This window comes from Pelodiscus sinensis, chromosome 5 (genome assembly GCF_049634645.1).
Source record: "Pelodiscus sinensis isolate JC-2024 chromosome 5, ASM4963464v1, whole genome shotgun sequence".
NCBI lineage: Eukaryota > Metazoa > Chordata > Testudines > Trionychidae > Pelodiscus > Pelodiscus sinensis.
This window is the reverse complement of record NC_134715.1, coordinates 123,396,777-123,540,262: the sequence shown is the minus strand read 5'-3', so window position 1 is coordinate 123,540,262 and position 143,486 is coordinate 123,396,777. Positions and strand designations below refer to the sequence as shown.

Here is a 143,486-nt window from a genome sequence, read left to right as displayed (position 1 = left end):
GGGTGGTTAATGTAGGCATTCGAAGTTGCAAATGAAGCCCGGGATTTAAATATCCCAGGCTTCATTTGCATCTTGCCGGGCGCCGCCATTTTTAAATCCCCGTTAGTGCGGACTCCGTGCCCGCGGCTACACGCGGCACGGAGTAGGTAGTTCGAATTAGGCTTTCTAATTCGAACTACCGTTACGAGTAGTAGGAAGCCTAATCCGAACTACCTAGTCCGTGCCGCGGGCACGGAGTCTGCACTAACGGGGATTTAAAAATGGCGGCGCCCAGCAAGATGCAAATGAAGCCCGGGATATTTAAATCCCGGGCTTCATTTGCAACTTCAAATGACTACATTAACCACCCTAGTTCGAACTAGGGTGGTAGTGTAGACAAACCCCAAGTTTTTCAACAGAGGGCCCCGGATTTCAATTCAGGCCTCTCTATGCTACTGTCACAGAATCATTTTTAATAGCACAAGTAGATTAATCTGTGTGTTTCTGCCTGCCACACTGCAGCTGTGAGCAGATAAAAGGAGGCATTACTTACCCGCCACCTTTGATAAGGCTGAGCTCAGAGTCCACTTCGTCAGCTCCGTCAATGGCAACATCGAGCTGTGGGAAAAGAAAGCATGGCTTGGAAACTTTGGGAAACAAGTTTACTCTTCATGAAAGCTGGCTTGGAGCAGGCACCTGCTGTATGCACAGCTGCACTCAGTCCTGTAACGCGTGTATCTGCTAACAACCGCCCACGTTTGTGCACAGTAAAGCACGCTACTGCCAGCAGGCCTGATGCTACATGGAGAGAGTCCAACCAACACCCAACTGAACCCAACATACTCTTGGAATCAATCAGTGATGTCTAGAAGGCATGTAAAGTGCACTGAAAACCAGCTCTGGGAAGACTCAAGGCCAGATGGCTCAATACCAGAGCTTATGGAAAACATTTACAATCAGATAAGCAGCCACAGATAAACCGCAGGCAGTGAAAACAAGTCCGGCTCTAACCTAGCACACCACCTCAAGCTGCGGAGCTTGTCTAGTCTTGTAAGACAAGTAGGGCCAGTACATGAAGGAGGAGGATCCTGGAAAACACAGGTACAGCAGGATGTGGTAGTGACTCAGCAGCTTGTACTGTTCACTCCGGATCAGTGCTGAATTGACACACAGCATGGGCTGCTAGAGGTGCCACTGAATCTTTACCTAGGGAGGAGTTGTTAGCTTCAACCCACACCTCTCCTTTCCGAGTCCTGGTCAAATTCCAACACGCCATGTCAAGGACCTTCTACTTTACTTAATTTCATGTTTGTTCAGGATTACAGAGTGGATTTAGTGCTCATGAAATCAAGAGGTCAAATGAATTGGCCAGAAGTTGCCAGAACAAGTTTCTGGCAGCCCATATCCTGGATCTCCACTCTAACTTGTACACCTTCTTTCAGTGCATCCCTGGCTCTCTCCTGAGCAGATGCTCAACCAGCTTGCAGTTCTGCAATGTGTGTAAACCAGGACTAACACACACCAGGCTCATTTCCACCTGTGACCTAGCATGCAGTCCAAACCTGGGTCCTGACAGCTGAAAGGGCAGTGCATTATCTCAACACACTAGCCTGGTCCCTTCTGCAGGAGACATTATCGATGCTCTACAGATACAAAAATATTTCATTTCTTCAGTTCCCTTACCTCTGGATGCCTGTCCAGGTCACTTAAGGTTAAGCCATGCTGGAGGATCAACTGACGGGCCTACACAGTGAAAACAACACAAAGGTTTTGTCAGTTTAAAAGATTCCATAAAAGCTGCACACATGGATTAAACTCATTGTGTCAGTCTCCCAGCTCCAAAGTCTGACCAAAGAAACTGCTTGGTCTCCCCTGCCACGGCTTCCAAAGGCATATGGTCCTGCAGCCACAGCAGGAGAACCAAGCAATAAGGAGAAGTCTCCTTGGCACATTAGACACTTGCATTCTGTAACAAATGGCATTGCCACTGCTTTGAAATACAGCAAAGGACTCAATGTTCAGCTTCCCGGTTCCTCCTCCTATAGCACACCATCCATTCCTATTGACTTCAGTGGGAGTTACTTAAATCCTATAAGATGAGGGAAATACTAGGCTCCTGGGTTCTAGATTGTGGAAGAGACCAAACTAACTCCCTGCCTGATCTTGGATGAGTTGCTTTCTCTCTCTCTGCTTCAATTCGTTCCCCTCTGTGCAATGGGGACAGTAGGAGTCACACCCCAGAAGTGCAAAGAGGTTTAACAGTTGGAAAATTTTTGTTGCTGTATGAAAAAAATCACTTTTCTGTTAAAAGAGGAAGCGGATGGGGCAGGAACCAACTTCCCAGACAAACTGGGAAACTCCCCTGATTTTGTCACGCTTTCCAATGATGGTTTAATGCATCCTAACAAAAAGTGGCTCTCTGTCCCCTATGCCAATTACATTGTATAGAAGTTTAGGTGTCTGCTGCACTCCTTTTAATTCAGACAGAAGAGGTTACCATTTATAGGTCCCAAGATGTAAGGTTCAATCCCCATCCAAGCTGGGATTACAGCAAGTTGCATTATCTGAGACATATTGACCCATAACATAACCTGACTCAAGCCATTGTGTCAATCTCCAGGCTCATTTCTGTGTATTGTATAAAACAGCAGCAATACCAGGGATGTATCAGCCCCTCGGAAGTCTTAACTACAGCTCATATGTCCTAGTATTTCATTTTCACTCTTTTGTACAGCAGTTAAGACACGTTTTTAAAGAGTTAACTGATTTCACTGCATGTAATGAGATGTGATTCAAATCTTTTGTATTTCAGTGAGGTTTTCCTTTAAACTTTCTAGTCAAGATCCTGATGAAGGGAAAGAGGCAGTGGAGTTCCACTTAAGTCAGTGGGGCTGATTCAGCAGAGGACCTGAAATGCTGTATCTGCCACGCACACAGGTCTCAAATATGACAACATTTGGGATTTATTCACTCCGATGGGACAGGGAGACTGGGTTGTCAGTGTCATAAGCAAACGCAGAGTCCTTGTGACCAAGACGTGACCAACAATGCGACTCCTGCACATACATCCAGGATTAGAACGCGACTTTCCCTATAGCCACATGAAAAAGGTTCCCGAAGTGTAGCAAGGCAGACATGAAACCACCCACCCCTTGGAATCTCACTGCCACGCAGCCGGCTTTGACTCTACAGCTACTTTAATTAGGTGGAGCCTAGAGCTCTTTTCTCAATATTAGATGCAGCCCTATCCCTTGTTGCCAAGAAATAGCCCAGTTGCTTGGTTACAACCCCTTAGGTGGCCACCCAGGTGATCAGTACATGCGCAACTCAAGAGGAAAGGGACAAATACACAGGGCCTGTTCCTGATCTCATTTACACTGGGTTGGCTCCATTGATTTTGATGGATTTGTACCAGCGATAGAGCAAGGTGAGTTTCTATCAGGCCACCTGACCCTGATTCTCCTCAGCCTTACACTAGGGATGTAAAGAGTAGTCAAACAGACGACTACTCACATCCCACCCCCCTTGCTGCCTCTATATCAAAGGCAGCAAGGATGGAGATCGGGAGCTGGCCTAAAACCTAGTTCCCCCCAGCACCGTCTCCATGGGGGTGGGAGAGGGGAATGGGACAGGACAGGCAGAGGCACAGCAGCGCTGCGGCTCTGCCTTTTAAATGTACTAAGAGTCACCTGACTCTTAGTACATTTAAAACGCAGATGTGCAGTGGGGGACCCAGTGCAAGCTGGGACTGAAGCAGTTCTGGCTCACACCGGGTCCAGACTGCTGCAGCTCTGCTTTTTTAAATGTAATGAAGTTGCACTGACTGCTTAGTTGCAGCTAAGAACTACAGCTTGCCCATGCATGCCTGACTGTCCTCTTCCCATTTTCTTTAGGCAGTCATGTGACACAGAATGCTTTCTCCCATGAGCAGAGTCCACAGTAGATTCAGCTACAATTGTCTGACATAATTCACATGAATATGGAGACAGCAGTAAATTCCACCACCAGAACTCTGAATAGCAGGACAGACGCTTGCTGCAAAAATATTGCTACTCACCATAGGCCAATTTTCCCCACCTAAAATCATGCACTACGTCTACACTGGCCCCTTCTTCGGAAGGGGCATGCTAATTTTGAAAGTGGGAATAGGGAAATCCACGGGGGATATTTAAATCCCCCGCGGGATTTAAATAAACATGTCCGCCGCTTTTTTTCCCGGCTTGGGGAAAAGCCGGAAAAAAGCGTCTAGACTGGCCCGATCCTCCGGAATAAAGCCCTATTCCGGAGGATCTCTTATTCCTACTTTAAAGGAATGACATGCATCTGACGAAGTGGGTCTTTGCCCACGAAAGCTTATGCTCCTACACTTCAGTTAGTCTATAAGGTGCCACAGGACTCCTCGCCGCTTTTGCAGAAGGTTCCCCCCCTCCCCCAACTTTTTTTAAAAATTACTGTGTGTATCTGGCAGCATTTTGTGTATGGAGAGTACATTTCACTCTCTCCATGAACATTAATTATTATTATTATTATTCGTATTACATTAGCACGCTTCTAGGCACTGAATGTGATACACATCTTTCAATGATGATGCATGCTTTTATAAGTTCCAGGCTTTCAGTAGAGACCTCTCATGCTACATTTATGGATGAATGGAGATGCCTATCTCCTAGAACTGGAAGAGACCTTGAAAGGTCATTGAGTCCAATCCCCTGCCTTCACAGCAGGCCCAAGTACCATTCCTAAATGGATAAATGGTATGAAAACAGAGTATTATGTACAGTGAGTTTATCAGGTTTGAGACAGGAGTTGCTCGTAAAACAGTGAACCCTTTGCTAGTGGGCACCAATGGTTTCGGAGTCACACTGCGCGCACGCACTCACCGAAAAAGAAGAGAAGGGAAACAGAGGCAATGAGAAGTGCAGTGACTTGCCAAGTTTCAGAGCAGGTCAGAGGCAGAACCAGAATAGAATTTGAGTCCCCTGACTCAAAGCTCTGACTAGCCAAGTGGCCTATTCACTGGGCCACACTACCTCTGCTGGTGACCTGTTTGCCCTTCCTATCTCATGAACTTGGCTGAGGCTATCACTCTCGTGTCATACTCTCAAAGGGAAGGGGAAGCACATCTTGGAAGAACATTCCTGAATACTCCTATTTCATTATGAAGGAAAGAGAAGCACGGAGCTAGGGAATACAATTTGCCTAAAGTCACACAGGAACTCCGTGGCAGAGTCAGGAACCAAACTAGTTCTTGACATCCATTCCCTCTCCTGCCCCAAAATGTTTCTTCCTCTCTCTGAAGACACTAAGCTAACATAAAGTATGATATAAAATATGTAAAAGATCTCACAGGTAGGGACAGATTAAGCTGATTTCTCTTCAGGAGTTCTATGCACTTCAGCTACGTGTACTTCCTTATCTTCCTGTGCAGGTGATCACACCAACGCAGCATGCAGCACAAATTTTACCACTTCCAGAGCCTGATACAAAGCCCTGTTAATTCAGGGGGAATATTTCCAATAGATTTTGGCTCAAGATCCTAATTCAATATAATTCACAGCTTTACTATACAGCAGGAGCCATGGAGCGAACCAGATGGTACCTCCGACTTATAGATGATGCGTTTCAGACAATACCACAAGTCTCTCAAAAACTGCATGGGATTATTGCGCATCTGAACACAGGGCAATGAGTATCCATCGCCCCACTTGAAGTCATGGCTGTGAATCTAGCAAAGTTCTTTTTTCACTAACTGGTGCTTTGAAGAGATTTTTCAGATGATTCAGAAATTGCCCTAGAGTTTGCACAGACCAATAGAATGTAACCCGAGAGGTTTAACCATACGGCAGGCCCCCGGAGGGGAGAATATCTTTACCTGAAAAGATGTTGGGATACAGACGATATTCAGTTTCTCCTGTCTAACTCTCTCAGCTGTAGGAAGAAGCAGAAGCATTAGTTTGCTCCACAAACAACCGAGTTAGCAGAAAGCGTAACAAGTTTCACTTTAAGAAACTTTAGTTTAAACAGCCTCTTTGAAACATTCCCATTACTTGGGACTTACCTTTATTTGCAAAGAAGAATCAGGCACAAAATACAAACAAGTGCCATCCTGTGCTGGACAAACTGTAGCTTCTGGTGACAATCATGTTTAAACAACTTCTCTGGGTCAGCCTATGATGAAAAGGCTAATGACCCATCTCATATCGGAGCAGTAGAGCAAGCAAGAATTGTGCCTAGTCAGTAAAGAATAATTCATCACCTAGGGAATTAAATCTTACATTATACACATTTTACTGCACTCCTTGTAAACAAGGGAGCTTCTGGTGAATAACTGCAGCTGGCAATGATTTTGCTGCCTCAGGGCCTCATATCATGTATAATAAAAAGCACTTAACTATATAGTAGGGGAATGACTAATAGAACAAAATCCAGTATTCCCATTAAAAAAAGTTTAAAGTTTCCTCCCGTGTAACCTCAAAAGATTAACATCTATTAAGATAATAGATGTTATTATGGACTTAAGATAATTCCCCAATAAATTTTTTTCACAAAATGTTATGTTTCAAAAGTAAGCAAATCCAGCAGCCTCATTGAGTGAATACGGATAAGTGCAGTCTAACGGAAACAGGTGATGCAGGCAAACTCCCCACGTTCTGATCATTCAGAAAGACCTGCTTTTGGCACCCCACTGCTCAGATATAAGGCCACGCTCAACAGTCTTTAAGGTCAATCATGCTTTATAAATTTATTCACAGCTCAAAGATCTGGTTAGAATCGAGACCAGATCTGATATTGAACCACAAACTCAGGAAACAGGGGTTCAATTCCTAGACTACCTTATAAGTATTACAAAATAATACTTATACCTAGAACCGAAAAAGTGCAATCTAGTAACAGCTGAAACTTTCAGCAGCTACACAAACTGAGAAAGAATGGGCCGGCCCTTAACCTAAGCCACATTGTGGGTCAGTGGTAGCGGTGGAATTAGACCTTTAGCTCCAACTGGAGCACAATTCAGGAGACTGGACTGTCTGGCAACATGATGAGCATAAGGGGCAGAGCAGAGCTCAAGTCTAATTAAAACTCCAGACCAACAAATTCATTACTTCTTAGTGCCAGTCTTTACAATGAAACTGAAGCACAAGGTCAGGGTTTAACTTTCTGCATGACATCAGATGTGCTGACCAGTCTTCACACTCAAGGCTTCTACTTGCAAGTCAGCTGTTCATTGGGCAGGCAGGCATTGCATCTCACTTGTACAGCCTAGCATTCCGGTTAGTGGGGGCTGCTGCAGCAGAGGGCTTTCCTTAGGATGGAGCGAACGTTATTACCATACCTAGGCGATGGACAGCGGGGACAATGGTAGAGCCACTTCCAATTCCCAGGACTTGGTTATTCTGCAAACCAGAAAAAGGTAAAAGAATGTTTTCATTGCACATTAGAAGGGGCTCCAATACAGAGCGACCACAGCAACCCACTTTGACTCAGACGATCCCCCTTTTTAAGCTCCATTCACGATGTCCTGACTTGTTTCCCAAAACTGGACATTTGCCCCCTTTGCTCTTGTGGCAGGGTTCAGGTGACAAGCTTTCAAGAGCAAACAGAACAAATGCTAATGGCAGGGCAGGGGGTGGAATTGGCCAAATGGCAATGTCAGCTGGCTTGTGTGGGGTTTGGACCAGCAGCAATGCCAGGAAGCTCAGAGCAGTCTCTGAGCAGTGTCCCAATGGCAGTATCCCATGTTAAGTTTAGGGAAATATGGTCACCCTACTCCAACAGAATACTTCCTTTGCTTCTGCTTCTGGAGTATGCACAACTCCTGCAGCAGGACCCCTGCTCAGAAATTTAACTGACACACACACACACCCCTCCTTTGCTTAGTTCAGACAGAAAAATATCAGACAAAAAATAGCAATCCATGGTGAGCAGGAAAAACAGTTTGTCTTCATGGAAGAGCCCACATGGTACAGAATTCCAAGTAACACTCTGGATCTTAAGGGAAAGATACTCTCTATATTTACCTGGGGCATGGGTTCCCAAACTGGGGGGTGGGAAGAAATTCCAGGGGGGACATGACACGACTCGGCCACACACACCCCCGTCAATCCCACCCCAAGTTTTTCTGCTATTTTTTTTGGGGGGGGGGGCGTGAGGGTTACTCAAAAATCAAAAAGGGGGCCCTGATGCCAAAAAGTTTGGGAACCACTGACCTAGGGCATGATTTTAAAAAGTAGTGAAGTGTCAGCGTGGTTTAGATGGGAGTTGTTGTTAGAAACCCAGACCCATAATGTCTAGGAAAAACTAGAAAGACTGTCCCATTTGGAGCATACAGGAGCCTGACTAACCCTTCAAAGGAGTAAGAAAAGGTGAGCTCCAAAAAGATGATATTCCTTTGCACACAGGGGTTAAGGATGCCTGGGAAACACTTCCCACAATACCAGCATTGAAAAGGTTCCTGAGGCTTGGGATAGATAGGGATGTGAACGACTAGTCAACTAATCAATAAGCAAATGCTTATCAGACAGTCGATTAGTTGCTTCCCCCCCATTCTGCCTCTATCACAAAGAGGCAGCAAGGAGGGGGGAAAGCACAAGGGTGCTTCAAAGCGGCAATGCCCGGGCTCCATGTAGCACTGCCGCTTCGAAATGCGGTGTGCAGCCCAGGGCCAACTGGGGACTCGACTCCCAGCTGGCCCCAGGCTGTACGCAGCATTTCAAAGTAGCAGCGCCACTTGGAGCCTCCCCTGCTGGTCCTGGGCCCCATGAGGTGCTGCTGCTTTGGAATACCTCATGGAGCCTGACACCGGGCTCCCCGCGGTGTTTCAAAGCGGCAGCGCCGCATGGAGCCCGAGGTCAGCTGGGGATTCTGAGTCCCCAGCTGACACTGGGCTCCATGTGGCACAGCCACTTTGAAATGCCACGGGGAGCACAGAGCTAGCGGGGAACTGCTTAAGCCCCCAACTGGCCCCGTGCTCCCCACACCACTTTCGCCTTTGAAGTGTAGCAACAGCTCTGGAGCTGTTGCTACACTTCAAAGGTAGAGAAGTCGATGTAAATTGCATCAACTGTTCAATTAGCCAGTTAATCTAAATTTAACATACCTAGGGATAGAGCCTTGGTCATAAAAGGTTTCGTTTTAACAATAAGGAGTCCATTGGCACCTTAAAGAATAACAATTTTATTGGGGCATCGGGATTCCACCTCAGCCAGCATGAGGGGATCCCAATACCGTAATAAAATTGTAAGTCTTTAATAGTGATGCTAACGAATAACATTACATTTAACTGGTTAACCTTTTAACTGGGATTTTACAGCCTTAGTCTTTAACATGCCACAAGGCTCCTTGTTGTCTTTGCTGAAACAGACTAACACGGCCACCTCTGAAACCTGTCATTTTAATATCGGATTTTTGCTTCAATAGCTCTTTGTAAACCAGCACCTCCGTTTCTAAACCAGGGCTCTGGAGTACAGCAGTTCTCTGCCTCTGGGACACATTGAGAAGATGCTCCTCCTTCCACCTCCACCCCAACCAAAACAGAAAAACAAATTAAATGAAACTTCTCTGTCTACCTATTACTCTGCAAGACAGCTGCAACCTTCAGAGCAGGGGAGGAAGTTGAAACAACCACTGGATGTTGCCTTTCAAGGAAACCACAGAGTGAAATACTGTTGCTGAGATCAACATTGCTCAGACAGGACTGCTACCCAAAGCAAGAAATGCAAGGGCATATACCCTGACGCAGGACTGCAGGTCAACCCACTCCTCACACCCAGAAGTCTGATCCAGTTTGCTCTGTAGAATACATGGTGTGACAATCTGAGTTTTAAAACTTAACTTATATAGAAAGACTAACTGTATAGCCCTGGATTTTCCAGGATGGTAGCCTAGTTCAGGAGCATGATTAAAGCCGTTCAGTCACATCTACACATTTCTGTACTACAGAATTAGACACACTGGGAGGCAGGGAGGATGGGTTCTGCCATGTTGAAATGACACACTGCACTATGGATCCGCTTCTTACATTTCCGACTGATATTTAAGTGTTGGTGGGACCTAACCGCATCCCATACACACTTCTATGCTGTTTGCCTAAAAGCAACTTCCTCAGCAAGCATATAAGGCTTCCGTTCACTGGAGTTGCTGAGCTAGCACCGGAAAAAAAAAACCCACAAGACGTTAGGTTAAGATTTTACTGCTTAATCACATTCCTCAAGTGAGTTCACTGCCACAAGGTATCACCGCTTGGTCCTTATATTTTATCTAATGTACAGTTTAACGTTCCTTAGGCCTGGCTACATTAAAATGTCAAATCGATCCAGCTAGGTTGTGAGGTAGCAAAGCCAACCTAACCTCCTAGCGCACACAGCAAAAATTTGGTGGAGGAATTTTCCCATCAACCTAGTTACCGCCTCTTGAGGAGGTGGATTAACGACAGAGATAGGAACATGCCTCCCGTCACCATAGTGGGTGTCTACACTGAAGCACTATAGCAACCTAGTGCTAACATTTCAAGGGTAGACAAGTCTTGTTCCACTTAACGTCATACCAAGCCACTCCCATGGCTGATGCTTTGACTGGAGTTGAATGGCTCAGGATGGAGCTACCTTGTTTTGGCCAGTGGGAACACTGCATCAAGATCACACGCCAGGAGGGGTTAAGGTTTTAGCTAACCCCTTAAATGATATTAACAAAAGTTAAACTCTTTAAGTATGACCAAAGGTTGGGGGCTCTCACATTACCCCAGCCGCTACATCCCTCACCTCTACACACTCATTGGAGATTCTTCTGCAAGAGGAGTCATGGCAGACAAGCACATCTGTATATTCCCAGATGGGGAAGCAAAGCCACAAAAATGAGAGAATCAGTCGCCTGAATTCTCCTCTACTCCTGCGGCGGGTGGATCAGGTGAGGACAACAAAGAATGAAACTGCAATCCTCCAAGAGAAGCTTAAGATCAAGAACAGGAGAAGGAGACAGACAGACAAGGAGGTCCAGCAGACCATCTAACACCTTTGCAAGAGCTCCTACCAATTGATTTACTATTTCAAAAGACTTAAGAAGCAACTACAGGCTGAACCTCCTAAATCCAGGACTCTGGTCCGGCAACATCCGTGATCTGGCAGGATCACGGATGTTACTGGACTAGAAAGCCCCAGCGCCCTGGCGTGCGAGCCAGGAGTCCAGCAGCATGAGAGCCGCACCATAGGGACTGGTGAGCCTCAACCTGAGGAGCCCCAGCTGGGTGTGGCACAGCAGGGCAGCCACGGAGCCCTGACCCAGCACCAGGAAGCCCCAGCCAGGCAGGACAGAAGTAGAGCCATGGCGGCTGGGAGCTCTGTCCCCAGAGAGCAGCAGAACTGGAGCAGAGCCAGCAGGAGGGAGGGGCAGTGTGCTATGAGGCCAGGGGCAGGGGACCTCCCCTGATCCGGCAAATTCCCTCATTTGAGACCAGTCAAGTCCCAAGAGTGCCGAACCAGGGAGGTCCAACCTCTACTACAAAATTAACCTGGTTTTATCTATAAACTAAATCAGATCATGTGTTTTAACCAGACACACGGAAAGTCAACGAAGTCAAGAAGCTTTCCTTCTGGACACAGACAAAATAAGCTATTCGCATTAGGGATGTTAAGGACTAGCCAACTATCTGATAAGCAAAAGATTATTGGATAGTCAGATGACTCATCAACTAGTCGATCCCCACCCCTTGCTGCCTGTATCAGAGAGAGGAAGCAAAGGGGGGGGGGGAGAAGACGGGATACTTCAAAGGGGCAACACCGCACAGCTGATCCCCAGCTTAGTTGTGGGGCCTGCCCCTTTGAAAAGCCGCCTGGACATTTGAAAGGGACAGTGCAGAACTGCTGAGCCGGGGACCAGTTATGCGGCTGCGCCTTTGAAACGCTGAGGAGGTGTTCAAAGTGGCAACGCCGGACAGCTGAGCCCTGGTTCAGCTGTGTGGCGCTGCCCCTATGAAATGCTGCCTCGACATATCAAAGGAGCTGCGCCGCACAGCGGAGCCCAGGATCAGCTCTGCCACATGTGGAGCTCGGAGTCAGCTGGGGACTCTCCAGCTGATGCCGGGCTCCTTGTCCTCCGCTCCGCATGGCATTTCAAATCGGTAGCACAGCATGGAGCACAGGGTGAGTGAGTGAATCTGAGTCCCTCGCTGACGCCGGGCTCCACGCTGCGCTGCCACTTTGAAATGCACAAGAGCCCCCCCGCTGGAGACTCTTTTACATTTCAAAGTTGGTACTCACATGCAGCCCCGGAGTCAGCAGGACTTCCTGTATTCCTCCTTTGAAATGTACAAGAGCCCCAGGAGGGCTCTAAAAAGGCCACACTTCTTTTACCAGAATAAAAATTGTACTTAGTGCATTTTAGTTTTGACACAGCACACACACCTTCACTCTTCAGTTCTGATTTCCAGGATGATTTTGTTTTCAAACTGACTGAGGCTCAATGTGTTTCAGTTAGGCCAGTACCAAACAGCCAGATCTAAAGCAGATTCCTATGTGACTTTAGGGATGTTAAAAATTGTGTAATTAGAGTAACGCCTAAAATCTCAGCCACTACACGATTGCCCGCTGCGAAGCCTCCCCAGGAACAGGTCTGCCAGCCCCTCTCCGCCCAGCTCCGCTCTCATATAGGAAGTTTCCCTGCGGCAGCTAAGCCTCCTCCCCGGGAGCAGAGGGGGCAGCTAGTGCCTGCCCAGCTCTGAGGGAGGTGGCTTCGCTGAATGTAAACAACACTGTTAACCAATATTAATCTGCTTATTGGTTAAACGGTTAGTCATTTACATTCAAACATCCCTACTTTCTACAGGTCACTTTGCTGTTTTGCCTCAGCTATCTTTCCTGTAGGACTGGCGTTGGCAACGTATGGCACACGTGTCATTAGTGGCATGCAAGATGATTTTCAGTGGCACGCGGCCGCCTTCTGCTCTGGAAGCCTGTGCGGCCAGGCTCAGCCCTCTCCCCCTGGCCTCCTCACCTAGCACTGCTCCCAGGGAGCTGAGAGTCCGAGAGCTGTTGCCCTGCCAGTGTGTGCGCTGGAGGCACAGGAATGTGGGGACAAGAGGGGGATGAAGGAGGATGCAGCGCACACTTAAGTCTACTCAGAGAGATTAATGAAGCTGCTAAAATGTAAGGAGGATTATTATTGACTTTAAAAAGTATCAATGGCGTGCAGATCGTAACTAGAGGAGAATACACTAAATATTGGCACGCCACTTCTGAAAGGTTGCAGGGCCCAGCACTAGAATGTGGTTAGTACCTTGCTAATTCACAAATCAGTTCATTAAATCTGTGTAGGTCTCAGATACAAATATGATGAGCACCTGAGGAATGCTTACGGAGCTGAGCAAGGGCCGTCAGAGAATACTGGAAGATATCAGTATCTGGCCACAACTTGTGTGGAAAATAATTAATTTTAGTACTGCCCTGAAAACGAAAAATATTAGCACTGCAACACAGATCAGCCAAAATAGTCATTTACAGAGTATGCTCCACCCTGCAACAGACAACTTGTACCAAGGAAAGAACGGAAAACTGTCCCATGCAAGGCACACAGCTGAAAGGGGGTTTTGCTGTATGCAGTGGAGCTGCAGCCATGGGAGTCCCAGGGGATATGAAGGAGACAAGGGTTTGTGATGCAGGAAAGGAAGACTCCTTCGGAAGCACTGAGGCTTGGCAACAACCCTGCCAGCACATGTGCAGGAGGCCCACGGCCAGGAAAGGGTAACGCCATGCCATGCCCCTCACGCTCGGAAGCTGCAAGGGCAGAACCTCATTCTGCAACAAATTTTACACACACACACACACACACACACACACACACACACACACACAGTCACACACACACACACACACACACACACACACACACACACACACACACACAGTCTTTGCCCGCCTGCACGTGCTGGAGTGCAGGATTATGTGCACGTCCCACGGGGCAGGCAAGTTGCAAAGCATTTTGCTGGGGAGCAGGGGGGGGGGGGTCGCTTTTACAACTCGCGGGGGGAGGGGAAGGAGCTAGTGCAACCCACCCCAATAAATGGGATTTGGTGCAAAATTGCGGGTCCCTACTCACCTTCACGTGGTTATCGACAGCTGCCCAGGCGGCCGCTCTCTTCGCCTCCTCGGACATGTCGCTGCAGCGGCTGCTGAGCGGCCTGCGCTCCAGCAAGGGCACGTGCAGCCCGCACGGAAGAGCCCGGGCCGCCCCACCCCCTGCCCTTGCTCCGCCTGGGGGCAGCAGCGCCGCCAGCAGCGCGCGGGCCAGCAGGCTCCCGCGCCGCATGCCGAACCCTGCCCCGCCCCCCGGCCCGGGCGGCCCTGCGCGCGCGCGCGCTGCAGCCCGAGGAAGGAGCCGCGCGGCAGGTTGCACGGCCCGGTGGCGCCTGGGAGTTGTAGTGCCGCGCGCCGGAGCGGGTGCACGGCGCGCGGGGGAGGGGGAACTACAGCTCCCACAATGCAGCCCGCCGGCCGCGGCTCGTGCCCCTAGCTGGGCGGGCTGGGGAGAGGCTGAGCTCGGTGCAAGCTGGGTGCTAGGCAGAGCTCGGTGCTGGAAGGGCAGCTCTCCCCTGCAGGGTGGGCCAGCCCCGGGGGAAGGATGGGATGAGCTGCCAGAGACCCTGCGCCTTTGTGGCTGGCGCTGCTCCTCTGCCACTTGTCCATGTTCCACTGTGCAGGAGGGTGTCAAGGGCGAGCATGGCCTCAGATGGTGATACACCGTCCCCTCTCCCCACCTGCCTCTCTCTGGGATACAGCATTCCTTTATATGTGCCCTGAAGGGCTGTGTGAAACTGTCAACCCCCCCCCCCCATTCCCTTACTCTGAAAAGCTTGCTCAAACAAAAGGAAAACTATGTAGCACTTCAAAGACTAACAAGATGGTTTAATAGGTGATGAGCTTTCCCACCAAAGCTCATCACCTATTAAACCATCTTGTTAGTCTTTAAAGTACTACATAGTCTGATCTTGCTAAAACAAAAGGAAAAACTAACACGGCTGCCTCTCTATTACTTCTGAAAAGCTTAGTTCCCTGATCTGGTTTTGATTTGAGGAAGTGGGTCTGGCCCAGGAAAGCTCATCACCTAATAAACCATCTTGTTAGTCTTTAAAGTGCTACATAGTCCTGTATTTTAGTTCCCTGAATGTACACTATGTCCCCCTGGTAGCCTGTGTTAGGCCATGTTGTCTACGCTTCAGCTGCTACAACAGCAACTGCTGTAGCACCCTAGTGTCTATGCTTCCTAAGGGTTTATTTTTCCCCCCTGTATAGTTCATTTGCCTCTTCAAGAGGCAGCCAATAAGGTGGCAGACTTCTTCCTTCAGCTTATCAGCATCGGCACTGAGGGTTAGGCTGACAACTACAAAGTTCAGGCTGCACAATTTTGCACAGCAATGTAGCTACATTATAGAATCATAGAATCATAGAACTGGAAGGGACCTCAAGAGATCAAGTCCAGTCCCTTGCCCTCACAACAGGACCAAACACTGTCTAGAGATCATCCCTGACAAGTGTCTGTCTAACCTGCTCTTAAATACCTCCAGTGATGGATGTTCCACAACCCCCCTAGGCAATTTATTCCAGTGTTTAACCACCCTGACTGTTAGGAAGTTTTTCCTAATGTCCAACCTAAACCTCCCTTCCTGCAATTGATCAAATGTTTTAAGTGTAAACCAGACCTTAGTTAATAGCACTATTTTGCTGAACATCAGTTATCCAAAAGTTTCAGACCTTTTTGTTGTCAGTGAGAACATGACATACCTTTATTAAATCTACTTTAAAAATACTTGAGTCTAGGGCAGCATTTTCAAAAGTGCCTTAGTGGTTTAGGCACCTAAATGCTATTGACAGTCAATATAATTAAAGCATTTAAATCCTTTAGGAATTTTTGAACAATTTTATTCTAGGTTACTCCATAGTTTGGCATTTAGCCTATCAATTTGTTAAAAGCTTTTAAATAATTGTATGCTCCAGCCATTCTGGCAGCACAACCTTTGGAGTTGAAAGTTTTAACATGTTGCTGCTTTTCTAATTCACATGCAGCTAAAACACCAACACACAGTGCTGTGTCCGAACGTAGCAGGAGATCCTTATATCAAAACATGGAGATGCAGGAGTGAGGCAGGCATATGACTATAAACTTTCCTGAACATATTGGTACTTGCATCCTCACACCATTGACCAAAGTTCCACAGTCTTGTCCCAGGATGCCTGGGCTCACTATAAAGTCTAGTAAAGGTTTTTAGGCAGTGAAGGTGGAGGAAGGGAATCTTTTCTTCAAACCCTCTAAATCCTGGCTAAGAATCTGGAGAATCCTGGCCAAGAAGCTGGGAAATTAGTGGGGAAGCAACCATTGATATTTAAGGCCAGAATTTCAAAGGCCAACATTTTCAGTCATGGGTCCTTAAAATTAGGCTTCTAAATCCATATTTAGGGATTTAAATAAAAGTAGGCTGGTTCTCAGAGGTGCTGAGTGCCCACAATCCTATTGAAGTCAATGAGAGCTGCTGGTGCTCAGCATTTGAAAATCGCCCACAAGTGATCAGAAAATGTCCATTTACTTTGACTCTGACAAGGAGAAAACCCCTGTTGCTTTTTTCACTTTCTATGCATCACAGACGTACTTCAGTACTTCTTGATGTACCTCACAGTTTCTGCTGAGAACTTTCCACCATGCTGCTGTGATTTTTAGGGACTCGAAATAATCCTGTTTGTCATGGCTCAATGAGCAATGCTGGAATGCCTGTCTTTGAACAATGGGGCATTCTTCCAGCAGAGCCTCTTTTGTCCAGTAATAAAACTTGGTTGATTCAAGCCAGCCTTCCTTTATGCAAGATGTCATTGACTTGTTATTAAGGAGTCACTGTCTGAAAAAGGCAGAACTAGCTGCAAGAGACTTTCTTCTGCTAGCTGCAAGAGGTCTTTTCCAGTGAATTGTGCACTGCCTGCAGAGTTGTATATTTTACAATGCAAATACATACATGGGATGGAATTTCTGTTGGAAAAAGCCAGCTACCAAAAATCATGTTCTTCCGCTGTGTAGGAAAGATAGACTATATGGCAAAAGACCAGCTTGGCTTAACAAGGAGATCTTGCATGATCTCAAAATAAAAAAGGAGTCATATAAAAAATGGAAACTAGGACAAATAACAAAGGATGAATATAGGCAAGCAACACGGGAATGCAGGGGCAAGATTAGAAAGGCAAAGGCACAAAATGAGATCAAACTAGCTACAGGCATAAAGGGAAACAAGAAGACCTTTTATAAATACATTAAAAGCAAGAGGAAGACCAAGGACAGGGTAGGCCCACTGCTCAGTGAGGAGGAAGAAGCAGTAACAGGAAACTTGGAAATGGCGGAGATGCTCAATGACTTCTTTGTTTCGGTCTTCATCGAGAAGTCTGGAGGTGTGCCTAACGTAGTGAATACAAGCAGAGAGAGGGTAAGTTTAGAAGATAGGATCCACAAAGAACAAGTTAAAAATCACTTGGGAAAGTTAGATGTCAGCAAGTCACCAGGTCCTGATGAAATGCATCCCAGGATTCTCAAGGAGCTCATAGAGGAGGTATCTGAGCCTTTAGCTATGATCTTTGAAAAATCATGGAAGACAGGGGAGATTCCAGAAGACTGGAAAAGGGCAAATATTGTGCCCATCTATAAAAAGGGGAATAAAAACAACCCAGGAAACTACAGACCGGTCAGTTTAATGTCTGTCCCAGGGAAGATAATGGAGCAGGTAATTAAGGAAATCATATGCAAACACTTGGAAGGTAATAAAGTGATAAGGAATAGCCAGCATGGGTTTGTGAAGAACAAGTCATGCCAAACTAATCTGATAGCTTTCTTTGATAGGATAACGAGCCTTGTGGATAAGGGAGAAGCGGTGGATGTCATATACCTATACTTTAGTAAGGCATTTGATACGGTCTCGCATTATATTCTTATTGATAAACTAGGCAAATATAACTTAGATAGGGCCACGATAAGGTGGGTGCATAATTGGCTGGATAACCATAGTCAGAGAGTTGTTGTTAACGGTGCTAAATCCTGCTGGAAAGGGATAACAAGTGGAGTTCCGCAAGGGTCTGTTTTGGGACCCGTACTGTTCAATATCTTCATCAATGATGTAGATATTGGGATAGAGAGTACGCTTATTAAGTTTGCAGATGATACCAAACTGGGTGGGGTTGCAACTTCTTTGGAGGATAGGGACATAATTCAAAATGACCTTAGCAAGTTAGAGAAATGGTCAGAGGTAAACAGGATGAAGTTTAATAAAGAGAAATGCAAAGTGCTCCACTTAGGAAGGAACAATCAGTTCCATACATACAAGATGGGAAGTGACTGTCTAGGAAGGAGCATGGCGGAAAGGGATCTAGGGGTCATAGTGGACCACAAGTTGAATATGAGTCAACAGTGTGATGCTGTTGCAAAAAAAGCAAATATGATTCTAGGTTGTATCAACAGGTGTGTCGTAAGCAAAACTCGTGAAGTCATTCTGCCGCTCTACTCTGCACTAGTTGGGCCTCAGCTGGAGTACTGTGTCCAGTTCTGGGTGCCACATTTCAAGAAAGATGTGGAGAAATTGGAAAGGGTACAGAGAAGAGCGACAAGAATGATTAAAGGTCTAGAGAACATGACCTATGAAGCCAGGCTTCATGAACTGGGCTTGTTTAGTTTGGAAAAAAGAAGATTAAGGGGGGACATGATAGCGGTTTTCAAATATCTAAAAGGGTGTCACAAGGAGGAAGGAGAAAATTTGTTCCTCTTGGTTTCTGAGGACAGGACAAGGAGTAATGGGCTTAAAGTGCAGCAAGGGAGGTTTAGATTGGACATTAGGAAAAAATTCCTAACTGTCAGGGTGGTCAAATATTGGAATAAATTGCCAAGGGAGGTGGTGGAATCTCCCTCTCTGGAGATATTTAAGAACAGGTTAGATAGACATCTGTCAGGGATGGCGTAGACAGAGCTTGGTCCTGCCTTGAGGGCGGGGGGCTGGACTCGATGACCTCTCGAGGTCCCTTCCAGTCCTATGATTCTATGATTCTATCTCAAGAGCCCTAGGAGGCTGGGGCAGCAGCAGAGGCAAGCTGGAGCCCTAACCCAGTGACAGCACAGGCCAGGAGGGAAGGGACCTCCCCAGGTCGGGCAAATCACCTAGTTCCGGATCAGTCAGGTCCTAAGGGTGCCAGACCAGCAAGGTCCTACCTGTACAATGGCACAGCTGCAGCACCTCACGTGCATATAAGCCCAGTACTCACAGTCTGTTCCCCTGAATTTATCACAAGTCTAATGATACTGAGTGCTTTTCTTAAAGCCCTGTCTTCTGGGATCATTTTGTTACATGAGACTCTCATCTTTCTCTCTTTTCTAAGTCAGTTTCTAGTGTTATTATAGAGCAGTGTTTCTCAAACTGTGCTCCGCAGAGCCCCCGGGCTCCGCAAGACACCTTCAGGGTGACCAAAGCACTTTTTGCGGAAAAGCGTCCGTGGCCAATCTAGACGCGCTTTTCTGCAAAAATGCCCCGATCGCCATTTTCGCGATCGGGGCTTTTTTGCGGAAAACAAATCTCAGCTGTCTACACTGGCCCTTTTGTGCAAAAGGGACTTTTGCCCAAATGGGAGCAGCATAGTATTTCTGCAAAAAGCACTGATTTCTTACAGTAGGAAGTCAGTGCTTTTGCGGAAATTCAAGTGGCCAGTGTAGACAGCTGGCAGGTTTTTCCGGAAAAGCAGCTGATTTTCTGGAAAAACTGGCCAGTCTAGACACAGCCAATATGTTTGCATTCTCACTAGGGCTTTTACTGGTGTAATCATTTTGGTAAAAACAAAAAAATCACACTCCTAAAAGGGGTAACTTTTAAATAGACCAAACCCATGATTTATTTTATCAGGTTTGTACTCCATACTACTATTTTATTTGTATTGTATTTTAGTCATCTGAAGGAGCACCAGTCATGAATCAGACTCTATGATGCTAGATGCTATACAAACACAATATGAATGTAGCACCTGGTCCCAAAGGGCTTAGAAAGGATTCAAATCAAGCCCACCACTTTGCAAGAGTAGGGTGTATAAAGAGACCTGAACTGAAAAATCACACTTCTGTCTGAATATTGTTATTTTTAGTTGTGTTTTAAGTGATACCTACAATTCCTTTTACTAAAAGAATTGTTTTTCTTTTTGTTCCTTCCACCTACTTTATGCATGTAACAGCACTTTGTGTATAATCAGTTTCATTATGTCCTTAGTCAGTCCTATCATTGCTTTCCCTCTTTGGCCTTGTATTCATAAGGACAAAGGTTTTTTCTCATTTTGAGTTAGCTTACATGTGATAAATAACACCAGGTAAAATCCTAGGGAAGACAAGGGAGTTTGTGATTTAGTTAGTTAGTTAGCAAGTCAAATTAATGATTCATCATATCAATCTCTCACATGACAACTGAGACGAGAAAAACAGTTTACAAAACCAAACCTGTGTGACTGTATTACTACACAAAGATAAGGGAGATTTAGGGGAAGGCTTTACTACAGGTTGAATAACTCTAATCCAGGACTCTCTGGCTATGTCTACACTGGCAGCTTCTTGCGCAAGAACTCTTGCACAAGAACACATCCACATGACCATGTGCTTTTGCGCAAGAGATGTACTTTTGCGCAAGAGCATCTATGGCAGCGTGGACACTCTCTTGCGCAAGTAAGCTTTGGTTGCCATTTTAGCCATAGGGCTTTCTTGCACAAGAAACCCCTGCCGCACCTCCACATTGCCCTCTTGCACAAAAATTCTTGCACAAGAGGGCTTACACTTGTTAGAAAAGAGCATAGCTCTTGTGCAAGAATTCCTTTCTTCCCACACTTTACTGTAAATCTTCTTGTGCAAGAGTGGGCAGGCCGTGTGGATGCTCTGCCTGTTCTTGCACAAGAATGGCCCTTCTTGCACAAGAAGCCGCCAGCGTAGACATAGTTTCTGGGTGCATCTACATAGCACCTGTAGCTCAAAATAAGCTACTCAATTTGAACTACACAAATTGCGTAGCTTATTTTGAGTGTATTTCAAAATAGAGTGCTATTCTGAAATGTCTCTTAATCCTCATGGAATGAGATTTACAGAGACGTCAGAATAGTGAGCCCATTATTTTGAAAGGTATTTCAAAATAACAGGTTTGTTTAAAAGACACAGAATAGCTATTTCGGGATACTGGAAATATCCCAAAATAGCGCCACTGTCTAAATGCACCCTCTGGTCCAACAATACCTGTGGTCTGTCAGGACCATTGATGTTTGCTGGACCAGATAGCCCCAGCAGCAGGGAGCAGGGGCCAGCTCGGAGTCCAGCAGCAGTGGGGCTGGCGGTCAGGAGCCCAGCCGGGGCCGCGAGTGTAGCCTGACCAGTGGTAGGAGAACCAGCATCCAAGAGCCCAGCCGGGCCAGTGGCAGGGAAGCCAGCGTCTAGGAGCCCAGCTAGATCTGGGAGCGGAGGTAACGTGGTAGCTGGGAGCCTGGTGCTAGGAGCAGAGGCAGGCTATGTCTAGACTGCAGAGCTTTTCTGGGATACCGGAAGTATGCTGGAAAAGCTCTGCTGCATCCAAGGAATGCTTCCGCTTTTCCAAAAAAAAATGTCGGAAAAGCAGACGCGTTTTGTCAGCATCCCTGTAAACCTTGTGTCATGAGGAAGAAGGAATATTCCGAAAGAGGGTTTTTTTCAAAATTTGGCCCTGTGTAGAGAGGCCAAATTTCGGAAAAGCCTCTTTCAGAGGTAAATCGGAAAAAGATACGCAATTTGCATATCGATTTATCTTTATAGTTTAGACATAGCCTCAATGACCTGCAGGGAAGCCTGGGACAGGGAGCCAGCAGCCATGAGGCTGGCAGCCTTTCTGGGAGAGCCTGGAGGCTGCATCAAGGGGCCAGCAATGATCTCCCCTGATCCAGCAAACTCCCAGGTTTGGGACTGGTCAGGTCCCAAGGTTGCCGGACCAGGGAGATCCAAGCTTTATCTGAAAATACTTCAAACTATTTTTTTAATTAACTAGTTTTACAAATGTTAGTGTCCCTTTAATCTTTGTGTCATTGCCATACTCCAGTGTAGCTAATTTCATTTTGCCTACAAGAAATGTATCAACTGGATACAACTTTCTTTAATTCTTGTCTCTGTTACATAGTGTTTTGGTCTTGCACTGTTTGAAAAGTTGCTGTATTTCCTCTTGCACATGTCAGGCTATCAGCGGTTGTGGGTACAATGAGTCCTATCTGCGTACTCTGTAGATCAGTGTTTCTCAATTTTATTTGGCCACAGAACCCCTGTAAACTTGAAAGAATTGTGCAGAACCCCTAATAACAGTCTTACATATGGAGCTGAAAAAGTAGACCACAAATAAGTAAGGATAATAATAAACAAATGCTAAACAAGGTCATGAGATCAACATTTAGTTTAATTGCACATAATTAAAAACAAAAATCACATTTAATGTGTACAAAAAATAAAGCTAAAAAACTAACACATTAAATATTAATTATTTTTTTTAATCATAAAATGTTATTGTAATGACATTTTCTTGCAGAGTACTTATTTTCACTTTGCAGAACCCAAGGATTCTGCGGAACACCATTTGGGAAACACTGTTGTAGATTATGTTTGAATTCCTCTGGATGGAATGTATTATGTTAATGATCATCAGTCTGATCAGTATTAATTTACACACCCTAGGAGTGAGAGTCTCAAAGTACATTAATGTATTTTTCACTTGTTGTAACACGGAAAGGCCATGAGATGGCACATTCATTCTTTCACTGCATATTCCTATTAGTTATAGAAAACAGCTATTTAAATATAGTTCTGAAACATCATGGTAGTTTCCAACCAGCAGGCCAAATTCTGTGATGAATTCTGGTCATGTGCCATCTGAGGCACAGTGTATAAACCCTAAGAAGATGGTAAATTAGATAGAAAATACCTTTTAAACTGACAAGAACTTCCTGTAATTGCAGGTTATAGTTTCCAGAAAAATGAGTGGTCAGAGATATTCAGTTGGTACAATACTGGATCAAAATTAATCTTGTATTTGCCATCAGGACTGAAATCAATTTCCATCACACAAAAGGAAATTTTGTTTTCCTGGCACATTTTTTTTAAGGAGGTAACACCAATCTGTACAGACTATGTTTTAAAGCCTTGCATTTATCATTGCCACATCATCTATTGAATTAACCTCCCAGAAGAGGCAATCAATCAGTTTTAAATTGCACAATGCTGTTGGAGTTTGCTTTGTTATTGGGCTAATAAAAGTTTTATGAACCAGAACAAACTCTTAACAGCAAGTACAATAATTTGAAGTTCACTTACAATCTGAAATGTATTACTTTTTCTGTTTACTAATATCTATAAACATCCTGAGCTACCTGTTAGTACAAAGGGGCAAAAGATATGTTGCCAGAATTCAGATGAGACGCTATATTTTCTATGGAATAGGACTGAGTGTTAAGTGTAATGGGGTTAACTTTGGACATAGTAGTTCATAGCATTGCCCGTTAGTACTGTGTTCTATTTAATACCTTGTGCTCACTGTTTTGTCTAAAGACTTTCATGCCACAAAGCAGTGCTGCTCTTGTAGGGTTGCCAGATGATCTCCCAAAAAATACCGGACATGTGGTATTTTTTGGTCGAGAAAAAAAGGAACGCGGAATAATAAGCTCCCCCATTTTGGGGCACCCAGAGCAGCGATCGCAACCCTGCCTCCCAGCTGGGACTCTGCAGAAGACTGGCGGGGATTGGGGGAATGGCTGGAAGGCGGGGCCACGATCGGCACTAGGAGCCAGCTAGGCTTGTGAACTGCCCAGAGCAGCGATCGCGGCCCGGACTCCCAGCTGGGACTCCCAGCCACTCCCCCCGCCCCCGCCAGGCTTCTGCGCAATCACAGGCTCCCAGTGCCAATGGTGGCCCTGCCTTCCAGCCGCTCCCCCCACCCACGCCAGGCTTCTGTCCGGTGTGCAGCCGGAAAAATCAGAGTATACCGGACATTGCACATGTCTGATATGCTCTGATTTTTTTTACTGGACAAAGAATGCAAATACTGGACTGTCCGGTAGAATACCAGACACCTAGCAACCATATGCTCTTGTGTGTGTAAATGTCATCTTAACATAATCTATGTCTAAAGCCTTGTCTACACTACAGAATTTTGTCAACAAAAGTTATGCTGATGATCAAAAAGCACTATAATAACATTGCTATTACATGCTCACACTATGATCTCTCTGTTGGCAGAGCACTGTGGGTAGATTTCTCACTGTGCTACTTGCCACCATCTATAGCTAACACTAGATCCCAGCACATCATGGGTACAGGCTCAGTGTCCCATGGTGAATTGTTTTCTGTCCCAGCATTCAATGGGCTTCTGACGGTGTTTCACAGAATTTTTCAATGGCCTAGACCCTCTGTACTGTGCACCCACCATCTCTGTGTGAAAGGATAGATCCCACACTGCTCTCTAGTGTTGCTACAACTGTCATTAACACATCACGGATGGCCATGCAGTATATCATGAGCTCCCAATCTGAATAGGAAACAGAGTTGCCTGATCGGCAGTGTGCTCTAGAAAGAAAAAAAACCAGATTATTTTGGGCATTCATGGAGCAATAGCATATGATGGATCATTGCTGTTGGGATCCTATAGCTATGCGGGTCTGAGATGATAAGCAGCGGCTACAGAACTTTCGGCTGTGGAAAGCCATATTCCCGGAACACAACAATGTTGGTGGGAAAGGAGGTAATAGTGAAGGCAGGTTCTCATAGCTGTGGGTAACTCCAGGTATCATTTTGGAAAATGTTCAAAGGGGTAGATCAAATTGGATACCAAGATATTTTGGAAAGTTGAACTGGAAAGTTGAACGGAAAGTGTGGGAGGAATTTGGGCAGGGCATGGAAAATAGTTCTTTACAAACTTCAGGGAGGGAATTCATACATCTATTCTGACTGTAGTTTGCTTGGTTAGGGACCTCAATGTTTCAGTTTACTCCTCCATTATTTTTACCATCCACTCACAGGCCTTCTGAATAATCTCCTGATTTTCTTTTCTGTCCTGCCTTTCCATTTTTCTCTGCTCCCTGTGCTCTCTTTTCCCTGCCTCAGAGGATTTCACCACCTCCTGGAAGATGTGCTTCTTTGTAACTTCCTTATCTGGTGGAGGTGCTCTTCCAGTATGTCAGAGGTTCCTTTGAAAGCCACGTCCACAGAAGCACAAGAAACAATACACAGAAGCATGCTTGTTAGTTCATGCATAACATTGAACCATTATAGTCAAATACACTTCTTACAACATACCACACATTTTCTCACTGACCCTTGGCAAGCACAGATTTTAGTGAACATCCTAAACATATTGAGTTCAGCCTACATAGGTTGGGGGGGGGAGGGGAGGCACTCAAGATGAAGGTAGGGAGGATAAGGCATCTACTGAATTCGGGCAACTTCAGAACTGGTCCACATGATGTTTTCCAGTAGGCATGAGAAAGATTAACTGGTAAGCACTGCCCTTAGTGGGTGATGCTTACCGTTTACCAGTTACCTGGTAGGGACTGAAGCAGCTCTCCATCTGCCGTGGACATAGGGTTGTTCCAGCCCACAGGGCCTGCCACACACAGGGAGCTGCTCCAGACACCCAGAGCAGCCCCTGTCCATGGTGGGCCTGGGTACATCTCAGACAGAGGCAGCCCCTGCGTGCAGCAGGGGGGGATCAGTCCCTACCTGGCCCCCCTTTAATTGGTTAAACATCACATTTAACCGGTTAACTAATTAAATGGGATTTTACATCTATATTTTCCTAGAAGTGCCTTGGTCCCTGCATAAGTGACTTCTAAAGGGTGCAGGACAGAGTCATTTGATGGGGGAAGGTACAAAACTGCTCTGCCCAGAAGCCTTTAGTAGAGGATTGGAGAGTATCTCCAGGAAAAATTCCTAGATATCTCTCTTGAGGATTCCCATGAAATTTTGGGGTGCATCACATTGTTCCACTGCACTGCTTAACTGCATAGGGGAATTTGTAGCACACTCAAATACAGCATTTCTATTCCTTTACCCATTTTTACAGTCCACAAGACAAAGGAAAGATGAACAGCATATAACCAAGTAACATCAACGCAAAAAGATCACTTATCAGGGTTATCCTTGCCTGCTTCTTGCTCACCAGAGTTGTACTGCTGAGACTAACAAGATACATCTGGAGTGGAGAAAAGTTCTTGACTCCCTGCCTCGCCTGGCAACCATGTTGTGGGCTCTACAACATCCTTCAACTCCACCTCCTTCTCCATGACTTTATCCTTGGGGTTAGGTCCACTTTCTGCCATCTCTAGCCACACAGAAGTATCTAGAGGTCTTTTGGCAGTGGAGATGGGCTTGCCACCCATGGTAGCATCCAGATCCTTGTAGAAGTTGCAGGGTTTGGGTGCAGCACTGGATTGATGATTTGTCTCCCTTGCTTTCTGGTATGCTTGCCTCAGCGTCTTTATCTTCATTTGGCTCTGCACCATGTCCCATTTGTACCCCTTGTCACACAAGCCAGGAGAAATCTGTCCATTTTCCTACTTAGATTTCTTGCAGTTCCTCCGACTGGAGTGCAGCTGATCCATATATTCAGCAGATCCAACAGCTCCACAGTGATTCAAGGAGAGTGTTTGCTGTGTGGAACCACCATGATCAGCTGGGAAGATGCAATATGATCTCTCCATTGAGCAAACAAGAAGTGGAATTTCAAAAAATCCCAGGCCTTACAGGGGGAAGACTAAAAGGCTTGTTTACCTGGCTGCAGGGCAGCAGAGTTCAAACTGCTGACCAGAGCAGACCATTTACACTGACAAAACCAAGAGTGATGTCTACACTTACATTTTACCTATAATTTTGCTGCAAAAAATAGCATTGTAGTGGGTACACCTTCACTGTTTTGTTAAGAAAAGCTGCCTTTTGTTGACTGAACTCTGTAGTGTGTGCAAAGCCTAAGAATCAGTACACCACAATACAAGTGCTGACATGACTACATGTTTTCAGATAGCTTTGATACGTCTGAATGCTGCAAGGCAAAGCAGTGACATCATACCAGGAAAATCTGTCTAATCATCATGTCAGAAGGCAATGGGCTGACAATGCATCCAAATGTCACTCCATTGCAACAATACATCCAATAGCCAACAGTGTGACAAAGCGACTGAATGACATCATGATACACTGATGTGTCTAAAAGGCATCACAACATGCTACAATATGTTAAGAAACCATAGCAAATGTTATCACATCAATGTTCCCTGTAAGTTGTGCACTTGGATGGCCTCCTAGGAGAGATTCAAATGCCACACAGCTAATTAGCAGAGTGCCAACAACTGCCCACTGCCAGCAGCATGTATTTCTATTCGTGGTGCACATCTGCACATACCTTGGGGCACATAAAACGTATACCACACGTGGATGGATGGAAAAAAATGGAGGGAACATTGTGTCTCACTGCAACAAAGTATCTAAATGTCACACCACATATCATGAATAGGCTAACTACCCACTTTAATAAATAGTTTTATTATAGCTCTTATAGAGCACTCTATTTTAATATATCAAGTTTGTGTGGTACAGCAGACAGGTAAGAAATAAAGACTCCTTCCACACAGAGCATTGTGAGGCTTGCAGCTGTCAAACTGATTCTCCTGTGGGAATCCTGAGATGTCCTGCTCTGGTGCAAGATGTCAGTATCATAGCCATGCCCCACACTTTAGGCTGATGCCTTGGGCTGTCATAATACCATGACATCCTGCGCTGACGCTACGTCACAATCTTCTGGCCATGTCCAGTGCTGTCACAGCAACAACTGGTATTACCAGGCTGAGAGGCCATGTTGTTATGGTACCATGTGTTGTGGCCTCCCCTATTGAACATAGGAATCAACCTACTGGATCAGATCTGAAGTCCAGATAGGCCAGAGCCATGTCTCTCACAGTGGACCAGAAGATGCTTAGTGGAAGGAATAAAAACACTAAAGCAGGTAGAGGTAAGGTTATCTGCCCACCACAGAAAGCTCATCCTACTAATGATCAGAGCTCAGTAGAAGCCGCAAAGCATACGTTTAAGATCCCAACCATTGACATTATTTTATCCCTAATTATGATAAATCTTGGCTGTTCTTATCTTGATAAAATTCCAACCCCTTTTTAAGTCTTGCTAAATTCTTGGCCTCCACAGTTTCCTGTGGCAGGGAGTTCCACAGGCTAATTGCACACTGTTCCAAAACAGTAATCTCCTGTCTCAGTTTTGAATTTGCTCCTCTGCCTGTCCTGGACCCTCCCTAGGGGGGTGTCAAGAAGCAGGGAAAACAGAAGCTGCAGAGCCCCCCTCTCTGGGTCATGTTATTGGCTCTCTGCTTTGGTGTCACCCCAATCCCATGATCCTTTAGGGCGCCCTGTCAGAGTCTGAGGCTGGGTGGCAGGGACACAGACAGGGCATACCCTGACTATGGCTCTGCAGGCCCCACCCCCGCCCTGCTCTGAGAGCGGGCAAGTCCATTGTTCGGTCCCTTTAAGACTCCCCCCTTTTTTCCATCCGTTTGGTTTGCCCCATGTTCCTCCATCGAGTTAGCCCTTTCGACAGTCAGAATCGGCCACGTATGAAACACTAGAGTTGCCCAATCAGGAAGAGGCGGAGATAGCCGACCTCAATCGCCGCGCTACCGCCGACGTCTCCGAATTATCCAATCAGATACAAGTTGGGGGGGCGGACTAGCCAATCACAGAGAAAGGAAACGAAGGACGTGCTTTCCATTGGTCACTCTGTTTAAGGAGTCGGCTCGGAGCCTAACTCTGATTGGTCAGAGGTGTGTTGACAAACATCGTCACTGCGCCCGCTCGGTCGAGCCCAGCTAGACCAATCAGAAGCGGGAACGACAACGAATGACATCAAGATGGTCAAATGGGTTTCCTCCCTGCCCTAAGGGAGAGGAGCAGCACGGTAGGTTGCGCGCCGGGCGCCGGTACGTGGCCGCGGGGAGGCGGGGCGAGCAGGGCTGGTTGCGGCGCGGCGGGGCCCCAGTCCTGGTGGCGGGAGCGAAGGTTCATGTCGTAGCGGGCGGCGGCGCCGGGCTGAGGGGCCGCTCCATGCGGGCGCCGCGGGGCCGGAGCGCTCTGGCGGCCCTGGCTGTGCTGGTGCTGCTGGGGGCGGCGGCGGCGCGCGAGCCGGCTCGGGGCGATGCCCGCGGCGGGGAGGTCGGCTTCGGGCTCGGGGCGGCCGCGGCTCCTGCCGCCCTCCCGGCCGGGCCCGACGTCACCGTGGAGGACGATGAGGGGGGGGTGGCGGCGACCGCGGCGCCGGGGGAGCAGGAGCCCGAGGAGGAGGAGGAGACCCGGCGCGGCGCCAGGTGACAGGGGGATGGGCGGGGCGGGGGCACCGACGGGGCTGCGGGGGGTGCGGGGCAGCAAAGGACAGGGAGGGGGAGGGGGCCCCGCAGGGAGGAAGAGGAGAGGTGTGCGTGTGGGGGGGGGGCCCCCGCAGGGAGGAAGAGGAGAGGTGTGCGTGTGGGGGGGGGCACCCGCAGGGAGGAAGAGGAGAGGTGTGCGTGTGGGGGGGGGCACCCGCAGGGAGGAAGAGGAGAGGTGTGCGTGTGGGGGGGGGGCACCCGCAGGGAGGAAGAGGAGAGGTGTGCGTGTGGGGGGGGGCACCCGCAGGGAGGAAGAGGAGAGGTGTGCGTGTGGGGGGGGGCACCCGCAGGGAGGAAGAGGAGAGGTGTGCGTGTGGGGGGGGGCACCCGCAGGGAGGAAGAGGAGAGGTGTGCGTGTGGGGGGGGGGCACCCGCAGGGAGGAAGAGGAGAGGTGTGCGTGTGGGGGGGGGGGGCACCCGCAGGGAGGAAGAGGAGAGGTGTGCGTGTGGGGGGGGGGCACCCGCAGGGAGGAAGAGGAGAGGTGTGCGTGTGGGGGGGGGGCACCCGCAGGGAGGAAGAGGAGAGGTGTGCGTGTGGGGGGGGGGCACCCGCAGGGAGGAAGAGGAGAGGTGTGCGTGTGGGGGGGGGGGCACCCGCAGGGAGGAAGAGGAGAGGTGTGCGTGTGGGGGGGGGGGCACCCGCAGGGAGGAAGAGGAGAGGTGTGCGTGTGGGGGGGGGGCCCCCGCAGGGAGGAAGAGGAGAGGTGTGCGTGTGGGGGGGGGGCCCCCGCAGGGAGGAAGAGGAGAGGTGTGCGTGTGGGGGGGGGGCACCCGCAGGGAGGAAGAGGAGAGGTGTGCGTGTGGGGGGGGGGCCCCCGCAGGGAGGAAGAGGAGAGGTGTGCGTGTGAGGGGGGGCCCCCGCAGGGAGGAAGAGGAGAGGTGTGCGTGTGGGGGGGGGCCCCCGCAGGGAGGAAGAGGAGAGGTGTGCGTGTGGGGGGGGGCACCCGCAGGGAGGAAGAGGAGAGGTGTGCGTGTGGGGGGGGGGCACCCGCAGGGAGGAAGAGGAGAGGGGTGCGCGGTGGGGGGGGGCACCCGCAGGGAGGAAGAGGAGAGGGGTGCGCGGTGGGGGGGGGCCCCGCAGGGAGGAAGAGGAGAGGGGTGCGCGGTGGGGGGGGCCCCCGCAGGGAGGAAGAGGAGAGGGGTGTGTGGTGGGGGGGGCCCCCGCAGGGAGGAAGAGGAGAGGGGTGTGTGGTGGGGGGGGGCCCCCACAGGGAGGAAGAGGACAGGTGTGGGGTGAGGGGACCCACAGGGAGGAAGAGGAGAGGTGTGTGCGGTGGGGGGGCCCTGCAGGGAGGAAGAGGAGAGGCACAGACACGGTGCTGTGGAGAAGTGTCTTGCTAGCATCCACAACTAGATTTAGGGGTCTTCGCCTTCAACCCATATGGGGAGAAGTGTATTGCTGCCCCAGCCTTGTTGGTCTTATGTTAGGAGTAGTAAGTTCCATTCCCCTTGGCTTGTCTGCTCTCTTATCGTTGAGGGTAGGAAAGTGCTAGCTGTCAGCCTGTCTCCTTCCCTACTTGATTTCTGGGAAACTTTTCCACCTTGTGCCTTGTTTCAAGTGTCTTGGTTTGTGGATCTGTAGTTTGCTGATTTGAACACTGTGGCATCTGAGCTCCCAAGCTTTTGTCACTCAAAGATGCTGACCCCTTCCCTTCTCTCTTCCCCAACTACAATGCTTTGCAACTGAAAGTGCTAGTGTAAATAGTGCCAAAGCTATTGGCAGACAGTGTTTACACTGCCCAACCTTTATTCACAGGGCTTTGTGGCTAAAAGCTATGTCATGTAGACAAAGCCTTGAAAGTCTCTTTAGCCTATGCCCTCTCCCAAACACCTGCATGTTATCCTTCCATTGTGATAATAGTCTGTAACTGAAAAAAAATAACTAATAGTCTTGCAGCATTGCAGGAGCAAAAGGGGAATATGATCAAGTATTAATTGTTCTGCTAATAAAATACACTTCCAGGCTTCCTTTTGAAGTTAGAGACTTGAAGCCTTGAGTTCGTAGATTTGAGAATAATTCGGTTTCTACAAGTAACTGTCTGGCTAACCCACATCCTGTGCCATGTAAAGATTTTCCTCTCTCTTAAACAGTGAAGAGTTGTTTTGTGCATTGGTTCATTAAAAATGATAACATAGCTTGCTGCACTTCTCATTCTAGCTAGGGGAAAACAACCTTCTGTTCTTTAATTTAAAATTAAGAAAATGCATATTATACTGAATTACTACAAAATCTTGAGAGATCTCTCTGTATAAAATATTCAGCCTAATAATTCAAAGCTGAACACTAAAGGTAGCCATTCTCTGATTCGTGCAGTATAATAGTCTTATAATGTTAATTGCTTGTGCTTGAAAGATGCAGATTCTTATCAGGAGTCACACTTATTCATTTGTTCTTGAACAACAGAAAATAGTAGGGCACTTTTGAATGTATGTGTACTTGGGGTATTAATGCTAAAATATATTGGTGTTGCAAAAACTGTTAATACGGTGAGCATCCTATATTCTAGCTTTTGAGGGGGTTTTCCTCTCTGCATCAGACAGTAAATAGTCTTAGGGTTATTAAATTGTAAAGTTCAATAGTGCAAGTGTTGAAAAAGTTATACATATGTGTTTAGGGGCAAAGGTTATGAAATTGGGGGAATATTTTGCTATTCACCGACTTCTTATTCTTAAGACAGCTTGCAGAATCTTTTATATATTGTGCCTGAGAAGATGCCATAGTATTTCCAATTATGACTTAATTTGTTGGTTTAAAGAACAGAAGAAGGGATGTTAATTCTAAAGTGTTGGGACTGACCTGGTTGCTCAGTATAGATAATGGTTGGTTTTGCTTTGTTTCCTTAAACACAAACTTTGAAGCTTGTCTCTACTGCAGATACAAAAGCCGTGGACCAAGTGACTTGGTCCATGTCCTAGTTTTCATCTCATAGGCGGTATGTCTCTACTTTCTCAAGAGAGACCCTAACTTGAGCCTTCCCAAAATTATCTAGCTATGAAGCTTTTTTTTTAACAGCTTTATTGGTTTCACATGTCTACATGTATTATGAACTCAAGCCTCTCCACTAAAAAGAGTTAACTATAGCTGAAAAGATGCAACATTATGGCTTTGTCTACACTGGTCCCTTCTACGGAAGAGGCATGCTAATTTCTAACTTTGGAATAAGGAAATCCGCGGGGGATTTAAATATCCCCCGCGGGATTTAAATAAACATGGCCGCCGCTTTTTTTCCGGCTTGGGGAAAAGCCGGAAAAGAGCGTCCAGACTGGCGTGATCCTCTGGAATAAAGCCCTATTCCGGAGGATCTCTTATTCCTTATAGGGCTTTATTCCGGAGGATCGCGCCAGTCTGGACGCTCTTTTCCGGCTTTTCCCCAAGCCGGAAAAAAAGCGGCGGCCATGTTTATTTAAATCCCGCGGGGGATATTTAAATCCCCCGCGGATTTCCCTATTCCAAAGTTAGAAATTAGCATGCCTCTTCTGGAGAAGGGGCCAGTGTAGACATAGCCAACAGGATTTAGTTAGGGTAGAATTCATTCATATACTAATGGAAAATAAACAAATACTGTGCACCAGTTACACATGCTTGTTTTAAAATTGCTTTTGTTACCATCTGTTTGCTACCCCAAAATTATTTTCAATGTCATTGTACATAAAACATTTTCCACTAAATAGCTACAGTATAGTGGACATTATATTACAAGCCTCATCTACTAAGCAAATATTTTCTTCAAAACTGTAATTACTTTGAACATGCTATAATCACAAGATAATACCAGCTCAGCCATATATATGTAAGTCTGAGAGAGCTTCATTTATCTGGAAGCAAAGGTTTGGCTTCAGGAGAAGTCAATGTTACAGTCTAATCTTTGGTGTATTGTTTCACTTTGAACTTAAATGCTTTACACCACATTCACAGCCTTGAATTATTTGAGATATTTCTGATACAAATCTTTAGCTTGCTGTCAAACAATATTCCTGGGATTTCATATATATTAAATTCTTAATTTTGACCAGTAGAAATTTTTAAAAAAAATCTCTCCTTTATCTGTGTGAAAGACTCAGAGTAAATAGACTATACACAGGAAATAATGGAACTGATTAAAGTGTGAACTACTTCATGAAGTAATATGAAAAAATTGAAAGTTTTCCTCTAACTTTTTTAGTCATGTTGGTGCTACTGATAGCATTAGGTTAAAACATTCTTACACATGCTATTTTTAAATTGCTAATACTCCTTTCAAAAAGACACTAATAGCTTTTCTCAAAAGGATTTATAAACTGGGTAGATTACATGTTTTTTCTCTGAAAATTTTCTTTTGTCACATTTATAATTGGTATTGCATCAGATTTTCACAGAATACTGTAACAGATTCTTAAAGCAGTGATCACAGTTCAAGTAGAATATGCTTAGTGAAAGATAGAATTGTTAAGAAATAAGGTGACTGTTTAGCCATTTCTGTTCGTAACTCTTGTGTTGCTTGAGTATGCTTCAAATAAAACTGTTACTCAGATGCATTAATAGACTGGAGAGGATGTAGGTATTCTGCATGCATCACTTGATTCAGACATCTGATCGAGAATGTTTAATGAATGGAGGATTCACTATGACTGCGTTCTCCCTTTAGTTTGTATTTTAGTTAAACCTGAGAACTTTTGAAATTAAAGTTGTTCTAAAAACACCAGACCCTATTACTTGCATTATCACCAGCACAAAGTGACATGTTCATACCAGCTTCTATCTGTTTGATAGTCGAATACCCCAAAACCAGCTGAGGATTGCACTTATGAGAAATATATCAGTACATTTGAAATTTATTAGACTGTCCACGTTTTTTATAATTTTAAATTCTTTTCATTAGCTTTTGAATTTGAGATTTTTAAAAGCTAATGAAAAGAATTTATTCTCTCAAATTAATACAGAAAAGCCCACACAGATAACAGACTTTTCACACAAGTGACAAAGCTGGTCTGGAGCCTAACATCTTTAACAGTATCTGTTTATGGGAAACGTACAGTTCCAATGCTCGCACAATTGTTCTTTATACTGTAGTTCTCAGTGTAAGTGCTTAAGTACAGATACACTAAAGGTTGAATCTCTCTGGTCCAGCAATATTTGGGGTCTGGCATGATTTTAGTTAGCTAAATGTCCACTTACCATGGGTATAACCAAGTTTCCTGCAGTCAAATAAAATTTGTTTACAGCCACCAGTCCTGGCTCTCCACGTTCTGTGCTTTTATTTTGCTCTAATTTACCTCTAAATGTCTTCAAGAGTCCAGTAAACAGTGGAAGTGTTGCTAAAGCTGCTGGACAATATTGATGTCCTGTGGTCCGGCAAATTCTTTGGTTTGGCTCCAATCAAGTTGCAAGGGTGCCGGACAAGAGAAGTTCAACTTATACATTATCAGCCTGGTTGTGATTCCTGTACCTTATAGCAGTAATTATCATATTCAGCTTATAAAACTGCTAGCAAGTTTGAGTGAAGCTGTGGTGGTCATATATTTGGCAAAAGAATTGATGCTTTCTTAGTTGCATTTGTAACCACCTGGAGGCAAAACTGAACCTGGGATTTCTAGAGCTTAGTGTAGGAGCCTCTACAGCTTGACCTATAAAGCCCAACATGTTCTCAGCTTATTCTGTAGAGATCTCACTCCTTACAGTGAGAAATAAGTGATCTAAGTGCCACTACATGGGACAGTGAATTACACCCACTAGGTGTGTGGGTTACACATTAAAAACTGTATTTCTTGATTCAAAAAACAAACATTTCACTTGCTGAACTTGCAAAAGTATGTGGGGATATATTGTATATACATACATACGTTCATATTCTAGCTTGTTACAATGTTTGTTCAGCTTATTAATAACAATATGATAAATTCTTTACAAGGGTTTACTTTTTCAGTGGTACGGATTGTACTTCCCTTAACTGGGACTCTGTGGTCTGGCACCATCCAAACCATGGATGTTCCTGGACCACAGAGCCCAGGTATAGGGAGGTCGGGCCGTGGGGCAGGAATGGCAGGGGTGCAACTCAGCTGGGAGCCCCGTGTGGGGGCAGGGCGCTGGCCCCGCAGGAGGCATGCGACAGGGCTTCCCTCCTCTGCAGGATGGGGGAGTCCTGGGAGGAGGCAGGTGCAGGGGATCCTGTCCCCTCTGGCACCCTGTCCCCTGCTACAGAAAACCCTGTCCTGTGCCCTCCTGCCCCCCTGTCTCCTCTCCCCTGCCCCCAGCTACAGAACCCTGTGCCCTACCCCCCACCCTCTGCACCCTGTCCCCTGCTGCAGAACCCTGTCCCCCACTAGTACCTTGCCTTCTGCTGCAGAACCCTGTCCCCTGCCCTCCCAGCACCCTGTTCCCTCTCCCCTGCCCCCAGCCATAGAACCCTGTCCCCACTGGCACCCTGTCCCCCGCCACAGAATCCTGCACCCACTGGCACCCTGTCCCCTACCCCAGCACCCACTAGCACCCTTCCCCAGTACCATGTCCCCTGCTCCCACCAGCACAGTTGGGGCCATATTAGTGAGGCTTGGGGGGTTTTGAAGGAGTTATTTTTTTGCATCTCATTTGTGTGGTCCCAACTGACTTTTCTGTGGGTTAGTGACCCCTGACTCAAAACAGGTTCCCCACCCTTCTCATAAATAAAGACAGTGTCGAAACTTTTTGTGTTTGACATAGCATTTTATTTAAAAATGAAGCCTGGCCAACAAACCCCCAATTGGGGCCAAGCCCCAATCTGGCCACAGCATTATAACACTCTTGCACGCCCCCTTTTCCCCAGACCCTAGATCTGAGCCATACACTGGAACCCCTTGCTCTGAGCCCCTCACATACCCCAACTCAAATTCCTGCACCCTCACATCCACAAGTCTGCGGCTTGCTTAGTACCCCAACACTGCCTGGCCTGGAGCTCCCTCCCCGAGCCAGCGTCTCCCCCTCACCCCTTCCCACACCCAAATCCCTCATTCCCACCCCAGAGCCTACACATCCTGTCTCAACCCAGCGAGAGTACAGCTAGACTGCAGGGCTGTGTCTAGACTGGCATGATTTTCCAGAAATGCTTTTAATGGAAAAGTTTTCCGTTAAAAGCATTTTCGGAAAAGCGCGTCTAGATTGGCACGGACGCTTTTCCGCAAAACCGTCCGTGGCCAATCTAGATGCGCTTTTCCGCAAAAAAGCCACGATCACCATTTTTGCGATCGGGGCTTTTTTGCGCAAAACAAATCTGAGCTGTCTACACTGGCCCTTTTGCGCAAAAGTTTCAGGCAAAAGGGACTTTTGCCTGAACGGGAGCAGCATAGTATTTCCGCAAAAAGCACTGATTTCTTACAGTAGGAAGTCAGTGCTTTTGCGGAAATTCAAGCGGCCAGTGTAGACAGCTGGCAAGTTCTTCCGGAAAAACGGCTGATTTTCTGGAAAAACTGGCCCATCTAGACACAGCCCAGGAGTTTTTCAGAACTCCAGAGATATCCCAGAAAAACTCTCCTGCATCCAGGGATGCGGTGGTTGTTCTACTTTTTTTATTATTCCTCCTTCCACGAGGAATAAGGGGGCTTCCAAAAGAAGGGTTTTTTCTGACATTTGGTCCAGTCTAGACAGGTCAAATGTTGAGAGAACCTCTTCCTACAGAAGAATTGGAGGGGAAAAAAAGCAGCAGTGTAAGGGTTGGGGATAACAAGTGATGGAGAGGAAGAGAATAGAGAGAGCGGGGTAGGGCTTCAAGGAAGGGATGGGGTCTTGGGGGAAGGATGGGGCGGTAGATGTTGGCTTGTTCTGTCATTTAAAAAGTGATCTTGGGTGTAAAAAGGTTGGAGACCACTGCTGTAGAGTATTTGAATTTTAAAATTGCAACATTGCACAGTATCCAGCCAGAAAAATAGGGTGTCTTTCTGACAAACACCCCTTTGAGCTATGTGCTCGTATCCCCCCAAAACCTATGAAAATAGGTAAGCCTTCCAGCATGTCCAAAAGGTCAACTGATTTCAGTCATTTCAGGTTAGGATGGAATAAGTTTCAAAGTAGCAGGCCCTTCAAGAATGCTTTGTCGACACTACCCTTCTCCACCCCTTCCTTTTTTAAACTAACTGTGTTGTAGCCCAAAAGCCACTTCTGGTTTTAAGTATCTCATGTGGCTACACCCTCTCATTGGCAGGTTCCAGACCATTCAGAGCTTAGAGCTATCAAATGCTGTCAGTTAGAGACACCACTTAACTAGCAGGCAGGCTGCCTTATTCTACCTTAGCTTTAGTACAAATTTCAAATGTAGACTAGGCAATGTGTGACTGTGAACCAGAAGTATACACGTTTTTTCTGTAGCAAAGAAGAGACTTGAACTAGGCTTCACAGTCTTCCAGGTCAGCACTTTGACCACTAGACAGTGAATTAATTCAAGAGGTCTGACTAGTTGATCAGAATGGTAGATGCACAGATTATTAATGACCAGTGCTTTGAGCCACCTTAAATCCAAGTAGCACTGATATCAATAGCAGTGAGTATACCACATTGTGGACTTCAGAGAGGGCTAGTGAGCAGAGTGTGTACCCAAGGTCAATGTCTGCATTCTATTTGTTGCAATGATACCAGTGTTGTGCCATCTTTAAAGTTATTGTTCGATTTAGGCTTGCTAGAACAGGCCAGCCCATTTGTTGTGTAGGCGTATCCTTCATTTCCAAATGAATGACTGCTTTAGCACTCGTGTGTTGTCATCTTTTAATACTTCATTTCTTCTAAGATGTTTTCTGGCAACCAAATTTGTTTCCATGCTTCACACAAGTTTTTGGCAGATTTACTTATTCTAAGCTGCAGTATTACTTGCGTGCTGACCTAATGGGTTATTTGTTTTTGAAAATCATATATGAGTGTTGTTTTTGGTGGGGAGGGGACCTTTGGACACACAAATCACATGAACTTCAAGTAGGAAGATTGATTTATGTTTTCCGTAATCTTAGCAGTGATTCTAAGTTATTTTGCTTCCAAGTGACCTTTTGAAATGATCAGAAGTTGCTTCATGGCATATAAAACAAGTTAATGTGAGATCCAACTACAACTTACAATTCTTCTAGAGCTGCCAAGTTAAATGATACAATACAAAATGTAAACACTTTGGTTCATGTAAAACAATTTTATCTTAAGTCAGAAAATATGGTTAGGCATATCTATAGAAAACAAACTAGTTCTAATGCTTTAGACCTGACTTTGAATGTTTTTTTGATTGGCAGATCTTTAATAATTATCAGCACTTTGGATGGACGAATTGCTGCTCTAGATCCTGAAAATAGTGGCAGAAAGCAGTGGGATCTTGATGTGGGATCTGGTTCCCTTGTATCATCCAGCCTCAGTAAACCAGAGGTAAGACTTTAAATCTGCTCCTTGATTTTTGATTCTTAGCTTTGTCTGCACTAGACTTTTTTTTTTCCAAGATAACCCAATGTTTGCTACCCCAGCGGTAATTCTACCATGGCAACAGTGGGGATTTTTAAAGGAGGGAGAAATTTAATATAGACACAGCCTTTCAGATATATTGTCTGGCTTGATAGCTATAATATCTATAGGTTGTTAGGAATTGTTTGCAGTAATCAGTTATGTAGAGTTAAAAATGGCCCATGGATATGCTTAAAAATAAAAATGTAATTTTGCTCACTGTAACAAATGATGAAACCCCCCCCCCCCCCCCTTTTTTTTTTTGGAGAGTCAGTAGAGGAAGTCTTTTGTTCTCTAAAACACCATGTTATCTTTTGTTCCTATGCTAAATAACAGTTCTGTTCTGTGGGTGGAATGGCCTAGCAATAACATGGAGCATTAAAAGTGACCTGCAGATGAAGGGAAGGTCTTTTACGCTCTCTTGCTGTTTTAATATAAGTTCAGTGATGACAAACTACAGTAATGCATAGTAAAGTTGCTTGGTGCTGTTAACCCCTTGCAGACATATAATACAAAGTGAGTGTGTGTCATATGCAGGTTGAGGCATTGCTTGTAGAGGAGAGAGGGAATATGGTTTGGGCAACCTTTGTTTTTTATTTTGTTCTTTAATAATGTTAAATGGAGTCTGAATTACCCTGACATGGATAAAGTAGGCTTTTCTGTATTGGTGCATGTGTGCGATAATTCTTCTAGACTGCACATCTGCACAAAATGAACATGTTCTTAAACACCATTCACAGTCTGGGTCTTCCAAAGACTTAATAGGTGTACTGTGCTATCTTGAATAAACCCTGACTAATTTGGACCTACAGCACAGTAAGTTTAATCTCTAACTCCACAGAGGGGAAAGAACCCACCATCACTACCACATTTAGAAGTTTTTTGCTAAATGGCTATTTTTTGTGGTGGGGGAGGGTGAGTTTATATCGTCAGATCCCTAACCCAAATGTAGGTCATTGACCCTATGCAGCATTCCAATGAAGTACAGTACTGCAAATTTCAAGAAAATACATGCAGATTTTAGAACACTTAGAAGCATCATCCTTTAAATAGGAAGGATAGAGAAATGATGGAGGGAAAGTGCTCCTCTATAAGGCTTTGAACGTGAAGAGGCCCATCCATCAAAATGGGATGTTCTTAGCTGAATCTTGGCTCTACACTAGGAAATTATTGAAAAATCCATATTTCTGAATGACCTCATTGTACCAACATAACACTTGAGGCAAACAGTGCTCAGAAGAATTCTGTCAACCTAGCTCCCATTGGGGAGATGGAGTCCATACACTGACAGGAGACAGTGTCCTTTTGGCTTCTGTAGTGTCACAGCATTTTAAGTGTAGAAAGACCGTTTATAATCTATACTTAAATTTCCAAAAAGCCTTTGACAAGGTCCCTCACCAAAGCCACTTAAGTAAAATAAGTTATCATGGGATAAGAAGGTAGGTCCTTTCATGGATTGATAACTGGTTAAAAGACAGGAAACAAAGGGTAGGAAAAAATGGTAAGTTTTCCAAGTGGAGAGAGATAACTAGTGGGGTCCCCCAAGGGTCTGTCCTGGGATCAATCCTATTCAACATATTTATAAATGATCTAGAGAAAGGGGTAAACAGTGAGGTGGCAAAATTTGCAGATGATACCAAACTGCTCAAGATAGGTAAGACCAAGGCAGACTGTGAAGAGCTTCAAAAAGATTTCACCAAGCTATGTGATTGGGCAACAAAATGGCAAATGAAATTTCATGTTGATAAACGTAAAGTAATGCACATTGGAAAAAATAATCCCAACTGTGTGTATAAAATGATGGGGTCTAAATTAGCTGTTACCACTTAAGACAGAGATTTTGGAATCATTGTGGATAGTTCTCTGAAAACATCTACTCAGTGTACAGCAGCAGTCAAAAAAGCAAATAGAATGTTAGGAATCATTAATTTCTGTCTTATTCTCTATCCCTTTTTTATCTTATTCTCTCTCTCTCTCGTATATATATAATATAAAAATAGTATGCCCACATCTTGAATACTGCATGCAGATGTGGTCGCCTCCTCTCAAAAAAGATATCTTAGCATTGGAAAAGGTTCAGAAAAGGGCAACAAAAATGATTAAGGGTTTGAAACGGGTCCCATATTAAGAGAGATTAAAAAGACTTGGACTTTTCATCTTAGAAAAGAGGAGTCTAAGGGGGGATATGATAGAGGTCTATAAAATCATTACTGGTGTGGAAGAAGTGAATAAGGAAAAGTTATTTCCTTATTCCCACAATATAAGAATTATGGTTCACCAAATTTAATTGATAGGCAGGCAGCAGGTTTAAAACAAACAAAAGGAAGTTTTTCTTCACTGAACGCACAGTCAACTTCTGGAACTATTTTCCAGAGGATGCGGTGAAGGCTAGAACTTTAACAGGGTTCAAAAAAGAGTTAGTTAGGTCCAGCACGCTATTAGCCAGGATGGGTAGGAATAGTGTCCCTAGTCTCTGTTCCTCTGGAGGTGGGTGACGGGGGGGATCATGTAAGGATTACCTGTTGCGTTCCCTCCCTCTGGGGCATCTGGTATTGGCCACTGTCGGCAGACAGGATACTGGGCTGGATGGACCGTTGGTCTGTTCTAGGATAGCCGTTCTTATAAGACCACCTTACGGAGAAATACAACTGGAAACAATAGTCCTGACACATTTGAACTGCTCCATTCATGTCAGTGGATGTTCTCCTCCACTTCTTCCTCAGAATACTTTTGAGACAGGATTGCATGAAGTATGCTCATTTTCAGTTACATTCAGAGAGTGAGAACTTGTCCAGATCCTAGCTCACATTGCAGGCAGGGAGGCAGTCTCTCCCCAAAAAGGCAAGCTGCCCCAAACATGGTGATTATGATGATGGTAGGTGTGGGGTCCAAAGTGGGGAAGTTAGCGTGCACTCGTTACGTGATTCACTGATAAACCTGGGCTTATTGGTTAATCCTAATGGTTACACACTCCCCTGCTCCCTCGGTATTGGTTGGGAGCCGGTAAACACAGGAAGCCAGCTTTGCTTTCCTGCTCCTCTTCCCCCCCCCCCCCCCCCAACACACACACACACTGCTGCCTCTCTATCAGAGGCAGAGGGGAACAGGGGGGCAGGCGGGAGCCAGTGCTCGCAAGTAGTTGGCTTAAAAGCCAGTTTTCCCACGAGCACCAGCTCCCCCCTACCCCCCTGAATGTAAATGTGTAACCGCTAAAAATTCAGCAGTTGCACCATCCAGAAGGCTAAGCCCCCCCCCCCCTCCCCGCCATATTCTAGCTCATGAGGGAAGAGGAGGGCTCAGACCCATTAGAGGGGCAACAGTCCTCCCTATTTGGACATACACACAGAAGGGGAGAAATGGGGCTAAAAGATGTTCCCTATGCTACTGATTCCCCACCCCCTTCCTATTGTCCTCCACTCCCCCCAGCTTCCCTGAGCCCCCAGTCTCTCTCTCCTCACCACTTCCCTCCCCTCGATTACCCCTTTATTGTCTTCCCTTCTAGGAAGTATTTCTACTTTTTTCCTGAAAGAGATTGATTGCATCTCCTCTTTTCCCTGAATAAGTTGCCATCCTTGACTCACAAATTATAGCAACCTCAGGCCATCCAGTTAAAAATCTCTTTAACATGTGTCGGGCTTGTGATTAATATACCTTGGGCTAGATTAACTGAAAGGTGAATTCACAGCCCTCAGTTTCAACAAGATATGTGAGTTATCCAGTTATTAGTACCTCAGTGGAACAGTACAAAGCAGTGGAAAGAAACTAATTTTATGGGGAGCCCTATAGATAGGAATCCCCTTTGTCCAATAACCCAAGTCTGGATCACTCATGAGGCAAATGAAACTTAAACGTAATCTGATTAACTGTTTGGATTTTAGAATACTTACAAGAGTTGAGCTTTATTGCAGGGCTACTCAACACGTGGCCCACGGCCCGTCTGTTTGCGGCCTGCAGTGCGGCTTGGGTTTACGTGGGGCTCAGCATGCGGCCCGCAGTTGGGAGCCAAAACAAAAAAGTAATCAATATAATGATCTTCTGTTGATATGTGTTTCAGCAGTTAAATTCCAGGACTGTCTTAGCTCATTAAAAGTGCTGTCATATGGGTGGAAATCTTGCATTTTATTAATATCAGTTGAACTGACTTAAATGGGGCCTGTGTGTTGTGTTGTAGTTTTGCCTCAATCTTTGTATTCATGCCCATCAGTGTGAAAGAAGCTATTTGCATATATATTCGCATATATATGCAACCACACTTAAGTTGTGGTCCTCAACATGTGCTGTGAGTATCATTGTGGCCCCCGGGGCTTCCAAAGTTGAGTAGCCCTGCGTTAATGCATATACAACGGTCGAAATGGAAATCCTTTAGCTATTTTCTGTTTTGGCATGTGCATACTGTAAAAAAGTGTGTTTTCTTTGCCATTCTCAATTTGGGTTCCCCAAAGATTTAGTAGGTGCCATGCACTATCTTGAGGCCATTCTGGCATGCATAATGTCAGTAGTCTGGCTTCTAGCTCTGGTTGTTTTTTTCACGACTTGTAGCTCCATGTTCTCTAGCTTAGCTGACTCCAAATTTGAGTCACTAACCCTATACTGCACCATCCTGAGGCACAACAAATTTGATATGAATCTGACTAAATATGTCCGTTTTAGAGGATTTGGAAGGGTTTAAACTGAAGTTGTGAGGTAATCTTAACTGTAACAGTGCTATCACATCGTAAAACTTCCAGAGTGAAATCTCAGTTCTTTTAAATTTAATGGAAGTGTTTTTTCTCTTGTTTTGGGGGGAGTAACCATCTGTTACTAAGGTATCACTTTTTAATAAACACTTCCAGTGCATCTTTTAATGGTTAGTTCTTGGTTTTCTTGATTGTTTCTTGTCTGTAATTCCTTTGACACAAGATGATTAGAGCAGCTTAATTTACAAGACAAGGCTGTATATGTTACACTTTGCAATAGTCTGCATGTCAATAGGTAGGCAAACTAGGTACTATATTAACCTAAAGATTTCTTGCATGGAATGTCAGGTGTGAAACTGACCTTGAAAGGACTATATGAACCTGGTGTGTATTAAAAATGAGGAACTGCTCTTTGTGATCATTTGGTAAATAGGAGAGCTGAGACTCATAAGTGACTTGTTCAGTGTCATACTGGAAGTTTGACAGCCAGAAACAGCCTGTATTTTCTGAATTAAAAATTAGTGCTTTAACTACACAACCATCCTTTGCTTTTCCTCCCTTTTGGGGCACCCTCTGGTATGTATGCACATCTTACTGTAGTAAGGTATAGACTGGCTGCTAAATCTAACCTATAGTCAGATCAGACTGGTATGTTATACTTTATTTGCAATCTCCTTTTACTTGCTTTACTAGTCTGAAAATGTGTTTTCCTGTCTGCACAGTTGTTTTTCACTTCAGTTTGTTTCATCTGTGCACAGACATGTCATTGTTTGCAAACAGCCTGCAATATAGGACTATGAGATGCTTTTGTTTTGAAAAACAGAGTACTTACAGCTGTCAGTCATGCTGATTGTCAGCTTTACTGTGGTAATTGCTGAATACTAATGCAGCCATCAACCTGCATGATTTTGTTTTTAGACACATTTATTGTCTTAAAATTAATTGAAGATAACCTAGAAATGGATTTTTTTCGGTCAAGCACACAAGCATACCATGCAATAAACTTATTGTACTGTTCTGCCTTATAAAGCATGGACTTGCATTCTGTTTCTGTTTTTAGAAAAAGGGGAAGAAAAAGGCAAAATGATACAGGTGAGTAATTGTCATCAGTGTTGCACTGTTAGTTTTTTATGAGAATGTGCATCTTAAAGCCTCTGTGAAAGGATATGCACCTCTATCTAATTGCTTTGTAGTGGATCTGTTGGGGTTTGTTACACTTTCACGATGTGAATGTACAGAATCTGCTTGCACTTTAGAGGCCTGTGGTCTTGGGAGTGATGTGGTCTTAGTGCTGATTTTGCCAGATAGAAAGACAAGAGGTGCTTCCTCTGGTCTCAGATATGTGTGGTCGAACTGAGTTCAGAGACTCAAAGTAATCCTGAAAACATTATAATGTTGATTGATGTCCTGGAATCTTGTGATGTAGTACTATTACAGCCATGTATCTTGTATTTTCATTCAGGCCTTAAGAAGGTGACATTGGTTGCTCTAAACTATAATAGATTAAGAACTTGCTGTGTAAATTCCATTTCTGCATATCCAACTTAAAAAACCAATGTAGCAATTCTTAATAATTGATTCATAATGTAGTAATGGAATGAAACACTGACCTACTTCTAAAGTTTGTATTCTATAAGCTTGTGTTTCTGAGTATGGAGAGCAGATGGGGGGCATGTAATAATTTTGAGAGGTGGTATGTTAATGTAGAGGTGATAACATTGTCATACACAGCCTGTAAAGCTTAAAATGACACCCCTGAATACTTGATCTCATGCCTTTTCTGACTTTTTATATGCTGTGGTTATAGACTGAGTTGGCCAAACTGCTGCTCTTTCACAGTTAATGTGTCCCTCCCCTCCCCATGCCCTTCCCTTTTTCCAGCTACCATGCTTTGGGATGGGGAGAGCTTGGGACATCTACTTTGCAGTGGGGTGGTGCAGTAGGGTTTTTTGTCTACAAGGGACCAAAGTCTCGGGCTTTAGCCCTGTAGAAGGCATTGGCTGGGGCTTTCAGCGGAAGCAGGTGTGAAGCCCTGGCAGGTTCCTCCCGCAGGGCAGAAGTGCTAAGTCATGTGCCCTGGCTCCTGAACTACTGAAGATTATCATATGCTGCTTGGAGAGTCAGTATGTTTGGCCACCCCAGTTACAGATAGTGCCTAAGACTACTGAAATTGAGCAGTTGAGCAGGAGGAGGAAGAAAACCATTGGGTTTGACCAGATGTCACTGAGATAGTAACCTGAGACACTTCGAATGCATGAGCATAATGCAGTGCTCTTTTTGTGATGGTACACACCAATACGTCTTGCTGTCCCCCTTTTTTGGAAGCACTTGCCGCTTTCCCCGGCATAGCCCCCAGCTAGCCCTGGGAGCACTCATGCTGTGCCTGACTGAATCCTACTTGGGACACACGGCAATTAAAGGGGCCACAATCACATTTTGGCCCCTGCAAGTTTTTTTTTTTTTTTTTTTTTTTTTTAAACAATCTGGCAATCCTAGTACCTACATTTTAAAGTGCAGAGGGTTACCCCACGGTAGCTCCTGGGGGTAGCGTGAACCGGGACTGAACAGTCCCACCTCGCGCTGCCCCTGGGATGCTGCAGCTCTGCACTTTAAATGTAAGCATTACCCTGAGCTTGGGGTCAGCAGCCTCGTGAAGGGCGGAAGTGTCAACAGAGAAGTGGGAAGGGTTGCCGACTCCCAGCCTGTGACCCTGTGTGGTTTGGGAGCTGGCAGCCTCCCTCCCCTCTTCTATGAGGCTGCCGACTCCCAGCCTGTGACCCTGTGTGGTCTGGGACCTGGCAGCCTCCCTCCCCTCTTCTATGCGGCTGCCAACTCCCAGCCTGCGTGGGCTTGGAGCCAGTAGCTCCATGCGGCTGGAGCAGCCAGACTGGAACAGCCCCTGGTTGTGGCAGGCGTGGGGCATGCTGCTCTGCGAGGATATGGAATGGATTGGGGGGGAGGGAGGAGAGAGACATAAGAAGCTGTAGTCACAAATGACCCCTTGATCATTTAAAGTGCGGAGCCATAGTGGAGTTAGCTCACATGGCCCATGGGAACCTGCAGGTCTGCCTCCAATTCCCCCACCCCCGCAACCAGGTCCTCCTCCTTCCTCCCCCTACCCACCCTTGTTGCCTCTGATATAGAAGCAGTAGGGAGTGGGAAAGTGAGTAATAACTCACATCCCTGTTCCTTAGTGGTGAGTGAGGATTGGAGGGGGACCCAGGCCCACACATTTCTCCAGTCCCAGCCCAGCGACATCCATATGCTACATCTGTCCAATCTCTCCAGTCTATTTCTCTGAGCCAGCACCTCCTCCATCCATATCTTCGGGCCTCCATATGCTACTTTTAGCAGTTGGCTGGGAGCTCACTCTCGCTTCCCTGATGCTGCCCAATACCATTTTGTGCAAGGTGCCAGCTTGCTTGCTTTTTCCTTCTGCAAGGCAGCCAGTTCTTCCTCCTCAAGCTCCAGAGAGCAATTGTCTCCACTCTGCCCTGCAGCTCTTCATATATGGGCCTGCCCAGCCCTGATTAGCTGCTCCTTGCAGTGCTTCTCCTGCTGGCTGCTTTCTGTGCAGCCTTCCCATGGCTCCCTTAACCCCTTTCAGACCAGTACGACGTGGACACCTCATCACAGGGTAGAATTATTGTTTTAAGTTCTTTATGAATGAACATTTAAGGAGTTGCCCATTGATTGTTATTAGCCAGGATATGCAGGGAGAGTGTCCCTAAGTCTGTTTGTCAGGCCTGGGAAAAGGCGACAGGGGAAGGATCACTGGATGATTCCCTGTTCTGTTCATTCCCTCTGGGGCACCTGGCATTGGCCATTGTTGGACAGAGTACTGAGCCAAAAGGACTCTTGATCTTACCCAGGATGGTGGTCCTTGTCTTAGGTTGATCCTTGTCTATGATAACTGATCTCTGTTCAACTAAAAACTCCATTTTGGATAATCAAGGTTCTGTTTTGTTTCATATGTTGGGCAAAGAATAGCTCTTAATGCACTGTCACTGTACATGGTGTAATTGTTGATACAGCTTTGGAGAAATGGGACATAAGTTAGTATGCTTCAGAATCACTCTTTTTTTTGTCACCAAGTCTGAGGCAGAAATGTGTCTCATTCCTGCATCAAAATACGTAGCTTGAAGTGGAGTCAGCTAGTTATTTTAGTATAATCGCTTAGAATCGTAGAGATGAAGACTAGAAGAAACTATCAGATCATCCAGTCTTACCTCCTGTGTATTACAGGCCACTGCCACCAGTGCCTCACAGAACACTGACCCACCCTATTCATTGTCCCATTTCCAACCCTGAGGCATCAGAGAAAGGAGACCAAACCCCTTCCCTGCACACCAAAGAATGGGAAGGGGGGAAAAAAAATCTGAAATATGGATTTTTTTTATTTAATTTTATTTTTTTGAAAGAACCTAACACACACAACTAGGCATGAGCCCTCAGGCTGCCAACCTCTGCCCCTACCATCAGGAGCACCCCTGTTATACAGCTGTACTCAGATTTGTCAGGCTCTTAAAATTATTTGCCCCTAAAACGTCTATTAGGAGGCTGTATAGGAATGTTTTTGGAGGGAAGGATGGCACTGAATTCTAGTTTTAATTTGTATATAAAGTCTTATAATTTTGTGTGTGACATATTCATCTTGTATGTGAAGGGATGTTGTTAGGTTTTACAGATGCTGGGGCTGTCAAGAGATACAAAAATTAACTGTGTGTTTAATTATGCTCTTACAGAATAATGGAATACCATTTATATAAATCTTTAGATTTTTTTGTGCTTCAAACCTATGTTATAACACAGAATACAAAGTATACAGTACCCACTTTGTATTTATTATAAATATTTAAATATATAAAAATAAAAATAGCATTTTTCAATTCACTTAATGCAAAGACTGTAGTGCCATCTCTTTATCATGAAAGTTGAACTTAAAAATTATAATATTTTTCAGTTCACCTCATATAAGTATTGTAATGCAATCTCCATTGTGAAAACACAACTTACAAATGAGGTTTTTGGTACATAACTGCACTCCAAAGCACAACAGTGCAAAACTTTAGGGCTCACAAGTACACTTAGTCCTACTTCTTGTTCAACCAATCACTAAGAGAAACAAGTTTGTTTATATTTATATTTTTAACATTATTGACTATAGTGGTTAGGCTCAACCAGTCAGGAGCTAGAAGTCATTCACAATCACAACACAATATACTTGAAAAACAAAAAAATATAAATTAAAAAATTGTCTTTAGAATTGTCAAATTACCCTAACAAAGACATTTTACTTCACTTGTCTTCTATATTTTTGTTATCATATGGAAGTTCAGCAAATCTGAAACAGGAACATTTAGACATTTTTTCTGGCATCAGATTCCATCAAGCTCTTGTGTTTGCACATGAACGTGTTGTGACACTGCTTCCTACAGCAAGACTTTGGTCATAGAACGAAATGTAGGAATAATTTTCTATTCAATAACTTATAGAAACTTTAGCACTCAGATTCCTTTGAAGTCTGTTCATGTAAGCCCCTTCCTAAAAATGAAATGGTAGCTTTACTCCTTCCCTGTCAGCCTGTACTGGAATCTCATGCGTGATGCCCTCCTTTTCCAGTCAACAGTCTAGACAATGAATTCCCTGGTAGCATGTGCCATTTCTTGTTGTTATGCCTTCTTGCTTTTTTTGCTAAAGCTTGTAGAAATTGCATTACCTCATCATCCTGCTTGGTGATTGTTCAGAGACTGATTCCAATTGGCTGCCTGGGATGATACTGCCAGCCAATGTATGAATTTCAACTTAAAAACTCTTACTTGAACTCCACAGTTAGAATGTGTATTTAAAGTGTTACCTCTGAAAGACAAGCCACTTAACAATTATGTGCCATATTGCTGACCAGTGAAGCAGAACAAATAGCTATTTACATTGACAGATCAGAGGAATGCATAAGTGCATCTTGGTAACCTACATTTGCTGTGCCAAGAGATTTGCAGCTGACTGCCTGTGTGACTCACTCCTTGGATTAGGAGGTGAGGTAATGCTTTTGAGAGAGAGGGTGATGTCATTTCTTTACCTGAGTTGAATGCCGATGCTGATTTCTGTTGCTCTCAAGGAATAGTCCCTTTCTACTTCCTCGGGTACGTTGGGTAACAGTTCAGAGAACTAGTACAAATTCTGGTACTAATTCTCTGTGTTTGTATTGACCTTGCAAGTAAGATGGTATTAAAACATTTTCAACATATATCTATCATTCCTAAGCTGCAGGTGTTGTAAACAGAGAGAAATTCAAAAGCTTTGTATCAAACCTGCTTCACACCGGTTGAGTACAGATACACTCTAGAAAAAAAAAAATCAAGTGTCCTCCCTCATTAAGATTTACCTCTTGCCAAACAGATGGTGTAATACTGTAAATCCATTTTGGTCTCTGAAGTTCATTGAAATAACAGTACAGAAGCTATTTCTGCATTAATTCTTTTGAATAACTGATTAAAATGTAGAACTTGCAACATCATAGTATTTCAGTTTTATTATTTCTTACTCCATGAATATACTGATGTAAATATGTATATGGCCAAATGTACTACATGGAGTGAGCACTTTCTCATGTGAGTAGTCCCATTGACTGTAAATGCATGAATAAGAGGTTCATAAGTATAATGATTCCACAATCTGGCTGTGTGTGTCTATGTTCGTGCTTTTTCCTTCAAGCACCTGCTGCCAAGATCGAACAGTCTCTCGCCTGCTCTTTACCGATATGCTGAGACTTGTACATTCTGGGAGAAAGTGATTTAAATGTCTTAGTATTCAAGTTTGCTTGTGCAAAGCAGAGTAACACCAACCCAAGACAACACTTCAATGCTGGGATTAGTTGCATGGGTGAAAATAGAATGTCTATAAATTCACAAGCAGTGATGGACCACTGGATTCACTCCATTCTTATAAACTGTACATTTGTAAGGCTTTATGACTTCAAATAATAGTTTGGAATCCTTCACCAAAAATTACAGCATGATACATTTTAACAAACAAACTTATATTACGAAACATATGTTTGTAATTAGTAATTCCTCTGTACTGAGCAAAAAAACTCCTTAAAATTTGCTCAAATTCTGTTCATAATACAATGTTGACACCAGAATGCATATAGTCTTTGTTAGTCTTATTTTGAGAAGATGATTTTGCAAGTATTTAAGTCTGTATTTCATGGGAGCAATCTTCTTTCATCATTTTAAATGGCAATTTACAACTGCTAATTCTCTCATTACTTGGTTTTTCTATTTAACCACATGATGCTGTAGATCTGTATTGCATAAGTACTTGTTTTCTTGCTTTAGTTATTATATGGGCTTTTTTTTAATTATACATCAGCAGTAAACCAAAGTGCAGCATTTTTTCATGCTTCTCACTGTCAGTTCCCTAACTAGATATCCCGTTTTTGTCTTTTCTGTTTTATTTTGTGAAGTCTGGGAACTAGGGAATGTATTTCACTCGGCTTTGTAGTGTACTTCAGACATTAGCAGAATCATATTTTAATTATGCCTGCCAATTAAATGTTTTTAGGAAATAATTATGCACAGGAAAGATCTTATGAACAAAAGCATCTATGTTTGAGCAAAGTTCTGTGGGTTTTTTAAAGTTGTTTTGCTCCATGGGGAGTGTCTTTAGATGAGTAGAGGTTGACACACGCAAAGATAAAGCTTTTCTGGTTTGATCAGTACAAAAGTCCTGACCTCTCAAATGGGGTACTTTTTTGTTTAGGGCTTGCTTTATCAGTGTGATCATTTTAATTGCTGTCTTGCTCATGCATTAAAAAAAGCTAATGTGAATTTCACTTCGGTTGAATTTAATAAGCTCTGGTCATGCTAGAATTTGAACTGTAGACTCAGATATAATTGAAGAAAATCATTGATGGCACAGCGAGACCATATACAAATGCTGATTTCATTTTTACTGAGAGTAAGATCAGTTTATTGTTACTGAGTTGATTTTTTAAAAAATATTTTAAATTTTACTAAGGCTCTGTGTATGTAAGGCAATTTTAACTTGCAGATTTAATTCATAAATAGTCAATGTGAAGAACCACTAAAGTCTTGACTACAGCTGAACTGGTAGGAGCACAAATGGAAGTTTCTGCAAAAATTTTCTAGTGTAGAGGCTGCCCAAGTGGCTGTTTTGTCTAGTGGCAAGGCTCAGGAAGTAGGATGTCAGGCTGTGTCCTAGGGTCAGTCACTGAATTGCTTTATAGTAGTGGTCACCAACCAGTAGATCGGGAACTACTGATAGATCTTGGAGCTTCTGACAGGTGATCCTGACTGGTTTGGCCAGGAAGCTATCAAGCACTGGAACTTCAGTTGCCCCTCCACCTACTGTTGTGCTTCTCCTGCCCTCTGCCTTGGAGTCTCCTGCTTGCTGTGCAAGGTGTGGGAGGGGGAAGGGAACACTGATGTCAGGGTGTCCGTCCCTCCCCCACCCCCTCCTTACCCCATCTCCATACAGAGAGAAGGGGATGGAGGATGCTTGGCAATGCATCTGTCACACACACACAGTGTATGTCTCTGTCATTCTCACAAACACACACTGTCCTTCCCTCTCCGCTCCTGACCCAGCACATACATGAGGGGTTGTTACTACTTTTGCTGCTTACAAAGTGGGTTAGCTTTAGTTTTTGACTGGACGGTCTGTGCACTTCATAACTTTCATTTCTCTCTTACGCTTACATTTAATTATTTGAGTAGTGAGTTCTAAAATGCCTATTCTGTCATGTCTGGAGTAATTATCCCTGTGGTTGATTGTGCTCCTGGAGGTGGCTGGCATGTCCCTACAGCCCCTGAGAATGTCAGAGCAGGGGGTCTCCACATGCTGTCCTTGCCTGCTGACACCACTGCTGCAGCTCCCATTGATCAGTAATGAAGAACTGTGACCAGTGGAGATTGTGGGATTGGTGCCTGTAGATGAGGGTCAGCACATGGAGCTGCAGCTATACATGCCAGCTGCTTTCAGGGGTGGTGTAGGGCTAGGGCGGTGGTGTGCCTGCCCTACCTCTGCTGTTCGATCCCTGGGGCAGCTTTCTGGTTGCTCCTAGGGTGGAGCTTGAACCCACCACCCTGCCCTCCCCAGGCATCTGCTCTATCCCCCCAGTCCACTCCACCTCCCTCCTTCCAGAGCGTCCTTATCCTGTCTTCCTAATGCAGAAGCCAGATCCATCCATGGGGCAGCTAGTGTTGGGTGCTCAGCCGCTGCCTGGGTGGGTGATCGGACTCAAGCCCTCAACCCTGTGCTCCCGAGGCAAATGTTGTATTCCCTAGTCCACTCAAGAACCCACCCCACCTCCCTACGTTCAGAGGGTCCTTTATCCTTTGTCTGGTCACTCCCACAACCAGGGGGTGGGGAAGGAGGGGCTTGAAGGTAGAGAGGTGTAGTGGGATCTTCAATGAACTTGGGAATAGGGCATTAGCCTCTTGCGCACAGAGTGGTGGGCTCAATCCTCCCCCCGCCCCGCACACTCAGGCAACAGCTAGGGAGCCAGCACTGGCTGCCCCAAGGATGGAGCTGACACCGCTATTAAGAAGGCAGGATAAGGGACCTTCTGAAGGTAGAGAGGTGGGGTGGGTTTTGTAGAGGCTTAGGGCTAGGGCATTCACCTGGGGAACACAGCATGGTGGGTTCAAGTCCCATTCCACTCCCTAGACAGCTCAAGCCCCCCACCCTGGGAGCCACCAGATACAAAACAAGGGATCCTCTGAAGGTAGAGAGCTGGGGTGGGTTCTGGAGTGGACATGGGAAACAACACTTGCCTGAGGAGGGCAGGGTTGTTGGTTGAAGTCTCAGCCCCCCATGCCCTGGGAAAGACCAGACAGCCAACACAGCATAAGGGACCCACCAAAGGTAGAGCAGAGCAGTGGGGTGGGCTCTTGTGTGATTTAGGGGATACAACATTCACCTGGGGAGCACAGGGTGTTTGGTTCAAGCCCTGCTTACCCTGAGAGCAGTGGGACAGCCAAACACAGTGCTGCCCCAGGGATGGGCCAGGCTCCTGCATTAGGAAGGCAGGATAAAGGGACTCCCTGAAGGTGGTGGGGTTGGCCCTGGAGTTCTAGAGCCCCCTGGCCCAAGACCAGAGCCTGCGCTCTTACCCCAGTGTGGTAAAAGTGAATGAGATTGGGGGAGGAAGGGCAGTGGAGTGAGCAGAGTGAGGCCTTGGAGAAGGGGTGAGAGGAAGCCACACAAGGGTAATGTAGGTTTGAAGTAGATCTTTCATTACACTTACATTGAAAAAAGTGATCTTGTGCTTAAAAAGGTTGGAGACCACTACTTTATAGCCTGGAACAAAGTCCCTTAAGGGGGACCTGGAGTGGTGTGATATTTAAATTTACTGGGCATGGTTTGTGCAGCTTCACAATATAGCAGAAGCCTTGAAAAGTATTTTGTTAGATTTGTTTTGTAAAAGTTTGTATCTGTTTTAAAAAATGCAATGTAAAGCATGATCTTCCCTGATTCTGTTAGATGATCACTAGTCTACATATACCAGATGTTTTCTTTGCGCTTGCACTTCATAGGACATATATTCAATTAAATCACGTTGTTGGGCATTGACAACAGAGACAGGTTCTGAAATAGCATTAAGGTTTGTCATGTTAATTCACATATTGGAAATTGCAGGTTAGTTTCTACCTATTCTTGACATAGCAGAGCCATTGTGGCTCCATGGAATTAGTTAAGGGCTATCAGGGTGATAAGATTGTTAATAAGTCCCCAAATGCTCATTGATGATGACTCATACTTCCGACCTATTATCAAAATCTGAGTGTACTGGAGACAGAATTCTCTGCTCTTGAGAATTATTTGACCTGCCATATGTTGAAAAAGGAATAATTTAAATTTAGTTGAACATTATTTTTACTTTTAGAAGAATGTATAATGTGTGGTGGTGGTGGACGTTTCTGGGTTGGTTGGGGGGGAGGGGCTAGACCTAATTGTGTAGGAAGCCAGAAACTCAGGAATAAAACACAGACTGTGAATTTAACCCTTTTAAGCCTAAATATTACTGTGACTGGTTTATAGGATAATGTATAGGTACCTTTTGGAGCAGGCATGATGGTATAAATTAGAGTTCCCATATTGCTTCACAATTTTGCTTTTCATGGGATTCACTCTCTTGATCATACTGGCAGGAAATGTAGGAATCATAGGTAGCAGACAGTGGGCTCTGAAAACAGCAAAGGGCAAAAGCAATGTGATATCTAATATAACTCTTTTGAAAGCTTCACATACCTGCTGTAGTAATGGCTGTTACCTTCCTACAGAAAGACATTGTTGCTTCCCTTTAGTATCATACTTTACACAAACTAGATGAACGCTATTCTATCAACTGACTTTATAATACACTAGGGGGCTGCACCCGCTGCTTGCTACACTCACCATCCCCTGTCTCTCTGGCCGCGAGAGCCTGATGATGTCATTCTGTCGTGCAGCAGGAAAAACGTTTTTGTACGTAGTGAGAGATTTAGCAATCTCTTAAAACCTGGTACATAGTACTAGCCCTTCCCCCCTCCCCCTTTTTTGAAATTGAACATAGCAAGTTTTATCATTTTTGTGCCTTTGGTTTAAATGTACAAGCAAACACTCAATTAACTTTATTTATGCTGATTTGATAGCCTTTCTAATGGTTTGGAAAAAAATAAGTTATGTTGTCTAACACCGTATTGGATTCTGAGAAAAATGCATGTGGCTCCCTGGCATTATGTGTTCTATTTTGAAAAAATGTTCGATACTCAGTTTTATTCATTGCTTTTAGGTATTTGGGAATAAGATGATCATTCCTTCCTTGGATGGAGATCTTTTCCAGTGGGATCGTGATCGAGAAAGTATGGAAGCTGTTCCTTTCACAGTTGAATCTCTGCTTGAGTCATCCTACAAATTTGGAGATGACGTCGTTTTGGTTGGGGGAAAGTCCCTGACCACATACGGGCTGAGCTCATACTCGGGGAAGGTAATGTTGACAATGGGGAAGTCGGTGTGTTTCTGTGTGTGGGGTTGTGGGTTTTTTTTTTTTTTAAAGAACTATTTCTAAAATTGGAGTTGCGGGGTGGTGGAAAGGGTTTAGAACTGGAGATCTAATTCTAGTGTAAAACTGCATGGAACTTTGCAACTTCTTTGATCAACAAGTTCTACTGGTGGCTGGATTTGGTATAAATTTATGTTTGATGGATAACCTAGTAGATAATTCAGCATCCCAAACTTTCAAGAAAAGTAAATGGTACATAAATTTCAGTTTAGATTTTTCTTTTCTGTAATCTAAAAAGACAGTTTAGGTCAAGCTGAAAAATAAGGGGTGTGTTGCATGTCAAAATCTGACCAGTCTAGTGCTGATTTCTGGAAGGTTTTAGTACTTTTTACAGGAACTGTTACTTATCTTCTATGGCTTTTAGTAAGTAGAACTACCCACATTGACTGCTGCAGAAGATGATAATTTATTTTATCAAAAAGCAACTTTTATGAAAATTCATAAAAAATGTCCACTTTGGTGAAACATTTTGTTTTTACAAAAAAGTGTACCTTTCTGGGTCTTCAGAATTTGTATTGAATATCTGTCAAATGATTGTTAAAAGTTCACTTAGCTAAAACTAAATTTTTACCAAACACCATCTTGAGAATGACTTCTTGAAGGATGGGAAATCAGGTGGAGGATTGAAAAAACAAAGCAGTTCTATTTTGAACTAACTTAACTTTTGTGAAAACTTCTCATGAAACTCTGTGCTTTCCTGACCAGCTCTCTTTAAACCAACCAGGTGCTTCAGTGCAGCAGGTTGAATGTAGTACACCTTGGTGGAATAGTTTACAGCAGTCTCTAAAGATAATGCTTTAAAAGACCTGGGATTGCAGCAGTGGGTGGAGTCCATTTGTTCCTTTTGACTATCTGTTTGACAGTTGGACTGTCTGTTCTGCAGATGATGTTTGCTGCCGCGTTGGAGGGAAAAGAGCTCTTTGGGTTTCTACTTTAACTTCTGGCTAGAACTCAAAGCAGCAAAGTTGCTCTGAGCAAGAAGCAGTGTCCAACTTTCCTTGGCCACAGAGCTAGAGTGACTTACAGCATTTTGTAGGGTGTATTGACGGTGATTACCTTCTTGGAAGACTTGAATTATTTTCTGAATTCCTGTCTAGGTCCCTTAGGATCAGAAATGCTTAAGTCAGTGCATTACCGCAGCAGGTAAATTAAGATGCTCTTAATCACTTTCCAGGCTAGCTAGGCAGTATTGAAGGAGAGTTACCTGTTCGTAGACAGAACATTGTTTCAACACTTGATAAGTTACCCTGGTTTAAATCAGCAATAGCAAGTTAGAAATCATTTAAGTTACACTGATGTGAAAGTAATGTGACATGAGAATGGAGCTCTTTGTTTCTTACTGAAGGGATTTTCTGAATTTTTAATAAATGTCAGGATACAATTGGAGAATATTAATCATGGTGGTGGTGTGATTTCTGTATAAGTCACATAAGAATATGTAAGAATTTGCTATAACCAAAACTTTCAAAAGTGCTTAGTGATCATGGGTCCCCAATCAGAGACTTATTAGTGTTTTCTGAAAATTGCAGCTCTCTGAGCACCCATCATCTGAAAAACTGATCTATTTAAGGTGTCAGATTGTATCAGATTAGCCACCCAAAAATGAAGAGCCCCAAAATCACTGGTCAGTTTTTAAATGTTGTCCAAGGTCTCCAAATAACTTTGCTGTAAAGGAGCATAACATGTCTCTGAAGATTTGTTAACTCTAAATATCATAATTGAGCTACCTCATTTGCTTCATGTTGGTGTCCTTTTGAAATTCCAAGTTTATGTGAATTTCTTATCTCGTCCCTTAGGTGAAGTACATCTGTTCAGCTATAGGCTGTCGCCGCTGGGATGATGATGAGACAGAACAAGAAGATATTCTTCTCCTGCATCGAACCCAGAAAACAGTTCGTGCTGTTGGGCCACGTAGCGGCAATGAGAAGTATGTACAAGCACAGTTTGTGGTCTTGGAGCTCTTCTTAAGACAGTGTGACAGTAATGCACAGAGACAAACACACATCCTTAATGCTTATTGTTTCTGGATTTGACATGCTTTTTACCCCTATTAAAGTTGGAATTAATGGGGTTTTAGCCTTCCCACTAAAGACCTGTCAGGCTTCTGCCATTTGAGTTCTAACCCTGTGCTTTCTGCCATTTTGAGGACCTCTTTAACATCAGACTCCAGCTTGGGTCATAGATAATTAAGTAGGAAAGGATTTCCCTCGACATTTACTCTACCTTTCTTATATCAAATGGGAATGACTTTTCATTGGACCTAAATACATCTAGTCAGCTTGCCGAAGAGACCACTCTTAACAGTATTTGACTGATAACAGTAGTTTTGAATATACAAATTGAAATGTGTCCTTTTCCAATTTAAGCAAATTGTTCTCAATTTTATTGCTGTTTTTCAGTGTTCTTTTCCCCACCTCGATAATCTTTTGGTTATTTTTATACTCAGGTTTTACACTTGTCATTTTCAATGTAACCCTATAGAATAAAAACATTTAATTTGTTTATAATGTAATGCCTGTTTTTCAAAGTCCTTTATTTTGGCTGGTCACTTATTACAACTTTTCTGTACTCCTTACAAAGCCATGGAGATCAGAATAGTGCACATGTAGTCACACCATTGCACTTACTTAATATGGGATCATAGAAATGGAGGGCTAGAAGGAACTTAGAGTCTTCACATCAAATACCTGTGCTGAGACAGGTTAAAGTAAACCTAGCCTAACCCTGGCAGGTGTTTGTCCAGCCTCTTCGTAAAAACCTCCTCTGATGGGAATCCACAAATTCCCTTGAGCTAAATTTAACCTTATAGTTAGCAAGCTTTTTCTAAGATGTAATCTAAAACTCCTTGCTGCACATTATGTACATTACTTGTCCATTACATGTCAGTGGACATAATGAAAAGGATGATAATCAATTTTCAAAACAACCTTTTAAGGTATATAAAGATTTATCAGGTCCCTTCTTAATCGTCTTTTCTCAAAAGTAAATGTGCCCAGTCTTTTTTAACCACCTCCTTGGTCAGCTTTTTAAAATCTTTTTTGTAACTCTACTCTGGACTCTCTCTAAATTATCCACATCTTTATTAAGGTGTGGTGCCCAGAACTAGACCACAATACTCCAGCCGAGGCCTCACCCATGTTGAATAGAGCAATTCAAGACAATTCCGTCTTACATATGACACTTCTGTTATACACTACACAAAATATTAGGCTTTTTTTGCAGTTGTTTCACATTGATTCATATTCAGTTTGTGATCCACTCGACCCCCCAGTTCCTTTTCTGCTTTACTTCCACATAGTTAATTATTCCCTATTTTGTAGTTGTGTATTGGATTTTAACTTTTTCTGAGTGTAGTACATTGCACTTGACTTTATTGACTATCACCTTGTTGAATTCAGACCAGTGCTCCATTTTGGAAAGGTTACTTTAAATTTTAATGTGGCCCTCCAAAGTGCTTGCAACCCCTCCCATTTGGTGGTATTTACCAATTTTATAAGCTCTTTCTCAACTTGGGCAGTGAAGAAACTCAGTAGTTTAGGGCCATGCTTGATATGCCCTCTCATTTAGAGCGTGAACCATCAGTAATTGACTATGGTATTTCAACTAGCTGTGCACCCATTTTATTATAATTTAATTTAGACTCTCTATTTCGTTAGTTTGCTTATGAGAATGTCATGTGAAACTGTCAAAAACATTACTAAAATGAAGATGTATTGTGTCTGCTGCTCCCTTCTATACGTTAGTCATTAACGCTGCCAAAGAAATAAATTAGGTTGGTTTGGCATGATTTGTACTTGACAAATCCATGATGGCTATTCCTTATCCCCCTGTTGTCTTATAGGAGCTTGCAGTTTGATTGTTTAATAAATTGTTCAAATATCTTTCCAAATATCAAAGTTAGGCTGACAGGTCTATCCTTTCCTGTGTCCTCGTTGTTCCCCTAGTTAAAAATAGGTACTGTGTTTCCGCTTCTCTAGTCCTTGGGGACCTCACCTGTCCTCCAGGAGTTCTCATAGAGTTGATAAGGTTCCAAAACTGCTTCAGCTAATTCTTTAGATACTGTAGGATGACTTTCATCAGGCCTGCCTTTGTGAGTACATCTAATTTATCAAAATATCCCCATACCTTTTCTTTCCCAGTTTTACTTGTGTTCCTTCTTCCTTGTTAATGTTGTGTTAAGCATCTGGTCACAATTAACCATTTTAATGAAAAACAAAGCAAAACAGGCAAACACTTCAAACTTCTTAATATTGTCAGCTTTTTTTCCCTGTTAAGTAGAGGATCTACACTTTCCTTGATCTTTCTCTTGGTCCTAATATATTGATCCTCTTCTTCTTATCTTTTTTGTCCCTTGCTAGATACAACTCATTTTGTCCCTACACGCTTGTGCTATTCTTTCGTACTCCTCTTAGTAGTTTGTCTTTATTTTCTCTTTTTGTAGGTTTCTCTGTTGATTTTCAGATCATGAAAGAGCTCCTGAAGTAGCTATCTTGGCCCCTTTTTATCATGGCTCCACATTAGCATAGTTTGCTGTTGTGCTTCTAATACTGTTGCTTTCAGAAACTGAGTTCTCCTGATCTTTTTCCCTTAGATTTCCTTTCATTTGACCTTATGTACCAGTTCTCTATTTGTTCAACCTGCTTTTTTTGAAGTCCAGTGTCCTTATTCTCCTGTTCTCTCCTTCTTTTCTTTAGAATGATGACATCCATCACTTCATGATTATTTCCACCTTCAGATATTACCTGTTGATAAGAAATCAAGTCTAAAATGACTCTCCTCACTCCTCTCCTACACTATCTATATTTCAACTTAAAAAACTTTTTTAAACGTTTTTTCTATTCCATAAGGTTAAAATACATAGAACAAAATATAGCAAAAGGACTCCTCTCATATTGACACAGTAAATATCCACAAACTAATATGAGGATAATAAAACTTCTCTACACCCCACGTCCAATTCTACCTAAAAAGCCAAAAGTGGACTTCGCAGCCTGCCCAGAAAGTTAGCAGTTCTTGGCTGTAATTTGGAAGCTGGGAATCTCTGGGTTTTTTTGTAATTAGCACTGACCAGTAGCTGCCTCATTTCTTCTTTCATTGCTCCCAGGAGTCATTCTGGCATCTGATTCATCTAAGTCCCTCTATCTGAGAGAGAGAGAGATCAAAAAGCAATGTTCCTTCTCAGGCAACACTGCATCTCCAGTGGAGTGTTTATATGGTAGCTTTCGTTTTGGTCCAAAATAGAAGCTTTTTTATATAAATGTCAGTAGAAAAAGTTAAAAGTTGAACATACCTTGTACATAAATGTATTCCTTTTTATACAGGCAGTCTGTGGGCCCTGGAAAGTTTACACTATAGTTCTAGATTTCTTTGGGCACACAAAGGTATTCTTACTTATGAATAAATATTTTGCCCCTTTTGTCATTCAAGGTGAACAGCTATCCAAATGTTGAGTGTCTAAACCACTCTAACATTGTTCTGCATTGTATCAGAGAAATACTTAACAGTCTTTCCATTAATGAGAATAGTTTTCAACATTTCTGCCTTTGTATATTTGTACTATAAAACTAATTCTGGCATCTAGGATACAGCACTATTGTGAGCCACATGGATGATATAGTCTGTCTACAAAAATTCAGTCTAGTTTCTGAATAGGTTAGATTAAGGGATGAGCAGTTCTAGTTACACTGATGTTCTTATCAATAAATTGCAGACATAGCTTTTAAAGTATTGTTTCTTTACATCCTAATGTATTTGTTACTATTATCTTTCCTGGTAAACAGCTACACTAGTATTTAGTAGTCTGATTATAATCCTTAATGTTTGCTTCTCCTTCCTCCTTCCTGCATTACACTTCGATGTCTCTTCAGTTACTTCAGCTTCTCAACTCAAGTCATTTTGAGTTGAAAATAACTGTATATTTGCGTTGTGGCTTGCATTCTGGAAATGCTATAGTTAAGTGTGTTAATACTCCCTCTAGAGGTGCATTTTAGTTCAAAGGACTATCAGAATTTACTGCAGAAATGCTAGTAAAATGTCTTATCAAGTTTCATTTCCAGATTTCTAAGATGGGTGGTTGGGGCTCCCTTTTAAACCTCTTTTCGAGAAATCTTTTTTCTTTTTAACTTTAAGGTGGAATTTTAGTGTTGGTCACTTTGAACTGCGCTATGTTCCAGACATCGAAACTAGCGTGGGATTTATTGAGAGCAATTTTAAATCCAGTATAAACAGAGAAGAGTCTAAAATCATTTCGGATGTGGAAGAGCAGGAGGCTGTGATGAAGGATACAGTGATAAAGGTCTCAGTAGCGGACTGGAAGGTTATGGCTTTTAATAAGCAGGGAGGACATCTGGAATGGGAATACCAGGTACTGGAGATGGGGAAGTATTACATTTTATGGAAACTTAAGTTTTACAGCATTACAGGAAAATGTCATGCATTTTAATTTAGGTCACATCTGCTTGGGTGAAAAAACTGCATATCTCCTTGTACGATTTTGTATTGAAGTGTGGGGTTTTTTGAGCTATTGAACAGCTATGAACTGAATCATGGATTTTCAAGCATAAGAATTACAAATATCTGGTAAATTTATCAAGTTATTTTACATTACCCTTTCCTTCCTTACTCTTCAGTTTTGCACTCCGATTGCTTCTGCTTGGCTGGTTAGAGATGGAAAAGTCTTTCCAATCAGTCTTTTTGATGATACGAGTTACACCGCTAACAGTGAGGTCCTGGAAGATGAAGAGGATCTTGTGGAAGCTGCCAGAGGAGCCACGGAGTCTAGTGTCTATTTAGGTGAGATATCAATTGCAGTGCCTTCAATTTAACATTATTCTTCTTTCAGTCTTCTGAAAACATCAGTAGACCCAGTTGTTTAAAGTTATAGGAATACAAGTCAAAGATCTTCACCCAGTTACTTCTGTGTTGAGCCCAGTAACCTGTATTTGACTAAAGAATATTGTCCTGAAAGGCATCCAGTCTTGATCTGAAGACTTAAGGAGACTGGTAGTTTGTTCCACTGGTTAATCACCCTCACTGTTGTAAATACATGCTTGATTTCAAAGTTCCAATTTTCTTCATTTAACTTCCAGCTGTTGATTCTTATGCCTTTTTTGTCATCTGCCTCCTTACTTTGATTGTATAATGGAATCCCTGCCCCTATGAACTTTCCAAGAAGCTACCCTGATGAATATTTTTCCCTGGTGGGATGAATCTGATTTCCAAGGCAGGAATACTGTTACAAATCTGAAATGTGTGATCCATGAATGTTCTGTACTTTTTTGTGTAGAACTTGATGCTTCAGCAGCACATGTCTATCAGTAATTCCTTTGGCTAGCATATGTATGGAAACTGAACACCAAAGGACATCAACACACACATATCCAACTTGGTTAAAAATCTGAAAAATTCCTGTGATTGAAAGAGTTGCTGTATTCTTCCAGTTGGGAGAGTATGGCCCTAGTGAAAACATGAATAACTCATCTGATCGTTTTGACCAAACTGATAGTGACAGAGTAAGGTTGTAATTTTTATTATTCTTTATTTAAGCCTATTCACCTATAAAATATAGGGATTAATTGCAATTAATCAGCTAATTGAGTAGTCAATGGAATTTCCATCAACTGCTCGATTAGTTGATGGGAGGGGCACTTGCTACGTCGGCTGCAGCTTTGCAGTTTAAATGTAGTAGGAGCTGAGTGCACAGCCCCTGGCAGGTTCTTAATACATTTAAAGGGCAAAGTTGCAACATTCTGGAGCCAGCGCGAACCGGGACTGCTTAGTCCTGCCTCATGGCAGCCCCAGTAGCTCACACTGCTGGGTGGCTCTCACTACATGGCTCTACCTCCCCTGCACCACGGAGACCATGCTATGGGGAGCTGGCTTTTAAGCCAGCTGGCTCCCCCCAGCACTGGCTCCTGTTTTCCCATCCCCTCCCCTGCTGCCTCTGATATAGAGGCAGCAAGGGTCGGGGAAATGCAAGTAGTCGACTCGACTACCCAATAAGTCTAGGTTTATTGGGTAGTTGACTGTTCAACTACTCTTTTACATCCCTCATAAAAGGCTTTCTGCTTTGTGCTCTGAAATGTGGGCTTATGTACAGTCATGGCATTTTTTGGACTGAGAGTTTTAAAGCTTTTTTTTAAAAACTGGGATTTAGTTGATAGTCTGTATCAGGCAATAAAACTACTACTCTTCTTTCAGACCATTGGTTTTAGTCACATTGTGGGTTTTTTGCATTGACTGAGACTTAGTTAGCCTATACAACATTTTGGCTGAAATTTCTGTAAATTAAGTCTCATTCAAATATCAGAATTTATTTGGTGTGGTTTGTACCTGCTTTGAGTATTGTGCCATCACCTTTCCTTCTCTGTAGCACCATTACATTCTTACCGCTGACTACTCTCTGGGTAAATACACTGGCTTTCTGAGGCTGTTTATATAAGACATTTTATTTTGCTTCTCTTTTCTCACCAGGGCTAACACCCGTGTTGCTCTTCTAATGGTAGTCTGTAGTGAGAGCATTTGCATAGACAAGGCAATGGCATTTTAGCTACTATGTCATCTTGCTATATGTACAAAAAAGACAAATGTAAATCTGAGGTTGACTGATTTTTGCATCCTACCCTTCCCATTTTAACAGGTAACAGCAATGTTCTTATTAGTGTTATTGCTGGGGCTTTGTCAGCTTATGTTGCTGGCTTTTAGACAAAAAGTGAATAGCATGATTAATATTTTTGAAAGGGAAATATGGGTAGCTGGTAAGGGTCCAAAGCAATTAAAGGGCAGTTTTCGTTGCTTGTGTTTTAGAATGAAGAGAACAGTAACCATTCTTAAAATTCATCTAGGCTAGTTACCATTCATATAAAGAAATGTATTTTCAAATACTTTCTCTTGAAAATAGCAGAAACTGTACAGTCTATATTCTGTTACTTGCTCGTATGGATTTCTTTCCTTTAGCTGAACGGAATGGTTTGTAAATACCCAAAAGTCCCTCAAACTTCTTGGACTAGCAGGGTCTGGGATTTTGCTCTGCCTCTTGGTTTAGGATAAGAGGCCTTTTGCATCACTCTAGCAATTGCTTTGTATGTTCTTGGTTCGGGCGACTATGCCCAGAGTTGTTCTGGGTGAGGAACAGGAAATGGAGGGTGCAGCCACCTTTCTTCAGCACCTCTAAGAATTAATGATGTTGGGGTTATGGAGTCTACATTGTTCCACATTAAATAATGCTTGGTTACGATGATATCCTGTCTCCCATGCTGTGTACTAATGTTGCTCCCAACAATTCAGTGTTGATAGCACCCTCTCTGAGGGTTGAGTGTGTGTTGTTGTTTTTTATTGGCTGGGGAGCCTCTGAAATGCTTCATTTACTTAAAAGGAACCCTCATGCTCTTCCCAATGGTCATTGGGTCTGCATGACTCCCAGCCTTAGTTGGTGTGGGAGCAATGAATGAACAGTAAATGGCTAAGACATTGTTCTCTGCTTCTGAAGCAAAGAGTCAATTGTGCTGTACGGAAAAGGTTGGTTTTAAATCCTTCATTTTCTCTTGAAATGCTCGGAGTCTTGAAACTGTGTTCCTAGTTGTGCAACTTTGTTCTGGGGGATGGGAAGAGCTAAATCTGAAGTCAAATATGCTCTCTGGTTTATTACTCAGGAATGTACAGAGGTCAGCTATACCTTCAGTCTTCAGTCAGAATTTCTGAGAAGTTCCCAACCAACCCAAAGGCTCTGGAATCCAGAAATGACAACGCAATTATCCCGTTGCCCACAATCAAGTGGAAACCTTTAATTCGTAAGTGACAAGCTGTAGTTTCATTAATTGTGTTGGGTTTTTTTCAAAGCAGAATGTGACAAGACGTGTCTTGTGACTTCTACTAACTGCAGAATTAAGTGGAAGATTGTATTCCCCTTCAAAACCTGCTTCTGTGCTTTCACATTTTTTAATCTTAATGTTGAAGGTGAAGTGCCTTTGATTTGTCATAGTGATTGACAGACTTCTTTAATAATCAAACCTTCTACTGCCAGTAAATCAGATAGGCATTCTGGTCCCATCAGAAAAGAAATAAATGACTGTAGTGACATGAATGTCATTTATTTGACTTGTTTAAATTCTGATCGTGGGGGGAGATTACTGTGGGGATATTTGGAATATTTCATCCTTAATATTTTACTTGCATGAAAATCAAGTCCTTTTTTTTTTTTTTAAGTATTTATAGTCTCTATTATCGCACAACGGGAATTATCATAGAACAAGCTCCAGTCAGGAAACAGTGGGTTGTTATAACACTCTTAGCTTTTAAAAGGGAATTTCCTGTCTCTTCCTAGATTCTCCATCCAGGACTCCTGTGTTGGTGGGATCTGATGAATTTGATAAATGTCTCAGCAATGACAAGTTTTCTCATGAAGAGTACAGTAACGGAGCACTTTCAGTTCTGCAGTATCCATATGGTATGTAGCATCAGTGAATTGGTTTTTGTTCATTAAACAGCAGCTGTTACTACCAGAAGCACACTATTCAGAATTTGGGATAGTGTTTACCCAGAAAGCTAAGTAAATGTATTGGCTCTTAAATGTTAAGTACAATAGAAATTTGATTTACAAATAGAAAATAGTATTGTCTGAATGTTGGTTCTGTTTTTGGAGGTTCGGTGTTGGAGTATAAAGTTTTGTATGTGCAATAACTTCATGCACTGAAGTCTTAAGCGCTTATGCTTTCAGAGTTCATTAACTCTGTATGGGAGACTACTTGCTATGGAGTTTATGGCTTCAGATAATTGAACTTGAATAGTAGTTTGATCATTTACATTTGATCGGTACCACAAAAATCTCTTACAGTTTAGCAATATGAGCAAACAGAGATCTGTTTTTTTGTAAGTAGCTACAGCTCTTTAAAAATCAATTTCTGGTGCAGTATTTCACATTTGTGAGGACAGGTACATTTGTCCAAAAATACAACTGCTTGATAGTTTTAGGTAAGCAAACTTATATTCTTTCTTTACAGACAATGGTTACTATTTGCCATACTACAAAAGAGAGAGGAACAAACGAAGCACCCAGATCACTGTTCGTTTTATTGACAATATGAACTACAAGAATATCCGCAAAAAGGATCCAGTTCTGCTTTTGCATTGGTGGAAAGAAATAGTTGGCACCATCTTATTCTGCATTGTAGCAACAACTTACATCGTTCGCAAGCTCTTCCATCCCCATCCTCACAACAGAGTAAGCATCTCGGTTTGTTTTCTAGACTCAGATGTGCAAGTATAAGTAGTTGACAGACCTTAAATTATTAAATTGCGGAAATGAAAACCTGCTTTGATTTTTTTTTTAAGAGCTTATTTAATAGAAAGCTGTTGGCTTCTATGAAGAATTTACTTAGTAACTGCAGAAAGTGCATCATGTTACTTTACTGGTTTTTGTAATCTTTGGAAATCTTTATATTGAGGTTATTTCATCTCCTCGTTTGACAATATCAGCTGGCTTCAGTTTTGTTTAGTGGTGTAAAGAGTTTGTTTGTGTTTTCTGTGATCCTTGTCAGCAGCGGAAGGAATCTGAAACACAATGTCAGACTGACAGTAAATATGAGCCGGTTGGTGGAGAAGTTAAAGATAACAGCTGGAATGACATTACGTGTTCTGGATATGTGTCAAGGTGAGAGAGCAAATTATCCCCAATTGAAGAAAATATATATGAGAGAGAGAGAGAGAGAGATCGATCTGTCTTAGTGTGAGAACTAGTTGTACCTAGAAAAGCTGGCTAACATGGGTGTAGGGTGAAAGGCCAGCTGGGGAGGGCAAGCCCCAGCCCTGCCCCTTCTGCCTGAGGCCACACCCAGCACAATCCTTCCGGGCCATATGGAGAGCTGTGGCTGCTGAGCTGCAGCCCGATCCCTCCCCTACGGGCGGGGAAAGCCGGGTTGGTGGCTGGAGCCAGGCTGCTACACTGCAGCCCCAGTCTTAGGCGGTCGGTTGTGTAGACAAGTTTGGGTGGGCTCTGCCTTCCCTTGCCTATGTTACCGACCTCCCAAGCTGGTTAATGATTCTGTGTGACTTAAAAGTTTGGTGATTCTAGACTATTTTAATTTTTCTGTTACAGATGAAGATTGGCAATTGCTAAAATAGCTAATACTATGAGTCCTTATCTGTACATTATCAGTCAGAGACTGCAGATAAGGTCATTTTAAAACCAGTGTTTCCCAATTTTATTTGGCCGAGGAACCCTTTTCAGCTTTTCAGAATTTTAAGGAACCCCTAGGTTTGTCAAGCAAAAAAACAAGGGGGGGGGGGAACCCACCAATACATGAAAATCACATTCCTTTCCTAAGACCACCTCACCCCTTCCTTGAGGCCTCATCCTCTCTGTTTCCCTCCTCTCCATCATTTGCTATCCCCAGCCCTTATACACTCTCACTAGGTTGAGACAGGAAGTGCAGGCTCTGGGGTGGGAATGAGGGATTTGGGTGTGGGAAGGGGTGAGAAGTACAAGCTCTGGGAGGGAATTTGGATGCAGGAGAAGGGAATGTTGGCTTGGGGAAGGGGCTCCATGCTGAGGAGTGTTGGGCTCAGGTGGAAGGTTGGGGTGCTGAGCAAGCCATGGGCTTGTGGATGTGAGGGTGCAGGAGTTTGAGCTGGATATGGGAGGGACTCAGGGCAAAAAGCTTGAGAGTATGACGGGCTCAGGACACAGATTTGTGATGTGTGGATGGTGCAGGAATGTTGTGGCAAAAGACTGAGGATGTGGGGATGCAGGAGTTTGGGGATATAAGAGGCTCAGGATGGGGATCCAGTGTATGATAGGCTCAGATTTGGGGTCGGATGGTGCAGGAATGTTATGATGCTGCAGTGAGATGGGGGTTTGGCCCCAGTAGGGGGCTTGTTGGCCAGGCTTCATTTTTAAATAAAATATTATGTCAAACTCAAAAGGTTTTAGCATTGTCTTTATTTGTGAGAGGGGTGAGGAACCTGTTTTGAGTCAGGGGTCACTGACCCACAGAAAAGTCAGTTGGGGCCACACAAGTGAGATGCAAAAAAACCCCCAGGCCTCACTAATGTGGTCCCAAATGTGCTGGTGGAGGCAGGGGACAGAGTGAAAGTGGGTGCTGGGGCTGGGGAGAAGGTGCTGCTGGGTGGAAAGATGCTGGCTTCGGTGGCAGGGTGTTGGGGCAGGGTGGGAGTTGGAGCTCCCTGGTCTGGCACCCTCTGGACCTGACTGGTCCCAGATGAGGGAATTTTTGGACCAGGTGAGGTCATTTCAGGGCCCCTGGTTCTGCCCCTCCCCCACTAGGCTTCTTTGCACCTCCATACCCTGCAACCCAACTGAGCTACCCACCCCCGCTGGTTCCCTGCACCTCCCCCAAAACCACCCCTGCAGCACCAGTTCCCTGCAGCCCCTCACAGCCCAGCTGAGCCCTGCACTGATTCCCTGCATGTCTCCCCCACAGCACAGCTGAGCTCCGTTTCACTGCACCTTCCCCCAAACCATGCAGACATGTGGACAGCGCTGATTCTCTGTCCCTGGCTCCCTCCCTCCCTCCTCCTGAGTCCAGCACCTGGTTCCCAGCACCTCCCTCCTCCTGCAGCCCAAGTGAGCCCAGTGCCCCCCTAGCGTGGCACCCAGGGGCAACTGCCTGCTCCCCCCTCACTGCGCCTCTGGACCAGTACCTGGCAATCCTGCAGCACCTCTGGGTTCCGGGAAGTATGCAACTACACTTTCCCTCCCCAAACAGCTGGCATGAGTGCTGCCTGAGCAGCAGGGGCTGTTGCATCCCAGCAACTTACTTCTGCGATGCTGTCCTGTGGGGGAGGGCGCGGGGAGCCCCAGGGAAGAGTGCGCTGCCTACATAGTTTGAGCTGCGCAGCCCTGGGTCTCCTGAACTTCCTCCCTTCCCCCGCACCACACAGAAAGGCCCTGGAATTAAGTTGCTGGTGCCACAGCCCCAGTTATTCAGGCAGCACGGGCTGGCTCCTTTGGGGAGGGGAAGTGCTTCCCTCCCCGCTGTGGGTCACGTGGGGTCACTGCTGTCCAGCATTTCTGGAGCAATTGTTCCCTCTGCCCTACCTCCCTAAGCTTCTGCTGGCTAGCCCTCTCTCTCTCTTTCTTTCGGAGGGGGAGGGGGAGTGCTGGCTCCTTGCATGCCTCTGCTGACTAGCCTGCTCTCTCTCTCTCTTTCAGAGAGGACAGGGGAGTGCCAGCTCCTCACGGAATCACTAGTTTTGCTTTGTGGAACCCCAATTGGGAAACACTGCTCTAAACAATCATTATGAGATCATATGACCAGTTTCATGTGTGTGTTTGGACTAATCATAGAATCATATCATAGAATACTAGGACTGGAAGGGACCTCGAGAGGTCATCGAGTCCAGTCCCCTGCCCTCATGGCAGGACCAAGTACTGTCTGGACCATCCCTGATAGAAATTTATCTAACCTACTCTTAAATATCTCCTAATATTACCTATTGTCATGTGGAGAGAGAAAATGACCCTTGAGAGCCTCAGTGTTTACCTCCTCTATTGCTGTGTTTGTATACAAGGGTTGTGGAGAACTGATGATGATACTTCACATGTGAAAGCAGGGGAGATGGTGTTTAAAGCTAATGCTATAAGAAACTCTGCTCTTGATTGAGGAGTGTGGAAAGGGGGTGCATATGGGTTTGTCATCTGCTGATGGGAGAAAACATGAAGTTAGGGAAATGGATTATATTACTAGAATACTTCCCGTCCATTCATAACCTAGTAAAGGTAGGAATTGTTTAAAATCAGGACTAGAGCAAAAAGGAAAATGGTTGATCTGAGTCAACAGACGATTGTATCAGAAAAGAGATGCGGCTTCATAAATGGATAATTTGGAGAGGATGTGCAGCAAAATAGATTCTGAGGAAATGGGCTGCCCTTGAGAAGATTAGTTTGCAGGAGCTACAAAGGAAAACCGCACACTTGTTATATGACAAGGTGATAGAGCTATGTTTATTCAAATGAAAATTTAAACTAAGGGTATGTCTTCACTCCAAAAATAAAGTATTGATAATTTGGATTAAAATAGTGAAGACAGCATTATGGCTTAACATGGGTTAGCACAGGAGTGGGCAAGATACTGCCCATCCTGCTGTGCCCCCTGCCCTCCTCCGATCAATTGAGACCCAGGGGTGGGAGAGCATGTGAAGAGTCTTCCCCACAACAGGGGCGTGCAGCACCAGAGGGAACCACCAGCTGTTCAGAGTGGTTGGCAGTTCCCTCTAGACAGGGCAGGTTTGGGAGACTTTGTAACCCCAAACCAGTTAGGGTCTGGGGCCAGGAAGGGAGCGTATGAAGTCTCCTTCCCTCAGCAGGGGTGCCCGGTGCCAGAGGGAACCTCCAACTGTTCAAAACTGTCAGTTTCCTCTGGGCACCCCGTGCCCCTGGCAGACATGAGGAGGGATAGACCTCGCATGCTCCCCCGCCCCACGGGGAAGCTCACAAAGTCCCCCCACCCTCCTACAGTGCCGAGAGGGAATTGCCCCTTCTGGCTAAGGCCCTGCCCTTTCTGGTTCCGGCCTGCAACCACTACCAATATTGGTAAAGTGGCCTGCCTACAAAATTATTGCCCATCCCTGGCTTAGCAATTCAATTTAAAGTTTATACAGGAGCCTGGAGTTAAACGTTCGCTGCTAATCCAAGTTAAAAATGAATTTACATTTCTACAGCTGTTGTAATCCAGGTTAGCAAATGTGGATTAAGAACACATTAAATCCATTAAATGTGGATTTAGTCTTGATTTTGTTTTTTTTTACTTTGAGGATTCACCTTTAAATGTCCAGAATCTTTATATTAAGCTCACATACATCATTGTGGAAAGTTTGTATAATTTGTGTTAGCTGCAGCTTGCAGGTGCAAATGTGAGATAGAGATTGTGCTAGGTACTGTGCAAGCACCTCATCATACAGCTCCCCACTAAAGAATATACAATCTTAATAGACCAGGGTAATGGAGAAACAGAGGTGAAATGACTTGTTCTAGGTGCACAGCAGGTCATGACTTCAACAGCAATAATTGACATACAAAATGTTGACTAGTAATTTTTTTTCATCCAGGTACCTAACAGATTTTGAGCCAATTCAGTGTATGGGTCGAGGAGGATTTGGAGTTGTCTTCGAAGCTAGAAACAAAGTAGATGACTGCAACTATGCTATCAAAAGGATCCGCCTACCTAACAGGTAATGAATGAGGTTCTCTATAGTAGAAAGGATGAGTTGTTATGGTCTGCAGTTTTATTTGCTGTTGAACTGATACCCTAATATCAGTAGGTTAAGATGAATGATGCATTTTTTTTTTTATTGGAGGTTGTCTTGGTGTCAAGTGGTTGACAAACTTTCCCATAGACTGGTGAACCCTTTGCGTGAAATGCCATCAGGGCCTAAATTTGCAATGGGATTCTCAAGAAAATTCCAGTACCATAGAGGAATTCTCTTAGGTTCCATGAGGAAAGGAGACTAGACCTCTTATTATTTGCAGCACTATTAATTTGCTTCCCTCCCCCCCTCCTTTCCTACCTTTTTTTGCTTCCCCTTTTCCTTCTCTTTTGTGCCCTTTCTCTCTCCCACACACTCTTCCCACTTTGTCCTATCCAACCTTTTCATTTTCTAGTTCCTCAACCCTTGCCTTTCTTTCAGCCTCAGATGGTCATGCCAAGCTGCTGAATTGCCTTACACAGAGCTTGCAGCACTTCATTTTAGTGTGAGATGAGAGACTCTGCTACTGGGAATCTCAAATTAGGGCCCACGTCTACCCTGCAAACTGTGGTTGATGCAACTTATGTTGATGTACAGCTGCTGAAATTTGTATGTTATTCCACTGCTTGTATATATGGCTGCTTGCAGGAGTTCTGCTTGTGCTCAGTGGGAGTGCTTGTGTCGATATAGTGTGCTGTGTACCACAGGTAGGTATCCTAGTGTGCCACTCTCTATCTGCTGCAATGCCTTTTGGCACATTTTAAAATATTTGGTGAGATAACCATAAGATCTCACCTATAGATCTCTGAAGGAGGGATTTCCCAGCATGTAGCTTTCTGCATCTCATAATAACATCCTTATTTTCATGCCTTTAAAAAAAAAAATTTTTTTTACAAACCCATGCAGTGTTGTTCGATGTCTGCAATCTCTGACAGAGGCCTGCAGCTTGTAGTGCTCTGCATTATTCTTTTAATGGTTTCAAATATGGGGGATATGATTCTCCTGTATTTGCACATCCTCAGGAGGTTTTGTAGCAATGGAGGACCTGAGGATTTCTTCAATGATGGTTTGCTGAGTGGCACTGTGAAAAACAATTCAAGGTTGTCTGAATTCATGGATCAGCTGCAGACTTTGGAGTGCCACATCTGGGTCTGGGAAACAAGCATAGACTGATGGAGTGCATCGTAATCCAGGGCTGAGACAATGAGCAGTGGCTGCAAAGCTTTTGGAGGTGAAAGGCCACATTCCTGGGTCTGTGTGCTGAGCAGGCCCCTGTCCTTGAGTATCTGGACACCAGAATGAGGGCTGTATGGGCCATGAAGAAACAGGTGGCACTTGCACTCTGAAAGGTTCAGATGCTGGAGTTTTGGGAGTTGGGAAAACTCAGTGAGAGGTGTTGTTGATTAAGTTCTCTCTGTGCTGGGGCTGCCGCTGCTCCAAGCTGGGGCCAGGGATGAGGTGTATCCTTCCCCTGGCCGTGGCAGCTCAGGGCCAGAGGAGCATGCCTCTCTCCTGGCCACAGTGCCCAATCCAGAGCTGCTGCAACCGAGGGACAGGGGTCCCTTCCATGGCTGTGCCCAATGGAGCTGCAGCAGCCATGGAAAGGTGCCTCTCACTTGGCCCCAAGTTGCTACGGTGAGAGAGGTCTATAGGTATTCCTCTCTGCTCAGGGCAGCCAGTGCCCTGAACAGCCTCCCTCATGCTAACCCCTTAGCACCATTCCCTTCACACTGTGTGCAGAATGACTTGTTATATTGGTGCCCATAACAAAAATAATAGAAGAAACTCTGCTTGTCATGCAAGCATGCAGGGCCATTAATCATCCTACTGTGCATCACTGTGACTCTCAGTAATGTGCAGGACATAGTGGATGGATTTGCAGCAGTAGAGTTCCCAGAGTGCGGTGGGGCAAGAGCACATATGTCCCTAGTTGGTCATCAGCCCGCCTTGCAACAGAGCATATTAAGACAGCTGCTTTTCTGCTATTCAGGTGGTGCTTGATGTTCACATCTTTAAAAGCAACAGATTGTTTAGAAAGCTGCAAGCAAAGACATTCTTGCTTGGCTCTTGGGCTACTTTTGTAGATTTTGAAGTGCCAGTAATGATTCTGGGAGACCCCACCTACACCATGCTCAAGAAGCAATATGCTGGCCACATCAACAGTACTATTGAAAGGTTTAACTACTGGCTGAGCGGTTGTAAAATCAGTAATGGGCTTTTTGATAGATGGATAAGAGATGCTAGCAGTGTTTACTCTCTAGTTTGGGTCTGAGTGAGAAAAATAGCCCACTGGTTATGATTATAGCTGCCTGCTGTGTCCTGCATAGTATCGGTGCAGAAAAGGGGGAAAAACTGGTGGAAAGCTGAGGTGAAGTGACTTCATGCTTTCCGCAGCCAGACACAAAGACCAGTTAAGGAACCTGACTTGAAACTGCGCCTGAAGGAAGCTTTGAAAGAGCTCTTTAATTGTCAGACTCAGTTGTGTTCTCTGTTGAACTGTTTTCAGCCTGGAGCTTTGGGTGCTGTTAAGAATTACGCAGTGCATGCTATTCTTTTATAAATATGACTGGGTGTTTTTCTAACCCTGTGAATTAAAAGAGATCCTTTTGTGCATAAACAGAGTGCTCTGCTTGAGCCTACCTCCCCGCCTAATTCAGCAGGAGAGGGGGGAGATGAAAAGCAGATGCCAACTCTTGCTCTCTTTGTATCTCTACTTCTTCTTATATGGCAAGTTGATATCTATCTTTTGTTAACTTGGGGGTGGTCTATATACCATTAGGCGTGCCAGGTGTCTAGTATTGACCCGGACAGTCCGGTATTTTCACCTCCTGTCCAGTAAAAAAAATTAAGAAAATACCGGACACCTAAAATGTCAGGTATTTTCTGATTTTTTTTTATTATTATTATTTTTTTTTTCCTGGCCAGGAGGTGAAAAACCTAGGTGCTTACCAGGTTCTGCAGGGGAGCTGTCCAGCCCAGAGCAGGGAGACAAGATGAGGGATGGCCACCAGCAGCCTGTTAGGGCCAAAAAGCCTTAAAAGCATTTCTTAAAGGAGCCACTCTGGTTTGCTGGGGGTTCCCCCCCCCCCCCCCCATTCATTCGTTTCTTTGCTTTGCTTTGCTTTGCTTTGCTAAACAACTTTTGGGCACTTTCTTTTTTTTTTTCCCCCTCAACTTTGGTTCCCCCTCCCTCCCCCCCTTTTTTTTTCTTAACAGAATTTTTTCCCCGGTGTTTTTTTTTTTGTGGAGGGGGGTGTTCGGTATTTTTGGTTAAACCATCTGGCAACCCTAACTACCATCTTTAAACATTTTAAGGAAAAATGCATGCACCCATTTACCTGTGTTACCTTCCCCCTCTCCCACCATCATGCTCATCTGCACTCACCTGATGGGACTGGCTAGACCCGTGGTCCCCAACGCGGTGCCCGCGGGTGCCATGGCGCCCGCCGGAGGATTTCTGGTCGCCCGCTGGAACATCTGGGTTGGCCCCGCCCCCGGCGCGTGGCACACGCATGGTGCCGGCTCCAGGCCCGGGACGCATGGGCGGCCCCTCCCCTGGGCGCGCGGCACATGCGCAGGGCCGGCCCGGGGCGCGTGGGCGGCCCCAGCCCTGGCCCCAGGGCACATGTGTGGTGCCAGCCTGGGGCGCGTGGCTCGTGGGCGGCCCCGGGCGCGCGGCCCATGCGCGGGGCCGGCCCGGGGTGCGTTGCCGGCCCCTGCCCCCGGGCACGCGGCACATGCGCAGTGCTGCCCCCGGGCGCCTGGCTCGTGCGTGGCCCCGCCCCCGGGCGCCCGGCAGCCACGCAATGTTGGGGACCACTGGGCTAGACTATGGTGGAGTCTCAGACTCGTCCTGGGTCTTCAGCTAAACACAAGATAGGTTGTTGCACTTCCCACTTTCTGTACACCTGGCATAGACCTTTGCTTTACTGTAGCACTGTTGCTGATCCTTTTTGTAACCCTTTTTCTGCATCCCCTAGAGAATCTGTTTCTCCTCGCATTGTTAGGAGATCTAGTATTCTTGTTACTCCAGGCAGGAATGTGTACAGTGTGTGTAGTTGGCATGGTTGGCTGGGCAGTTGCACACGAAAAGGGAGATCTGCAAGGTGTGCTCGCCAAAGTGGCCTATCAGAAAAGGCATTCCTAATACACGTGTGGAGTTTTAAAGCGGGTTTCTGGCTTCTGACCCCTAGGCAGTCATGTTTATCATTGTGAGTTGAACAGTCGTTTCAGGGCATAATGGGTCAGCAATTGGAGAACTGCTAGGATCACTACATGTCACACAGTGTCTGCGCTTACACTGTATTGACCTGAGTAGGTTGATCATGACTCCATGCCATTGAGGAAATGGTTTTACTGCATCCACTGTAACAGATCGCTTACGTTGGTGGGAGACCAGTTTGGTTGTATTGGATGCATAATGAATAAACCAACTTATGTCAGCTTAACATTTATAATGTATACCCCAGTGATGTGAACAACTAGTCAATTATCTGATAAGCAAATGCTTATCGGATAGTCAACATGCTATTTGTCTAGTCGCTTCCCCCTCTTCCTCCCTTCCCCCTGCTATCCGAAGTAGTAAGGGGGGAAGAAGAGGTGGTGCTTCAAAGCGGCAGCGCTCCATGGAACCCAGTGCCAGACCTTGGGCTCCGTGTAGCACTATCACTTTGAAATGCTGTGTGCAGCCCAGGGTCCCCAGCTGGGCTGAGCTGCACATGGCGTTTTGAAGCGGCACTGCTGCATGGAGCACAGGGTCTGCTGCTTAGAAACACTGCATGCAGCCCAGGGCCATCTGAGGACTCCTTCGCTGACCTTGAGCTCCATGCGGCACTGATACTTTGAAGCACCATGGGGAGCATGGGGCCAGTGGGGGACTGCTTGAATCCCCCACTGGCCCTGTGCTCCCTGCAGCGCTTTTGTCCTGGGCTGTTGCTACACTTAAAAGGCAGAGGCGCCCTTATCAACTAGTCAGTGCAATTGTATCGACTATTCAGTTATCCAATTAATCTAAATTTAACATCCCTACTATACCAGGTATTGAACAGAAATAGCCCTGCTGGAAGGGAGAGGGAGCTAAGCTATTAAATCTGTTTTCTTAATAAATATATTAACCTGTGAATGAAAATAATAATTCACTTAAGGTTTTGTTCAGAAAATTGTGCAAGTCTCTGAATTTTACCCGGTCCCACAGTTAGCTGTTGAATGAAACAATTGTGACTTTGGTTAGTTAGTCTTCTAAAGAGATTTTGCACTTCGCCCAGTAACTAGAACACTGGTCTGGGAGTCATAGGCCTGAGGTATCTTCCCTATTTGCTGTGTCTTCCCCATCAGTAAAGTATAGATGAACGTTACTGTCTTGTAAAGTGCTATCCATGAATGGTGATTTATAAATGCTAAATTATTATGCAGCATAACTCATTCTCTAGATTCTTTACTATAATTAAAGGTTGTGTTTTTCTGTTGCTGCTGTGGTGGGGAGAGTTAAGCGGGACAACGACTTTCTAAGCACAGGCACTTGTATAGTCCTTGGTTCTGGAATAGTTGGAGATTAAAATTAATTGACTTTTATCCAGCAAAGTTTTAATTTCCTTTCAGTTTAGTTCTAACTTGTGTGTCTAAGGATCCTCTGCATATCTGAAGATACCCCTTCTAACTTTTTCCTCGCCTCTAGAGACCTAACGAGGACAGAATGAGACTAAGGAAGTCTGACTTTTTATGCTGCTCCTTCTTAGTTGAAATAGTTGTGAGTTGGTGTGCTCATAACCACTGAAATTGTGGTCCCTGCAGCACTCTGAACTGCAGGGACAGAGGTTGAGGAATTGGAGAGAGCTTCCTCAGGTCTGCGCAGAGTAATACTATAATATGCCAACTCATAATAGTCTGGCTTTGGTTAAATGTGTGCTGGGAGAGAAGCTGAGCCCTGATTAGGGGGTGGGGCTTCACTGATTAGGGGTCCTATAAAGGTAGCCTTCTAGTCAGGCAGCGGCACAGGAGCAGCAAACAGAGCTGTAAACAGGGGAGTTTGAGTGGGAGTTTGTAAAGGGAGTTGGGATTGTGGGACTTGTTTGGAGTTTGTTTTTGCTGTGGAGGGGGTGTTTTGGTTTGTTTTTGTGTTCACCGGACTAATAGGATTTTGGTGAGAAAGTAGATAAAACATAGAGGCATTAGTGGCCATGGCCCAAGTAGTAGGGAACACAAGGAGGATGATTGGATGTGGTAGCTGCGGTATGTACATGATTCTGGAGGGGGTACCTGAAAGGAATTTTGTTTGCATGAAGTGCCGCCTGATCGAGCTGATGGAAGAAAAGATCTGAGGACTGGAGATGCAGGTGGAAACTCTGGTTGAGTTTAGAAGGGGGTTTGAGCAGATGATCGGGCAAAGGCATGACGTGGTTGAAGGGGAAAGTTTAGATATGCAGATGGAAGCAGGATCAAGGGCCTCAGAGGGGGGACTGCTGGGTGAAGAAAATGGACAGTGGAAGCATGTGACTCAGAGAACCAGGCAGAGGAAAAGATGGGTCAGTGAAGGAAAAATAGAGCTCAAGAACAGGTATGTGGAGCTGGAGAATGAAGAAGGGCTACAGCAGGTAGATAACAAAGATGGAAGGGTGAGGAAGAAGAGAAGAGTGGCTAGTCCCATAGATAAAGGGAAAGACTTAATGGAGACAACACCAATAATGAGCATTAGGAGGATACAGGATGGGTTAAAGAGGATTACAAGGGAAAATAGGAATGGCAAGGACTTGCAGCCAGAGGAAGCTAGAGATAGACCAGAGAATTTCACTGTCACTAGGAAAAGACAGGTCTATGTGATTTGGGACTCCTTATTGAGAAGAATAGATAGGCCTGTTACCAGAGCTGATCCAGAGAATAGAAGGGTGTGCTGTCTGCCAGGTGCTAAGATACGAGATGTGGAACTGAGGTTGAAGAGGATTATTAAGGGAGCAGGAAGGAATCCATTGATAATCTTTCATGTAGGAACAAATGATACGGCTAGATACTCGCTGGAACGAATTAAGGGAGACTATGCTAGGCTGGGGAGGATGCTCAAGGAAATTGAGGCTCAGGTGATCTTTAGTGGGATTCTGCCTGTTCCTAGAGAAGGGCAACTAAGATGTGACAGGATTATGATGATCAATAGATGGCTTAGGCAGTGGTGCTATAAGGAGGCCTTTGGGAAGTATGGTCACTGGGAGGCATTTATGGACAGAGGACTGTTCTCTAGGGATGGACTTCACCTAAGTAGGGAGGGAAATAGACTTCTAGGATGAAGGCTGGCTCAACTGATTAAGAGAGCTTTAAACTAGGAATTTGGGGGAGACGGTTGGGAGATGCCCAGGTAATCTCTACGCCAGATTTTAACACTGAGAGGGAGGAAAACGAAGTAAGAAAGGATATAGCTGGGGGTAGGAGAATGAACATGAGGAAGGGTGGGGTGGATACTAGTCTAATAGGTCATATTGGAGGTATAACGTCCGTGCCAAATTGGGTAAAGAATGTGAATGAGGCCAAACAGCAAAAATTAAGATGTTTGTACACCAATGCGAGGAGCCTAGGTAACAAAAAGAAATTATGGATCTTAAAGTGGAGGAGGCCTGGAATTATTTTAAGTTAAAGTTGCAGAAGCTGTCAGAAGCCTGTATCCCTAGAAAAGGGAAAAAAATTATAGGCAGGTGTGTTAGACCAAGTTGGATGAGCAAGCATCTCAGAGAGGTGATTAAGAAAAAGCAGAAAGCATATAAGGAGTGGAAAATGGGAGGAATCAGTAAAGAAAGCTACCTTATTGAGGTTAGAGCATGTAGGGATAAAGTGTGAGAGGCTAAAAGTCAGGTAGAGCTGGACCTTGCAAAGGGAATTAAAACCAATAGTAAAAGGTTTTATAGCCATATAAATAGGAAAAAAACAAAAAAAGAAGAAGTAGGACCGCTAATTACTAAGGATGGAGTGGAGATTAAGGATAATCTAGGAATGGCCCAATATTGGAACAAATACTTTGCTTCAGTCTTTAATGAGGCTAATGAAGAGCTTAGGGATAATGGTAACTTAACAAATGGGACTAAAGATATGGAGATAGATATTACCATATCCGAGGTAAAAACCAAACTTGAACAGCTTAATGGGAGTAAATCGGGGGGCCCAGATAATCTTCATCCAAGAATATTGAAGGAACTGGCACATGAACTTGCAAGTCCATTAGCAAAATTTTTTAATAAATCTCTAAACTCAGGGGTTGTACCATTTGACTGGAGAATTGCTAATATGGTTCTGATTTTTAAGAAAGGGGAAAAAAAGCGACCCGGGTAACTATAGGCCTGTTAGTTTGACATCCGTAGTATGTAAAATCCTGGAAAAAATTTTGAAGGAGAAAGTAGTTAGAGACATTGAGGTTAATGGCAATTGGGACAAATTACAACATGGTTTTCCAAAAGGTAGATCGTGCCAAACCAACCTGATCTCCTTTTTTGAGAAAGTAACAGATTTTTTTAAATAAAGGAAATGCAGTGGATCTAATCTACCTCGACTTTAGTAAGGCATTTGATACAGTACCACATGGGGAATTATTGGTTAAATTGGAAAAGATAGGGATTAATATGAATGTTGAGAGATGGATAAGCAACTGGTTAAAGGGGAGACTACAGCGGGTCATATTGAAAGGTGAACTGTCGGGTTGGAGGAAGGTTACTAGCGGAGTTCCTCAGGGATCAGTTTTGGGGCCAATTTTATTTAATCCTTTTATTGCTGAACTTGGCACCAAAAGTGGAAGTGTCCTAATAAAATTTGCGGATGACACAAAGTTGGGAGCTATTGCCAATTCAGAAAAGGATCGGGATATCCTACAGGAAGATCTGGATGATCTTGTGAATTGGAGTGATAGCAATAGGATGAAATTTAATAGTGAGAAGTGTAAGGTTTAGGGATTAATAACAAGAATTTTAGTTATAAGCTGGGGACACGTCAGTTGGAAGTAACAGAGGAGGAGAAGGACCTCGGAGTCCTGGTTGATTATAGAATGACTATGAGCCGCCATTGTGACATAGCCGTGAAAAAGGCTAATACGATCTTGGGATGTATTAGGCGAAGTATTTCCAGTAGGGATAAGGAGGTGTTAGTGCCATTATACAAGGCATTGGTGAGACCCCATTTGGAATACTGTGTGCAGTTCTGGTCTCCCGTGTTTAAGAAGGATGAATTCAAACTGGAACAGGTACAAAGAAGGGCCACTAGGATGATCCAAGGAATAGAAAACCTGTCTTATGAAAGGAGACTCAAGGAGCTTGGCTTGTTTACCTTAACCAAAAGAAGGCTGAGAGGGGACATGATTGCACTTTTTAAATATATTAGAGGGATAAATACCAGGGAGGGAGAGGAATTATTTAAGCTTAATACCAATGTGGACACAAGAACAAATGGATAAAAGTTGGCTAGTAGGAAGTTTAGACTTGAGATTAGATGAAGGTTTCTAACCATTAGAGGAGTGAGGTTCTGGAACAGCCTTCCAACGGAAGTAGTGGGGGCAAAAAATCTATCTGGTTTCAAGATTAAACTAGATGGGTTTATGAAGGGGATGGTTTGATGAGATAACATGATCTTGGTAACTAATTGTCCATTCATTATCAGTGGGAATAGGTCAATGGAGGGATGATAGGAGTTACTATAGAGAACTTTCTGGGTATCTGGCTGATGAGTCTTGCCCACATGTTCAGAGTTTAGCTGATCGTCATATTTGGGGTCGGGAAGGAATTTTCCTCCAGGGTAGATTGGCAGAGGCCCTGGAGGTTTTTCGCCTTCCTCTGTAGCATGGGGTACAGATCACCGCTAGAGGATTCTCTGCATCTTGGGGTCTTCAAAGTATTTGAAGGCTTCAATATCGGAGATATAGGTGAGAGGATTATTCTGGGAGGGGTGGGTGAGATTCTGTGGCCTGCACTGTGCAGGGGGTCAGACTAGATGATCATAATGGTCCCTTCTGATCTTAGTCTATGAGTCTAATGTCAGTTCTTAAATCCTCTTCAGAAATGGCCAAGTAAGACTGCTGCTTAATGTGTTAATTTTTATTTAATCCTAGGGAATTGGCTCGTGAGAAGGTGATGCGTGAAGTTAAAGCTTTAGCTAAACTTGAACACCCAGGTATTGTTCGATATTTTAACGCATGGCTGGAAGCACCACCTGAGAGATGGCAGGAGAAGATGGATGAACTATGGATAAAAGATGAAAGGTAACATTCAATTTCTTCACTGTTTGAAAGTGATACCGTGTTCAGTGATGGGAGGGAAGGTTGATGTTCTGTTCAATAGGAATACAGAGACCTGCCAGTATAGAGAGGGCAATACGTTGTTAAACTGAAGTTGATAGACTTAATTATCATTGTACAAATATGTTAATCTTATTTAAAATGTTTCACTCAGCCTTAGTCTTCTAGCCGATTGATAAAATTCTGTGTTTTACCTATGGGAGACCCTTTGCTTGACTGTTGCATTTGGGCCTTTGTGTGATTAGAAGTTTCTTTGGTTGCTACAATGTAATTTTAAACTTTAGAACCCTAATAGAACGCTTGTTAGATCCCCTTAAATAATTGAGGATTAAACACAATTCGGTAGTGTTAATCTGACTTTGCTTTTTTTAGTACTGATTGGCCATTCAGTTCTCCCAGTCCGATGGACGGTCCATCATTCAAAATTAGAACAGAGCCATTGTCTACAAAGGAGCACATTGAAGTTATTGCTACAACACCACAGCGAGTTAAGTCTTTCTCTGTGGGGATAGCCTGTGGCCAGTCCGATTCATCAGAGAGCCAGATTTCTCCAGTGGAGTTCTCTGCTACTGACAATGAGGTCTTGCACCAGTCAACAGATCTGATGTTAAACCTGCAGGACAGCGTCCTTACAGACTGTGATATTGAGGATAGTACTGTTGATGATGCTGATCCAGGCCACTCCATTGAACTTTATCCTCCAGCTGGGCCTATCGTGCAGTTGAGAGAGAGGACCTCATCCTCCATTGTGTTTGAGGATTCTGGCTGTGATAACACTTCGAGTAAGGATGGTAACAGAAGTGATGCTTCACGTGACTACTGCCATTGTGAAGAAAAAGCAACAAGTACAAAGGGATCTGATAATAGGAAATCTCCTTCCGGAAGCTCTCTGTCTGTTTCTCCACCAAGACCTACAAGCTTAAGTCTGGACTTTACTAAAAGTACTGCAGAAAAAGTCAAACCCACCTCACCAAAAGTGTACCTCTATATCCAAATGCAGCTGTGCAGGAAGGAAAACCTCAAAGACTGGATGAGTAGAAGATGCACGATAGAGGAGAGGGAAAGAGCAGAGTGTCTTCAGATATTCCTGCAGATAGCTGAGGCAGTTCAGTTTCTTCACAGTAAAGGACTAATGCACAGGGACCTCAAGGTTTGTACTGATAAAGAATGCTATCCAGATCTTATCCTTTTGGCTAGCCGGCATGATCTAATGAGCAGTGTGCACCACTGAAAGCTTGGAGCTCCTGAATTGTACACCTGGCTGTGTCTCAACTCAAGGTGTCCTTGGCCAGATGTCCTCTCTCTCCCCTTCTGTGGCCTTGTCTTTGCTGCAATGGTAGCACAAATTGTGTGCATTGTAGTTAACTCCTCTTCAGTTAACCTGGCTCAAGTGAGAATGGTCACATTGCAAAACAACGCATGGGCTGCACAAAGGGTATTAATAGCATGGAGTAGCTGATTCCCCACTGCACTATTAATTTGTGCTTCAGCACCTCTTGAGCTTCAACCCACACACCCAGATGGGCCAATTAACTCAAGTTTAAAGCACCACTTTAAGCTAGCTTGGGTTTTGTATGTGTATGAGAGAGAGTTAGAGGTACCACTTGAGTTATATCTCAGGATATGACTGCAGTGAAGCCAAGCCCTGTGTTTTCACTGTCTGCTACCTCAACAGGATCTCCTGCTTTGACAGGGTATTGAGAGGATTAGTCAATGTTTGAATAGTGCTTTGGAAATACTTGTCCAGGTGGGGTAAATATTGCCATTAATTATGGCTATGAAGATTTCCCATCTACAGGCTTATTCCTACTAGACACAGTTAAGCTGCATTCGTTATAACCTGCCTTCATTCACTCTGTTTCCAGTGAACGATACATCTTATCTTAGCTTGTTGTTGAACTAGAGGGCATGATTAGTTTCCATTTTGAAATCAGTTCTACAATTCAGAGTGAACCAGCTAATACTATTTATCTATCTTGTTTTTGCTATGGTGATACTTCTTTGGAATTCTGGTTCTAAAAGGGAAAAAGTGCTGAAACTGCACAACTAAAAATTAAACTACTTGCAGCCGAAGTCCTGGACCAGTGCCAGAAACCCAGTACAACTGATCTGAGGGTTTCGATGTCTAATATCTATTAAAGCATCAGAACTAGAAGTGAATGATATTTTCCATGAGAAAGTTGTTAGTGTTTGTTTCTAGTTCTGGTAGTTTGATCTATTGAGGTCTCACATTTAAAATTGGATCATTTTAATTTCCCACTGTATCCTTCCCCCTTCACTGAAATTCTGAACTGACTTTAGTGGCTGCTAGCTCTAGAATTTCTAGTGTTAGAATCGTTATTTTACAACACCAGTATTTGCTGATGCATATAAAAACTTAGGTATAATTTTACTTCACTCTGGGGATCCTTCTCCCAATGAATTCTAAAAAACTGCTAACACCAGAGGTAAGTCCTTTTCGTTTGAGGAGCTGTCATTGCCTAATTAAGTGGAGCAAATATTGAATTTGGAAGAACAAGATAAAGTCCACTATTTCCCCCTCACCCACCACTTATCTGCAATGTTTATAGCTCCTCAAACATGGAAGTAAGTATTTGACCTCAACTGAAGCAAGGAACTGAAATATCTAATTAGATTGAGACAATTGCGAAGAATGTTAAGGTTTGTGAAACTACCAACATTTTACAGACCTAATTGAAATTCAGTTACAACAGCAAAAAATTTGCCAGGAGTTAGAAACACTTGGAACCAGTCAAAATATTTTTGGGACCAGCAAACTTTTTTTATACTGATTTTTTTTTTTTTAAACCAAGAATCAGAGAAATGTTAATCCCAAGAAATAAAATCGGATAATTTTCAGATGCAGATACAGAGGCAGCAAGTCAGGGGGGAGATGGGAATGTGTGTAGTTGACAAGATTAACCGATAAACTCAGGCTTATTGGTTAATCGTGTAGTCGTCTACATGTTGACATCCCTAATAATAACACTATAGATATCTTATAGCTTTTGCAGAACTTTTCATTGAGATCAGTGTTTGCACTGATTCTCCAGTACAAGATAACTGAAGCTCTGCAGAAATTGAGTTGAAGCTCTGCTCTCTAAACCAGCAGTTGAGTTGGAATCTTTCAGGGACCTCCTTAAAATTTTACAGACACTGGCAAGGAGGTGGACAAAATATTCTAAATCTCTCCTGTTTCTAAATTCTTGCTTAGTATGACAAGCATTATTGGTATGTCATTGAACAGACCACTTTATTTACCCAAAAAACCTGAGAGTATATATAAAGAATGTCTAAAAGCTGTATCTTGCAACTCTGGATTCTATTTTACAAGGAAGCTTATTAGTTTTCTTGGTAGAATCAACAAGCTAGTTTATTCACTTTACTGTGGTTCTTGAAACGTACTGGAACAAATCTTAACCTATTGTTGTGGTTTATCTAAGAGGTTTTAAATTTGTACCCACAGTTACAGGTAGTGACTGTGTAATTGCAGAACTGTTCATTGTAAATACAGGTATTTAAGGCTCATATTGATCAGAGCTGGCCTTGGTTCAAGGTAAAAGGAATTTATGCTATTTTCTAAATTGGTGAGAGATGTCACATTTAGATTTCATTAGAAGGGATTGAGCCATGTTAATAAAATCAGTTGTTAAGGGTCCAATTCCCCCTTCCTTTTAGAATCCCTCCCTCTCCCCATCCATAATGTTTTCTTCCTTTTCATTGTATTGGACGAGGAAGTATGATCTTGTCTTCAGATTCCTGCATGTCCGTAAGCTGGAAAAATCCTTCAACTGTGGTATCTAAATTACTAGTGGAGGAATCTGTGCCCATTGTTCCATACTACTGTCTGAAATACGTATTTTTGATACCTCACGTACAGGAAGAGAAAGTTGGGGGAGCCCATTCACTTCAGTTGACAGGTGTTCATAGACTGGTGATGAGGGCCATATAAATACCTTTGTAGATTGAGGATGCTGTACATTCGCAAGGTGGTAATTATCCTGCGCTAAAACTCAAGGACAGGGTATTCATTTTAGGAAACAAACCCTGAGGCTGCATTTACCAGCCCTGGGAGTGATGATTACTGAATTAACAAAGCACTTCCTATCTAGTGATGAGGAAATCTACTTACTCTCTTCAGAACTCAGCTCCCTCTAGCCATCTCTTCACATAACCCCATTCCTGAGATCTCCTCTATCCTTGCTTCTTCTAGTCCCTTTCTTGAAATCCAACTGTCCTCCATTAAAATAACTCCTTTCATGTGTTGAATACATGGGTTAACAGAAGAGTAGCCCGTGTCTGTTGTGAGCATGTCAGAAGGAAGTTTTGAAGGCACGGACCAAACAGAATAGACTCACAGTACGTTATTTAGAAATAACCAGTTATACAGATCTTCTCTGAGTGCAGCATTGTGCATATAGATAAAGATCCACAACAAAAAGTTATGTTTCAAAAGCTATTAGGCATTCCTGTGCTGCTCTTTGTGAGATCATTGCATTTCGATAGCTGTTGCTAGTGATTGTGTTTTACTAAGCAGGGGCTGAGGCAAAGCTGAGACTAGTAGTTCACTACTGCATTCACAAACCGTGGAAGTATTAGGTTTTAAATTAGGAATTACCTTGTTCCATTGTGGATATACTGGTCTTCCCATTAAAATCAGCATACTGCCAGTAGGAAAGCAGGACTTAATTCTCAACTTTCCATGATGTTTGTAAGTGTAATGCGGTTAAGAGGGTTGCTGAAATCTAGGTCAAAACTACCCAGATGAAAGTATGGGGGGGAAGGGGTGTATGTGTGTGTCAGAGTAGGGAACTGGGAGTCAGGACTACAGGCTTCCAATTCCTGACGCAGCCACTGATTTGTGATGCAATTCCTGACCCAGACATGCTATCAAGGGAGAATCAGGAGCTCTGTGACTCAGGCTACGTCTACAGTGTACCTTAATTCTGGCAGTGTGCAGGGTATGGCAGGCTGCATGCCACAGTAAAAGCAGGCAGTGTTCACGCTGGTGTGTGTAGCTACATATCAGTGTGAGATTTCGGCAGCTCCCACTGCTTGCCAGAACCTTTCCCCCACCAGTGTCTTTCCTTGTGGGGAAGGGAGGCAGCAGGACACTCCACTGCTAAAAATAGCAGGGTAGACAGGGAGACACTGCTTGAGCAAGTAAGTACTGTGTTGAATCCATGCCTGAGTACATACTCGCAGACTTCAGGCATATTTTGACTCATCCAAGCAGGAGATTTCACTGTCTGCACTGCTATTTATGCCCATGCTGCGGGAGCTCCTTGGGAAGGCACACTACATGCCAATAAAATAAGTGTGCAGTTTGGATGCACCATTAGTTGTCCCCAATCTTACTCCAGAAATATTTCGCTCATAGAGGTGTTGATAATAGATACTTGTGAAGTGTGTTCAGCTCCTCAAATGACTTTGAGCTAAAGGGATTTAAAGAAAATGAGATTTCAGCTAATGTTGAATGCTTTTTGCCTGAGTAGCTGGGATTCTCAGTATGCTCTGCTAAGTAAATTGATCTTCATTTTGCAGTTCACCTTTAATGTAGTCTACCTGAATTAATTGCTGTAGATAGGGAGCTAAAGACCTTTTTCATGTTTGTAATTTGTGTTTTTCTCATCTAATTGGCTTTCCAGCCTTCCAATATATTTTTCACAGTTGATGACATTGTAAAGATAGGGGACTTTGGCTTGGTAACTGCTATGGACCAAGATGAGGAGGAAGAATCCGTTCTTACTCCAATGCCAGCTTATGCCAGACACACAGGACAAGTTGGGACCAAACTGTACATGAGTCCAGAACAGGTGAGATTTTTCTCTTGCACAGTGCAGTGTCATGAATGGATTTAGTCCTTTTCTTGTCTTTAAAAAAATATAGTCATAGAATCATAGAATACTAGGACTGGAAGGGACCTTGAGAGGTCACAGAGTCCAGTCCCCTGCCCTCATGGCAGGACCCAGTACTTTGTAGACCATCTCGGATAGACATTTATCTAATCTACTCTTAAATATCTCCAGTGTCTTGTAAAGTATTAATAGTGTCTTGTTAAAGTTTATTTAATTTATTTTTGACTACCAGAAAATTGAGTCAACTTCATGGCATGCATGGTGTATTGGAGTTCAACATCTACTTGTATACATACCTGTACACTCATCTTTCCAGCACTGACGTCTGTAGATACAGGTGACAGAGTTCACACAAGCAGAAAACCAACTGCACAGCAGGTGGTAGTGCTGGAAAAGTGCACATGAAAAATTGCATGAATATAAGCGGAAACCATATTGAGGCCCCACTGAAAATCCCACCTAGGAGTTGAAGGTAATAATGACCTCGCTCCTGGCCAATATATAGCAGGTTCCCAGGATGTAGAACCTTGATCTGTTTATTGGTGAGGAGGATTGTAACTTCAGGTGATCAGAAATCTGTTCAGGTTTTTGTGCTGCTCATCTTATTAAATTGTCAGTAGGAATGGAAATCTGATATTGGCATTTTCAGTAAACTTATGAACAGGTTACTTGTAAAAATTAAATGGTGCTGCTGAGCAAAGACTATTTCTTTTTCTTCTTATAATAGGGACAGGTAGATAAAATCTGAATATTTGAATATAGTACCTGATGAATCACCCTCTTCAGCCCTATATAGAACTGATTGTGTGTGTTTAACTAAATGCTGGTTTGTGTTGTCCATAGTGATTTCACATGCACAGATGCATCCTGACATAATTCTGCAAGTAACCACCTAATTTTGTATTTTCTAGATTTATGGGAACACGTATTCACACAAAGTGGATATCTTCTCATTGGGACTGATTCTGTTTGAGCTGCTTTATCCCTTTAGTACTCAGATGGAGAGGGTCAGGGTAGGTATGCATTTATGCAGAAATACTATTCTCGGTTCCCCCATTTCTGGTTAAATGTACTGTTTGAAAGTGGATTATCAAATATTTTGTAAGAGGTTATTATGATATAGCAGTAAGATGTGACCGAATTGGCTGCAGTATAATAAAAAAATGTTTCTGTGTCACCCTCCCAGCTGAGTGTCATGGAGCAGTATGCAGGACTTGCACAGCAGAGCAAATATGGGCAACTGCATTATGAGGCCTTCATTTCTTCATGACAGGTGTGGTGGTGTAAAGCCATCGAAGGGGAAGCTATAGAACTAGAATTTAGCACAACCCAAAGATCAAATGATAGCTGTTGAGTTGCAACCCAATTCTTGGATCCGTTGACTACTGGTTACCTTTCTTCCTTTCTCCCCTCTGGTTTTCTCTCTCCTCCTTCTCCCCTTCCTCCAAAATTCCCAGGGAAGGTTTCTGATGGTTTTCTTTTTGATGTCTAGTCAGAGCAGACTCTAATATTAAAGTAGCTTTGCCTACTTCTCCAGCAACTGGGTGACTCTTCATTGTTCATAGGTTGTATTAACCATGGATTGGGAGTGGTTAATTTTTTTTGCCTGCTACAATCTGTTGTATCATAAGTCCCACTTAAATGTCCTGCTAAGAAAATCTGTTTTAGAAAAATACACTAACACCCTTCCTTGATCCTTGAGAATTCATTCACAGCAGAAAGAGGGCCACGGAGAGCCTTTCCTGTATTTACTGGTAAAGGTCTGCGTAGGCAAGGTCAGGTGGTCGTTTCCACCAAGGTTATATATTGACACGTGTGGTAGTCTTAAATTATTTTTGTGACATGAACTGTTTTGGCATAGCTGAAATTTTCTATGAGATCTGCCCTGGAGCGTAGGTCTGACCTGAAAGCATCACGTCTATTGCAATAATGCACTCCATTGAGTAAAGTTGTGAGGGTTTATGGTTTTTTTATAATATATAATCTCTCTCACACATGCATGCTCCCAGGAGAGCAATGGTAATTATATGCCACTTGAGTTACTTGTGGCCAAAGCCACTTCTAATTCTACTTTTCAATATGAAATAGTGACATTAAATTTACTGGGACACATTTTCCCCTGAAACTTCCCTTGTTCTCAGTCAGGAAGCCCATAGAGTGAATGAACATGATCATTGTCCACTTTCTGCCATGTATGCAGGAGCAAACAAGTCGGTCCTAGGAACAAGACCCTAAATCACGTTGCATCCACGGTTCCACCTCTATAGCTTGTCTGTCCAGCAATTCCATTAATGGAAAGCCAAGTTGTAAATCTGCAGTGCTCCATGAAAGCACCTTACAGAACTGTTAGTGCATGGCAGCAGGAGCCACATAGGCACTTAGCGCATGGCAAACTGGGGTGCTCAAGATTAATTCCCCAGCTTGCCATGCAGTAAGTGGAGGAGTCAGACTCCTGGGGCTTAGAGACAATCTCTATCCTGAGAAGAGCTCTCCCTTGTTTTTTTTTGTTTTCATTGTATTTTCTTCAGTGGGTGTGTGTGTGCGTGATCTGTCCTTGACTTCAGATAATCCTGATCAGAATGGCATTTTAATTAATCCTGTGCTCAAGTTCTCCCCTATGAACTAGCTCCCACTCACCTGTCTTGCTGCCAAGGAAAGGCTGTTCAAGTGGCCCTTTGAACATGACTGAACACTAGTAGCCAAAAATAAGACGCCTCTCCCTGACCTGTTAGCTAGACAGTAGTGCCTTACCCCCAATAAAACCTGGGCAACAGACAAGGAACTGAAAACTGATGACTTAGGCTACGTCTACACTGGCATGATCTTGCGCAAAAACTCTTTAGCGCAAGAGTTCTTGCATTAAAGTAGTTGTGCAAGAGAGCGTCTACACTGGCATGTGCTTTTGCGCAAGAGCATCCTTGCCAGTGTAGATGCTCTCTTGTGCAAGAAAGCTCTGATGGCCTTTTTAACCATAGGGCTTTCTTGCACAAGAAATTCATGTTGCCTATCTACACTGGCATCTTGCACAAGAACAGTTGTGCAAAAGGGCTTATTCCTGAGCGGGAGCGTCATAGTCCTTGCGCAAGAAGCCCTGATTTTATATAGTAGAACGTCAGTTTACTTGCACAAGAACACACAGCCAGTGTAGACAGGCAGCAAGTTTTTGTGCAAGAGCGGCCGCTTTGGCGCAAGATCGCGCCAGTGTAGACGCAGCCTCGGAGTGTGAAGGCCTCTTCTGCCCCATCCAAGCAGCAGGGCTCAGGTAGATGTGAGGTTGCAGGACTGCAGGTTACTTTTAAATTAAAACACCAAATGCTGATCTAATTAGCCTTACAAAGAGAGCAGGATTCTTCAGAAAACTCCCTGTGTAATCCCAAGATGTCAGCACCCTTTTCCATGAAACTTCATTTCCTGGCAGTGATAGAATGACAGCCACCACCCAGAAGCATGGCTTACCGGGGTGATTCCTGGATAGCAGCATTTGACTAAGTTTAAGATTTTGTGTTCAAGTTGCTGCATCTTCTGCTTTCTCAGGCATGCTCAAGTGGGTCATGGGTTACTATTAATTAGGTGATTTAAGTTGACTGTTCTTCTGCTAATAATAATTTGTAACTGTATAGTTAGAATGGGGAAAGTCTTTCCACTAGAGGGAGCCAGCACATTCTGTATGAAGTGAACATAGACTTTAATAGAGATAAAAGGCAGGTTTCTAATGAATTCTTTGAAACTATTAATCAATTTGTTCATTAGTCCATAAACATGAAGTAGGTGTGAGTGTCCATTTGGCTCGACAAGATGTAACCAATTATCTTAACTTAGAATGTCCTAGGAGAAATACAGATAATTCCAAGTGTCCCAAGCAGTACACGCTCCATAATATTGCTCTGTGAACAGTACAGTAAAACCTGCGCTATCCGGAACTTGAGCATCCAGAAAACTGTAGAAAGCCTCAAATTTCTGATGCCGGGAAAAGCAAATACTAAAAAAAAAAAAAGAAAGAAAACTGGACCTTTAAGTGCCAGGCCGCTCCTCAAGACATATATGCAGCATGTACCTGGGAGAGGGGCAAACAGTAGCTGGAAGCAAGCATCTCTGCTCCCCCTGCAGCTCCTGCCCCCCCAGCAGGCCATCTCTGCCTCCTGACCCCACTCCTTCCCCCCCCCCCCCGCACTTACACTTCCCCCCCACCAGGCTTTATCCCGGCCCATTTGTCCCCCACAGCTCGTGGCCCCCTTAGCAGGCCACATCCCAGCTCCTGCCCCCCCCCTTCAGATAACCAGAATTTGTAGGTTACCGACACGCCCTAATCCCTGGGCGTGCCAGATAACACAGATTTTACTGTATTAAGCTGGACCAGAAAAGCATTACTGTGGGGAAGTGGCTAGGTTTCTTAGTATTACAAACTCCAGCTCTTCTGTCATGTGTCCGAGTGCAAACTGTGACCCATAAGAAACCGTGACCTCCATGTGCATTGAAGTGCATAGTAATTCTAAACTATTATGTAAGTCTTAATAAACGCTACACTTTTTCTCTTGTTTGTCAGCAGTACTAAAAGTATTCTAAAATTCGGTCAGGAATAATTTATGTGTATAATGTTTTTTGATAACTTAGTATCTTAACTTTGAGAACAATAATTCAATGGGCAAGATGTTTAATGACCCCTTTTTGATATTATTACAGACATTAAGTGAAGTAAGAAGTTTGAAGTTTCCACCATTGTTTACTCAAAAATATGCACAGGAGGTAAATATATTAGTTCTATATTATAAAGTAACTAAAATACCTGGTAGCAAAGACAAAAAATAGTCTTAGCTGTTATGTTTTTAAACCCAATTCCTATTTCAGGTACTCTGCTGTATCTATTAAATAAGGAGTAGTGATTTTTAAATCACTAAAAAAATTGTAGATTGATACCTTTTCCTGTGTACAGTAAACTTCCGATAATCTGGCACCTTCAGGACCCAAGGGGTGCCAGATTATCAGATATGCCAGACTATCGGAAGAGGGGGCTATGAGGGGCCTGGGGTGGGGGGTGGGGAATGCCACTCCAGACCCTTCATAGCTCCCCCTTCTGATAGTCCGGCTCTGCCTCAGGCCTGATTCAGCTGCTGCTGGTCAGTTTCAGCAACGGCTGAATTGGGGACGCCTGGGGCAGAGCAGTTGGGGTGCTGCCGGGTTGGTCCTGTAGCGCCGCTCCTTGGCGCTACTGGACCAACCCAGCAGCACTCCAGCTGCTCTTCCCCAGGCGTCCGCAAGAACAACTGGGGTGCTGTGGTTGGTCCCGCAGCCCTGAGGGGCAGCACTACAGGACCAACACGGCAGCACCCCAGCTGCTCTGCCCCCAGCTTCTCCGATTCAGTTGCTGGTCAGTTTCAGCAGCGGCTGAATCGGGGAAGTCTGGCGCAGAGCAGCTCCAGTTGTCCGGCAGCCAGAGCACTTCCGGGTTCCTGATGGTGCTGGACCATCAGGAATGCCGGAGCATTGGATGCTGGACCAATGGAGTTTTACTGTAGTCTAATTGCTGTGACTTTGCTAATGTTGGAGCATGCACCTAAACAGATTTCTTTTCCCATTCATCCCATCCTCCTCATAGACTCATAGACTCATAGACTTTAAGGTCAGAAGGGACCATTATGATCATCTAGTCTGACCCCCTGCACCGTGCAGGCCACAGAATCTCGCCCACCCCTCTTAGAATAATCCTCTCACCTATGTCTCAGATATTGAAGCCTTCCAATACTTTGAAGGCCCCAACATGCAGAGAGTCCTTCAGCTGTGATCTGTGCCCAATGCTACAGAGGAAGGCGAAAAACCTCCAGGGCCTCTGCCAATCTACCCTGGAGGAAAATTCCTTCCTGACCCCAAATATGGCGATCAGCTAAACCCTGAGCATGTGGGCAAGACTCACCAGCCAGACACCCAGAAAGTTCCCTATAGCAACTCCTATCATCCCTCCATTGACCTATTTCCAACTGGAAATGAATGGTCAATTAGTTACCAAGATCATGTTATTTCATCCAACCATCCCCTTATCATAGAATCAGAACTGGAAGAGACCTCAGAAGGTCGTCAAGTCCAGCCCTCCGCTCTAGGCAGGACCAATCCCATCTAAATCAACCCGGCCAGGGCTTTGTCAAGCCGAGACTTAAATACCTCTAGGGATGGAGACTCCACTACTTCCCTAGGTAACCCATTCCAATGCTTCACTACCCTCCTAGTAAAATAGTTTTTCCTAATATCCAATCTGGACCTCTCCCACCACAACTTGAGACCATTGCTCCTTGTTCTGCCATCTGTCACTACTGAGAACAGCCTCTCTCCATCCTCTTTGGAACCTCCCTTCAGGAAGTTGAAGGCTGCTATCAAGTCCCCCCTCATTCTTCGCTTCTGCAGACTAAACAGACCCAAGTCCCTCAGCCTCTCCTCGTAGGTCATATGCTCCAGACCCCTAATCATTTTGGTTGCCCTCCGCTGGACCCTCTCCAATGCGTCCGCATCCTTTTTGTAGTGGGGGGCCCAGAACTGGACACAGTACTCCAGATGTGGCCTCACCAAAGCCGAATAAAGGGGAATAATGACATCTCTGGATCTGCTGGCAATGCTCCTCTTAATGCATCCTAATATGCCATTAGCCTTCTTGGCTACAAGGGCACACTGTTGACTCATATCTAGCTTCTCATCCACTGTAACCCCCAGGTCCTTTTCTGCAGAACTACTACTTAACTGGTTGGTCCCCAGCCTGTAACTATGCTTGGGATTCTTCCGTCCCAAGTGCAGGACTCTACACTTGTCTTTGTTGAATCTCATGAGATTTCTAGTGGCCCAATCCTCCAATTTGTCCAAGTCACTCTGGACCCTATCTCTGCCCTTAAGCGTATCTACCTCTCCCCCTAGCTTAGTGTCATCTGCAAACTTGCTGAGGGTGCAATCTATCCCCTCATCCAGGTCATTAATAAAGATATTGAACAAAACCGGTCCTAGAACCGAACCTTGGGGCACTCCACTAGAAACCGACCTCCATCCTGACATCGAACCGTTGATCACTACCCGCTGGGCCCGGCCTTCTAGCCATCTTTCTATCCATCTTACCGTCCATTTATCCAATCCGCATTCCCTTAACTTGCTGGCAAGAATATTGTGGGAGACCGTATCAAAAGCCTTGCTAAAGTCAAGGTATATAACATCCACTGACTTTCCCATGTCCACTGAGCCAGTTACCTCATCATAGAAGCTAATCAGATTGGTCAAGCACGACTTGCCCTTTGTGAATCCATGCTGACTATTCCTGATCACTTTCCTCTCATTCAAGTGTCTCAAAATGGATTCCTTTATGATCCCTTCCATGATTTTTCCAGGAACCGAGGTAAGACTGACCGGCCTATAGTTCCCTGGATCGTCCTTCTTCCCTTTTTTGAAGATGGGCACTACATTTGCCTTTTTCCAATCATCCGGGATTTCGCCCGATCTCCACGACTTTTCAAAGATAATGGCCAAAGGCTCCTCAATGACATTTGCCAACTCCTTCAGTACCCTTGGGTGCATTAAGTCTGGACCCATGGATTTGTGTACGTTTAGTTTTTCTAAATAGTTCCTAACCTGTTCTTTACCCACCAAGGGCTGTCCATCTTCTTCCCATCTTGTGTCGCTTAGCACAGAAGTCCAGGAGCCGACCTTGTCCGTGAATACAGAGGCAAAGAAAGCATTGAGTACTTCAGCTTTCCCCACATCCTCTGTCACTAGGTTACCTCCTTCATCCATTAGGGACTGCACACCCTCTCTGATCACCTTCTTCTTGTTGACATGCCTGTAGAAACCTTTCTTGTTATCCTTCACATCCTTAGCCAGTCGCAACTCCATTTGCGCTTTCGCCTTCCTGATAACCCCCCGGCATTCTCGAACTATACATTTAAGCTCCTCCCTAGTCATTTGTCCAAGTTTCCACTTTCTGTAAGCTTCCTTTTTGTGCTTAAGTACACCAAGGATTTCCCCTGTAAGCCAATCCGGTCTCCTACCAGGTTTGCCTCTCTTGCTACGTGTCGGGATGGTTTCTTTCTGTGCCTTCAATAATGCTTCTTTAAAATACTGCCAGCTGTCCTGGACTCCTTTCCCCTTCATGTTAACATCCCAGGGGATTCTTTCCATCAGATCTCTGAGGGAGTCAAAATCTGCTTTTTTGAAGTCCAAGGTGTGTATTTTACTACTCTCTTTCCTTCCTTTGGTCAGGATCCTGAAATCTACCATCTCATGATCACTGCTTCCCAGGTTGTCACCCACCTCTACGTCCCCTATTAGTTCCTCCCTGTTTGTGAGGAGAAGGTCAAGCTGTGCACGGCCCCTGGTCGGATCCCTCAGCACTTGTACCAAGAAGTTATCCCCAACATTCTCCAAAAACTTCCTGGATTGCCTGTGTACTGCCGTATTGGTTTCCCAACAGATGTCAGGGTGATTAAAGTCCCCCATGAGAACCAGGGCCTGCGATCTGGAAGCTTCGCTCAGTTGTTCGAAGAAAGCCTCATCTACCTCATCCACCTGGTTCGGTGGCCTGTAGCAGACACCAACCACAACATCACTGCTGTTTGCTCCTTTAAACCTGACCCATAGACTTTCAACAAGTTTTTCTCCCTCTTTATACTGGAGTTCAGAGCAATCATAGTGCTCTCTTACATATAGTGCAACTCCTCCTCCTTTTCTCCCCTGCCTATTCTTCCTGAACAATCTATACCCTTCCATGACAGCGCTCCAGTCATGCGAGTCATCCCACCAAGTCTCTGTTATCCCAATTAAATCATATTTCTTGGTCTGGGCCAGGGCCTCCAGTTCTTCCTGCTTGTTGCCCAGGCTTCTCGCATTAGTGTACAAACACTTCAGGTAACCAGTTGATCGTCCTATCTTCTCCATTCGAAACATGGGTCCTCCTTTCTCGCTCCTTGCTCTATGCATTTCTTCCCGGTATCTGACTTTCCCACTCCCCTCAGGGTTTTGGTCACCGTCCCCCGACGAACCTAGTTTAAAGCCCTCCTCACTAGGTTCGCAAGCCTGCCCGCGAAGATGCTCCTTCCTCTCTTCGTTAGGTGGATCCCATCTCTTCCTAACAATCCTTCCGCCCGGAACAGAGTCCCATGGTCGAAGAAACCAAAGCCCTCTCTGCGACACCACCTGCGCAACCACGCATTTACGTCCTCAATTCGACGATCCCTGCCCAGTCCTTTCCCTTCAACAGGGAGGATGGACGAGAACACCACTTGCGCTCCAAAGTCTTGGATCCTTCTTCCCAGCGCTACATAATCCGCAGCAACCCGCTCAAGGTCATTCTTGGCCGTATCATTCGTTCCTACATGGAGAAGCAGGAAGGGGTAGCGATCTGAAGGTTTGATCAGCTTGCTAAGCCTCTCAGTGACATCCCGAATGCGAGCTCCCGGTTGTCTTGTATTTTAAATCTATATTGCAGAAATCTATAATGCAGAAAACAGAGTTCTAGATATCTGGCACTTGGGCTGCAGGTTAATTCTCACACACCTCCTTGGGAATCCAGTGAGAGTTGGATCTTTTTAAGGGGAAAATTGTGTAAGCAAAAAAAATCATGGGGGAGCATCACATGGCATATGTTGGGGCTGTCAAATCTGTCTTCCTCTAAAGAAGTAGAATAACTTCAGCTGAAAATGGGACTTATCTGCAAAACACCTTCATGAGAAGTGGCAAGTCTCATTTCCAGTTCCCTTCCTGGCTGCTTCAGCCTGACTTCTAGGGCTGAGATCTGCAGGGAGTACTGAGCTGAAGTGAGATTAAACATTTTTTATTTCTCTCTTGAAGGTACAGTAAATACTTAGTTTTAACTATTTAAAATACTTGCTTTAGGTGTATCTACCTATATCATGCTTTGACAGATTGAGGTTTCTTTTAAGACTAGCTATCGGTAGTTCCTTAAATCTTAATTAAGTGCACACTTAAGGGAAACTTGGCCTAAGAATTTGCAGGGTTTATAAATGTGCAATTATTATTTGCCCCTTCTGTTTTAATAAAAGAACTTGGACCAGATTTCACTGGACAAATGGGCTTCCATCCTTTAGACCCAAGGGTCAATCTGGTTTTAGGCTTCTGTGCCGAAGGATTAATGAACAAAATTGCTAGAAAAACATTTTGGGGTGCCTACTCGTTCAGGTATCCAAAACTAAAGTTGTTACACGAAGTAACAAAGCCATTTGAAAATAATTTTGCTGTCTGAAATGTCACATAGCACATCTTTTTGTTTTCTTGTAGTACACTATGGTGAAGCACATGCTCTCTCCAAGTCCCACTGAAAGACCAGAGGCAGAAGACATCATAGAAAATCCTTTATTTGAAGACTTAGAACTCCCAGCAAAATCAATGCTTAGGCAGAGGTCACGGACAATGAGTTCCTCTGGAATTAAACATTCAAGACAACCAAGCAAATAATTGGGCACAATTATCCTGAGTATACTCAAGAGATCAAGGTGATTATTCAGCAGGCTGGATCCTCTATTACAGAACGTTGATCTCTGAAACAGTTATTCTCTATTTCTCACATTATGTAGAAAACATGTTGTATGGAATTCAGTTAAACTTGTTCACTATTTTTAGATGACCAGATGAAAGCCAGTAACTAAACTTTTTGCATTTCCTTGCTCTTTCTACCTTGATTCTCATAGGTTTATTAGTCTAGCACACGGTTTACATTTGTTTGGATACAGCAAATTTTAGCAGTGTGGGGAAACTGGAAAGAGATGTAATATGTAAATAGAATTAAAATACTGTATTTTTATAGAACAAATTAGTCTCTAAGCCTCGTGAATATATTTCCAGATCACTTGCTCTCTGAAGAAATGAAGGTGATCTTGAAACTTTGAAAAATCATGACTCCGTTTTTGTCCCTGGTGGGTAAAGTGGGAATCTGCACTATTTCAAAAGTGAAAGTATCACAGGTGTACATAGGGTCACTAGGCATAGCCCGTCTTTAGAAGAACTGGTGGCTTGTATTGCCACACCATAGTAGATTTTAGGGAATGCATTTTGTACATCCTGTAGAGGACAAAAGAAGGTTTTTTATGACCTTCCCCCTCCAAATTAACAAAAAAAGGTTATAGATACTGTTATGAAGAGCCATAGTAAAAAATTAAGCATCTATCAAAATCTTGAAATTCTGCAATTTTTCAATTAAGTCATAAGGAAATTATGTAATCTTGTAGATTTGTACTTTTCTAAATCAACTGTAGGCATTTGTATAATCTGCTAATTTAACTGCCTAATACTAAGCCTTTATTGTTCATTGTAAATATGTTCATTTTTATTTATAAAATGCAGAATCAATCCATTTGGGTTGGTAGTGTACAGAATGCACTTGATACTGTTGAAGTGCATTAATTATTGTGACTTCTTTCAAGTCTAAATGATTTAATAAAGTTTTTTATTGAAAGCTTTATAGTGCCTTGCTTTAAAAACAAAAACTATGCGTGATAAGCAACCCAGATGGCAGGTTGCATGGTCTGAGGGAGACGGAAAAGCCCATCTTCCAACTTGTTTTATTTTTTGTGCCAAATTTAATTTTATAGTCTGCATTGTGACAAGTTTGATTCTTGTTAACTTCTAAGACTGAGATGGGACTTTGAACTGTGCTAAAATATCGGCTGATCAAGGAGCTACATGAGACAGAGATGGACACTGAGACTTTCAGGAGAATTTCCCTTTGTCCTGAAATTTCTGAAGACTGGTCTTAATCGAGAGATGAGTGTATTGGGGAAGTTTGAAGAAAAAGCTTTTAGGCTTGTTATGGAAGGCGAGAAGTAATTTTAATACTAAAAATACTTTTTGTTTGGATGCTTTTTTTCTGTACTCCAGTAACTCACAGGGTTGTCTGGTATCTTTTGAAGTCTTCCTCCTTGATAAGGACCTTTTCCATCTCTTTAACCCCTGCCCTATTCCACAAAATGCCTCTATAGTTAGACTCTCAGTGAGTCAGGTTGGTATACTGCAGACAATATGGATGTCAAAGGTCTGTACCTGAATCCAGGTGACAGCAGCGTCTGACTGAAGTTGTGCCGTTTTATGCCATGGTAACAGCAGGCTGTAAGGATGTATCCACACCGCAGTTAAACATTTGCAGCTGGCCATTGTCACTGTCTCGCACTTGCTGGGCTTGGAGAGTCTAAAATTGTGGTGTAGACATTCAGACTTGGGCTGGAACCCATGCTCTGGGACCCTGCAAGTGGGGAAGGTCTCAGAGCTCAGGTTGAGCATCTGCACCATAATTAAGCAGCCCCATATCCTGAGTAGCTGACAATGCATGTGTTTAATTGCAGTGTGGACGTACCCTGAAAGGTCCTTCTTTGTGGTGTAAAGCAATATTCCCTGTAAGCTGTGTGCTTGGGTGGCCAACCAGCTGATTAGCAGAGCATCCACAGCCAGCAGCCAGTGCTTCTACTGGTGGTGCCCACCTGCATGTGCATTGGTGCACATGATCAAACTTATTCTGCACGTGGATGGAAAAACTTAGAGGGAACTTTGGTTTCCAGCCAGTGGAAATGTTCTGGATGGTGAGTGGCTAGATTGCCTTCAGGAAGCTGCTTTGTTTGAAAAATGCAGTGGGATTGAGGGTATTCTGGAACCAGACTATAGCAGAGTCAAAACAGGAGGGATCAGATGTGTTGCCTGCCTTGAGAGATTTACCTAGTTTCACAGTCAGACTGACTAGGGGGAGGAGAGGGGCCAGTTGCCCCAGTGCCTGGCAATTTAAATGGGTTTGGGGCTCCAGGCTGCCACTACCACAGCAGCAGCCAGAGCCCTGAGCCCTTTAAATTGCTGCTGGAGCCCTGTGTGGTGTACTTGAGGCGGTGCTGAGGGCTGGGTGGGGGAGGTTACACTCCTGTCCCTTCCATCCAAGGTGCCACCCACCCCCAAACACACACACCTTACTCAGCTCCTGGTGAAGTCCCCTGTGGCGGAGTTTCTGTCAGCCACACCTGAGCCCCAAAATACTTCATCCCTCATCAGCAGAGAGATTTTGTTATACACTCTCTGGCCACATTCCAACTCTGGTAAATCCCTCCTCTCGCCACCTGCAACTGTTAATGTTGTACTGTTACGCAGCTGCTGAACTCCATACCCGAGGTTTCCATAGCCTTGTAGTGATAAGTGATTCTTAATGTCCCTTACTAGGTTCTCCAGTGTCTTGAGACTTATTTAGCCAATTGCAAACCACTTAGAACATCTCACACAACTGCAAGCCTCACAAGTTCTATGGAGTGACAAATGTTTCCATATTTGCTTCAGCCCGTTGTGTCAAGTTGGTTGGGTAGCCTTCTGAATGTCTGGGACACAGCAAGTTCCTTTTATATATTACATGAGGAGACTCCTTGTGGTAAAAGCACAGATCTTCACTGCCTGGAATCAGCACTATACTATCTTACAAACTAAACACACAATCCATGTGCATGAAAGCCACTCCTACCTTTCTATACTTGCTCATTTTAAGTCTCTCAGACTTAGTTGCAGGGCTTATAAACTTTCCATACTACACGTGTGTTTCTGAAGAAGACAGGTGAAATCTACCATGATGTAAAAAGCCAACACAAGACCAATGCACTGTTGAGGTCACTAGAGGCTGCGTCTTGGGCCATCCCTCTGCACCAGAGTGAATTTCATTCATAGGGTAGGACCTATAAAGTGCATGATTAACTTTATACACGAGCAGTCACCTTGAAAAAGTGCAAGTAAAGTAGAGCTTATAACACAAACATTTGAAGGACAAGTGAATGGCCTTTGCAGGCCATTAGTGAAGTGCTATGAGGTAGCACATATCACACTCAGCTGTAGAGTACATCCAAGCTAGAAGGAGCTTGGTGAGCACAATTCATGTTTTCACGCCTACTTTTTCAATGTGAAGGATGAATCATCCACAGGCAACTTTTTTTTGCTATTTATATAGAATTAATATTTTTAATGGAAAACAAACCAAATTGGCCATGGCCACTCAGCTGCAAGATCAAGGTCCTTTGCTGTTCTTTCAGCAAGCACTACTAATTTTGTTCACAGCACAAAGGGAGAGGAGAGGACAATTTGTAGTCACACTGTTACTTGCATTTCACCCGAATCACAGCCAAAATAAAAGTAAATTTGTAATTTTGCACGCAATCTTTAAAAAAAAAAATCAATGAATAAATTCTCTGCCCTTCCCCCCCACAAAAAATGCATAAATTGCCACACACTCTGCATCGGTCACATCCTGCAACAAGTAACCCAGAACAAGTTATTGTTTGTGCTTGCTCTTCAGCACTCCAGTAGGCATTGGCACTTTAATACTGTACTCTGGATCTTGAGCGGTCTTGGAAAACGTGGCTATTGAAACCATATCTTCTCCGATATCCACCTGAGACCGGCGCCTGCAGATGAACAGTTTCTTCAGAGCCCGTTGGAAGTCCCGATTCAGAAAGGCATAGAGCATGGGATTGATAGTAGAATTGCAATAACCCAACCAAGTTATGATCTTGAAAGCATCGACTAGGACTGTGCCTGTGGAATCAGCACCTTTGGCAGCTAGCCAGACATTCAGCACAAAATACGGCAGCCAACACAATATGAAGACGGAGATGATGATGCTAATTGTCCGGGTGGCTTTGTTTTCCAGCTGCAGGTTGTTCTGCCTCTTGCTGTTGGGATGGTAGTGAATTTCGAGGGTCTGAGACACGATGCGGGTGGCCTTGAGTCGTGACGCTCGATAGATGAAGAAATACATACTGCACATAATCATGAAAGGGACAAAAAACGCCAGGGCAGAAGCTACAATGGCAAAAGTCCAGTTGGTGACAAAGATGCACTCTTTGCCAGCATCAAAATCAACACCGGGTATCTCATTCCAGCCTTGCATGACAGGAAGGAAGGAAATGAGGGATGAGTATACCCACACGATACACGTCATCACAATGCACCTGCAAATGGAAGATCAGGAAGGTAAAAACTTGGGAGCACAGGTTATTCTGAGATCATCCTTTGAAAGCCACTAACACTAACATCCTTTGATACTCCACAGGTATGTTTGTGGAGATCAGTCAATGTTTTTGAATTGCTCTGAAGAGGTAAGTATACAGTAGAGAAGCCTCAGAGACAATGTTTGGATCCAAATTTGAATATTTCCAAAGTCTGGATAATTGGGATTAGACCTAGAATTAAGCCAGTCTGTGTCAGGGTTTGCACTTTGCAACACTTTGCCACATCTTAGCAGGACCCTCAGAGATACTCTTAATTTCCCAACTACATTTATAAATGTTTACATAAAAAATGGTCACATTCTGCCCTACTATTAGCTAGAGATTTTATCTTGCCAGAATGATCTAGCTAGTTTGTTGGTTGCAAAGGGCAGGGCCTGGGCATCTTAAAAGTCAGACATACCCAAACCATCCCAGTAGCTAGTAACCCTCTCCTATGGAACACTGGTAGGAGCTTAAAACTTCCCACACCGCTGGAACTGCTGGGTTAAGACGGTTAGGATAAATCCATGACCATGCCCACACCTTGAATACTGTATCCAGTATTCTAGTCATCACATCTCAAAAAAGGTGTGTTAGATTTGGAAAAGGTACAGAGCGAGGCAATTACAGTGATTAGTGGAACGGAATAGTTTTCATATGAGGAGAGATTAGAGACTGGGTCTGTTCAACTTTGAAAAGAGATAATGGGGAGTGTATGATAGAAGTCTATAAATTTGTGATTGGAGTTGAGAGAATGAAAAAGGCAATGTCTGCCCCTTCACATAACACAAGAACCTGGGGCCACCTTATGGAATTTATAGGCAGTAGATTTACAATAAATAAAATGAAGTAGTTCACCCACCACACAATCTGTGGAACTCCTTGCCAGGGGATGTGACGAAGGCTAATTATATAAATGAGCTTAAAAAAAAGTTCATGGCTGATAGCCATTGATGGACCTATTCTCCAAGTTGGTCAGGGATGTAACTCCATGTCTGGAGTGTCCCTACACCTCTGACTACCAGCCACTGGGACTGTATGATGGAGGATGGATCACTCTAAATTGCCTGGTTCTGATAATTTCCTCTGAAGTATTTGACAGTGATCACTGTCAGAAGACAAGCTGCTAGGCTAGATGGACAATTAGGCTGACACGGTATGGTCATTCTTATGTTAATTCTACCCACTGTGGCATCGTTACCTCCTAACATACATTTGGTGAGCACACTGACTCCACAGTGCTTGTAGGGATGTATCAAGCCTATACCGTTACCATTCATGTCATTGCAACATGCTCCTAATTCAAAAGGTGCAATCACAGAAGTGCACTCTGGCCCGGTCAGCATGGGATTATCACATATTCTCCACCAAAGAAGCATAGGAGTAGGGCTCTTTAAATGGTGGAAAGGGTTGCTTATCAAATATGGATCAGATCTTGAGTGGTGGTTGCAAATGGCTCATCTGGAATGGTCATAGTATGTTCCACATCTGCATAAAATCTCTGAAGGATTTGGGCACCATGGAGAGGTGCTTCTCACCTGGCCCCAAGCTACTGCAGTGAGAGATGGCTGGGGTTGGCCTTTTCCTGCATACGGAACTCCTGAGCTACAGCCCCACCCCAGAACAATGATTTAAATGAAGCATGGGCATTTTCATTGTGTTTTCCAAAAAAGAAAAATTGAGTTAAGGTCCCAAGCAACGCCCGGTAAATCTTCTGGTTATAAACAAACTAATACCTGAATGCTTATGTTGTCAGGCGTGCGTGTGAATTGGACTAATTAATTCACCATTTCTGTGGTCTCCCTCACAACCAATGAAAATTTTGCATGTTAATTAGCTGTAGAATAAGGATGGTGATTAGTTGAGTTGCCTCTGAGATTGCATACATGACTTAACTGTACCTGTATGTTGCATGGGTGTAATTCATCAAGTCAATGTCTGAGAACTTAAAAATTGGGACAATTACAGCCAGCGAACCCCAGTGGTGCCTGACCCTGGTGATGCTCTAACCAAAAGACCTCTGTCATGCTTGTTGCTAGTTCCATTGCTTCACACTGACTGTGAAGACATTCTAGGCTTTAGAACGACAATCCTGGAATCTTTTTACATAGATACTAGTTTAGGATACGACTTGGCAGCCTGTGTCTTGGTACTTGTATGGGCTCCATTAGAGTAGTAGTTGACAGTCTCACACTCTTTCTTTAGCCTCACAACACACATCGGTGAGGGTAGGCAGGGCTATCCTCCCCAGACTAAGTGACTTGCTCATGGTTACGCAAGAAGCCTGTGGCACAGCAGGGAATCAAACCAGGCTTTCCCAGATCCCAGGCGAGCATGCTAACCACTGAATAATTCTCACTGTCAATTCCTTATCTTAGTTAATGCTCAGATTTGAATTTGAGATGTAAGAGCAGGAGTGACAATCTCTCCGAGTTAGACCTGTTCACATGCTGTTAGCATGTTTTAGGATAATTGTTAAATCCTGGAATTGGGACTGATGATGGAACATCTGACATCCTAAAACCTCCCCCCCATTCCCACAATCTTCTGAGAGGTCTACTCACCTGCCACGTGACATCCTTGTGGAATAATGGTAGGGGGTCACCACAGAGCAATATCTATCCAGACTGATAAAGCACAATGTGACAATGGACGCTGTGCAGAACATGACATCAAAAGAGATCCACACTTTACAGAACAGCTTCCCGAACAGCCACATTCCTGTCACCTCATAAATTATGCTGTGGGGTGGTGAGAGAGAGAGAGAAAGAGAGCACAAAATATGAAGTTAAAATTGAAGAGGGGTTATTTTTTCTGCTATGTAGAAAACTATTTACCCCAAACCCAAGTTAATGTTGTACCCTGTTTGTGAGATTAGTGAAAATATGGCAATTGCACTGACATCATGAAATTTTGCTAGGAGGCAAATGGGAGTAATCTTCAAGTTTGACAGCCGAGGCTATTTAGCATGATATAGGACACAGTTAAGATTTCACATATGCTACCAGCTGGAACACTGTTTTATTGGAAGCCCTTGACTTGTTGCAGTTTTAGTGCAGATCATCTCTTATTTTTGTTTTGTTTTGGTTTGATATGTTTGTCACAGGCTTTTTCAGTGCCTCCAGAAGACACTTGTGGAACCAAGATGGAAGAACTAGGCTTCACAACAGCTCATGTTTTTGAACTGCATTTTAATAAGTGATCAAATCCTCAGTCATGTATTTTGTTCAGGTTCCAAACCATGGAAACTGCTGTCCTTAAAGCTAGACATGGAAAATGTGATTATTTTAAAGTGGAATATTTTTGAATTTTCTTTCTATGGGAAATGTTGTCTTTTCATTTGTGAATTGGAACAAAAACAAAGGGTGAAATTTCAGAATGTAGTGCTTCACTCCAAAAGCAGCTTCATTGATTTCAGTGGGAGAATTTGTAAACCTGTCCTTTAGACCCCAGTCCTGCAAAGCTTTATGCACATGCTCAACTCTCGGCACTGCAAGTAGCCCTGTTCAAGTGCTGAAGTTGATGCAACTACTCCGAGTGTGTAAAGTGAAGCACCTGCGCAGGTCTTTGTAGTATCAGTGTACTGCAGGAAGGACAGAGTTTGAGGCATAGTATAGATGCCAATCTGATTCCACACTGCTAGCTGACCTATTGTTATCTTGTTCTTAGTAGTGATGTCTGGTACTACAGATTGAACCTCTCTAGTCTGGCACCCTGCATGGTCCGCCACGATTATAGTTGGCTGGAATGTTCACTTTTCATGGGTGTGACCAATTTTCCCGTGGTCCCATAAAGTTTGACAGCCACCAGTCCTGGCTCTGTGTTCTATGCTGTTATTTCACTCTAATTTACCCCTAAATGTCTTCTAAGAGGCCAGGTAGCAGTGGAAGTGTTGATAATGCTGCTAGATAATATTCTATGGTTTGGCAAATTCTCTGGTTTGATCCTGAGGGTACCAGACAAGAGACAAGATGACATGCATCTGACGAAGTCTGGAGGTGTGCCTAACGTAGTGAATACAAGCAGAGAGAGGGTAAGTTTAGAAGATAGGATACACAAAGAAAAAGTTAAAAATCACTTAGGAAAGTTAGATGTCAGCAAGTCACCAGGTCCTGATGAAATGCATCCCAGGATACTCATGGAGCTGATAGAGGAGGTATCTGAGCCTTTAGTTATGATCTTTGAAAAATCATGGAAGACAGGGGAGATTCCAGAAGACTGGAAAAGGGCAAATATTGTGCCCACCTATAAAAAGGGGAATAAGAACAACCCAGGAAACTACAGACCCATCAGTTTAAGGTCTGTCCCAGGGAAGATAATGGAGCAGGTAATTAAGGAAATCATATGCAAACACTTGGAAGGTAATAAAGTGATAGGGAATAGCCAGCATGGGTTTGTGAAGAACAAGTCATGCCAAACTAATCTGATAGCTTTCTTTGATAGGATAACGAGCCTTGTGGATAAGGAAGAAGCAGTGAATGTCATATACCTAGACTTTAGTAAGGCATTTGATACGGTCTCGCATGATATTCTTATTGATAAACTAGGCAAATATAACTTAGATAGGGCCACGATAAGGTGGGTGCATAATTGGCTGGATAACCGTAGTCAGAGAGTTGTTGTTAACGGTGCTAAATCCTGCTGGAAAGGGATAACAAGTGGAGTTCCGCAAGGGTCTGTTTTGGGACCTGTACTGTTCAATATCTTCATCAATGATGTAGATATTGGGATAGAGAGTACGCTTATTAAGTTTGCAGATGATACCAAACTGGGTGGGGTTGCAACTTCTTTGGAGGATAGGGACATAATTCAAAATGACCTTAGCAAGTTAGAGAAATGGTCAGAGGTAAACAGGATGAAGTTTAATAAAGAGAAATGCAAAGTGCTCCACTTAGGAAGGAACAATCAGTTCCATACATACAAGATGGGAAGCGACTGTCTAGGAAGGAGCATGGCGGAAAGGGATCTAGGGGTCATAGTGGACCACAAGTTGAATATGAGTCAACAGTGTGATGCTGTTGCAAAAAAAGAAAATATGATTCTAGGTTGTATCAACAGGTGTGTTGTAAGCAAAACTCGTGAAGTCATTCTGCTGCTCTACTCTGCACTAGTTAGGCCTCAGCTGGAGTACTGTGTCCAGTTCTGGGCACCACATTTCAAGAAAGATGTGGAGAAATTGGAAAGGGTACAGAGAAGAGCGACAAGAATGATTAAAGGTCTAGAAAACATGACCTATGAAGCCAGGCTTCATGAACTGGGCTTGTTTAGTTTGGAAAAAAGAAGATTAAGGGGGGACATGATAGCGGTTTTCAAATATCTAAAAGGGTGTCACAAGGAGGAAGGAGAAAATTTGTTCCTCTTGGTTTCTGAGGACAGGACAAGGAGTAATGGGCTTAAAGTGCAGCAGGGGAGGTTTAGATTGGACATTAGGAAAAAATTCCTAACTGTCAGGGTGGTCAAATATTGGAATAAATTGCCAAGGGAGGTGGTGGAATCTCCCTCTCTGGAGATATTTAAGAACAGGTTAGATAGACATCTGTCAGGGATGGTGTAGACGGAGCTTGGTCCTGCCTTGAGGGCGGGGGGCTGAACTCGATGACCTCTCGAGGTCCCTTCCAGTCATATGATTCTATGAAGTGGGTCTTTGCCCACGAAAGCTTATGCTCTAACACTTCAGTTAGTCTATAAGGTGCCACAGGACTCCTCACCGCTTTTGCAGATTCAGACTAACACGGCTACCCCTCTGATACTAGACAAGAGAGGATCAACCTGTATTATGTAATGCTTGGAAAATGTAGATACTGCCTGACAGTATGTATGAGCTATATATTTTGTAACCTTCTTGCTGCATCACTAGTCTGAAATCCAATGAAGATTTGTATGAGGGTCCCTTTGTCTCTCTAACTAACCCACTCTTTTTTCCCTAAAGCTGATTAGAAAGAACTGATTGTTCCCTTCCACTGTATTGTACAGGTTCCTGCTTTTTGGCATGTGCTAATGAACAAAACAGTGCAGTAGCTTCTCTGCTCAATGCAGGAGGTGAAAGGTGACACAGCCAAGCTGGAGAGTTGGGGAAACTAACTCCACTCCTGTTTCCTGTGGAATATGCTAGCCAGCTCACTCATCTAAGACAATGTTGGTTCTACCCCAAAGCTGCCATGCAGCTTGATAGAGGGTCTCTATAGACTTTAAATCTCCATATGAAATGCCCATAGTACCTGAGCTAAGTGCATACAGGGAATGTCATCATTCTGGGAATCTGAGACACAGAGAACCTTTAGCAATGGTTCCCCTGTTTCTTTGCAAGCAAATCTCACTTCCAGTCTGACAAAGTTGTTATGCCAAGCTCCCATCTGACTGGATATTTATCCATAAAGGGTAGCATGTGCAGATCCACAAAAAGCACATGGCTTGTCAAGATGCACAATCAGTGTGAGATATAAGTACGGGTGATATCGCAGGCAAAATCTATTTATGTTGAAATTATGCTCCAGCCTAGTTGTTCTCACATTTTAGCAACCTAAGGACCCCTGTTTTCACTTTAATTTTTGAGGGGGACCCTCCTCTCCCATCCCTTCACTGAGGCCCAACTCTGCTCCACCCCTTCTCTGATGCCCTGTCCCCACTCACTTTTACTGGCGTGGAGCAGGGGGTTGAGGTGAATGAGAAGGGTGCAGGCTTTAGGGTGATGCTGGGGATGAGAGGTTTGGAGTCTGGGAGGGGACTCTGGCCTGAGGTATGGAGCAGAGATGCGGGAAGGGCGTCAGGATGAAGGGTCCCGGTGGTGCTTACTGTAGCTCCCAGGGAGCAGCTGTCAGGTTCTGGCAGCCCCTAGGCACATGAATGGCCAGTGAGGCTCTGCATGCTGCCTTCACTGCCCCCACAGCTCCCATTGGCCGCAGTTCCCAGCCAATGGGAGCTGTAGAGCCAGCACGTTGAGGGCGGGGGAGGGGGTGGAGGCAATGCATAGAGCCTCCCTAGCTGCTCATGTGCCTAGGTGCTACAGGGACCTGCAGCTGCTTCTGGGAGCCATGCAAAGCTAAGGCCAGTAGAGAGCCTGCCTTAGGCCTGGGCCCCCACTCTTAAAAACTGGCTGCTGGGTAGTGGCTCCCCAGCCTTCAAGAGGCACTGGGAGGGAGGGAGGGAGGGAGGGAGGGAGGGAGGGAGAGAGGCAGGAGTTGATGTAGGGAACAACAGACCCCCTCCTCCCCCATTCATTGCACCGCATTCAGAATTGCTAAGTGGAGTACTTTATTTGAAAATGCTTGGTGTGCTGGTTGCCCATAATCAGAATGTCCAGCCAGCTCCTTCTCTGCCTCATCTCAGCAGGGCATTTCACCCCTTAAAACGGCAGCTCCCAGTGCACGGGCAATACAGCTAACTGCTCAAATAGCTGATGGGCACCCTTCGGTGGCGGCTCAGCTCCTCCACGAAGGAGCACACGTTGCTGCCCGAGGCGTGTTTGCACCTCTCCTTTCCCAACCCGAGGGTGTTGTGCTGGGCTCCTCACTAACACATTGCTCTGAACTCGTTCCCCCCAGTGACTGATTTGCATGGTACAGAGCCCTTCTACTGCTGGGACCTCATGGAGAGTCTCTGTTGGCGGAAGTGCAGTTTGGAGGCAAACGTTTCTGGATTTGGTGCCGGCTGATCACAGTGATGCCTATTGTCTGCAGCCCTTTAATGTGCTGTGTCCGAGTCTTCCAGCCTCCTAATGCCCTGAGACATGCAGTAGCTCAGCTCCCCTGCCCCCCCTCCCTCCGCCCAGAAATAAAACTCTGATAGCTGGACCCCTGCAGTGCTCCAAATGGCACCCTGCCTGGCAAGTTCCCCTTCTCGTGTTCCTGATTGTTGTGGTGTCTCTCACCCGAGTGGATTATTTTCTCTCTAGCTGTATAATTAAACCATTGGTTGTCATGGAAATACTTCCCCACTTGAAATGCCATCTACCAACAATCCCCCCGCCCCTTTGTATTCTCAGCCTACAAGCATTACTCCTCTTCCGTACAAGACGTAAACACAGACCGTTTCCTCAGCTTTTTTGGTTACCTCCATGCCCTGAGAGGTGAGAATCCTCCACCCCCTCTGCGTTCAGTTCTGTTGCTGACTCAACACGCTGAATTCTTCGCTCCTCCTTTGTGGGGAAGAAAGCCCCTCCCGCTGCTGTGGGGGGTACTTCCTCCTAATTTGAGGGGGAAGAGTGTGAGCTTACTTGGGAAATGCTCTCTCCTCCCCCCATCCTGGCTACTGCATGGCCATGCTCACTTTAGCACGTCTGCTCCCTCAACTCAGGGAGGCTGTGTCACAGGTGGGAGGCAGAGAGGGCATGTGGGTAGTAGGGTAAGTAGGAAGGTCTTGCCAAGGAGAGCTCTTGTTGCCCTTAAGGATGAAGGTCCAGGAGGGGACCGTCCCAGCTTCAGGAAGAATGGGGGAAGGCCAGAGGACTGCAATATGCTTATGGGCCAGGCATGGGGCAAGAAGAGCATCTGATGGAGAGGGCAGGCTAGGATTTGTCTGTTGTGGGAGCAGGAAGCCTGCGGTATCTGGGGAGGTTCTGGGGGTTGTTAACCCACCACCAGAGAAGGCCCAGGTGACTTGTCCCTACTGCAAACTCCAAAGGAGACATGACAGAGAAGCCCTCACTGGTAGGGTTGCCAGGTGTCCGGTTTTCACCCGGACAGTCCGGTAATTGTGTCTTCTGTCTGGTAAAAAACCAGAAAATACAGGACATGTAAAATGTCCGGTATTTTCTGTTTTTCTTGGATGGAAGGCCGGCGGGGACATTTTCCCCCAGCGACCTCTTTTTTTTTTCTCCGTTTTTTGTTTGTTTTGTTTTGCTTTGTTTTTTTGCTCAACCAATTTTTTTCCCCACCATGTTTGGGATTTTTGTGAAGGTATTTGGCAACCCTAGCCCTCAGCACTGGGAAGAAGGCAGGGGAGACAGTGCGCTACACTTCCAGGGTGGAGTTTTCAGAGAGGGAGACTAAACTGAGGGGAGCCGGAGGGACAGTAGATCCTCTTCTCTGGGCTGAAACAGGGACCTGGTGGTAACAGAGAGCCTGAGGAAGCAGTGGTGGGCAGTGAGGCTGCTAGAAGCACGCTCCCGTTGGAGACGCGGTAATGGCTGCTTTTAGTTCTCCTTTGTCTGAGATACCGCTTTCCCTGCTCCAGCCGGCTGGCATTACCCTGGCTCCCTTTGGCATGGTCACCATCAGGAAAGCCCCAGCTCAGCTCTGGCGCAAGGATTCCACGATTAATTTGTGTTCCCAGTAGGAGGGACTCGCAACAGCCGAGCTCTGATCACAGCCAGTCCCCACCGCAGAGGAAGCCAGCGGGTGTGTAGGCCCAGCCTGGCAACCACCTTACACTGCTGCGAGTATGTAACTGCCAGCGACTGCCTGACTCTACCCACCCTGCCTCTCAGAGTCAGGCAGCAAATCGTGATCCCGCTCTCTCTGCCATCTGCGATCCTGTTCTTGTGCCATTTTGGCTTGATCCTGAACCATGCACCAGCCATGAACCTCTGGCCAGCTTCATTCTGTGAGGAACCACCTGCTGACATGTCCGGGGGCCATGTCACGTACAGGGCCTGTATACCAAAAGTGTGCTCTGTTCCCCCCAACTCCCCCAGCACATAATGAGAATCCCGGTGTAAATAATATAGAGTCCCTAATCCTGTTCCCAGTGAAGTCATCCCCAATATTCCCAATGACTTCCCATGGGCCGGAAGGAGGGTGGTGGGTTATTCCATCATACTCCCCAAGCTGGTGCTGTTGGGCTTCATATGGCCAACAAAGCTGACCTGAAGGCGGAAAGAGATCCCAGGGTGGTGGCAGTGATGAGTCTGTAAGAAGAGCTGACCAGAGGATGACCATTGCATTTTGTGGCAATAGTCAAGGTTTTGAAATTTGATTATGTCCTGCCTTAGAAGGAAACCCAAATTGTTGAACATCTGCATGAAAACAGAAGCATGTTGATCCTGGTAATGGCCTAGAACAAGGAAGCCCTGAGTTCACGTCCCCCCTCTGCCAGATTTAGAGCCCAATTTTTCATCCCAGAGCACTCTAAATTAGTTAGAGCAAGAACTTGACCCTTGGTCTGCCACCTTCCACTCCCAAGTATGCTAACCTCCCGGGAGAATCACACTCACTCATCCCCCTGTGCCCCAAAACCTTCCTGATGAAAGTTTTGTGGTACCTTTGAAGCTTGGATGAAACAGATTACAGAAAATGTTGCTAACAGCTGTAGTTGGAACCTGAACTGAGATTTTTCTGAGTTACTATGACAGTCTATTAATACTGTTGGAAAGGGTAACTTTAACTCTCTTCTCACACTGTTTTTGTTTTCCTCAGCCAATATTTCATAGGCTTCCACTCAAACTGTGGCTCACTCTTTGCTTGGAAATCCATTCAGATCCACATTATTTTAACATAGTTGCCTTACTTCTTATACATCAGGGTTTAAACTTACGGAGAAGGGCCAGATTCACTTGTAGACTTTGGCAGCTTTTCAATGCTCTGATGTCTGGAAGCAGATGTGAATTGTTTAACCAGATGGTTTAATTGGGTTTTATGGCCATTTTGCATCACGAGAGAGCAATACAGGCAGAGTGTAGTGGTGAATCCAGACTAAAAGGTCTAAATAATTGGTCTAATCCCCCCTTAGTATTTTCATCCTCATGTTAATAATTTTAGCCATAAATTTGTTTTCACCAGTGAAAGTGTAGTGAGGATGCAATAATAAAGGAAAGCAATCCTGAAACATAATCCTGGTCACTTCTGTCTTCTCAAAAGTTTTCAACACAACAGGTTTTTTTTCAGTTTTCAGTTTATAAATCACAAGCGGATTCAGATAGCTGAAAATAACAGAAAATGTTCTAGTCTGCCAATGGAGGTAAAGCATTTATTTTTCAAGAACGCCACTCCACTCCTTTAGTGCTGTTTGGATTGGGGTAGAAGTAATATGAAAGAGGGAATGACTGGGATAAAAATAGGACAAGATGATATAATTTTTAAAGTATGTCAGGTTAAAAATCCAGGCGTTATATGGGTTTCTCTGAATATAAAGGCTCAGGTTTTTTTTCTCCCACTGGTTTCAGACTCCACTGAGTGGAATTCAGTTGACTTGCTCCCAATTTACATGAGTGTAAATAAGGAAACAATCTGATCCAATACCTTTATCTTAATGGAAATATTATCATTATTAAATTCAAGACAGGACTTAGCTGAGAGCCTGATCACGTTTTCCTTGAACACTCAAAACTCCCATTGCCTCCAGTGGTTTCCGTATGCTCGCAAGGAACACCAAACTGGTCCCTGAGGGAACAAGAGTACATCTACACTTCAGATGGGAGCTGGCTGAGTGCAAATCTGTTCGGACCCCACTGGTATGTATACAGCTGCTAGTGCTACCCACAGCTACACTGCTGATTTTAGTGTGCTAGCTGAAGCAGAGCCAACGCCAGGCTGCAGCGTCGACATACCCTGAGTGTACATTATAGAGAGTCTGAGATACAGGGAGGTGAAGTGAGAGACCCATGGTGAGTTTGTAGCAGAGCTGGGATTGGCTGGCCCCAGGCATCCTGATTTCTATCCCCCCTCTATTAGACCATTACCCTTGCCTTATACATAGTAGCCACTACGTTAAGTGCTACCAAATACTGTACCATCAAATACATGCATTACAAGCAGGTCTTACCTTACAAGCGGTGCTTACCTAAACGGCATGACCAGACAAGCAACAAGGAGATCTGCCATGGCTAAGGACATAATAAACATGTAAGTTGCGGTGCGCAGCCTCTTCTCCACCACGGGGCAGATAAAAACCACCGTGTTCCCAAACAGAGTGATCAAGTCTATAAAGGTGAGTATCAGGCCAACAGCCACCTCCCGGAGACCAGTTCCTGCCCCTGTCCAGTTGCCCTCTCTTCTTACCAAGGACAGGGCTGTGGAAGAGATGTTGGGAAACGACGATACGTTTTTGTCCATCAGCATCTTCCCCCAGGGTGCAGGCCTGGAGCAGAAAAGAAAAAAGAAAACCTACAGGCTTCAAAGCAAATTAATTCCCTGTCCAAGAAAGAAGAGATGAAAACTATAATTATGCCTCATTCACTTAAAAAGTCCCACGCACCCTCATGAGCAATCTGCCATCCCTGTGTCATTGTTACCGATTCACAGGAGGGTGCTTCTCATCCCAACGATAAGGTTAGATATGTACCACACAGGCTGACATGCATCATGAAAATTAAAAGCCCTCCTGTGAATGAAAAGCACATCATTAGGCTGGGGGGAAAAGCCATGGAAATTTAGAATTAGAGCAGCCTTGCTAGATCTCACTCACCTGCAGCGAGTCATCTTATTTGACAGGCAAGTAAAATATTTTCTCATTATCACCTTAGTCATTGTCAAGGAACTAGAGAAGAGTTTTTTGAGTAGGCTGGATAGCCCATTGTTCAGCATGTGCCCCCTTCTATGCACAAGCCACTGACAAAATGGATCTGCTACAGCTCCTAGTCAAGGAATTTGGTCCTTGAAATCAAGCTCTAGAGGTTTATGCTCTTACTTGGAGAGGTTCCCTAGTTTGGTTCCCAGTAGTGATCAGAATGGTGACATAATGTGCATTTATGGCTAGAGCTATTTAGGAGGAAATTCTGACATTTTTGACACTTATTTTTGTTCTGAATCATAATGGAAAACTGAACATTTGCAAGTTAGCACAGAATGGAAATTCCCACCAATTTTGATTTGGAGCTCAAACTGCTTCAGTTTGATAATGCTGAATTGCTCCGTTTCCACGTCAAAGTGTTAGTGCAAACCAATCTGATGCAGATCAATCGAAATGTACTGCTCTGGTGCTGAGTCATAGCTGACATTGCAGTCACAGGCTAAGAACATACATATGTCACGGCAGCTAGAATTCCCTTCCATAAATTCAGCTAGCCAAATCCAGCCATCCGAGTTACAGGAGAATCTCTAGGTGTGACAGCATATAACTCTGGATTCATAACCTCCAAACTATTGTAATTATTTTTGTACAAGGCATGTCTCATAAGGTATCATCTGAAAACTCATAATTTACTGGTCAATATTGTCCTGATTAAAAAATGAAGCAACATTCTATGTGACATTATAAGATTTTATGGTATGATGTTATTCAACACAGCCCTGAACAAACTGGAGTTAGCAAACCCTGTCTGCATATAATTTACATATAACCAGTAAACAGAAATAATCAAGCAGGAGGGGAAACAGAAAAAGCTTAATCAGGTAAGAAACAGTGAACTACTGTTTCTACTATAAGGTGGGTGCATAACTGGCTGGATAACTGTACTCAGAGAGTAGTTATTAATGGTTCACAATCCTGCTGGAAAGGCATAACAAGTGGGGTTCCGCAAGGGTCTGTTTTGGGACCAGCTTTGTTCAATATCTTCATCAACAATTTAGATATTGGTATAGAAAGTATGCTTATTAAGTTTGCAGATGATACCAAGCTGGGAGGGGTTGCGACTAATCTGGAGGATAGGGTCATAATTCAAAATGACCTGGACAAATTGGAGAAATGGTCTGAGATAAATAGGATGAAGTTTAATAAAGACAAATGCAAAGTGCTCCACTTAGGAAGGAACAATCAGTTTCACACATACAAAATGGGAAGCGAAGGTCTGGAAAGGGATCTAGGGGTTATAGTGGACCACAAGTTAAATATGAGTCAGCAGTGTGATGCTGTTGCAAAGAAAGCAAACATGATTCTGGGATGTATTAACAGGTGTGTTGTGAGCAAGACACGAGAAGTCATTCTTCCACTCTACTCTGCGTTGGTTAGGCCTCAATTGGAGTATTGTGTCCAGTTCTGGGCACCGCATTTCAAGAAAGATGTGGAAAAATTGGAAAGGGTCCAGAGAAGAGCAACGAGAATGATTAAAGGTCTAGAGAACATGACCTATGAAGGAAGGCTGAAGGAATTGGGTTTGTTTAGTTTAGAAAAGAAAAGACTGAGGGGGGACATGATAGCAGTTTTCAGGTATCTAAAAGGGTATCATAAGGAGGAGGGAGAAAACTTGTTCATCTTGGCCTCTGAGGATAGACAAGAAGCAATGGGCTTAAACTGCAGCAAGGGAGGTTTAGGTTGGACATTAGGAAAAAGTTCCTAACTGTCAGGGTGGTCAAACACTGGAATAAATTGCTCAGGGAGGTTGTGGAATCCTCATCTCTGGAGATATTTAAGAGTAGGTTAGATAAATGTCTATCAGGGATGGTCTAGACAGTATTTGGTCCTGCCATGAGGGCAGGGGACTGGACTCGATGACCTCTCGAGGTCCCTTCCAGTCCTAGTATTCTATGATTCTATGCTTCCATGCCCTAGTCCCCTTTTAGAAATGTTTGTCAAGAGGGGGTCTGAAACTATAAAAAGGAGGGACAAATCCCCAAAGACACTCCTTGCCCTCTCTCCTTTCCCATCCCATTCACTGCATCTGAAGTGACCAAAGAAATATTCACCGTGCATACAGGTCCTGACCTACAGGGTTTGGTCACTAAGGGCACATCTACACAGCTGGGGAAAAGTCAAATTAAGCTACACAACTTCAGCTACGTCAATTGCATAGCTGAAGTCAAAATACCTTAAATTGACTTTTGGTGAGATCTACACAACAGGAACGCTTCCTTTGACTTGCCTTACTCCTTGTGAAATGAGGGCTACAGGGGTCAGAGTAAGACGTCTTCCAGCTTGCCATTATTTTGGAATAATGGCTTGCTGTGCAGATGTGCTCTTTGTTATTTCAGAATAATATAAGTTATTCTGAAATAACGCTGCTGTGTAGATATACCCTAAAATACTTGAAATCATGTGGCGAGAAACTGCTTGACTCTGATACTGTTTAAGTAGGTAATAGTATAAATCTTCCCTTTATTTTTCTGGTAAACATTTCTGGCTTTATGCCTCATTATTTGTGCTCAAAATTTCTCTTTGTAGTTAACCAATTTGTTTTACTGCTTTTTTCTAATCCAGTGTGTTTACATTGAGGTGTCTGAATAACTATTTGAGATTTAAGTAGGAGTCTTACTCTGTTTAAAGAATACTGGACTTAAAGTACTTTGCGCTGTCTTGGAGAAGACTGGCCAGTACAGGATCTGGAGGGACATTCAGGGCAGAGGGATGTGTTGGGGTCACCCTGCAGTAGAACCAAGGATGGTGAGAGCCAGAGTGTGACCAGGCATGGCAGACAGGCTGCACTTACACACAGACATGCAGGGTATGACCTGCAAAGTGGGGGCTGTTTGTGAACAGTGCAGGGCGGTATTACTGCAGCAAGGCATTGAAAGGCACCCAAAGTTGCAGGCAAGGGTGACCCAGACCTTCACCAGTCTGTAATCTGCCTCACATGATTTCTGCTGCCAAAATACCACGTGCTGGGAAAGCAAGACAGTCCCTTGGATGGCCAGGAATCCAAAAAAGATTTTTTTGTTTCAAACCAATACTTCAAAGTTTACCTGTAAATTAAATGGCCGTGCAAGTCACAGGGAACTTGTGCCAGTGTAGGTACTAGAAGGATCACTAAGAGGAATTAAGAACCCCCAAATAACTGTCGCACTGATATTTACATTTTCAGTTCTGATTGCCACTATAGAACAGCTGTTCTTTCCAATTTCATGCACTTCAATAGTCTAGGAGGAGCTGACTGTTAACTGAACAGCTATGTCAAAATCTAAGCCCTCATGGGAAAATTACCTTTCCATCAATACCACAGCCTTCAGCTTCTAATGTAGCAGGGGTTCATGCGTGACTGTTCATGCACACAGCCAACTATCCCCTGTTCCCACAAACATTCAGACATCCTTCATACAAACCCCTGGGCAGGTAAATCTGTGACATTTAGCCTCTTGACCTTGAAGGTTTAAATTAGACTATGCACACTCCTACTTTCGGCTCTTGATTAGCAAACCACTTTGTTGACACAGACATATTGCAGCGAGTGAAACTTCCTGGGAGCGCATTTCTCACTGTCCCCACCCTATCCTCCTCCTCACATTATCAGTGCCTTCCTTCCTATCCAACACAACTGACAGGTTTTGTTTGCTTGCTTGCATCCCACATAAACCATATTTCTCTTTTCATGGCAAAAAAACTGATAATCTGATATCAGCAACACAGTTTTCATCTCCGAGGCATGCAACATTTCATACTTAATATGCTCAGATATAGCAATCTCCTAGGAAGTTTCACTCACTGAAATATGTCCATGCCAATATAGTGGATTACAAATCCAGAGCCAAAGAATTATGCATATTCTAATTTACACCCTCAAATTCAAGCACCTTAATGTCAGACATTTATTGTTAAGGAAACTGCTGTGTCCACACAATATTTTTTCTTGAATGAGTGTGGTTCCACAGGGTATGTCTACATTATGGGATAAGGTTGAATTAAGATATGCAACTTCAGCTACATTAATTGCGTAGCTGAAGTCGAAGTACCTTAACTTGACTTTCGGCTCTGTCCACACTGCAGGATGTCAAAGGGAGCACACTCTTCCTTCGACATCCCTTACTCCTCATGGACAGAACTACTGGCATCAACCGGAGCACCCTCTCAGGTTCCTCACTAGACCTGCTCATTCAAACCCTGGAAGATCAACACTGGCAGCTTCCATCTCCCCTGTGGTGTGGACATACCCACAGTGTGCATATGCGTTTTATCTGGATATGAAAACAACTGCATAGTTAAAACAAATGCATACGAAGCACATACTTCTAAATACTTTTTCAAGATTTGCCCTTGTGTACACACATACAAATCACACACAGTCTGTATTCCCTCCACACTGAACTTTGCATTAACTGTAAATTGAGTGCTAATTATGCCACTCTGCGACAGAAGGAGAACACAGGGGAACTAGCCATGGGGAGCTGACTTTTGCTCACTAGGGTGCCCTATAACTGCAGAAAAGAAAAGCCACGTTGCCCTTTTCTAACAGCCTTTCTCCCCTGCCCCCTCTGACCGACCAGGTTTTCAAAGACAATAGCAGTAGTCCCGGTGCTCTGAGCTATATCTATAAGCATATACAAAGAGGTACATCCACACGGCTAGATTGTAAGTGCCTGGTTCCTCCCGGTGTCCTGAATGTGTTGTCTCCGCGGATGCATTTGGGGGGAAAAGGCTCGGTGGATGGGTCACACCCGAGTACGAGACACAGAGGACGCGATGCCAGGTTCTGCAGGACACCCCAGCAATGAAGGGAGGCAGCCCGGGCACTCACCTTTCCGCCCCTACGGCTCCCGGCTTGAAGTTCTTGCAGGGTCGCTTCCTAGAGGGCGTGCAAGGTGGAGCGGCAGCGTCTCCTCCGCCATCAGGGAGTGGGCGCCCGCGGGACGCGTCCCCGCTGCAGCACCGGGGCGCACGCGGTCCCGGGCAGCTCTCGGGCTCTGTTTCAGCAGCGCCTGCTCCGAGCAAGGCGCCTCCTCTGCCCACTCCCCCGAGCGGGCTGGAGCCAGCGGAGAACGCGCCACGCGCCCTCCCGGCTGCGGCCAGCGGCGGCGTTCACCGCTAGGGCCACCAGGGGGCGCGTCTGCGCCGAAGCGACACGCGTGTCCGTGTCCAGTGCCGGCTGGGCTGGGCGAAGCCCTTGCGGCTGGCTGCTGGGCTGGCCGGGGACAGGGCGGGAGGGAAGGCAGCGGAGTGTCGCCCCAGGGTGTACCCAGCTGGCCCCACTCAGAGCCCGGCAATAGCTCTCAGCCCCTGGCAGTCACTACTGGCCAGCCCCATGCACCCCCCCTTCCCTGGTGTCAGTCACTGGCCAGCCCCATGCACCCCCCCCTTCCCTGGTGTCAGTCACTGGCCAGCCCCATGCACCCCCCCCTTCCCTGGTGTCAGTCACTGGCCAGCCCCATGCACCCCCCCCTTCCCTGGTGTCAGTCACTGGCCAGCCCCATGCACCCCCCCCCCCTTCCCTGGTGTCAGTCACTGGCCAGCCCCATGCACCCCCCCTTCCCAGGTGTCAGTCACTGGCCAGCCCCATGCAGCCCCCCTTCCCAGGTGTCAGTCACTGGCCAGCCCCATGCACGCCCCCTTCCCTGGTGTCAGTCACTGGCCAGCCCCATGCACCCCCCCCCTTCCCTGGTGTCAGTCACTGGCCAGCCCCATGCACCCCCCCCCTTCCCAGGTGTCAGTCACTGGCCAGCCCCATGCACCCCCCCTTCCCAGGTGTCAGTCACTGGCCAGCCCCATGCACCCCCCCTTCCCAGGTGTCAGTCACTGGCCAGCCCCATGCAGCCCCCCTTCCCAGGTGTCAGTCACTGGCCAGCCCCATGCACCCCCCCCCCTTCCCTGGTGTCAGTCACTGGCCAGCCCCATGCACCCCCCCTTCCCTGGTGTCATTCACTGGCCAGCCCCATGCACCCCCCCCCCTTCCCTGGTGTCAGTCACTGGCCAGCCCCATGCACCCCCCCCTTCCCTGGTGTCAGTCACTGGCCAGCCCCATGCACCCCCCCCTTCCCAGGTGTCAGTCACTGGCCAGCCCCATGCACCCCCCCTTCCCAGGTGTCAGTCACTGGCCAGCCCCATGCACCCCCCCTTCCCAGGTGTCAGTCACTGGCCAGCCCCATGCAGCCCCCCTTCCCAGGTGTCAGTCACTGGCCAGCCCCATGCACCCCCCCCTTCCCTGGTGTCAGTCACTGGCCAGCCCCATGCACCCCCCCTTCCCTGGTGTCAGTCACTGGCCAGCCCCATACACCCCCCCTTCCCTGGTGTCAGTCACTGGCCAGCCCCATGCACCCCCCCTTCCCTGGTGTCAGTCACTGGCCAGCCCTAGGGCATCTGTCCTGCAACCGCCCCCCCCCCCCCCATTCCCTGCTGTCAGTCACTGGCCAGCCCCAGGGCATCTGTCCTGCAACCGCCCCCCCCCCCCCCCATTCCCTGCTGTCAGTCACTGGCCAGCCCCAGGGCATCTCTCCTGCACACCGCCCATTCCCCGGTGTCAGTCACTGGCCAGCCCCATACACCCCCCCTTCCCTGGTGTCAGTCACTGGCCAGCCCCATGCACCCCCCCTTCCCTGGTGTCAGTCACTGGCCAGCCCCATACACCCCCCCTTCCCTGGTGTCAGTCACTGGCCAGCCCCATACACCCCCCCTTCCCTGGTGTCAGTCACTGGCCAGCCCCATGCACGTCCCCCATTCCATGGTGTCAGTAACTGGCCAGCCCCAGGGAATCCCTGCATCCCCATCCCATTCCCTGTCAGTCACTGGCCAGCCCTAGGGTATCACCCACCCTCCACTCATTCCCTGGTGTCAGTCACTGGCCAGCCCAGGGAATCCCTTCCTGCCCCTGTAATCCCTTATCCATTCTCTGGCCCGTCAGTCACTGGCCAGCCTCAGAGAATCCTCCATGCCACCTGTCTGTTCCTTGGTCCCCAGTCGGGTCACTAGCCAGAACCAGGGAAATTTCCTTCCTTCCACCCATCTGTTCCCTGGCCTCAGTCAGACAGGGTATGTCTACACTACCCCGCTATTTCCAACTAGCGGGGTAATGTAGGCATACCGCAATTGCAAATGAAGCCCGGGATTTGAATTTCCCGGGCTTCATTTGCATAAGCCGGTTGCCGCCATTTTTAAATCCCGGCTGGTTTGAACCCCGTGCCGCGCGGCTACACGCGGCACGAACTAGGTAGTTCGAACTAGGCTTCTTAGTTCGAACTACCGTTACTCCTCATTCCACGAGGAGTAACGGTAGTTCGAACTAGGAAGCCTAGTTCGAACTACCTAGTTCGTGCCGCGTGTAGCCGCGCGGCACGGGGTTCGAACCAGCCGGGATTTAAAAATGGCGGCAACCGGCTTATGCAAATGAAGCCCGGGAAATTCAAATCCCGGGCTTCATTTGCAATTGCGGTATGCCTACATTACCCTCCTATTTCGAAATAGGAGGGTAGTGTAGACATACCCACACTGAACAGCCCTAGGGAATCCCTCCTCTTGCCCTGACTCATTGAGTCTCTGGCCCAAGTAAACCAGCTCTGGGGAACAGACTGCCCCCTCTGCAATCTTGTTTAATTGTAGAACAACATCAGGCTAGTGACTGTGAATTGCAGCAGTGGGACATTGAGGTGATTGAGGCCCCACTTTGAGTGCCTCCTCTCCACGTGCCCTCATGCCCTCCCGCTCTGGCACTCGGAGCTAACCCCATGCCAGCTGTCAGCGTCCTCTCCGCCACCAGTGACCACATCACAGCTCCCCTTCCCACGACACCCCTTCCTGTGTGGCAAACAAATGGACCTCTCCTTCAGGCTGCCATACAAGCATGGACCTCTGAGTGCAGCATCCCACCCCTCTCCCCCACCTACCCTTTCGCCCCCTTGCACAGCTATCCATGGCCTGGCTCTGTTTCCTCCTCTCCCCTCCATCCACCTACTATCACTTTTTGCTTAAACACCGTTCCTTTTTCTGAGTTCATTGCATCAGCATTTCCTAGTGGGAAACTTTCTTCCAAAAATGTTGTACCATCTGTATTTATGAGTGATGCTGTCCCACCAAATGCCAACTGGGCCAGATTAAGGGTTAGCCGGGCAGCTGCCCAGGGCACCAACCTATGGGGGGTGCCTGATGGCAGCTGTAAAGGGCACCATGCACCTGGCCACACGGCGCCCCTTAGAGCTGCCATCAGGTGCCGCATGCCCGGGGCTGGAGGCCATGCAGCACCTCTTAAAGTTGCAATCAGGCACCGCACACTCAATTGCAGCTGTAAGGTGCGCAGCACGCCAGGGGCGGGGCCGCACATGAGCCGTGCGCCAGGGGATGGAGCTGCGCATGCGTCGTGTGCCCACTGCCCAGGGTGCAGGAATGGCTCAAGCCAGCTCTGAATGCCAATGAAACGTTTACACACAGTCATTAGGCATATGCCATACATTTTACAGGGAAGCAAGTCTGGAACTGTTTCAGAAAATTGTAACGGGTTTTATTTTGTATCCCTCCACCTGTGCAATCGGATGCATTCACTACTGTGAATCGGATGCATTCACATGAGAAACAGGACCTGCGTGGAAGTGTGTGGGAGGCTTGCATCTTCAATGCCAGCACATTCCATTCAAGGAAGCCATCCTTTTGGGAAGGGGGTTGGTATTGCCCTGTGGAACTGGTTGCCTCAGACAGCTATAGGTCCATTGTCAAACCAGTCTGGAGATGGGAAGTCACTGTTGGAGTCATGGTTGTGGTGATTTGTGAGGTGGTTAACACTGTAGTTTTCCCAGGGGTAGTTGGCATAAGTAACGTCCCAGAAATAATAGCTATTTCGAGGCATTGACTTTCAAACTGTGCAGGGCCACCAATGAATCATGGTAACATGGTGATGGTCTTGTGTTTAAGCCAGTGGACTGGGACATAGGATGCTTGGGTGCAAGTCTCACCACCCCTGTGGACTTTGTGTAACAGCTTTAGGGAAAATCGTAATCTCTCTTCATTTTGCCAGAGGAGGTTGTGAAGACCAGGACTTTAACAGGGTTCAAAAAAGAGCTAGATAAATTCATGGACGTTGGGTCCCTCAATGGATTAGCCAGATTGGGTAGCAATGCTGTCCCTAGCCTCTGTCTGTCAGAGGCTGGGAATGGATGACAGGAGAGGGATCATGTAATGATTCCCTGTTCTGTTCACTCCCTCTGTGGCATCTGGCATTGGCCACTGGCAGAAGACAGGATACTGGGCTAGATGGACCTTTGGTCTGACTCAGCATGGCCGTTCTTATGAACTCATGTCCTATCAGTTTGCCCCACTGCGATGGGCAAGTGAAAATGTGAACAGAAAAGGGGTTCCACTGTTCTGTATTCCATTGTTCTGCACGGCCTCATGGATTGCACAGGAAGGTTCATGAGACGAGGGTGCCAATGAGATGAGGACTGCACGCGAAGGTAGAAATAGGGACTTTATTCCCCATAAGCAAAATTGTTGTATGTAGTGTATCTGCACTGTTATTTTGGGAGACCCTGCATACCTGCTCATAACTTGACTTATGAAACCCACACTGTGTTGTTTAGGACCCTGGGAAAAGGGAGTTCAAGTTCAAGCTAAGTGGCTGAAGTATGGTCAAAGAATGAGCCTTTGGTAAGCAAGCTCATTGGAGATGCATGCAGACATTTCTTAGCTAACATGGAAAGCTCGGTTATAATGCTGCATACTCCACAACATTTATGAGCAGAGAGCAGACTGTTCTTGGACAGATCTGGTTTGAGAACTGTTACAGACAGCCAGAGCCAGCATATATGCATGCAGATCCTAGGTCCTAGTAGGCAAAGGAAATTAAGGACACCATATGTGGATACCTCACAGCACTGCTGGGAGAGAAGATGATAGCAATCTTTTGCTTATATAACCACTACCAGGCAGATTTGAATCTGGGACGTCTGGAGCTTAGTATAGGAGCCTCTACAACTTGAGCTAAAAGCCAGTTGACTCTCAGCCCATGCTGTAGAGGTCTCTTGTTCTCATCTGTTATAGAATCATAGAATCATAGAATCATAGGACTGGAAGGGACCTCGAGAGGTCATCGAGTCCAGCCCCCCGCCCTCAAGGCAGGACCAAGCTCCGTCTACACCATCCCTGTTGCTGTAAGTGGTCTAAGTGCTACTGCATGGAACAGTGAACCACATTAGGGCTGTGTCTAGATTGGCCAGTTTTTCCAGAAAATCAGCCGCTTTTCCGGAAAAACTTGCCAGCTGTCTACACTGGCCACTTGAATTTCCACAAAAGCACTGACTTCCTACTGTAAGAAATCAGTACTTTTTGCGGAAATACTATGCTGCTCCCATTCGGGCAAAAGTCCCTTTTGTGCAAATCTTTTGTGCAAAAGGGCCAGTGTAGACAGCTCAGATTTGTTTTGCACAAAAAAGCCCCGATTGCGAAAATGGCGATCGGGGCTTTTTTTGCACAAAACCGCGTCTTGATTGTCCACAGACACTTTTCCGCAAAAAGTGCTTTTGCGGAAAAGCATCCATGCCAATCTAGACGCTCTTTTCCGAAAATGCTTTTAACGGAAAACTTTTCCGTTAAAAGCATTTGCGGAAAATCATGCCAGTCTAGACGTAGCCTAGGTGTGTAGGTTGCACTTATAGCCTATCATCCTTTTCTCGTGCCTGCTGCATATGTAAATGAGCAAAAATATTTAGCTACTTAGGGACCTTCCTTCCATTGTTTCCCTCCATTTTGAGTTGCTATAAATAATGTTTGCTATCTATCTCCACGTGTCTCAGTGCACACATTAAGTAAGACAATAATTGCTGGGCAACCACTTTGCGTTATCAGGTTGGTACTTGTTAGCTGCTGTTGATGCTGGTTGGTGTATTGTTCTATGCTCGCTGCTCTCTTCTTCTCTCTTTTGTTTTGTCTATACAGTCAATATGCCTATTAACAAAGAAAGGCATTGATTCTCCCCTTTGTGGTCTATATGAGATCTAAACAAAAAGGAAGGTCATACATCCCAGAGGGGAAACAGATACATTATAAACTCCATGAACACTATGAAATAGCAGATGGTTCTTTATTGTCAAAGGAAAATTAATAATAGTAAACCACAGTAAATAGGGGTAATGTATACACCGGTAACAAAACTGCAAAAATAAATGTACTAGAAAAATATTGTTGCTGCAGTATTGTGCAAAACAACTATACATTTTGCACAAATAACTTGAGCACAATGAACACCGCACACCATTTATTGCCTTTGGCCCACTTCTGCTCCTCCATCTCAGAAGGGGTGAATACTGGGTGAAAATATCTCTAGAGGAAATGCAAACAATTTTGGGTTCTGCTCCTGGCTGCTGTGGCTGGATTCCAGAAAACCTAGCTTCATCCTCTTTTCCAGTCAGAGAGATTTCTGGAAGACACACGTGCTCCATAGTGATAGAAATGTAGCCGTGTTAGTCTGGTGTAGCTGAAACAAAAAACAGGACTATGTAGCACTTTAAAGAGTGCTACATAGTCCTGTTTTTTGTTTCATGCTCCATAGTGGCTACCTGTGGCAGAGGGGCTCAAGGAGGTACCTGATAAGTTGGAGTTGGGGTTTTGACAGCAGGTGGATGCTGCATTGAGCCACTAGCCCTGCTAACCACTCCATTAAGGAATGCTCCCATTCCCTATTAGGGCTTTCCTCCTCTAAAAAAATCAACTAGTTTTCTCCTGGACAAGGGAACAGTCTTGTCTTGCTCAGAGAAAATCCAAGTGCATATGGTTCCTCTTCTCCATCCCATCCAGCAGGTCTTCTATAGCCCTGTTCCTGCCCATGCCCCCCTCTCTGGGGTTCTGCCACAGCCCTCCTGTTAGAATGGGCTTGCTGTTGGAAGCTGTGGGTCCCACCAGTTCAAAGAGAAAAAGCATTATGTTCTGGTCCTTGGGAATTAGCTGAGCAATCTACTTGCATAACATGATTTTGCTGTAAAGCACCACAGTGTTGCTACAGTTGAGCATTCAAGGTGGCATAACTTGTCTCCAAATCCTGTGTTCTCAACCAGCTTTTGTATCCCCACAAGAAAGCAGCAGAGACAAGTAATGGTGAGAAAAAGTAATAATACTGTGTTGGCCCAACTGGGCCTGCCATATTGCACCGTGGGCAGGAAGCTGTCCCACTCTGGCTGGGCCACTAGTTAACCACTTACCCAGTAAACCTCAACCAGCAAACCCAGTCACAGTAATGGTGAGGCTTACTGGGTAACCAGTTAACAGTTTAACCCTTTACATCCCTACTTTACAGTGCTTCCAACCAGGGCAGGCTGGGATCCCTTTTTCATGAGTTTAATCAGGTTGCTGAATTTCACCCTCTGGTGCAAGATAAAGGGGTGTCCTTTTGCCTTCCTCTTTTATTCCCCAATGTTCATTTTCTGCTCCAGAAAAAAGGCAGCCATCTGTGGTTCATTCTCAGACGTGAATCTTTCCTGTTGATTCGGGGGCTACGTAACCTGGGCTTCTGCTATGTTGGCTTACAATGTTTCATTTACATTTTAACACCCCTAGACCTCTGACCTACTGTCTGCAAGAAACATTTGGTGCTAGACTTTTAAAATATGTTTCAAATACACATACAAAACTCTTTAAATGTCATCCACAGCTAGTTATGAGGATCAGTATAACACAAGCTTTCATTAGAGACCGCACTTGACATCAGTTATGGATGAATGTCATGCCAGTCTTGTGCTAGATGCAGTGAGTTTGTCAGGTCTGTTAGGAGTTGCTGCTTGTGAAGGGTGCGGGGGGGGGGGGGGGGAGTCTGCTCTGTACTGGCCCTTTAAGGGTTAAACCCAGCCCTAGGAGAGGGTTGGGGCTGTGCAGCCAGCAGCTGTGGCAGGAATTAGCCAATTAGGGCCCAGCTGAGGGCAGTATAAATAAAGGCTCCTGGAGGTGGGGAGACAGAGATACTCTTGCTCTAGCTGGGGAGCAGGAGGGACCTAGCTTCTAGAGGCTCCCTGACTTAGACCAGAATTGGCAAGGATTGCTGTGGAAGCTCTGGCCAGGCAAGCTCTCAGGCTGCCCTGAAGCAAGACCTGAGAGTACAAAGGGACATAGCTAGGATAGCAGAAAGCAGCAGGTCCACTCCCCCTTGCCAATAAGGAGAGTCCAGCGGAGGTGAGTTGCCCTGTTATGGTGAGTTGCCCTGTAATGCTGCTACACAACAGTGAAGCTTTTGGCAGTTGTCAGTGAGGGTTCTTAGCATCACTGTCGGTATCTGGCACGGCTACACTGGGCCTGCACTGGCTATGCTGCTCTTTATACTCCTGCTAGCTTGCCAGGAGCAAGGACAGAGATGGAAGCCACATGCCTGGCTCATAGTGCAGCTAGAGCAGGGATGGCCGATACTTTTGGTCTGGGAGCCACTTCAAAAATTTTTGAAGTGGCCCCCAGCCACCCAGAAGGGGTGGGGCCTATATGGGCAGGGCCAGTATGCTTCTGGGCTAGCCCCTTTGCCCCCCCCTTCCCACTAGACACCCTTGCCTCTGGCAGGGTGGGAATAGGCTTCCCATGCTCCCCCAAACCCAAGGCAATAATGGCCTGGGGGTTGGGGAGCACGGGAAGCCTCCTCTTGCCCGGCAAGGAACACATGGCACTTTGGTGGGAGGAGGCTTTGTGCATTCCCCCTACCCCCAGGCCAATCAGGACCTGGGGGTGGGGGAGCTGTGTGAAGCTTCCTTTGCCCTGCCCCCACCCTGTGTAGGCGTACGGCACTTCGAAATGCTGTGGTCTCCTCGCAGGGCAGAGGAAACTTTGTGCAGCTCCCCCGCCCCCAGGCCAATCAGGGCTGGGGAGTGTGTGACCTCTTTGAAGTGCTGCGTGCTCCTCTCAAGACAGGAGGAAGTTTCGTGTGTTCCCCCCCTCGGGCCCTAATTGGCCTGGGTTTGGGGGAGTGTCAGGGCTTCTGAGGGCCAGATGAACCTGCTTGGTGGGCTGGATCTGAACCATGGAGGCCCTTTTGCCCGCCTCTGAGCTAGAGCCACATTAGTCACAGTCAGTGTGTGTGTTAGTGCCTTGTCCACAATGAAACCCCTGAAGCATGTTTCTCATGTTGAGTAGAGAATAAGCAGCCCTAGAGATTGGCTGGAGAGATGGGGGGTAAATAAACATTGAAGCATGCCTCTGTAACCATGTCAATCAAAAGGCTGCAGCATCAGGGCCAGGTCTAGATTTTTTTTTTTGCGGCCCCAAGCAAAAAATCTTTTGGCTGTGCCCTCCCCATCTTTTTTTGGTTGGCTTTTACATATGTTTGCACTTTGCAATGTTTTGTTGTTGTTGGGTTTTTTTTGACTGTTTAAAATTAAAAAAAAAAAACAGAATGTGTAGTTAGTGAAATAAAACAATTTCGACTAGTGTACTCATTTAATTTTAACAATCACAATTATAAACAATTCGGGTTCAACTAAACACTAATGAAAAATGTTAGTGTCTTCTGGTGCTCCCCGTTTCTCATAAATTAAAAATGTATATGAACTGAATTTTTCTGTTTTTTATACTTACGTAGTCGCTTAATTCAGTAAAATCTATTTTTTTTTGCAATAGTACTTTAAATTGAAATTAATGCAAGTCCTGACAAATGATTTTGAGACATGGTGGACCTCAAATAATTTTTTAGTAATTTCAGTTTTGAGAAACTGCGCTCACTACTGATACTGGTAATCAGATATATAGTAGCCCAGTGTCTGAGAGTCTGTAACGCTGAAATGCTGGCTGTTCCCTCTGGGGAGTGGTGTTGCCGGGAATGCTGGCTGTTCCTTCTGAGCGGCCCATGCTGCATGGGGAGTGCGGGGCCCAAACAGCTGCTTGCTCCCCTACAGAGGCCCGGCTGAGCGGTGCAGAATTCAGCCGAACGCCACGGCGGGCAGGGAATGGGAGCGGGGCAGTGATGTGCGGCGTGACAGCAGCTCCAGGGGGCCCCCCGGCTGTGAATGTCACTGCCCCACCCTCCTTCGCCTCCAGCCGTGGTGCTCGGTTGACTTCTGCGCCACTCAGTTGGGCCGCCACGTGGGAGTAAGTGGCACAAGCAATCATTTGGGCTCCATGCTCCCCATGCAGCACGGGGAATGTGGAGCCCAAACGGCTATTTGGGCTCCGTGGTCCCCCGAGTGAGGCAGGAGGCGGAGGAGAACTGAGAGAGAGACAGAGCGAGACACCGGGGCTACGTCTACACTGGCCCCTTTTCGGAAAGGGGCATGCTAATTTTAAACTTCAGAATAGGGAAATCCACGGGGAATTTAAATATCCCCCATGGGATTTAAATAAAGATGTCCGCCGCTTTTTTCCGGCTTGTAGATAAGCCGGAAAAAAGCGTCTAGACTGGCCTGATCCTCCGGAATAAAGCCCTATTCCGGAGGATCTCTTATTCCTACTTCAAAGTAGGAATAAGATCCTCCGGAATAGGGCTTTATTCCAGAGGATCAGGCCAGTCAAGCCGGAAAAAAGCGGTGGACATCTTTATGTAAATCAGGCGGGGGATATTTAAATCCCCCGTGGATTTCCCTATTCTGAAGTTTAAAATTAGCATGCTCCTTTTGAAAAAGGGGCCAGTGTAGATGTAGCCCGGAGGCTCAGGAGAGAAGACCGACTTAGAGACGAGACCTGAAAATCCCGTCTTATGACGGGCTAATTGGCTAGCGTTAAAAGAATGTGTAATGCTATAGCAATGTTTGGAGTGAAAAAATACTTATTTGAAGTACAAGATAGTTTTTCTAATTCTTTTTGGTGTTTCTCTCTGTTGCCGGTAGGCAGCACCAGAAAGTCGTTTGTTTTTGTCCCAGCATTTTAGCCCTATAAATAGGTGCGGTGTGTCTGGGGCAGGCAGGGGGGGCTGTTCGTCAGCCCTAGGCCTGGCATGAGCCTATCTTCCAGAAATCCCTGGGCAAGTCATTACCCTCCACAAAATATTGCAAAAATGTCATAAAATGCATTGTTCTGGATGGTGGCACGGTACACCCTGAGATACCTACCCATGGACCACCACACTTTAAGTTGCTGCAAGCACCCCACTGAATACATGCATTGCCCATACTAGCAGCCCAACCTCCTATGGGCCAATTACCAACTTCTGTGGATGGATGCTGAAGTAACTTCAATGGTCCAAAACCTGCAGTATAACCATGGCTTTACTACACAGGCCAGGGTGCAAAGCTCGCCTGCTCCAGGAGTTGCACAACCCCTCCTTTGCTGGTACAGGCTTTCCTCAAAGGGTTCCCCCGTGGCAGTTATACCATTGTGGGGAAGCCTTGGGGGGCGGCAGCCCTGGCCATGCCTAGTTCGGGGGAAGAGCCAAAGCTGGGGCACCATGGCCCCATCTCCTTGGGGATTAGTTAGTTCTCCAGTCTGGGCAAACCTGTTCTCCCACCTCTCTGCCCAACCCGGGAGAGCCCCTTGCCCTCCCAGGGGCCGGTCTGACATCCAAGCTGCATCCTTCCTGGAGTCTGATCCCTTCCCCTCTCTTTCATGTGCATCCCAGGGCTGGGGGCAGCCGGTGGGGGTGGCCCCCGGTGAGGGTAGGGGGTGCTCAGCGCTCCACAGGCCCACCCTGGCGGGAGGTTGTCATGGTTTCTCAGGTCACATGCATGCGGCGAGGTTTCCACCCCTCCCCGGTGCTGGGGGAGGAGGCAGAGGTGAGGATGCTACAGTCACTGCCAGGGCTGCTGCCACACTGAGTGGGCGAACTGAGAGCAGCCGCCGCTACCTCCCGAGCTCCCACAGCGCCACTCCCAGTTCCCTCAGCGGCCAGGGCGGGGTCCGACCCCTGCGGCTCCCACCAGCTCCGGCTGCCCCGTGTGTCGTGCACCCTGCTCCCACTGCTTCACCCCGCCCAGCCCTGGCATGAGCATCTCCAGCCCGGAGGGGCTGATGGAGCTGCTGCAGGGCTTCACCATGGAGGTTCTGGGGGTGTCTGCTTACCTGGAAATGTGCTGCCCCAAGAATGTGCTTGATTTGCTGGTGCCTAGAGCTGGCCCTGTGCAGCTTGCATACACATCCATGCCAGTTTGCAGTGTGGACAGCGTTAAGGAGCTTGGATCGGGGCATGACTTTCAGTACTTTTCCACTCCTGTTTCTACAATGCACTGAAATCTTTTCTTCCTAACCCCTAGCTGAGCTACATAGATCCCTATGTTCTATATGTACCTGGAGTATCATGCTGTACTGACCAGCTCTGAACTCTTTTCTGCTCCACATCTTCCCACACAATACCAGCCTGCCATAGAGGAATTTCTGAGAGTGGCCACTTGGTCCACTGACCATACCAAGGTGCTCCAGGAGTTGCACAATCCCTCCTTTGCTGGTGCAGACTTTCTTCCTCAAAGGGCTCCCCCGTGGCAGAAAACAGCACCGTCATGACACCGGGAGACGGAAGTAGGAGGAACAGCTGACAGTTTTCTACTTCCTTCTCCCAGTCATCACTACCACACACCATTATGGCAGCCAGAGCAGAAGGTCTCAGTAATTTAATACCCAAAACAGGCATAATGTTGAGATCGAGAACCAAAGCAAGGTATACAAATATTGTAAATTATCTACCTTTAGTCTTGTGTAAGAGAACCCCCTGAAACCAGGAGTCTTAGGAAACAGGAGCAGTGAGCCAGGAACAAAAGTGTCAGGGTTGGGGTCAGGAACAGGTAAGTGTCTCTGTCTTCCTCCTTCCCTGATGTTATCAATGTTGAGTCTAGTCTGCCACTGGGCAGGCTGCAACAAGGATGTCAACAAGGATGACAAGTCTTACAGAAGATTTACCCAGCCTTGCTCAGATCCTTAACTCAATTCATTTTGGGGTTTTGGAAAATGAAATGAAAATGTCCATGCTTCATTTCAATCATTGTTCTGCGGTGTGGCGGGGAGGAGGAGTTCACTATGCAGGCTGCTCTGGAGAGAGAGGACTACTCCCACCCTCTCTCTCCACAGCAGCTTGGGCCATGTGAGAAGCACCTGTCCATGGGCACTGCAGCTCCAGCAGGGATAGCCAGAGGAGAGGTGCATGTCCCCTGGCTGAAGCAGGTTCACGTTCATCCACTCCCTGCACTCCCATAAGCCCTGCATACCCATAGTGCAGTGCAGCAGGCCAGGCCTAAGCAGCTTTGCCCGCAGTATGGCAGACTCAGCCCAGCCTGGCCAGAGCAATCCGCAGCATGATGGGAGGACCATGCTGTGAGCTGGGGGCTGCTCCCATTTGGCCGGGCCCTGCGCCTGTGGGATTCCAGTTGACTGACTAAACGTTATGTTTAACATTTTAAATGGGATTTTACAGTCCTAAGTGTAAAGCAAATTTTGGTGAGAGTAACCTCCTGTCTCAGGAAGTTACTTGTTAAATTTAGTCTCTAGAAAGAATGTGATTTTGTTTTGTGTATAACTTTTCTATTTCTATTCTTACTCAGTAGCTCTTATAACATCACCTTTGATACATTCATAAGTGTTTTCACTATAAATATAACTCAGTACTGTGGTATTATAGAAAGAGCTGATCCTGGATTGAACCATTCAAACGTGTGTACATCCTAGGGAGGAGAAGACCCGGTATGTCTGTGAGTGAGTGGATAAGAGGCCGGACGCTACAGCAGAACACTTCACAGAGGGTGGGAGAGTGGAAGGTGCCTATTAACCTACAAGTTAAAATAAGGGCAGGTATAGCCTTGCGGAGATCAGCTGGGTGGCTAGCAGACTGGAGGAGTCAGGGAGTCAACATTTGGGTTTGCACCAGAAAGTCTTTCTCCTGGTGGAGACAGGCAGGTAACAAGGTGACTCAGTGCTGGGTGCTCTGTGAAAGCATCACTGCATTCACCAGTTTCAGGCAGATTATACTCTGGATGGTTAGCCTGCGCTGCTGCACGCTGCCACCAGCACTCCTGAGGTGACACTGCTGTTTATATTTGTGTTTGCTTGCTGCCAGCTAGTCAGAGTATATGCATACGGGAGCTGGGAATCACACCCCTAGCTCTTGGTGTAGATGAACAGATAAGAGGCACACCAGGCTCCAAGGGCACATTTACACTGACCTGTAGAAATTCAGCACCACTCTCAAGCGCTACTCTGTTATTTCCATTAAAAGCGAAACCCACACAATCTGTCTGGGCTCTCAGAACAGATTTCCCAGAAGGTTCCTGCTAGGGAGGTTACATCTCTTCAGCCATTAGATGAAGCCCTCATCTGAAATCCGAATGCGCAAGGTCATTTTTGATCCCGTCTGTCTCTGAAAGCCCATTGTTTGAAATATTTAATGTTCCCTTTTACTACCCGCATAACACAGAGAAGTAAAGCATCTCATAATCCTAGCAGATTGCACTCTCTCTGACTCATGCATTTCTCACCCCGGGAGAGTCAGCTGCTGTAATAGTTTGTTTGCTGGACTGCATGGCAACCTTTACGCTCCGTTTCAGGAAGCAGAACTGCCAGAAAATGAAGGAAGCCAGGCGTTCTACACCATCTTTGCCATTGCTTAACTCCTTATTGGCCCCAGCACCTTGCTTCTAGCCTTCATTTGATACCAGCAATTGAAATGTGTGACAATGACCAAACCACAGAACACTTGCACTTGGTTGCTTCTTGCTCCATACCTTATAATGTGTTGAACTATAAACCTGTTTTTAAGGAGGCTTTCTCATTGTGTGAATGCAATAGCCATGTTTTAAAAAGAGAAAACTTGGAAAAACAAGTTGTATCACATCCAGCCATAAGATCCTCTTGCATGGTTCATCTGCAGACCTTCATAGACCTCTATCACTTCAGCTGCAAGACTCTTCTCATTCTCAGTGTGCACCAGCTACTAGTGGGACAATTGACATCTGCTTTTCCAGAAAGGTTACAAACTATTTTCAGTTTTTGAATTAGCACTCAGGAGTTCCTGGATGCCAGTTCTATGCTCTGGCCAGTAGATCAGACTTCTTTCTCCGTTGGTTGTCCTTATAAGCCCAAATGCAGGTGTTCCTGTTGAATTAAAGGGGACTAAATGTGAAATGAAGACAAGCAGACTTTAGCCCACTGTACTGAAATTCATTTAAGGAATTAACCTCTTAAAAAGGCATAAAACACTCATAAACTGTTCACTCTAATGTATGGAGTCATGAACATCAGAAATTCAAATCAAGTTATAGAAGCAACAAATACTTGATATTTGAATAATAGCTAGTTTGCCTCATATAACTAGGAGAAACTTTTTATATTGTATATCTTTTCCGTCTCCTAGTCTCCTTTTGAAGATGTTATAACACAGGGACAGTTAGAAACTAGACAATTCAATTCTATTAGTACCAATACATTATCATTCAGATTACTATTGCTAATACTATAGGCTCCTATCCAATAGTTCAGTGCACTCAATCTTAATTTTAATTATGTGAGTAGTCCCATTGTTGTGGATGATTAAGGCTTAGTCTACACTTTTAAGTTTAAAGTGCAGCCACTTTAGTGCAGCAGTGTGGTAGAGGCAGCAGTGCTGGGAGAGAGCATGAGGAGAGTTGAGTTCTCAGAGCTGGGAAGCTGTTTACACTGGCGCTTTACAGCACTAACTTTCAGCACTTGGATGGGTGTTCTTTCACACCCCGGAGTGAGAAAGTTACAGTGCACTACAGCAGCAGTATAGACAGGTTTTGCTGCATCTGGACCATGGTAGCCCTCTGACTTTATTCAATTGGGTAACATGCTCAGTTGACCTGTCCATGGTACTGAAGTCTTAATGGCAACATAGAGAGCTGTGTGGATAATTTTCAATCTGGTTTCAGGATGGAATGATGTTCTGCTACTGCTGTGATTTTCTTTGGCCTGCCATAATCTAGACAAAAGCGACGAGGAGTCCTGTGGCACCTTATAGACTAACCGAAGTGTAGGAGCATAAGCTTTCGTGGGCAAAGACCCACTTCGTCAGATGCATGCATAAGGTGCCACAGGACTCCTCGTCGCTTTTGCAGATTCAGACTAACACGGCTACCCCTCTGATAATCTAGACAGACTCCCACACTGATGGGCGCAGTGCTTAATGTAATAATAGTGTGTCACCATGCACCACAGGGATCTGGCTGAAGTATGCAGAATAATGAATGGCCCAGAGATGGTAAATTGGAGGCCCCCATTGATTCATATAAGATGAATGGAATTGAAAAGCAACACATTTAAAAGAAAAAAGAAACACTCCCCCCCCCCCCCCATGTGTTCTTTGCTAGTGGATATCATTCCTGAGGTGATGCTTTCTCTGGAACTGCCTGGTTACTAATGAGCTCTTTATTGGGGATTAACCTTCTTATAGGAGCTTTTCCCAATGTGCTCTTCTACTAAACTGATCCATTAAATCCAGGAAAGACCACTAGCTGCAGGACTCAGGTGGTCATTTTGCAAATCACTGCTGTAGGCTGCCCACTCATCCCCCGGCCAGTGAGTGTTTTGAGTTCCCACCAAATTCCCCCCAGCTTTTTTCTTTTATTCCTGAGGTGATGAATTGCCTCTCATGTTACTATCCCATCTCTTAACACTAAGCTAGTCACAGGGCAGCAGAAGCAGAAAAGGAAGAGGGAAGAAATGAGAGACAGCAGTTTCAGTCAGACCTGTCCTGAGATAGAGGCCTATTAAAATCTGAAGAGAGCTGGGTATTAAAAAGGGAATCTGATCATGGGAATCCAGAAAAGATTCACTCACTGATTAGATTATTTTTTGCTCTGTCACAAAAGGAAAGAAATATTTTGTTTTAAGATGCTGTATCCATTAGCTCACGTCTATTTGCAACATCCCTCGGCTTCTATTCAAACATAATGTTATTCATCAGGACTAAGAATTAGATTTCTTTGAGATGCAACATCTGCAGATATACTTAGTGCGCTGTTTAAATATATACTACATTGTACACACATACAAAAACACTACGTTTAAAATAACTTTCTGGAGTTTGCAATGTCAAGCACTCAATAGTTAGGAAATGCCAATGAAAAAGTCAATTTTTTTAACATTATAAAATATTTTAAAGTATTTTTCCTTTGTATCTTTTTTAGAAACGGCTGAACTATTTTGACTGAAATTTCCCCAAATTTCTGAGGGAGACACCCAGTTTGGAAAACTTCAGTCTACAGCTTTGAAGTTTGGCAATGTTATAAGCAACTAAAAGTAAGGTCTTATGGTAGGTAAGGAATCTTAATAATCATTAGGGCTACAAGCCCCATTTATCATATAGTGGTATTTGTAATATGACTCCTTAAGTATTTGTGATTAACACTGTTTTCTCTTCCTTCTTCAGTCATCGGAGTCCAGCACAGTTATATTTTCCCTCTCAGATGTTTTCCTTCAGCATTCTGCACTGATGTGTTTAACTGATGGTACACACTTAGGCTACATTTAGACTACATTCCTCTTTCGACGGAACGAAGGACTTTGAAATTGCAAATGAAGTGCTGATTTACAAATTTTGCACTTCATTTGCATAATGGATTCCGATCACTTTTTTGACAAAGAATTTTTTGAAAAAAAAAAAAAACACGGTCTAGACGCGGTTCTTTTGGGGGGAAAAAAACATTTTTTGAATGAACCTGTAAACCTCATTTTTTCAGGCATTATGGTTCTTTCCAAAAAGAGATTTGTTTGGTTTTTTGGAAAGAACAGTGTCTAGATTGCATTTTTTCCCCAAAAAATCCTTTTTTTAAAATGATCGGAATCCATTATGCAAATGAAGCACAAAATTTGTAAATCAGGACTTCATTTGCAGTTTTGAAGTCCTTCATTTACATTCCTCTGTCGAAAGAGAAATGTAGTCTAGACATAGCCTTTGGGTCTGATTTTCAGTAATGGCCTCTGGTTTTTGTGGGAGTAGTTTTGTACCTCCAGAGAATGGCATTTCCAAATATATACTCTCAGTGTATTGACAGTAATGATTCTTAGACATCTAACCCCTGATTTGCACAGGTAACTTAATGTCAGCACAAAAATAGGAGCACAACTATTTGCAGGCGGGAAACAAAATAGAGGCCAGGTTGAAGCTCAGTTGAAAATCAGAACCCTACATGTGTCCCTTTCTGAAGCAGATGAGCACCACAGAGATTAGTGGAGTTGTATGTTGGGTAAGTGCATCAGATGTTTATCATCTCCTACAACAGTATATTTCAGGACTTGAATGAAAATACCATAGATGATTGGAACTGCAGGAAGAATTTGGAGAGAGAGGACCCTAAAGCTGAAATTTGATCAGAGCACTACGGTTAATACAAGAAGTGGCCCTGGAGGTTTTTCGCCTTCCTCTGTAGCATGGGGCACGGGTCGCTTGCTGGAAGATTCTCTGCATCTTGGGGTCTTTAAACCATCATTTGAGGACTTCAATATGTGAGAGATAGGTGAGAGCATTATTCCAGGAGTGGGTAGGTGAGATTCTGTGGCCTGCATTGTGCAGGGGATCAGACTAGATGATCATAATGATCCCTTCTGACCTTAGAGTCTATGGGCTCGTCTACACTGGCCCCTTTTCCGGAAGGGGCATGTTAATTTCAGCTATCGTAGTAGGGAAATCCACGGGGGATTTAAATATCCCCCGCGGCATTTAAATAAAAATGTCCGCCGCTTTTTTCCGGCTTTTAGAAAAGCCGGAAAAGAGCGTCTACACTGGCCCCGATCCTCCGGAAAAAGCGCCCTTATTTTTTCCTCTTATTCAAAGTAGGAATAAGAGCCTCCGGAAAAGGGTGCTTTTCCCGGAGGATCGGGGCCAGTGTAGACGCTCTTTTCCGGCTTTTCTAAAAGCCGGAAAAAAGCGGCAGACATTTTTATTTAAATGCCGCGGGGGATATTTAAATCCCCCGCGGATTTCCCTACTACGATAGCTGAAATTAACATGCCCCTTCCAGAAAAGGGGCCAGTGTAGACGTAGCCTATGAGTCTAAGTGCTATGAGATGATCATGGAAGACTACCAGTCAGCAATTCAATATTCCTGGCACCAAATGAAGGCATGGAAGAAAGACCCTATAGATGTAGAACCTAGATCTGTAGATTTACTAGGGTGCTGATGTCTCTAGGCTGCCCCACAACTGCTATAACCAGCTTGGGCTCTACCTCCCACAACCTGCTGTGGACACAGCTCATAGGAAGTTTCACCTCACAGCTTTGACAGATAGCAGCCCCCTAGCTCCTGATTGGCGCCCTGCCCTATATAATACCAAGGGGCACATCAAGAAGTATTTGTATAACCAGTCCTGCTCCTTGCTCTGGAATTCCTGGCTTGACCTCATCTTGATTTGGACTTTGTTTCCTGACTCAGACCCTGAACCCTGACTCTGGCTTGGATCCTTGCTATCAACCCTGATCTGGACCTGGTGATAAACACCTTGACTTCTGCTAGATATGCCCCTGCTCTGACTCTTGGTCCTGACTACCCTTGGTGGGACCCTGACGGTTGGTTCAATACTGATTTAGAGGGGGAAATGCCACTGCCAAGCCATGTCCAAATTCTCTAGCACATTTAAGGCCTTCTAATTGCTACCCTGGCCCAACATGGCTTCGCTTGGGAATTTCAAAGGATCGCAGTACAACATAATGCTATGGCTGCCTTCAAACTGAACATTCTATTGACACTCAGAGTAAGAGCAAAATCCTCTTTGGTTTACTGCTCTGTACATTTTTATGCTTTAGTCTTCATTTGTGCCTCAAGCAAAACATCTGCCACCAGTGCAAATGTCACCCATAAAACAAGCACAGCATACACGAGTCTTGTGCAAATTGAGAAACTCCATTGAGCTGGGAGAGGAAAATGCTGATGGAAAATAATAACCAGTATGCTGGCACATCTTAGGGAACTCCTACAGACAGCGTAGGATTCTTATATAAATGTACTAAAAACAGACAAGTAATTACCTGTCATTTGATTTGTGTGTTGAGCAGTATCCAGACATAGAAGAAAATGATTGACAGTTAGTTCTGAGAGAAGTAAACATACAATTATTATTGGCTAAAACATAAATATTGAAGATGCTTTCTTAGCCTGAAAGTGTAGTGAAGAAAAAAGCAACAGATTATAACTAAGGCTATTACCGTGGCTAGAAGAAACCAACAAGCAGGCAAACTTAGCCAACTGTTCTATTGACAGTTGTGTTCTATAGTTTTAACACAAGGTGCCTCTGTCTGCCTGTCCATCTGTCCATGAATCTGTTTGTTTAAGAACGTCTCCTAAATGGTAAGAGCTAGGACCACCAAATCTGGCATGCAGCTTCCTCTTATCATACCTTAAAGCAAGGTCAGGGTTTGGTTATGCCAGGACAATGGGATGTGCATGAATCCAACTGTTTCATATCAAGTGGAAAGGGAAAGGCGAGTAGGGTCAGTTATTCTCATGCATCAACACAAGTGGGTAGGAAGCACAGGGGATAGTTATACTCATGAATGATCACAGGAGGGTAGCAAGAGCCCCAGCAAGCAGCCGCTGGCTGGCAGCATGGCCCTTGCCACCCTGTCCTGCCCTTGAGGAGCAGCTGCTGGCTCCTGTGCAGCCCCTGCTGCCCTGGTCTGGCTCTGGGGAGAAGCCAGTGGGTGAGGTGTGCATTCCCCCGTCCCGCAGAGAAGCCAGTGGGCAGAGTGCACAGCCCTCCCCATGCTGGGCCTGCCCCAGAGATAAGCCAGTGGGTGGATGCACTGGGCTGGCTCTCCCCACTCCAGGCTGGCCCTAAGGAGAAGCTGGAAGGCTGGGTGCGTGGTTCTTCCTATCCCAGGAAAAAGCTGGCATCCCTGAGCCCCCCTCCTCTGAGCTCCCCACCAACCTCCTCCCCTGGATCCTGCACCCCTGTCCTCAGTCCCTCCTCACCCCCCAGCCCTGACTCCCTCACCTCTCTCACCCTTGGCCTCCTGTCCTTGAGCCTCCAAGCCCTTGCCCTGGCTCCTGCACCTCCCACACTGCCAGCCCCCTGCCTGAAGGACTCTAGCAACTCCAGGTAAGTCTTCTCGTGTTTTATAGTTAATGCCCTTAGTAGCCAGTTGCTCATAAAATGGTTGTAAGGTGTGTAAGACTGTTCACAATGGCTCGCTGCATGTCCCTAAGAGGAGAATGTTGCCTATTCAGGGTCAGATCCACCGGTGGCATGATTCAATCCATTAAGGCCAATGGAGCATTTTACAATAGCCTAGGAGCTAACCTCCCTGTAGCTTGGTATCTGTAAGAAATAGGCCTTCCGAGTGCAGAGAATTGCACAGTTAGTTGCACTGTTGAGACTGAGCCTTCCTTGGAAACATCCAGCGCTGGGTATTGTTAGAGACTGGACGCTAGGTTAGATAGGCCACAGGTCTGTTCTGATATGGACAGTTTTATGTTATGATTGTGAAGGATGTGGGGCTGCTGTATATGAATTAAGCTCTACTATAGTTGCTGTGTGAGGGTATGTCTACGCTACCCTCCTAGTTCGAACTAGGAGGGTAATGTAGGCATACCCTGACTGCCTAGCTGTTGTTAAGAGTGAACCCTGTCCGACTGTATGCTGTTAACCCAGTCTGTTAGGCAAAACAAACAGGAAATGAAACCGTGACTAAAGACAAGACACCTCTTGGTAACTACTTCAGGGGGGTTAAGAAAGGACGGCTGCATTATTGCCTGTACAGAGCCTGCTGGACTTAGCTCTAGCCAGTTTGCAAAACTGTTTTGCCGAAGCATGAACCATGAACTTCTGTTCACACTTTTGCAAAGCCTTCCATTTTCAATGCACTTTGCAAACATAAATTACCATTGTGCAGTAAGGAAGCATTATCTCTATTATACAGATTAGTAAACTGAAGTATAGAGATTAAGACCTACATTTCTTCCAGTGCCCACCAATTATGGGTGCCTCAAGTTTTTTAATACCCATCTTGACACCTCTGGATTAAATGTTCAGGGGAACAGAGCAATTCTGCGCTGATGTTGGTGCGTACTTAGAATGAGCAGCACTCTGGGAAAATCAGGTTCAAGCTGTCTCAAGCAGGTGCATTCCAAATAAGAGTATCAAATTACTGGACCCTTTTTAAAGCTTTTGCAACTTGCCCAAAGCTTCCTAGTGAGTCAGTTTCCAGTTGTTCACATCTGCCATTAGACATGGCTAATGTAAGTCTAAAAGAAGAATTTAGACTGAAATCCCAGTGTCTGGGGATTATGGGCATGATCCAAAAGCCATTGAAGGAAGAGAGGATCCCATTGACTGTGGACCAGACCTAATTCTGGACCCAATGAAGTACAATTCACAGTGCACTGTATTTGTTTTTACAGACTTAGAGGAGGGGATGGATTACACCCACAGCAAGTTTGCAGATGACATTGAGCTAGGGGAGAGGTAGATACGTTGGAGGGCAGGGATAGGGTCCAGAGTGACTTAGTCAAATTGGAGGATTAGGCCAAAAGAAATCTGATGAGGTTCAACAAGGACAAGTGCAGAGTCCTGCACTTGGGACGGAAGAATCCCAAACATTGTTACAGGCTGAGGACCGAATGGCTAAACAGCAGTTCTGCAGAAAAGAACCTGGGGATATCAGTGAATGAGAAGTTGGGTATGAGTCAACAGGGTTTAACAGCATAATGGGGTGCATTAGGAGGAGCACTTCCAGCAGATCTAGAGAAGTGATTATTCCTCTTATTTGGCATTAGTGAGGCCACATCTGGAGTATTGCATCCAATTCTGCGGCCCCTCCCCCCCTCATTACAGAAAGGATGCGGATGCATTGGAGAGGGTCAAGTGGAGGGCAACCAAAATGATTAGGAGGTTGGAGCACATGACTTACAGGGAAAGGCCAAGGGATTTGGGCTTATTTAGGCTATGGCAGAGAAGAGTGAGGAGGGATTTGATAGCAGCCTTCAACTTCCTGAAGGGGGATTCCAAAGAGGATGGCGCGAGGGTGTTTTCAGTGGTGACAGCATGTGGAGCAATGGTCTCAAGTTGCAGTGGGGGAGGTCTAGGTTGGATATTAGGAAAAACCATTTCACTAGGAGGGTGGTGAAGCACTGGAATGGTTTACCATGGGAAGTGGTGGGATCTCCATCTCTAGAGGTTTTTAAGTCCCAGCTTGAGAAAGCCCCGGCTGGGATGATCTAGCTGGGATTGGTCCTGCTTTTAGCAGGGGGTTGGACTCGATGACCTCCTGAGGTCTCTTCCAATCCTAGGATTCTATGAATGGAGAATGAAAAAGGAATTCTCATTTCCCCCATGCCTCACA

The 143,486-nt window shown here is 45.0% G+C and overlaps 3 protein-coding genes across 6 annotated transcripts in view; 1 reads left to right on the top strand and 2 right to left on the bottom strand.

The window, feature by feature from the left end:
* Window positions 1-14,307, bottom strand: part of RPIA (ribose 5-phosphate isomerase A) — a 24,090-nt gene extending 9,783 nt beyond the window's left edge. The window contains exons 1-5 of the mRNA XM_006111603.3: window positions 14,065-14,307; window positions 7,313-7,373; window positions 5,852-5,907; window positions 1,663-1,722; window positions 533-597 (exon numbers count right to left, since the gene is read on the bottom strand). Coding sequence (XP_006111665.2) covers window positions 533-597; window positions 1,663-1,722; window positions 5,852-5,907; window positions 7,313-7,373; window positions 14,065-14,274 — 452 coding nt within the window. The 5' untranslated portion in view covers window positions 14,275-14,307. The remainder of the gene's footprint in view (window positions 1-532; window positions 598-1,662; window positions 1,723-5,851; window positions 5,908-7,312; window positions 7,374-14,064) is intronic.
* A 14,635-nt stretch (window positions 14,308-28,942) lies between these two features.
* EIF2AK3 (eukaryotic translation initiation factor 2 alpha kinase 3) lies at window positions 28,943-99,746 on the top strand. 4 transcript variants are annotated; one of them, XR_012904441.1, is made up of 18 exons: window positions 29,013-29,371; window positions 38,648-38,777; window positions 55,326-55,520; window positions 57,392-57,522; window positions 61,725-61,959; window positions 62,225-62,387; window positions 65,246-65,383; window positions 65,917-66,039; window positions 66,593-66,813; window positions 67,130-67,242; window positions 71,658-71,780; window positions 81,865-82,014; window positions 82,423-83,200; window positions 87,699-87,866; window positions 88,820-88,921; window positions 89,095-89,181; window positions 92,589-92,651; window positions 98,166-98,237. XR_012904441.1 is itself a non-coding variant. In XM_025185612.2 (17 exons), exons 3-17 carry the CDS (start codon window positions 55,341-55,343, stop codon window positions 98,340-98,342), a joined length of 2,865 nt encoding a protein of 954 aa, XP_025041397.2. In that variant the 5' UTR covers window positions 28,943-28,965; window positions 38,648-38,777; window positions 55,326-55,340; the 3' UTR covers window positions 98,343-99,746. The 4 variants fall into 4 exon arrangements, 3 of the variants coding, with proteins under 3 accessions (XP_025041397.2, XP_075787079.1, XP_075787077.1); XM_025185612.2 differs by lacking the exons at window positions 29,013-29,371; window positions 89,095-89,181 and adding an exon at window positions 28,943-28,965 and having other exon boundaries at window positions 98,166-99,746; XM_075930964.1 differs by lacking the exon at window positions 89,095-89,181 and having other exon boundaries at window positions 29,014-29,371; window positions 67,133-67,242; window positions 98,166-99,746.
* A 2,305-nt stretch (window positions 99,747-102,051) lies between these two features.
* Window positions 102,052-120,257, bottom strand: LOC102447960 (histamine H2 receptor-like). Its single transcript, XM_075930965.1, has 4 exons — window positions 120,141-120,257; window positions 114,602-114,898; window positions 105,451-105,627; window positions 102,052-102,847 (listed from the first exon to the last, which is right to left on the bottom strand). Exons 2-4 carry the CDS (start codon window positions 114,877-114,879, stop codon window positions 102,169-102,171), a joined length of 1,134 nt encoding a protein of 377 aa, XP_075787080.1. The 5' UTR covers window positions 114,880-114,898; window positions 120,141-120,257; the 3' UTR covers window positions 102,052-102,168.
* Window positions 120,258-143,486: the final 23,229 nt, after the last annotated feature.

What these genes read in the sequence shown, in the direction of transcription:
- EIF2AK3 (XM_075930962.1), top strand. Translation starts at nt 29,112, where the DNA reads ATGCGGGCGCCGCGGGGCCGGAGCGCTCTGGCGGCCCTGGCTGTGCTG. An exon ending in ATCCCCATCCTCACAACAGA is followed by an intron (nt 66,814 to 67,129) that starts GTAAGCATCTCG and finishes GATCCTTGTCAG; the next exon opens with CAGCGGAAGGAATCTGAAAC. An exon ending in CTCAAAAATATGCACAGGAG is followed by an intron (nt 92,652 to 98,165) that starts GTAAATATATTA and finishes GTTTTCTTGTAG; the next exon opens with TACACTATGGTGAAGCACAT.
- LOC102447960 (XM_075930965.1), bottom strand. Translation starts at nt 114,879, where the DNA reads ATGCTGATGGACAAAAACGTATCGTCGTTTCCCAACATCTCTTCCACA. An exon ending in TGTCTGGTCATGCCGTTTAG is followed by an intron (nt 105,628 to 114,601) that starts GTAAGCACCGCT and finishes ACCACCCCACAG; the next exon opens with CATAATTTATGAGGTGACAG. An exon ending in ACAAGGATGTCACGTGGCAG is followed by an intron (nt 102,848 to 105,450) that starts GTGAGTAGACCT and finishes TTCCATTTGCAG; the next exon opens with GTGCATTGTGATGACGTGTA.